The sequence below is a fragment of the Quercus robur genome, chromosome 9, assembly GCF_932294415.1.
Source record: "Quercus robur chromosome 9, dhQueRobu3.1, whole genome shotgun sequence".
NCBI lineage: Eukaryota > Viridiplantae > Streptophyta > Magnoliopsida > Fagales > Fagaceae > Quercus > Quercus robur.
This window is the reverse complement of record NC_065542.1, coordinates 30715912-30860090: the sequence shown is the minus strand read 5'-3', so window position 1 is coordinate 30860090 and position 144179 is coordinate 30715912. Positions and strand designations below refer to the sequence as shown.

At 37.0% G+C, this 144179-nt stretch overlaps 2 protein-coding genes, 3 long non-coding RNA genes and 1 pseudogene across 8 annotated transcripts; 4 read left to right on the top strand and 2 right to left on the bottom strand.

The window, feature by feature from the left end:
- The first annotated feature begins 46170 nt into the window (after positions 1 to 46170).
- On the top strand, positions 46171 to 51603 carry LOC126700543 (wall-associated receptor kinase 1-like). Its single transcript, XM_050398740.1, has 2 exons — positions 46171 to 46330; positions 50229 to 51603. Exons 1-2 carry the CDS (start codon positions 46243 to 46245, stop codon positions 51437 to 51439), a joined length of 1299 nt encoding a protein of 432 aa, XP_050254697.1. The 5' UTR covers positions 46171 to 46242; the 3' UTR covers positions 51440 to 51603.
- Positions 51604 to 55725: 4122 nt separating this feature from the next.
- Positions 55726 to 57339, top strand: LOC126700546 (uncharacterized). The gene is made up of 2 exons (XR_007647224.1): positions 55726 to 56070; positions 56990 to 57339. It is a non-coding gene; the product is annotated as an uncharacterized LOC126700546 (long non-coding RNA).
- An 8341-nt stretch (positions 57340 to 65680) lies between these two features.
- Positions 65681 to 68388, bottom strand: LOC126700544 (uncharacterized). The gene is made up of 2 exons (XR_007647220.1): positions 67922 to 68388; positions 65681 to 67020 (listed from the first exon to the last, which is right to left on the bottom strand). It is a non-coding gene; the product is annotated as an uncharacterized LOC126700544 (long non-coding RNA).
- A 19584-nt stretch (positions 68389 to 87972) lies between these two features.
- Positions 87973 to 88902, bottom strand: LOC126700963 (uncharacterized). Its single transcript, XM_050399122.1, has one exon. The coding sequence runs from the start codon at positions 88900 to 88902 to the stop codon at positions 87973 to 87975; it is 930 nt and encodes a 309-aa protein (XP_050255079.1).
- A 4533-nt stretch (positions 88903 to 93435) lies between these two features.
- On the top strand, positions 93436 to 108327 carry LOC126700962 (putative wall-associated receptor kinase-like 16; annotated as a pseudogene).
- Positions 108328 to 116999: 8672 nt separating this feature from the next.
- Positions 117000 to 139371, top strand: LOC126700540 (uncharacterized). 4 transcript variants are annotated; one of them, XR_007647218.1, is made up of 7 exons: positions 117000 to 117430; positions 118439 to 118559; positions 119081 to 119173; positions 135218 to 135289; positions 135371 to 135438; positions 138770 to 138842; positions 139135 to 139371. It is a non-coding gene; the product is annotated as an uncharacterized LOC126700540 (long non-coding RNA). The 4 variants fall into 4 exon arrangements; XR_007647217.1 differs by having other exon boundaries at positions 117001 to 117424; XR_007647216.1 differs by having other exon boundaries at positions 117001 to 117693.
- Positions 139372 to 144179: the final 4808 nt, after the last annotated feature.

The following is a 144179-nucleotide window of genomic DNA, read 5'->3' as shown; positions in this document are numbered from 1 at the left end:
CATCCTGAGGAAAAACGGCGATATGATCGTTGGCAGAAATCTAATGAGATGTCTAAGTGCTATATCCTAGCATCTATTTCAAATGTTCTACAACATCAAATGAAAGATGTAGAACTAACTCCGGACATAATGCTAAGTTTGAAGCAGATGTTTGGTGAGCAAGACCGTTCTACACGGTAAGAAACTATGTGGAAAATTTATAATACCAAAATGGTTGAAGGCACTTCAGTGAGGGAGCATTGTCTTAGGATGATCTCTCATCTGAATACACTGGAGGTTTTAGGTGCCGATATTGATGGAGAATCTCAAATGGATATGATACTCCAGTCACTACCAGAATCATTCAAGGAATTTAGACTTAATTATAAGATGAACAAAAAGATTTATACATCGTCTGAATTAATGAATGAATTGATGGTGGCAGAAGGCATACTTGGTACAACCAGTGTTGATGCTAATATGGCTGAAGCTTCTACTTCTCAACCTAAGTTGAAAGGCAAGGGTAAAAGGAAGAAAAAGAAGGACTTCACCAAGCAAGATGATAAACAAATTGCCTTAGGAGTTGCCAACAAGGGAAAGAAGAAGGACTACACCAAAGGAAAGTGTTTTCATTGTGGTAAGAAAGATCATTGGAAAAGGAATTGTCCAAAATTTAGAGCTGTCAATAATAAAGGTATGAAAAGTTTATTCCTTCTTGAAATATGTTTAGTACAAAATCCCACAGATTCCTGGTGTGTGGAATCAGGTTGTACTAATCATATCTGCAATTCTTTGCAGGGGTTCCAGGAGACAAGAAAGCTGAATGAAGGGGAATTGTTTCTTACTTTGGCTGAGGGGAGCAGAATTCCAGTTGTAGCTGTTGGAGTATTTAATTTATGTTTTAATTCTAGGGTTTTAATATCGAAAGACTGTCTATATGTATCTAATGTTCGTAGGAATTTAATTTCTGCAACTTATTTAAGTAAACATGGATATTATGTTATCTTGAAAGATGATGTTGTAATAAAGAAGGATAAAGTGTTTATTTGTTCTGGAAATATTGTTGATGGTCTTTATATTATTACTCCTGATAAGTATGAATTATATAATTCTAAATTAGATAATAATTCATGTTAGGTTCTAAGATTTTAGAGACTAATGTATTAGAACTTCAATTTCCATTATGTTGGCAAATCATGATCAAAACTTAGAGTCTAGAATTAGGCTGCTCAAAGTGTATCTATTTGTAAAGTTAGAATCGAGTGTACTGCAAGATTTATTATGTAAATCTGTAAGGCTCGATCGATTAAAAATTAGATTCGATCGATCAAAATTCGTGCAGATTGTTTTTCTGCAGAATTTTCCAACTTAGCCCAAGCCCGTATGATGTGTAGGGTTTTCTATTTTGCTTTAAGTATAAAAGGAAAAATCCTAGTCATGTTTTATAGTTGTTGTTTATGCTATGTGTATGAATCTCTTATGAGATCTAGAGGTGTTTGCCTTCATACATACTTAGGGTTTCCAATCTCAAAATTGATGTCGAGCACTTGATGATCGCTTTAGTTGCTGCATAAAGAGTTTAAAGAAAACACAAGTGGGAGTACTTGTGGTTGCTGTAAATTCAAGAAAGAAGTAGTTCGTGAACTCGAAGCTGTCACGTGGTCATGGTAGTAAGTTTTCTACTCGAGGTAGCAATAGGATGTTAGTGGTCTAAGTCGCTATTGTAAAACTTCAATTCTTTCATAGTGGATTTGTTTACCTTAAAGATAGCTAAGTTAAATCCTCCCCAGGTTTTTTACCAGTTTGGTTTTCCTAAGTTATCATATTATTATGTTATTTATTTTCTACACTGTTTCAATGATATGATTTACTTGTGTTAATCTAAATCTGAATAATTTACCTAGGTTAATCTGGTTGTGTTTAAGAGGTCTAAAAAAGTACAAGTGACATCAGAGCGGGTTAGCTCTTGTGTTTTAGATCCTTTGATCTAAGAGTTGATCCTTGATTCCTACTGTCATGGAACACGGTCACTTTCTTGTGATTCCACCTCACTTTAATGGGAACAACTATGCCTATTGGAAAGTAAGAATGAAAACATTCCTAAAATCTATTGATGAGAGAGTCTAGAATTCTGCTGAATACGAATGGGAGAAGCCCACTACTCCAGTTAGTGAGTGGCGAACTTCTCAGAAAGAAGCAGCCGCTTTTAATAGCAAAGCCATGAATGCTATTTTTAATGTTGTTTTTATAGAAGAATTCAAGAGAATCTCTAATGTTGAGGTTGCTCATACTGCTTGGAATATTCTCCAAACTGTGCATGAAAGCACAAAGGTAGTTAAGATTAACAAACTGCAGCAGTTAACTACTAGATTTGAAATTATTAGAATGTCTGATGATAAATATTTTGATGAATTCTACGCTAAATTGAATGATATTGTTACCTCTGCTTATAATTTGGGTAAAATCTATGACCAACCTAAAATTGTTAGCAAAATACTTAGATCCTTGACTGAGAACTTTAGACCCAAAGTGACTGCCATAACTAAAAGTAAGGATGTGGATTCCATCCCTGTTGATGAACTTGTAAGATCCCTTCAATCCTATGAGTTAGACCTACCCAAGACAAATAAATCCAAATTAATGGCTCTTAAGTCAGTTGATGATATTGATGGGAATGGATTTGATGTTGAACTCTCTGCTACAGAGATTGCTTACCTTGCCAAGAACTTTAGAAATTTTCTTAGAAACAACAACAAAAGGGCAAGAGGTAAAAACAATGCTGAACCTAGAAATTTTAGGAGTAATGAACCCATTAAGGTGAACAATACTGAAAATCCTAAAGAGAAAGTAGGTCAAACCTCTAATAATTCTATAGGTCAACAATGTTTTGGTTGTTAAGGGTATGGTCATGTGAAATCAGAATGTCCTACATTCTTGAGATCAAAGGGTAAGGCTATGACTATAACCCTTAATGATGATGAAATTTCTGATAATGAGTTTGGTAGTGATGAGAATGGAAACTTCATTGCTTTCACAGTTATTGCTGTAGTTGATGAAAGTATTATTGTTGATGAGAACCCTTCTGATGGGAACTTTCTGAGAATGCTGATTTGCAAGAAGTCTATAATAAGTTTTGCAAGGTTGCTGCAAAGGATGCTATGAATGTTGATTTATGCTTACAAAAGATTGCTTCTCTTGAACTTGATAAGAAAATTTTGATCTTGAAATTGTTTGATGCTAATGAATTGCTTGATAAGGTGAAGACTGAGAACATGTTATTGCTTGATAAAGTTAAAAATTTGTAACTTGAATTATCTGTTGCTAGAAAACAAACAAATAGGTCTGCTAGTTCCAAACTTGAACACATGTTGTGTATTTAGAAGTCTCCCTTAGACAAAATTGGTTTAGGTTTTGAAGATAGCATCTCTATGACTAAGAATCATTCCACTAACTTTGTTTCTTCTTTTGAGCCTCTCGTGATTGAGATTGTCAAATCAGTTGAAGTTACTCCTTCTAGGAAGATTAGGGTTAATCTTCAAAAGTCTAAACCTAAGACTCCCAACCCTCCTAAGGACAAGTTGCATGATAGACCTGCATGGGTTTGTCATTTTTGTGGAAAGTCTGGGCACATTTATCCAAACTGTTTCAAGTTGCAAGCTGCTAAGCGTGCAAATAAGCCAAAAGTACATGTGCCTCAAGCACAAGATCCCATGATACTTATTGGTGAGTTGATAAAGACTTTACACATTTATTCCAATCTTGGAGTTGCTCAACATTCTAATATGAATAATAACTCCAACATAAGAGTTGCATCTAAAAAGTTTTGGATGCTAAAGGCTCGATCTAATTGAATCTTTCTGACAAGGTTCTTGTGCTTCATCTCTCTATTATTTGTGACCATTCCTCTTTGTTGTTTTGGTTTCTTTGTGTTTTTTTTCTAAGATTTGCATTGCATAACATTCAAGCATTTTATACTAAGATATTTTTGTTATTCTTTTCAAAAATAAAAAAATAAAAAAAAAGGAGGAAAAGGGAAGAAAAATGTGTTTTGCATTAATTTTTCTTGGATTTGAAATCAAGGTTGGCCATATTATCTTTACATAACATGTTTATGTACCTTGTTTAGCTTGGATGAGCTTATTTTATTGCACTTTACTAGTTTGAACTTTGTAGTGCATGTTGTGTGGGAGTTATTTATAGTTTTTGATCACATGATCTTGATCTTGAAGTCACATACCTTTGATTGTTGGACTTGAACTTAATGAGAAAGGCATAAATAACCATTTTACCAATGTTTACTAACCAATTATGAACACCTTAGTGCATATCATAAGATTTTTGTGCTCGAGAAAGTGTAGCACATGCACACAAAAAACATAAGGTATAGCCTCCAATTAAATGCTAAAATTGGTGTGTACATTATTGGGCTATAATTAATTCACAATCAAATAAAATTGGTGTGTACATTATCTTGGCTATTTTAATAAGTTTCAAATCAAATAAAATTGGTGTGTACATTATAAGGCAAATCAAGAAACTTACATGATTGCAAGCTTTTATTCTAGGAGATGTGAGAGTTATATAATGTAACTCTTTTGGTGATAGTCTCTTTCAAACTTATGTGATGAATTTTGTAAAAATTGTGATTGATCACTATTTACTTATCACCTCACATAGCTCATGTTCTTGCTAGTTAAACACACTACACAAGTTACTCTTTGCTAAACTTAGTACATTATATTGTGTGTGATCTTGTTGTGGACATCCAAGATTAAAAGTTCCTTAATTTTAATGCAAAATGTGTTTAAAGTTTGAGATTTGAGGACAAATTGATTGAAAATCTTGTTTTTGGAAGATTTGGGTTAAATTTAGGGGTTTTTGGAAAACTTTTCATCTCACACTCATGCATTTTCCTCATAAAACATTGTGTTTTGAGGAGTTTTTGAATTAAAATGCTGTGTTTTTCAAATATTTGATTTTTCCAGATTTTCGATTGATCGAACTTGTTGCTCGACCGAACGAAATTGCGATTAAAATTTTGGTTTGAATCTGCCTGGCTCAATCGCTGCTCGATTGATGCTGGATTGATCGAATGTGATTTTTGATCGATTGAACCTATTTTTCAACCAATCGAAAATCGTTCAGAGAGTTTTTTAAAACTTAGGCTTTTCATGTGTTCTTCACTATTTCAAAATAATTTCAAAAGCTTTTTGGCTCTTTCTCTTTAACCGATCCAACTCAAGCAAATTTTTGTCATTTTTCTCTCAATTTCTTCTCAAGGTTTTTGTCATCTAGCACCGGTAAGACCATTTTGCCCTTTCTTTTTTGTTTTAATCTCATTTTTCATGCATTTAAAAGAAAATTTCGAACCAATAGAAATTTGGGGTTTTTGGTGTTTTTGATAATTTCTTTCAAAATTGATCAATGGGTTTTTGTTGTTGGATGATATTAACATGTTCCTCATGGTTTAATTTGATCAATTTGCTAAATTGGAAAAAATTGAAATTTCTAGGGCTTGAAACTACTCGAATTGGGGATTTTGTTCAATTAAGCAAAATTTGATGAAATTGGCTTGTGTTATTGATTCATTTTGTCATTATATATTGTTATCTAACTTGTGTAATGATAAATTGATCAATTTGTTGGGATTTTTGAATGTAGGTTTTCAAAATTTGGGGTTTTTGATATAAACTCTATGTTTAAGCCAATTCTGTGTTTTTTAAAGTAAAATTGAACCATTCTTACTGCATTAGAGCATGCATCATGTGTTAATATAGTTCATGCATCATATATGTAAGGTTGAATTTAATCAACCATGTGTTGGCTTTATTCCATGACAAATTTGCTTGTAATATAGCACTTAGAAACCTTGTATTTAGGTGGGAATCATGTAAGGGTAGTGTGTGAGAGAGTGTGAAGAAATGCTCAAGACAGTGCAGTGAAGAAGAGACTCGCGGCTAGGACTCGCGGGTGACTCGCGGCTTGCAAGCCGCCAAAAGTTGCTCACGTGCAGAGCATGCAGGGGAGCTGAATAGTCACGCCACCTGGAGCACTACACGACAAAAATCCAGACTGGCCATTAAGTTAGCTCGCGACTTGAACTCGCGACTTAGTCAAGTCGCGAGGTCAAGTCGCCAGCCAGCCCTGTTTTTGGAAAAACTGACTCTTCGTATTCCATTCTCACACCAGTATAAATACCCCTCATTCCCACAAGATATGTGTGGCTATTCAGAAAGAAAAACCCTAAGAGAGGTTTCTTCAAAACACCCACCCAATTAGAGAGAGCTACTCATTCTTAGAGAGAAATCTTTGTAGTCTCTTCTCATTCCCTCTCTCATTGTCATACCTATTGAGAGGAGATTTCTATCCAAACACTACCCACACCCATTCAGAGTGTTGAGTGTCTTTGGAGCTTTGGGAAGCATTGGAAGATGCCAAGGATGGCGGATGCTACGGTCTAGTAGCGGAATCCGGTAAGCTAGAAAAGAAAAAGGTTCGGCGCAACCTCGTTGGAGCAAGAAGCTTGGAGGGCTTAGGTACATCGGGTAGATTAGGCTTGGAGGGTCTATTGTTGTTCATGTATCCCAACTACATTTTCTAGTGGATTATTAACCGCTTGGAGGGCGGCGGAGAGGTTTTACGCCGAGGGCTTCGGTTTCCTCTTCGATAACACATCGTGTGTTGTCCTTGTGTTTAAATCTCTCTTCCCTTTATCTTTGCCTTTTATTTTCTGCTGTGGATGTGATTTATAATTGGCTTAGATAGTTTTTACCAATTCCATATTATAGCTTATGTTCATTTTCCGCACACTAGTTGTTTGACATAAAACTTGAATTGGTTAAGTTGTAATTTGGGGGTCTAAACGTTCAAAGGTGTTTATGCATGTTTTTGAACTTTCAATTGGTATCAGAGCGGGTACACTTGTTGTGGTTTAAATACCTAAGTGTGATCCTTGACCCCTTGTGTTTATTTGCCATGGATTGTGCTTTGTATGCCTCTTTGGATGATTTGGTTGGTGATGAATGTAACATGCCACATGTTTGTGAAAATGCCTCTATGAGTGTTAATCCTCAAAAGTGTGATGACATGTTATTTGAATCCATGGGTGTTGTTGACAAACTCTTGAAGAAAAATGCTAAGAAGTTTCAAAAGAATTTGAGCAAGTTATTTTGTGAAAAGGATGATTTGATTGCTAATCTCAATGAATCCAACAAATTGGTTGAGAAATATAAAAAACTTGCTGAAATTTCTCTTGAAAAGCTGAAAGAGTTTGAATGTTTGAATATGGACTTGGATGCTAAACTTGTTTTGTCTAACAAACTTGTTGATGATCTTAAATGTGAAAATGAATCTCTTAAGATGCATGCCAAGTGTTTGATTGCTGAACCCATTGATAAAATGGATGATAATATGTGTTGCAATCATGTTGTGGTACCCGATTTTGTGTCTAGTGTGTGTTCTACCTTAAAGGACAAATCGGCGTACATTCCTCCACATAAAAGAAATCAAAAGGTGGAGAGAAAGGCTGTTAAGTCAAAACCTTCGTTTAGGTCTCAACCTAAGGCTTTGGATGGATCTAAGTTTGTTCCAACTTGCCACCATTGTGGTGTGATTGGTCATATAAGACCTCAATGTCATAAGTTGAAGAGGGAACAAAACCATGTTGCTAGATCCATTCCCAAAAAGCCTAATGGACCTAAACACATTGTTTGTCACCATTGTGGTGCCTTTGGTCATCTAAGACCTCATTGCTCTAAGTTTCAAGCTCTTAAGAGAATCAAAAGAAAAGAGAAACTTGAGTTTTTTGGAAGTTGTGCTAAAAAGAGTAAACTGGATTTGAGTGAAAATAGCATGTTGTTAAAGAAAATGTTTAATGCTCTTAACTCCTTGACTATGTGCATCTCCGGTTCTCATTCTTCCAACCCTCGTCTCGCTTCTCTTGAGACACTCATTCCAAACAATCGTTCTGTTTGGATAAGGAAGGGTTCCTATGGTTGAGCTTTTGCTCTTTTGGTCCTTGATCTAATTCTTTCGATCTTTGTAGGACCCTTCATGCATTAAATGTCATATCTTCATGCATTTTGTGCATCTTGCATTTATTTGTATGCATTGTTTCGTTTTTTATCTTACTTTTATGTTTCTATTTTGTGTGAGTAAAAATCCAAAACCACATAAAAAGTGAAAAATTCAAAAAGTTTGATCGTATTTGTTTGAGCACATATCACATGTGAGTTTGGCCTTGTACCTTTGTACAAATGGCTTTATGCATTTTCGAGCTTAGCTTGTTATTTTTGCACTTATATCTTTGTGGGAAAAATCTTGACATCTTTGTGTGATTGTTGTAAATCGATCTTCAAGCTTGTCATGAATGATTAGTCAATAGTCATGTTGGTTTTGATACTTGCGTAGACTTGTACTTATATCTCTTCCCACTCTTTTATTTTTATTGCTTAAAGAGCTCAATAAATGTAAATCTCAAAATGAAAAGAGATAATGAGCTGCAAAGTCGTCGCAAATACTAGTATTCGACTAGGAAAAAGGGAAAGCGACTTAAATGAAATTGTATGATGCCCAAAAAACCAAAGGCTTGTTCGTCAAATTGAAATATCACAAATTTCAGGCATCGATCTCAAAATGAGATGTTTTGATTCAAAATGATCAAATGTTATGAATTGTAAAGAACCTAATTGAAAAGCTTCATCATATGTAATCATTTTCTTGTGGGAGGTCATATATGTTCATTTCTATAATTGAGATAGACCACTTGACTTAGCACTAGTTGTGTATGACTTGATTGAATTGATCATTGAAACTCCAATCTAGACTAAGGACTATTCCACATTTGATACACACACACAACACACATGCCTAATGTTCAATGAATGTCTTATTCATTTGTTAGATTGTACTTGTCTAAATGTGATGTGTGTGTGCTCAATCATATATGGTTCAATCCAAAAAGATTTTTGATCATTTTATATGTTTTTGGAAGTGATTTTTATCACTCTTTGAGTTCATGTTTAGTGCTTACTTTGTTTTTCAATGTTTAAACATATTCTGAATTGAAAAACAGGTGTCAGAGTTTTTCGCGGCTCAGCTGGCGACTCGCCAGTCGCGAAACCCTAGTCGCGAGTTCATCCAGAAGCTTTTGGCGGCTCACTCGCGGCTTGCTCGCGGCTCACTCGTGACTCGCGAAAATTTTCGCGACTGAACCACGCAACTCGCCCAGTCGCGAAACGCCCAGAAACAGCTTTTTAAAGGGCTTTTTGTGGGAAACTTGTTTTAAACCTCTCCCATCCTCTCTAAAACCCCTCTTTCAATATTTTTACATCAAAACCCAACTAATTTGAATGATTTTTCATTCCATTAACATGTCTAAGGTATTTATAAACTCTTTTCATTTATTTTGATCCTTAGATTATGTTTTGGAGAGTTTTGTGCTCTTGGTTGGGATTTTTATCTTAGGGGTTGGGAAAACTTATTTTTTGTCAATTTTCTTCATGGGATTGGTTTCTTTTGCTGATTTGCATTGGATGTTGGCCCCTTGTGGCAGATAGAACATGTATTAAGGGTAGATTTCATGATGTTCATGCATTGTTTACATTATTGTTCATAGTGTGCATGCTAGGTGTTTGATAAAATGCCTCTTAGACATTTTCTCGCTTGTATGGACTCTGATGAGTACCAAACTTTGGGGTTTCTCATGTTTCCTCATTAGGAACATGTTTGGTTCATTGGTTGTGTATTTAACACACCTTACCCCACATGTGCATTTTTCATGCATTGGTCATGCATTACACTTAACCACCTCTTGCACACACCTTTGCTACCCTTGTCATGCATTGGTCTTGACCTTGCTTCTTCATCCTAGCTTGTCATGTCTACCTTATGCTCTGTAGCATGTTACTTTGTCTTAGGTTTGAGCTTCATTTTCTCATTCATCTCGCACCCCTCATGCATCATTAGCATTGTTCGTACCTTCATCTCTTGCCCTCATTTCTTCTTGACCCTTTGTCTATTCCTGACAAAAAGGGGGAGAGTATACTCTAGAGAATATATCGGAGTATTTTGTCATTTTTATATGACTCTTGTGCACATCCTTAAAGGGAGAAATTCTATTTCTCATGCACATTTGTAGGGGGAGAGATATTCCATAGAGGAGATGCATATACCAAGGGGGAGAAGACATTGTGTTAACAATAAAACTTTATTGTGTTTGTTTTCTTGTATTGCATCGTGTTTGTGTTTTGGACATGCATATATCCCTATGCTATTGTGCTTCATTGAATGCATGTTCGAATGATCATTTGCTTTGCTATGTGATCATTGTAGTCATTTCTATATGACTGTTTTGGTGTATGATCAAGTTGCTCACATGTTTCACATCATGTTTACTTGATCGTAATTTGCTTGTTACATTATACTTGTCCTTTTATTACTTGTTTTACCTTGAGGGTCTAATGTGTTTTGTGCAAGTGTTTCAGGTTACAAGTATATATGTTCCAAGTGCATCACAGCTTCTCATCACTTTGAAGGGGAGAAACTTTATGCACTTTTAGTTTATATTGTTTAAGTTTTTATTCAATATAATGTGTTTGTACCCATGTGCTTTTGTAAGCTTTTAGGGTTATGTTTTTATGCATATTTGTAGGTTTTATGGTTTGTACCATGCTTTATGCAGCCTTTTATGCTTTGTTTAAATCAGTACTTCTATATAAATGTATTGCATTTTCTTTTAAGTACTGTCACTCTTGTGCCCTTGTAGGATTGTTCCTAGATGCATATACCTTGTGTATTATGCATTGGTTGAGTGTTAAGCATACAAGTATCTTGCCTTGGGCTTGTTAACTTGTATGTCCTTGTGTTCATTCCAAGTGTGAATGAGCACTGTGATCACTACCTTGTGGTGTTCACTTGGTTGATCAAGCCATGGTTTGTTTCTTAACTCCATCTTTGCTTGATCACATATTGCCTGTTTCATATGCATTTTATGATTTTCTACTTACAATGATCATGGTGTATTGTTGTGTTTCAGGAGATTCATGTTCATATGATTCAAGAGCTGCACAACTTCTAGATTTAGGTGTGAGTGAGTTTTGCCATTGTTCCCAAACTCATGTTTAAGTCTAGAGTCTGTTTTAGGGTGTTTTGTCATGGAATAGCCAAAGGGGGAGATTGTAAGGTTGAATTTAATCAACCATGTGTTGGCTTTATTCCATGACAAATTTGCTTGTAATATAGCACTTAGAAACCTTGTATTTAGGTGGGAATCATGTAAGGGTAGTGTGTGAGAGAGTGTGAAGAAATGCTCAAGACAGTGCAGTGAAGAAGAGACTCGCGGCTAGGACTCGCGGGTGACTCGCGGCTTGCAAGCCGCCAAAAGTTGCTCACGTGCAGAGCATGCAGAGGAGCTGAACAGTCACACCACCTGGAGCACTACACGACAAAAATCCAGACTGGCCATTAAGTTAGCTCGCGACTTGAACTCGCGACTCAGTCAAGTCGCGAGGTCAAGTCGCCAGCCAGCCCTGTTTTTGGAAAAACTGACTCTTCGTATTCCATTCTCACACCAGTATAAATACCCCTCATTCCCACAAGATATGTGTGGCTATTCAGAAAGAAAAATCCTAAGAGAGGTTTCTTCAAAACACCCACCCAATTAGAGAGAGCTACTCATTCTTAGAGAGAAATCTTTGTAGTCTCTTCTCATTCCCTCTCTCATTGTCATACCTATTGAGAGGAGATTTCTATCCAAACACTACCCACACCCATTTAGAGTGTTGAGTGTCTTTGGATCTTTGGGTAGCATTGGAAGATGCCAAGGATGGCGGATGCTACGGTCTAGTAGCGGAATCCGGTAAGCTAGAAAAGAAAAAGGTTCGGCGCAACCTCGTTGGAGCAAGAAGCTTGGAGGGCTTAGGTATATTGGGTAGATAAGGCTTGGAGGGTCTATTGCTGTTCATGTATCCCAACTACATTTTCTAGTGGATTATTGACCGCTTGGAGGGCGGCGGAGAGGTTTTACGCCGAGGGCTTCGGTTTCCTCTTCGATAACACATCGTGTGTTGTCCTTGTGTTTGAATCTCTCTTCCCTTTATCTTTGCCTTTTATTTTCTGCTGTGGATGTGATTTATAATTGGCTTAGATAGTTTTTACCAATTCCATATTATAGCTTATGTTCATTTTCCGCACACTAGTTGTTTGACATAAAGCTTGAATTGGTTAAGTTGTAATTTGGGGGTCTAAACGTTCAAAGGTGTTTATGCATGTTTTTGAACTTTCAATATAGATTGTTATTTTCTATATTATTTTTACTCTAACTATGTCTGATGCAATTTGCCCTTGGGTTTTTCTTTTGTTTTGTCTTTTGTCTCTTTTCTGTCTATCCTTTCTGCTCTTTAGCATCATGGTTAGGAAGACTAGAGCCCATAGGACATCCACTTCTTCTTCTACTCATTCTTTTGATAGTGAGAAGTTTTTGAGTGAGAAAAATCAAGAGACGTATGAGAAGCTGAACCTTCTTAAATCTATGTAGGCTGAGAGAAAGGTAGTTTCATATGAGCTTGACTCAGAGATTAGGAGAAATTTTAAGCGTAGGGGCTGGTTACCTTTGATAGACATTGACCATCCACCTTTGACTACCTTGATCAGAGAGTTCTATTTGAACCTCTCTGTCTACTCCAATGATTCCAACACTCAATTTGTGAAGAGTTGGATAAGGGGTGAAGAGTATGTCATTACTCCTACGATAGTGGCCTCTGCTCTTGGAGTGCCTAAGGTCCAGCATCCCATTTATCCTTATGATGAGTCTCCTCCACTGGATGACATTATGTCATATCTTACTGGGTCTTCTATCTAGTGGAGTTTTGATCCTCGGATCTCCTCTCACAAGTTGATCGAGATTCATTATCTCGTTTTCCGAATTTCTTGCCATTCTATCTGGCCCATCTCTCATTTCATACTATTCCTATCGAGAGATGTGCATTTTTGTATGCTCTTGTCACAGATGCTCCTATGAGTTTACCTCATCTTTTCATTTGTTCCTTGTTTGAGGTTTATAGGAGTAGTTCTTCTGCTCGTGCTCTTTTCTTTCTGGTTTTTATTCATCGGATTTTGTTACATTTAAGTTTAGATGAGTTTCTTGCTTCTGAACCCGTACATGTTATAGCTCCCATAGGTACCACCTTCCTTAGGCAGAGAGCTGCTCAGATGCGAGCTAGCTCTAAATGCCCTAAAGTTGAGTCTTCTTCGGGTGTTGCACCTCCTCCTTCTCCTTCTTTAGGTGATCCAGCTGCTGATGAGTTTATTGATCCAATTGCTGCTGCTGCTCCTTCACCTTCTACTTTGAATTATTCTAGCATTCGTTATATGTTAAACACTGTCATAACCGTTCAGACGGCTCATGGTCAACTTTTGGTGGACGTTCTCACGGAGCTTCAAGCTTTGCATGCAGATTTGGCGAGCTTTAGACGATCACCTCCGTCATCTCCTTTTGATGATGAGTCTTGATTGCCCTTTGGCAATTCGTCACAAAAAGGAGGAGTACATATGGATGGAGATAGGGGGAGATTTTTTGTTGTTTTGGAGTTTTGGAGCTTTAGATTGTATCTAGGTGCTTCACTTTGTACTTATTTTTTTGGGCTCATGATGTATTTATTTTGATGTATTTATTTTTGATGAGTTGTATATGATAGGGGGAGACATCTCGTTTTTTATTTCTGTTTCTTGTTTCACATTGTGCTACATTGATTATTGATTTATATTTATGAGGTTATTTATGATATATGTCTTTTAGTTTATGTTATGTGAAATCAAGATTTTATTTTGTTTTACTTGTATTTTCCACACATGTGTTTATGTGTTTGTTAAGTGTTAAAGGAATATACAGGTTGGTTCAGTTGTGCTGCTGTCTACACTTGCAACTGATAGATAGTAGTTAGGTTGAATTGTTTTGTTGGGCAATTATATTGTTATAGGCTATTTTTGTAACTTTGAACATTTTGTTTTATTAAGTGTTTTGTCACAGATTGCCAAAGGGGGAGTTTGTTAGGTTCTAAGACTTTAGGGACTAATGTATTAGAACTTCAATTTGTATTATGTTGGCAAACCATGATCAAAACTTAGAGTCTAGAATTAGGCTGCTTAAAGTGTATCTATTTGTAAAGTTGGAATCGAGTGTACTGTAGGATTTATTACGTAAATCTATAAGGCTTGATCGATCAAAAATTAGACTCGATCGATCGAAGCTCATGCAGATTGTTTTTCTGCAGAATTTTCCAACTCAGCCCAGGCCCATATGACGTGTAGGGTTTTATGTTTTGCCTTAAGTATAAAAGAGAAAACCCTAACCACGTTTTATAGTTATTGTTTATGCTGTGTTTATGAATCTCTTGTGAGATCTAGAGGTGTTTGCCTTTATACATACTTAGGGTTTTCAATCTCAAGATTGATGTCAAGAGCTTGGTGATTGCTTCAGTTGCTGCATAAAGAGCTAAAAGAAAACACAAGTGGGAGTACTTGTGGTTACTGTGAATCCAAGAAAGAAGTAGTCCGTGGACTCGGAGTTGTCACGCGGTTGTGGTAGTAAGTTTTCTACTCAATGTAGCAATAGGATGTTAGTAGTCTAAGTCGCTATTGTAAAACTTCAATTCTTTCATAGTGGATCTGTTTTACCTTGAGGATAGCTAGATTAAATCCTCCTCAAGTTTTTTACCAGTATGGTTTTCTTAAGTTATCATATCATTGTGTTATTTATTTTCCGCACTATTTCAATGATATGATTTATTTGTGTTAATCTAGATTTGAATAATTTACCTAAGTTAATCACTTGGCTAAATAACTAGGCTAATCTGGTTGTATTTAAGGGGTCTAAAAATGTACAATTCACATGTGAAATCATTAAAGAGAAAGTTTCCTTCTACTAGTAATGCATATCTTTGGCATTTACGTTTGTGTCATATTAATTTAAAAAGGAATCAAAGACTGATCAAAGATGGACTCTTAGAGCCATTGAGCTTTAATGGATTTCTAATTTGTGAATCTTGTTTGGAAGGAAAAATGACCAAAAGGCCTTTTAATGTAAAAGGTAGAAGAGCCCAAGATTTGCTAGAACTGGTACATTCAGATGTATGTGGTCTTATGTCAACCCAAGCAAGAGGCTATAAGTATTTCATTACTTTCACTGATGATTACTCTAGATTTGGTTATGTGTACCTAATGAAATGAAAGTTTGAAGCCTTCGAAAAGTTCAAAGAGTTTAAGGCTGAAGTTGAGAATCAATTAGGTAAACGCATAAAGGCCATTTTATCTTATCGTGGTGGTGAATACCTTCTTTGGGATTTCAAGGATTACTTAACTGAAAATGGGATTATATCCCAATTGACTGCACTTGGAACTCTACAACAAAATGGTGTATCAGAAACAAGGAATATGACTCTTTTAGATATGATTAGATCAATGTTGAGTTATTCGACTCTACCAATTTCTTTTTGGGGATATGCCTTAAGTACTACAATGTATCTTCTGAATTTTGTACCTTCGAAGTTTGTTCCTAAAACACCTGTAGAGTTGTGGATTGGGCGCAAGCCTAGTATGAGACATCTCCATATTTGGGGTTGCCGAGCACATGTGTTGAAAGGAAAGTCTAACAAGTTACAATCTAAAATAGAAGTGGTTTTCTTTGTAGGGTATCCAAAAGGAACTGTTGGAGGTTTATTCTATAGTCATAAAAATAATAAAGTGTTTCTTAGTACAAATGCCAATTTTTTGGAAAATGACCATATGAATGATTATACTCCTAAAAGTAGAGTTGTTTTAGCTGAAATGAATGAACCTGTAATTGAATAATCAATGAATGAAACTAGGATATTACTCATGAAATGACTAGTACACAGGAGCCTCGTCGCAGTGGGAGGATTGTTAGGCCACCAGTAAGATTTATAGGTCTAGAAGAAACTTATGAAGCTATCTCAAAAGAGGATAAAACTGATCCTTACACTTATGTAGAGGCAATGAATGATATAGATGCACATCATTGGGTCAAAGCTATAAAATCTGAATTAGATTCTATGTATTCCAATCAAGTTTGGGATCTTGTAAAGGCGCCTAATGGCATTAAACATATTGGTTGCAAATGGGTTTACAAGAGGAAAAGAAGGATAGATGGAAAGGTTGAAACCTTTAAAGTAAGGCTAATGGCGAAAGGGTATACACAAAAAGAATGTATTGATTATAAAGAAATATTTTCACCAATAGCAATGCTTAAATCTATCAGAATTCTCTTATCCATTGCTGCTCATTATGATTATGAGATTTGACAAATGGATGTCAAGACTACATTTCTAAATGAAAATCTTGAAGAAGAAATCTATATGATGCAGCCGAAAGGTTTCATAGCAAAGAACCAAGAGCATATGGTATGCAAGTTGAAAAGATCCATTTATGGACTTAAGCAAGCATCTAGATCATGGAACATCAGATTTGATCAAGTAATCAAGTCATTTGGTTTTGAACAAAATCTTGATGAACCATGTGTGTACAAAAGACATCAAGATAAAGTAGTCATGTTCCTAGTACTTTATGTTGATGATATTCTACTCATTGGAAATGATGTAGGGGTAATGTCATCAGTAAAGATTTGGTTGTCAAGCCAATTTGATATGAAGGACTTGGGTGAAGCTAACTTCATTCTAGGAATCAAGCTTTGGCGAGATCGAAAGAATATAATGTTAGGTTTGTCACAAGCTGGATATATAGATAAGGTTCTAGAATGGTTTAGCATGCAAAACTTCAATAAAGGACTGCTACCTTTCAGACATGGAGCTCCTCTGTCTGATGACCAAAGGCTTAAGACTCTTGAGGAAGAAAATACGATGAGACAAATTCCCTATGCTTTTGTAGTGGGAAGTCTCATGTATGTCATGCTTTATACTAGACCAGATATCTGTTATTTAGTTGGCATGGTTAGCTGATATCAATTAAATCCAAGACCAAAACATTGGCAAGCTGTAAAGCATATTCTTAAGTATCTATGGAGAACGAGAGAGTATATGCTTGTTCACCGGTGTTAGGATTTGATTCCCATTGGTTATAAGGATTCAAATTTTCAGTCAGATCTTGATTTCAGAAAGTTCATTTCAAGTTGTGTGTTATCCTTGGGAGGTGGAGCCATAAGTTGGAGGAGTGTTAAGCAATCTTGTAATGCTGACTCCACCATGGAGGCTGGATATGTTGCTGCTTGTGAAGCAGCAAAGGAAGCTATTTGGCTCAAGAAATTCCTTTATGATCTTGGTGTTGTGAGAATGGAGAAAGTTCCTATCACATCGTTTTGCAACAATAATGGAGCAGTTACACAATCCAAAGATCCAAGGAATCACAAGAAAGGAAAGCACATAGGAAGAAAGTATCACATCATTCGAGACATTGTTGCTTGAGGAGATGTAGTAGCAGCAAAAATTGATAATGCAAATAATCTAACAGATCCTTTTACCAAAGCCTTGGCCCAAAGGACTTTTGAGTCACATTTGGAAGGTATGGGAGTTAGATTAGTGCACAATAGTCTTTAGGGTCGGTGGGAGATTGTTAGGATATGTGCCCTTTAAATCCTGTTGTATGATACTATGTATGACATTATGTTGTGATTAATAAAGTTGTTTTTAATTATTATATAAAATAATGCTAACATGAATATTTGGGCATTATCATATAATCCATGAAATGCATAATATGTGATTTATGTGATTTAGTCACAGAAGATATAAATCACAAATTCTTTGTAAACTCAAAAATTTTAGTTCATAGTCGGTGATGAAATTGGGCATTTCATCTACGAAGACTATAACATATTAACTAAGATGATTTGTCTTGATCATGGAAGTGGAGACTTCTAGTTGATATATTTAATTATTAAGACATATTAAACTGGATCGCTGTGAGATTTATTATTCTACTAACGACTGTCAAATGAATAATAAATCTCACAACTTCTATTTACATCAACTTTTAATCCTGAGAGAATAATGAACCTGATCATGAAGTGTAGGTTGCTTTGATATATCAGGAGTGAGATCTAAAGTCACAATCAGAACCTTAGTATGTTGGGCAGCCACATTTAGTATTGAAAGAACATATATTCTCAAGATGGAATTTATAATCTTTTAAAGGAGATATAAAATATTTCCTTGAGATAAGTTTAATGGGTTTAGTTATTTAGAATGTTAGGCCTAACTATTTTCGTAAAAAGTTACTAAAATATATATTTATGAAATTGGATTTCATAAATATATGATGAATAACTTAAAGGATTAAATTGGGTACTCAAGGATTAAGATGTAGTAATCTTCAAAGTGGCAGTCAACATTCATGACTTTATATTACTATAAATATTTTATTAAGGAGTTATATGTATAATAAAGTTTTGGGATATAATTTAGTAATAAGACCTAGAGTGCAATTATATTTATATAGTGGTATTAAATATAATTACTGGTAATTTTGGGCTTGTTAAGAGTTGACAAAAAAGCCCAAAACCTATTGGAGCTAGTGTCTTATTTGTTCTCTTTTGGTTCCACTCCAAGCCACATACTAAAATCCAATTGAAATGGCCCAAAAGGCTAGTCCAATTAGATAATTAGTAATAAGGAGAGAAACATATAGAATTTAGTAAGAGAATGAAATAGTGTGTATGTGACTGTGAGCCACTCTCTTATTCTCCCTTGAACACATACATATAAACTGACTAAGAGATCATACTTCTTAGGCATAAGTGGAATTGGAGTGAAGATCACACTTCTCTTCCATGTCCCTAGCTTAACATCCAAAATATCCTCATCCGGAAAATCCTTTTTACCGTCCTCCCCCTCTATGGGATTCTCGGCACAAAAATATGACGCAACACTTCCCTTAATAGTTTTCCTAGCCACGTACTTCAAATCGAATTCTGCCAATAAGATTAACCATCTTGACAATTTTCCACTCAAAGCAGGCTTCTCAAAGAGGTACTTCAATGGGTCCATTCTTGCTACCACCCATATTTGAAAGGGTAAAACAATGTGCCTTAACTTCTGTACGGCCCAAACAAATGCAAAGCATGACTATTCTATAGGAGTGTGCCTAGTTTCGTAATCATGGAATCTCTTGCTTAAGTAATATATTGCCCTCTCATTTTTGGGTTGGATTTTACTTAAATGGTTTTAAATCATTATGCATTGCATCACATTTGCATTATAACAATACTCCATGCATTTTAGATGTGTGTTTACTTTGTTGCAATGATGTGTGCTGTTAGGCTTGGATTGGGTTGAGCCCATGTTGCTGTGTATGTTACATGTCACATGCTCATGCATTTTCATGCATATGTACCTTCAATTCTTTATATTCTTATATTGATGTTGTTGGTGCTTTTCTGCTTGTCTCTCTCTCTCTCTTTCTTGTGTTAGTCTACTCTATGGCACCTAAATGCAAATCCACTCCATCCCAGAACTCTCTTTGTTTTGAGGCATCTTCTTCTTCTGATCCTACTCCTTCTCATGTACGGTTCCATGATGATAAAGCCCGAAAGGACTTTTCGGAGAACTTTTCTAGACATGGCATTCATTCGGAACGCCAAGTCATCCTATCGGATTTTTTCTGATACTAACCTTCCCACTGCATCTACAGTAGGGATTGGGAGTCACTGTGTGACGTCCTAGTCACTTGTCCCTCCATGATCATACAGGAGTTCTACTCCAACATGCACAGATTTTACTATTCTATACCCCAGTTTGTCACTCGCGTTTGGGGTATGCGCATTGTAGTCACTCTGGATCTTATATCCGAGATGCTACACGTTCCTAGGGCAGCGCATCCTGACTAGCTTGGTTGCGATTGTCTGAGGACTATGTCTAAAGATGAACTCATGTCTCTATTCCGTGAGACACCTTCTTCTTAGGGTGATAGTCAAAACACCTGATGCTCGACCTTTGCTAAAGGTCCGAGATTCCTTAACATGGTGATGACATTCATTCTCCATCCATTGTCTCACTATAACTCTATCACAGAGCCTCATGCTCGATTTTTGTTATCCCTCATTGAGGATCTTTCTATTGAGTTCCCTTTTCACTTCATTCTATCCCTTATGGATGTCTATAGGGAAACGACGACCCGTGATAAGCTCATTTTTCCTTTGGCTATCACGAGGATCCTTCGCCATTTTTCTATCTCATTTCCTGTGTCATGGGTGCCATTAATGCTACTACCATTAAACGGAGTGATGCTCAGCTTCGCCCGAGGCGGACGCAGACCGAGACGGTAGCTCATTCGGCTTCTTTAGCTCCATCCATCTCCGCTCCTTCTTCTTCTGTGGGTGGAGTGACTCTCGAGGCTATCATATCACAGCTTGTGCGCATGGATGCTCGCCTTGACACTCTTAGTGATGTGTTGTGTCAGGTGAACACCCGTGTTAGTCGTATTACACGACGACAGGCTGTCATGGGTGGTTTCACTACTTCTTCTCCATCTCCACCAACTTCAGCAGATAAGAGTGATAATGGCTCCAGCAGTGATGATCCTGATGAGGACAATAGTGGTAGCTCGCCCAGTGATGATGAGATGTCTACTTGACTTACTTACCTTTTGTCATTCATGACAAAAAGGGGGAGTAGTTTTAGATATGAGAGTAGTCATATACTTAGGGAGAGAGTTAGCATAGGAGATTTTTGTTAGAGGGAGTGTCTATATTTTGAGGGATGTAGTGATGTTTTTATGTATTTTCTTTTCTTTATATTTTTACATTTACCTCATGTATATTGGTCTTGTGACCATTTGACATACATTGTACTTATCCTTGGATATATATATATATATATATATGTTGATGTATGTTATTCACCTATCTTTACATGTGTTATTTCTTTTCTTTCTTTATGCATATGCTTCTTATATCTTGTATGCAATCTTTTATTTTTATTTAACACTAAGATGCCTTGATGAGTTTTGTTTAAAGTGTTTCAAAAATACAGGTTGTGAAAGTCTTCTTGCCATGAACTCTCTTCTTGCAAAGTTTTTCAAGAGTTTGTATTAGGATAGATTTTGTTGTATTCAACAAGTGAGTATGAGTTGAGTGATTTATGACTTCTCTCATATGTTTATTTGTTTGTTGTGGTTTTGTCACGGATTGCCAAATGGAGAGATTGTTAAGACATATGTGAATCATGTTAGGAACATATGTCAATATAGAATTGGCTAATCCTTTGACAAAACGCACTTTACTTGTAATTGGGTAGATCTAGGATGTGTTTAATACTTCAAGGAACACGGTTTCAAGTTCAAGTGTTAAAGCCATGCAAGTTTGTCCAAGAATCAAGTGAAGAAGTACTAGATTTTAAAGCTCGACAGCTAGTATCTATTGAAGCTTAAAAAGCCGTTTTAGCTCGAGGCTCGACAGCTGCTCGATAGATAGGGTATCTGTCGAGGTTTATGAAAATCAGTTTTTCAGATCTGATTTCATTCCAATCTGTGAATAGATGTTTGAGCTTTCTTTTCTCATAACCCTAAACATATATAAGGATTGTTTTAAGGGCCGTCGCAACTGATGAAACTAAATGCAAAGGTTTTTCACAAGCATATTGTGAACTAGAGACATATGCCCTAATTCATATTTCTATTCAAGAAGCTGCTATGTTTGTACACCGTGTGATGAACTGAAGAACTTTGCAGCCAACATCCTTCTCAAGTTGGTGATTAAGTCACGTACTAGGATCCGCAAATCTATTGATTAGTCACGTACTGGGAGCCGTGCATTAAAAGGAGAGATTGTCACTACAGAACAAGTCCAATTGGGTATTGGGGTAAGGGTTCAACTGTAGGTTGGTATAAGGTATTGGGATTCATTTACTTGTAACCGCTTGTTGTGATAATAGTGGATTCTCGGGAATACTGATTTTAAAATCACCCGGTGGAGTTTTTGCTGTGTAGGTTTTCCCCATTCGTAAACAAATCACCATGTCAATTTATTTTCTGCTGCATATTTACTTAGTTGGTGATTTGTTTGTGCTACCACGCGTATTGTATGTTAATCTGATTATTTAATCAACTTGGCTAATTAATTGGTTAATTCATCACAAGAGGTCAATACATTCATGGCCTATCACTCAATAATCTCCTCCATCTATGGAGAATATTTTTGTACGCCTAAAATCACTCTCTTCTTTCGCACAGATTGTGGTCTCAGTGACAATCACATGTATGATGTTGCTTCAACCTACCTCCGTACCAAGATTGTTGATTCATCAAAATATCTCAATGTTGGCAAAACCGTTAGGCAAGAGAGGCCAACCTTTGATTTGGTACCGGGTGCAGAGGTTATTGATTCCTTTCAAGGCTTTAAAGGGCTCAAATGGAAGATACATATAGAAAAAGAAATTGATGGCTATGGACTTAGTAGATATTTTACGCTTTCCTTTGATAAGACACTCAATTAAGAGGTTGTGCTAGAGTCTTATGTGTCCCCTTCATGCTTAAATATCTATTTTGTTTCAGACATGCACTTTAGACCAAGGTAGGGACAATGGAGTCATGGACACAATTTGAACTGCATATTTGAGCTTGATCAAATTTCTTGGATACATAGAGGTTAGAGTAAGTAAAATAATAGCAAAAATAGTATTATAATTAATATAAGGTAACGACAATGGACCATGAGGAAGGTCGCTTGACTGAAGAGTTTGTTGAAGATCCAATGGTGATTCTTAGGAGAATATCAGCAGATTGGAAGCCTTAACTTATTGATGAACTCCCAGGCACATTTTGTGGTATGAGAATTATGTTGCATAATATATACCTTGCTTCATGATGAAATTTGATATACATTTTAAGATAATATGCCAAACTTTTGTGCTAATTTAGTTTTAAAGTTGGTTTCTTGGATATGCTATGCTCAAGCTGAAACAAAAGTGCACAGAGAAATTATTATTTTTTGTTTATTGCTGATTCAGCAGATAACTTATTCAAACAATTTCCTTAATAACCCTTTTAATTGAAATATTGCATTAATGAATGCTAGAGATATATAAACGTGTAAGTTTTGTGCATATTTCAATAAAGTTTCTCACAAGGCATGCTTATTTTCCTACAAGTTAGCTAAGCCATGGTAGGTCTCATTCATAATAGGAATCGGATATTAGGATTGTTTTTGATCATGTGAAGGTAATCTTGTTTTGTTGCATTAACAGTGTGTGACCTTTTACAGGTGATCATAATTCTTGGCTCTGATCTTTTTGTGTGTGTATCACTTGTCAAATACCACTTAATTTTTCTTTGTAATTATTCTTCGGTTTCCATTTCAGCTTGCCCCAGTTCCTTTCAGCTGTTCCAGTCACATCTCTTACTGTGGCGGCTACTGTAAATGCTTTGGTTCTGCCCCAGTTAAATCAAGTAAGCTAGTCTCAAGTTTTCAATTATTACCTCCCTCTCACATACTTGTCTTCATTGAGATAATCAAGTTTCTACTAACACCTTTATTTGGCTGTGTCAGTTTCTTGAAGACATTAAATAGAATCTAGTTATGCGTATATCTCCTTTCCTTTCCCCTTTTATTTTGTATTTGGTATTTAAAAGAAGTAGATTGAGAAGTGGATACACATTAATCCATATTACCAGGGCTGGCCAAAGATAATTTGAGACCTAAGGCGAAAATTTTAAAGGGACCTTTTACATCTAAATATCTCTTAAATAATATTTAGTTTATTTTTTTATTTCAAATCTATTATTAATTCATACTTATTAATATGACTAATTCACCCAAAGTGAGCTAATGATACTTACTATATAGGTTTTACAAACTAACATATCACTAATAAATAAAAAAAGTTATTGAAACATTCATTTATTTTATTGTTTAAGTAATACTAATCATATTACTGTCACATCAGTTTGTAAGTTTTTTTTCGTAAAATTTGTATTAGCTTTAGCATTTTTCATTCATTTAATGGAGATTAGGTTGCATTTCTATTATTTCTTTTTTCTTTTTTTTTTTGGAGAAAATGCTAAACTTACTATAAATTTTATTACAAAAAGTTTACAAATTGATGTAACAATGAGGTGACATTTCAACAAAAGAATAAATGAGTATTGAATTATTTCGTATGATTGGTGACATGTCAATTTATAGGACTTGTGTAATAAAATTTGTAATATACTAGCATAACTCTAATATTTTAGACTTTGAGAAAAAAAAATGAATTAATAATAGGATTTAAGGGCACTAATCCTAACAATTTCAATCCTTTAAGTTTTAGTTTTGTCATTTCAGTCATTCAAGTTTCAAATTTTATCAATTCAGTCTTCTGTTAGCTTTCTGTTAAATGCTACCGTTTACTAACCAAAACAACGTCATTTTGGATGATTTTTTTTTTTTTAATTTATTTAAAAAAACTGAAAATCCTTAATTACCAAAAAAAAAAAAAAAAAAAAAAGGAAGAAGAAGAAGAAAAAGAAAAGAAAGAAAGAAACTAAGGGCTCAGGGAATAACGTCATTCCCCTAGCCCCTAGTTCCTTCTTCAACAATGGAAAGAGGAACTTTCTTACACCTGTTTTGTTCAAGTAAAGACGAACTTTCTTACACCCATTTTGTTCAAGTAAAGACAATATTGTTTGAATTCATTTTCTTGCAACTGCTTTTCAAAAGTTGTAGATTAAAATACTTGAATAATTAAATCAATAACAAAAACCATTAAAGAAAAATCCTATTACTAACAATAACTTTAGATTTTTTATCATGGGCATTTCGTCGAGCAGGTTAAGTGCAAACCTTTCATTCCAGTTTTAGCCGTAGTTCATTGGAGGAAGCCAACTCTGCTTGCAATTCCTATAACTTTCTGCCATATTTTTCCTCAACTTTCCTTTGCGTCTATATCCAAACAAACACCAAAATCCAACTTTTCCAAGAAAGTAAAAAAACCTTGAGTATTTAGACAAATTCTTAACTAAGCTGCCAATATGGCTCCGAACTGGAGACATCATTGGGAGCTCATAGGCATAAATGCAGTACTCAGGCATGCTTTGAAGGCCTTTTGGTCTTGCATTTTTCCTTCGGTTTTGGATTAATGACTGCTCTACCATTATCAACATCTTGTTCTGTGCCTCCAACGGCGTAGTTCCTAGAGTGGCAAAGCCCTTAGTTGTCTTTTGACTTTTTTTTTTTTTTTTTTTTTTTTTTGTATTTAACTTTTTTCAGTTTTTTAAAATTAAGAAATAAAATTTTAAAAAATCATCCAAAACGACGTCGTTTTGGTTAGTAAACGGCAACACTTAACAGAAGGCTAACGGATGACTAAAATGACAAAATTGAAACTTAAATGACTGAAATGACAAAATGTGAAACTTAGAGGGTCAGTTTTACATGTTAGTCTTATATATTTTAGATAGTTTCGTGTGATTCTTAGATAGGTTTGATCTGCTAAATGTGTTGTGTATGCTGAGGACTGACATTAGATGTTTATTACATTCAAATGGATTATAAGTGAAGCAAATACCCTCGCTTACAATTATAACTTATTTTTAATAGGAAAGAATGTTATAATTAAAATTTCTCCAAATCATTAATTTGACTAGTTCTTTTAGATTATAGTGCAAATATATAGTACTTTCCTTTTGACAATATCTCTATCAAGCTATATAACTGGATGCGGTTCATTTAATTTTGTCAATATAGCTATCAGTTTTAGGACCTATGATTCATATTTTTCAATGACTCAAGGGTGTGTGCTAGTTTTTGTTTGATGTGGATATAACTTTTATTTATGAGATAGTTAGCTCAATGGTGTCGGTTTGGAAAAATTTTATTTAGCTTTTTGCTGAAAACTTTTTTATTAAAGTTTGCTAAAGTATACTTATGCCTTGAAAAATTTTGAAAAGTGAGAAAAAATTAAAAAAAATGTACATAAAAGTTAAAAGTTAGAGCTTAAAAATGATGTCAAACTCACCATCTAATTAGTTTCTACATAGCAGCAGATTTTTCCTGCCAGTACTATTGGGTTGGAGTTCAAGAATTAACATTTTCCAAAAAAAAAAAAAAAAAAAAAAAAAAAAAAGAAAGAAAGAAAGAAGGGGGAATAGGGTTGCATACCAAAATCATATCTCCTAGAACCCATGGGAATCGGAGTTTTGTTTGTTGAGTACAACTTCCACTGAATACATATGTCATGATGCTATATGTCAACGACCATTACCAGTACTATCACACTAGCTAATGCAAATGACATTATCTTATGATTTCATTTAACAATATTTACTATCATGTTTTTTTTTTAGTTCACATTTTCAAGTTTATTGAACTTCATTGATGGATAATGATCTAGCTGTGGAGGAGCGAATTATTGTGTTCACCACCAATCATAAGGAGAAGCTTGATTCTGCGTTCAAGCAGTTGGTTTCTAATTATCTTGGTATCAATGGTGACCACCAACTCTTTGAAGTGATTGAGGCATTGCTGAAGAATAAAAAAGTTACTCCAGCTGAAATCGCTGAGGAACTTTTGAAGAGTGAAGATCCCAATGTTGCTGTTCGAGGAGTCGTCGAATTTCTCGAGCAAAAGTAACTAGAGAATGGAATCATCGATCATTTGATGGGTTTATGGATATCAATAATGTGTGGGTATGACTATGTATGCATTATTATGTATCTCTTTATCATGCATGCAGTAATTTTTCTATTTTGTGTGACTTTCTATCATGTAGTATAATCTCTGTTTGTGGTGAATAAATGTATGCATGTTCGAAATTGGATGAATATGCTCAAGAATGTATTCAAACTTCAAAATTCAAACTATTAATAAAATGAAACAAAATAAAATTTCTCACATGAAAAATCTATAAAATTAATTAAAAAAAAGAAGATAGGGTAGTCATATGTAATTAAAAAATGCCACTTATTTTCCATACAAATATTTGATTGATGCATGCATATTTCAAAATAGTTTCAACTTAAACCTATTCCAAAAATTCAAATATCAAAATTTTAAGTTACCTTACAAATATTTATACGTTTCCCAGAAACCTATGGGGCCCTTTTCATTTAAAGAATACTTTTCAAAAGCTCATGAGAATTTTTTTTTTTTTTTTTTGGAAAAATGTTCAAAAAATCAGTGGTCTTTTCTTTGAATTTTTGTTCTATGAAAATAAAAATTAATTTTTCAAAATTCCTTTGAACTTTTCACCTCTTTTTGTTTTTCTTTCTTGAAGGGAACATTAATTTCACCTCTTTGAAAATAAATTTCCTTATTCAATATAAACTTCTCTTTTTCAAAATAATCATGGAATTTCCTCTTTTCAAAAATGGAACAATTTTTGTGTGACCTTGGCAACATATTATAATTTAGTTTTTTGCTTAAATTATTTATCGTTTACATGTCTTACACTACCTATTGTATTAGCTTCATTTCAATTAAGTTTCATCTTTTTTTTTTTTTTAAGCTAGATTTTATTTATTTATTTTTTTTTTTTTTTTTGTCTCACATTATACAAACTAGCATTTAACTCGCACAACGTGTAGGAACATTCTACTTTTTTTTTTTAAGAAATAATTACAGCATATTGCTAACTCTACAGCTCGAACCCTTTCCCTCTTAAACCCCCAAGCACTTTGTACATGGGGAAGTGTCAATTCAACTACAAGGCCTTTGGCAACATTCTACATATTTAAAATACCACAAACTTGACATAGCAATACAATAATTTACACTAAAATTAATCCGGGTAATGTAGTACATCCATTCATTTTATAGAACAATTAAATTTTGTATCTCATAGATTGAAATATAAATTTTAAAACCCTAAAAGATATATATATATATATATATATATATATTGTAAGGACTCAATTTGTAACGATCCCAAACTCGTATTGGATTTGATCGTTAAAGGCCCAAACAATAAATTTGTAAAGCGTAGATATAAGAGAACTAGATTAACTTCAAAAGAAAGACGATTAAACTTAACGTTTCTAGATGGATTAACACAAATATTACGATCAATTTCTCCTTGAAACAAGCTAAGTTCTTTATTTCACAAGAATTTCCTCTAGGCATTACTTGTTTTGAAGTTCCGATCCCTCTCTCTCAATGCATTCTTCCATGTTATATACTGCCCTCTTTGTGTCATCTTCACCACACACGTGTAGGTTGGATTCGGGGGATCCCTTCCTGTCCCATCCAACACTTCCTGGAACCTTCAACCAGCAGCTGTAAGGCTGCTTCATCACTATTCAGGCATCACTTCCACATTAATGTGACCAGAGAGTTGGTTGAGAGGCAAGTAATGCGGAGGCACCAGTTGTTCAAGATATTTGTTTATCTTTTCTTTCTTACCCTTGGTCTCATGTCCCACCTTTAGTGGTAATGTAGCTCTGAACTGTGTTTGTAACAATATGGCGTTTAGGTCGTCCTTGGACACATATTGCCGAGAAGGATTTTGTCCTCGGACAAATACTGGACCCATCTCATGTGATATCTACTCCTCTTTTCATTTGGTTCCCCTTATAACCTTATATGGGCCTTCTCGGACGATTTTACGTCCTCGGATGGGCCACAGGCCCAGTTAGCTCGGTTTTAATAATTATTAATTAACTGGCCCCCACATATATATATATATATATATTTTTTTTTTTTTTTAAAAAAAAAAAATTAAACCAAAGCAAACTACACTCTTTTTTTTTTTTTTTTTTTTTTTTTGAGAACTGACATTTTTTAGCAAAGCAAAACCAACAAAAATACACACACACATTGATCGACAAAACATAATTAAAAATATAAGTAAATAGAGGAATAGTAAGGTCGTCCTAGCCTGCTAGTTTTATACACCAACATTTCTTGCAAAAATGACATGTGAACATTATAAATCTATCTAAACAAAAGGACATTCAAATGTTTTTTTTTTAAATGTAGGGGAAAAAGTGATAGAGAGACCACAAAAAAGAGTCTGGAGTAATCGTTGTAAAGAAGTTGATAACAGTGTCTAACAATTTGTTGGAAAGTGTATAACAATAAATTAGTTATCAATCTGTTAATTTATTTATTTTAAATGTAGCAATTAACCCAGAAAATCTCATAATCCCACTTACAAAAAAAATTATAATTACCGTATACTCTAAACTTTCAGATTTCAAACCATCCATGTTGAAATCTGGCTATTAAAATCAAGGTTGAAAATCCCTAATGTTACCAAAACTTGAGACCGGAAAAATAAAAATTCCGGTCCAAAGTAAAAGATGTTTCCCATTTAAAAGGTAATTCAGTAGTTTAATGATTACTCTTTTTTTTTTTTTTTTGGGGAACAATTCAATAACATTTAGATCTATGGAAATTAAACAATTGTATATCAATTATTGCAAAATATCTAGATTTACAAAAAATCTAGACAAGCAGATGATACTCATATTCTACATGAGTACAAAAAGTTAAAATATAAGAGTCAAAAGGAGGAAAAATATCAAGAGAATACAATTTTCCCAAAAAAATATAAAGGAAGAAACTCATAACAAACTTTAGGGATAATAATTTAATGATTTAACTATTTTTATAAATAATTTTATTACTAAATTCATACAACATAAGTTATAAACACTCCCTCTCTCGCAAACTTTAAAAACTTCTATTCAAGCAAAAGTAAATAAAGATACAACAACTACCAAAATAGCTTTCACAGAAATATTTAGAAATTCCCAAGATCTTTATACACAAAGGCAAAACAAATCTCCAATGTACAACTTCTAATCTCCACTTGAAAATGTTATCTACAAAATAAGAGAATTCATACCTATAAAAATTATTCAATAAGAAGGAAATAAAAAGAATCAATATATACTTTCTCCTGTTAATGGAGACTTGGAATTAGTATGCACTTCCCTCCCTTTACCACTAGTCTGAAACAATGGGAAGAAAGATTTGACTTATATATATATATATATATATATAGTAAGAATATTTGGCTCAAATCCATGAATTTCTTATACTCAGGAGATAAAGCAATAATGAAAGGTACCAATTATTTCAACACAATATATATATATATATATATATATATATTAAAAAGAATAATCATAATGAATTGAAAAGCAAGCAATATGGATGGCTTGAGGATGATGATCCAATATGTTTTTGAAAATATTGAACATCGATCAATGCAAGAACCTATAAGTGACTTTCATGAAACATTATATTTATCATGAATTATATCCAACACATGCTATAATCTTTTAATTCAAACACTCTTCATAACTAAAGAAAATCAAATATGACTACAAACGATGTGAAAAAAATTTAAAACTTTATTAGCAAAATATATTTAAAAACAAGCATAGACCAAGTACAATATAAACTGATAAGGAACTTCATTAGCACAACTTTCCAATCAAAGCACAGAAGCGTACAAAAATAAAGAAAATGTTAAATGCACAACTAATTTTACAACAAAAGGCTTAGGAAACTTACTTCAATGAAAAAATTGAAAGGGCGACATTTCATAAATTTTCCACAAATGTGTCATTCTATCCACTACAATGACAACTTCAAATTCTAAAGCATCATCCAAGATGTCGGATTTGTGAATGTAGTATTATACAAATATGAACGATTCCAAATTATGGGCAACTAAACAGGCCTAGTAGATGCACCTAATGAGGGAGATATGGAAAGAAAAAACCATTGTTAGCTCAAATTTTATTTGCCCTAGTCAAATGATTTCGATATCGATAAATCATAATTTCTCTACAACTAAAAGTAATGGCTTTATCATGACCAACTCTAGAATGTGACAAAGAGACTTTCAAAGGATGTTGCAAACCCCAAGAAATTGCATGTTGGAGATGGTGAATTTTTTAAAAAAAATGTATGATATAGGCAGAACATTTTGATCGGTGAGTTTCATGATGCTATCTTCTCATATACTTGGATTAGCCACAAAACTATTGTCTTACAAGCGTAGAAGGGGATGCGATGTTTACCTCTATTGATAAAGGAACAATGTCAGCACCTAATCACCCAGATCTTGAAAGACAATTAAGTACCTATTTGGATTGCACTGAATTTGGAGTTTACATTTTGCGTTTATGTTTTCAGTCCTTTTTTTTTCTTGCGCGTGAATAGTAAAATCATGTGATTTTACTATGCGAGGGATAAAAAACACTGTTCATGCACTGTTTACGCACTGTTTATGGGTCCCACAACATTATTCACAGATTTAAAAATTATTTTGCTACAGTGTTTTCAATTTTCAATTTTCAGTTTTAGCAAAAATAAATTCAATCCAAACATACCCTAAGACTCTAGTAGAAAAAGAATTTATTGGCACATCACAATCCTTAAAAAGCATCAATATAGAAAGCATTTCTCTATTCCTGTTCCAAAAAAGCGATCTTTAAGGTGCAGAGTCTCACTCTATGGTCAGAAAGTCCATGCATAAGCCCGCTATCGGATGCAACTATCAAACTAAAGGTCAAATAAAGACAAATAGAAATGCTTATCATTCATTAATATAAAGACATTAGAGATAAGACAAGTAGCAAGAACATTAGAAAATCTTATCAGATTAATATGAAATTGAAGTATTCTAAACATAATATACAAAGTTTGAGAAAAAAAGATTTGGCAATTTATTCGCTATTTGAATCTTTAAAATTTTCTCGTGTTAAAGCCAAAAATAGTTCCAATTATAAGATATCACATTAAGGAATCGTGAATGAAAAGAAAATGAAAGCTCGAAAATGTGTTTAAAACACAAGAGCTATTTAGACCCCCAAATTAAAGTTACAGCTCGATATATTTTACACTATCTTAGTTCTAAGTGCGAAATATTGTAAATGCGAGCGGATAAACAAACAAGCTACTCTAATCCATAATCAAAACAACACGGCAATAAAATGGAATGTAAAAGAGTAGGGAAGAGAGATGTAAACACAAGATAACACGCTGATGTGTTATCGAAGAGGAAATCGAAGAACTCAGTGAAAAACCTCTCCGCCGCCCTCTAAGCGGTAATCGATCCATTAGACAATTAGTTGGGATACATGGGTTAGCAAGAGACCCTCCAAGCCTAATCTACCCGATGCACCTAAGCCCTCCAAGCTTCTACTCCAACAAAGCTTCTTGGAACTGTGTCTTGTCTAGCTCTCTGGATCCCATAACAAGCTCCATGTTGCATCTGCCATCCTTGGCTTCTTCCAATACTTCCCAGCAGCACCAAAACCTCACTTGACACTCTAAAAGGGTGTGATAAGTGTTTGGGCTATCAACCTCTCAATGGTATGGAAATGGAAAGGTAGGAGTTGAGGAAAATCCACAAGCAATTGTGTAGAGAATTGTGGATATAACAATCTCTAACTCTCAAGGTGTTTGGCTAGGGTTTTCTCTCAGAAGCACTCCTCAACATTTGTGGGTAATGTAGGTATAAATAGTGTAAGCACAGAAAGTGTGTATTAGAATTGACAATCTGGCAAAACAGAATGTCTCGCGGGTGTCTCGCGGGAAGGCCTTACTCATGAGATACTCGCGAGACACAGCTGTCTCCATCCTATCCTGACTCTTCGCATTCCAGCATGTGCAAGTCACATGGGTCACTTTGCAGGATGCTTAGTAGCGAGATACCCGTGAAAACTCTTCAGTCTTTAATTGCTTGAGTCTTCACACACACTCTCTCTCTATTACATAACCCTTACAATCAAATCCCACAATAAATATAGGGTGTAGAAGATTGAATAAAATTACAATCAAATTTGGCACGGAATTAAAGCCAACAAAACACATAGTTGTAAATTACAACTTTACAATCTCCCCATTTGGCTATTCCGTGACAAAACCCCTAAAACAGACTCTAGACTTAAATGTGAGTTTGGGAACAGTGGCAAAACTCACTCACACCTAATCTAGAAGCTGTGAAGCACTTGCGCGTATATACTTGTAACCTGAAACGCTTGCACACAAATAAAACATTCATTAAGTTTATGACAAGTTGAATACATGATACGTATATGAGCAAGTAAAATGCGATCAAGTTAGTAAACACAATAGAACATGTAAGCATATCTTCATCAAACAGGATCAGTCATTAAAGAATGACTACAATGAACATTTAGCAAGTAAATGCTCATTCGGACATGTAATGCAATTAAGAGCAATCCCACGGATCAATTGCATGTCCAACACTCAACCAATGCAAAATACATGAATTATTTGCATCTAGGATACAAAATCCTACTAAGGGCACAAGAGTGAGGTACTCAAGACATATTAGCAATATCTTAAAAGTACAAAAAATGCTACAAAGCAATAAGGTAAACAAAACATACTGAATATAAACTGAAATTAAAAATAGAGTACTAAAGCTTTAAATGAAAGCAGTAAAAACAGTAAACCAAACAGTAGTTACTATCTTCTCCTTCCCCTATCACTGCACTCCCCCATCACTACACTCCCCCTAACACCGACACCATCTCCTCCTTTTTGTCATGGAATAGCTAGTCTTCATGTTCCTCTAGCTTCCTCTGAATTTGGTCCAGTTGAGTCTGAAGAGATGTAAACTTGGTGTCGAAACGAATGTGTTGGTAGTGCATGATAGCAGCTAGTCTGGATATTGTGGTAGTAATCTTTTGGAGAGTAGCTATGATGTTTTCTAGCTATTTACCATAAACATGGGATGTAGAGCTTGAGCTTCCCTGAGTAGCATGACTTTCTTGCTTGGTATTCTTCTTAGTGTGACTCATGCTTGCATGCAAAGTACGGATATTAATTGGACTTGGCCTTGGATATGGGCGTTCATCTTCCAAAGGATGCACACCTTTAAGCTTCAAAATCCTTGAGATAAGGTGACAAAAAGGAATACAATTCCTTGAAGCAGTCCGGTCAATCGTTTTTGCCATAATGTGGAAAATATGAGAGCACACATCAATCTCCACTTCAGTGATCAGATCATGCTAGAATAATGCTCGACCAAGATTCATGTAACTGGTACTGGACAGAGGGTAGAGGTTCCTAAACATGATCATTGTGAGCAGCCTTAATTCAAGAGAAAGAGATGCCACACTTATTGACTTCCCATTGGAGGAGAATTCCAAATTAGCTCCTAAAGCTTCCCAAAGAATCTCCTCATCCGGATTCAGTTCATCATATACCAGTGGGATAGGTAATATTGGCTTGTTAATGTGTAGAATTTCAGCCAAGACGGGTGTAACTGCGAACCGCTTTCCTCTCACCCAACACTTGATTTCCTCTCCTTCAAAAATGGCATTTGCATAGAATTCTTTCACTAAGTTTTCATATGCATCCTCAAGATTTGAGAGAAGAAAATTCCAATCTTTGGTGGCAAACCATATTGGAATATTCGTGTCTAGAAGAGAGGGTTGATCAACAGCCCTTTCAACCAGTAATGGAGCATCTTGAAAGTGGCTCATGTAGGTCTAGAATGCAGCATAGGATCTGAACAGGTCAGGGTCATACACTCCTATTGAAAAACGAGTCCTCTTTGACTTCGGTGAAGGGTCATCAACATCAATCTCCGGCTCTTTCCCTTTGTTGTAGCCTCCTTTCACAGCTGAGCTTTTAAATGAAGACATCTGCATATGAGAGCATAGAATAGAAAAGAAACAAGTGCATAAACACACACACAGAAAACAAAACTTGATTAGATTCAAGTTAGTTCAAAACAAAAGTAAACAACTTAAAAACAGAGCAAAAACAACTTAAAACAGAGCAAACAAACACAAAACAACATGCTATAAGTGTTTAACCACATAAACAAAAGCAAAATGCATAAAGTGAATCATTGTGCATGTGTGTGTTTGTGCTGAGCATATGCTGATGCATGTGTGTGCAGCATGTGATGCATGGGGATGCAGCATGAGATGCATGAGGTGTGCCTAGAGTGTGCATGACATGGCATTGAGGCATAAAATGGACATAGTGTGTCAAACACACAAACACTGACCAAAACATGATAAACATGATCAATAATGATAAAAACCAAGCATTGGAACTTAGTTGAGTCCAATTCAACACAAGAATGTCACAAGGACATTCTGTCAAACACCTAGCATGCAATAGTGAATTTTAACTATGAACAATGCATGAACATGGAGAAATCTGCCTCAATACAAGCTTAGAATGCCTCAAGGGGCCAACAGAGATACACAAACATCAAATGGGACTCAGCCCAATCAAAGATTTCAAAAAAAGTTCACAAAAACTAAGAACCCCAACCCAATTTTCGAAAATCCCCAATTTTTGAACCTTAACTTAAATTTATGCATAAACTTAGAAAAACATGAAGAAAATGTTTAGGAAAACATACCTTGAAGTGATTTTGCAAAGATTTTTTCTTGAAAATGAGGAGGTTTGAGTGAAAATGGTTTTGAGTTGAAGGGGGTTCGAGAGACTTTGAGAGGGAAGTGAAGTGATTTTGAAAATATGTCACATCTGCTACATAAAAACTGAAAACACGCGTTTTTCGTGAGTTAGAAAGTCGTGAGATTAGTCGCGAGACACATTGAAGCTTTCGCGAGAAGCTCTTAGTCGTGAAACAGTCGCGAGACAGTCATGATAGCCTCTGTATGAACTTGAAAATTTTCCAGTTTTTGCCTAAAAACATTTCATGAGAAGAGTTTAGTCGCGAAATACTCACGAGGCAGTAGCGAGACTTTTTGTATCAAAATGTGACTTTGTAATTTCCCTTAAGCACATTTCGCGGGAAGCTCTAAGTCGCGAGCTTCTTGCGAAACAACCTTTGAACCAGTTTTTGAAGAAAAACACAAAAATACATTTTGAACAAAAAACTAAAAACATAAAAGTATAAAATCACTTTCAAAAACAAATAAAACATTCAAAAATCTTTTTGGGTTTGATCAGTAAATATTTGAGCATACACATCACATTTGAACATGTACAATCACACAAATGAGATAAGCATTAATTGAATCGAAGTCTTGTGTGTTGTGGGTGAGTATCAAAAGTGGAATAGTCCTTAGACTAGAGTGAAGCTTCAATGATCAATTCAATCAAGTCATACACAACTAGTACGAAATCAAGTGGACTATCTCAATTATATAAATGAGCATATATGACCACCCACAAGAGAATGATTACAAATCAAAGAAGCTTTATTTAGCTTCTGCATAAATCATAACATTTGGTTCTTTTTGGATAATACATCTCTTTTTGAGATCGTTGCTTGAAATTTTTGATATTTCAACTTTTAGATTTAGCCTTTGGCTTTTTGAGCACCATACATTTTAATATAAGAGTTGCTTTCCCTTTTTCCTAGTCAAATACTAATATGTGTGACAGGTTTTTGTAGCTCATTATCTCTTTTCATTTAGAGATTTACATTTGGTGAGCTCTATAGCAAAAACATAAAAATAAAGTGGGAAGAGATATAAGCTCAAGTCTATGCAAGTATCAAGACCATCAAGACTATTGACCAATCATTCATGACAAGCTTGAAGATCTATTTACAACAATCACACATAGTTTTCAAGATTTCTCTCACTAAGATCTATGTGTATACATAATAAGCTAAGCTCGTAAATAAACTACGCCATTAATACGAAAGTACTAGGCCAAACTTACATGTGCTATACACAACACAAGCGATCAAATTTTTTGAAGATTTTTCAATTTTTATGGGTTTTTGAATTTTTTGAACACACTCAAAAATAGAACAGGAAAAGTAAGATCAACAAAAACTGGTATAAACCAAAACCAAAAAAAAAAAAAAAATGTTAATAACCAGAAGCAGTAGACAAATAGAATTATGCATGTCAAGATGCATGAACAAATGTCCCTAAACATTGGAAGTATTAATGCATGGACATAGGTGGTGATCATGCATGAGTACCATTCTTCACCCATATGTCACGTGCATTTGGGGTGATATCCTTATAGGATTGGGTACGAGTGTTATGGCCTTCAAACCTTTTGGAGAAGCTTGTCAAATAGTTGGTGAATGCATCGATTATTTTCATCACATCCATCACTCTGGAATCACCATCTCGACCTCTTGATTGCTCAACAGCCTAATTCCTTTTGTCATTTCTTGGTCCTCTTGACCTCTAATCACTTTCATTCTTCAATGCCTTCAGCTTATGACAATTTGGTCTGGTGTGTCCTTGAAATCCACAGTAATGGCAGAAATGTTTAATTCTCGGACCTCTTTGTGACTTTGGAGGTAATTTCCCTTGAACCTTAGGCTTGACCATTGGTTGGTTAGGGGGCTTATTCAACACCCGTCGGTCAACCACTTTCTTATTCTTCTTAACCTTTGCCTTCTCCATAATAGGGGCAACTACAACTGGCTCTTTGGCCTTCACAAACTTCACTTCTTTGGAGATATTCACAATTGAACTATTTTCTCCGATGTATCCTAATCTGGTTTTGTTGGAGAAGGGTTTTTTATGAGAAAGGACATCATCAAGCTTCTTTGTGGATACTCGCTCTACCTTGGCATTTGCTTGAACCACCTTAAGCTCAAGGAATTTCACCTTGGTGTAAGCTTCGGTTAGCTCACCATTTAGTGTCTCAATCTCACACTTGGCCTCCTTATATCTTACTAGGAGACTTCTATAGTCCTCCTCTGCTTTTTTCATCTTCTTCACAGCCGCCTTGGCCACCCTTGCATACTCTCCCAACTTTTCAAGGAGAGAGTTGTAATTCTCTTGAAGACCAGTTATATCTTCATCTACTTTAGCATCCGATTCTTTTACAATTCCCATGGATTCCTCATCACTATGCTCCCCAAGTTCTTGCACAAGCAAATTCAAGTCCTCTAAAGATTCAACATGAGCAATAGTCATAAATGCTAAGAAGTTCCCTTCTTCATCATAGTTATCCTCTGAATTTGAATTGGAAAAGTCCGAATCACTGAGAGTTGTGGCATATGCCTTGCCCTTCATTCTCAAATAATTAGGACATTCTCTCTTGACATGTCCATGTCCATTGCATTCGAAGCAAGTGATTCATTAAGTAGATTGAGACTCCTTTCCATCTTTCTTCCTAAATTCCTCCCTATCACCCTTGGGAGTTGAAAACTTTCCTTTGTTGAAAGGCTTCTCACTGTTGTTCATCTTCAAAAAATTTATGAAGTTTTTTGCAAGGAATGCAACTTCCTTCTCCACACCATCCTCTTCGAAGGAGTTGTCCATTCTCTTGGTGATGGTTTTAAGAGCAAGTGATCTGCTCGATTTATGAGAAGGCAGTCCCAGCTCATATGTTTGGAGAGATCCAATTAGCTCTTGGATTTTGATCTCATCCAAGTCTTTACTCTCTTCCATAGCTGTGACTTTTGCTCGGAAACTCTCTGGTAAAGACCTCAAAATCTTTCTCACCACCTTAGAATCTTCAATCTTCTCTCCAAGATTAAGCTTGGCAATTACAATTTCATTGAGCTTTCCATAGAAAGAATCAAAAGCCTCATCATCTCCCATCTTAAGTTCTTCAAATCTGGTGGTAAGCATTTGAAGCTTCGTGTCCTTGACCTTTTTGGTACTCTCATAAGTCATTTCAAGGATCGTCCAAGCTTCCTTAGCTGTTTCCACGTGTGATATCTTGTGAAACTCATCAAGGGACACACCACAGAATATAGCATTAATGGCCTTACTATTCGCATTAGCTAATGTAAGAGTTGCCTTATCCCATTCGGACTTGGCAGTTGTGGGTTTAACATACCCATTCTCAACGGAATCCCATACAGACTCATCTATAGCACACAAGAAAGCCCTCATTCAGACCTTCCAAAAAGCATAGTTGCCTCCATCAAATAATGGTGGGGCATTAAGAGATTGTGACCGGTCCATCACAAAGGGTTAAGGAACACACTCAGGTATTTAAACCATAGCGAGTGTACCCATTTTGATACCAATTGAAAACTCGAAGATGTGTTAAAAACACAAGAGCTGTTTAGACCCCTAAATTAAAGTTATGGCTCGATAGATTTTACACTAACTTAGTTCTAAGTGCGGAATAGTGTAAATGCGAGCGGATAAACAAACAAGATACTCTAATCCATAATCAAAACAACACAGTAGTAAAATGGAATGTAAAAGAGTAGGGACGAGAGATCCAAACACAAGATAACACGCTGATGTGTTATTGAAGAGGAAACCAAAGAACTCGGTGAAAAACCTCTCCGCTACCCTCCAAGTGGTAATCGATCCATTAGACAATTAGTTGGAATACATGGGTTAGCAAGAGACCCTCCAAGCCTAATCTACCCGATGTACCTAAGCCCTCCAAGCTCCTACTCCAACAAGGCTTCTTGGAACCATGTCTTGTTTAGCTCTCTGAATCCCACAACAAGCTCCATGTTGCATCTGCCATCCTTGGCTTTTTCCAATACTTTCCAGCAGCACCAAAACCTCACTTGACACTCTGAAAGGGTGTGGTAAGTGTTTGGGCTATCAACCTTTAAATGGTATGGAAATGGAGAGGTAGGAGTTAAGGAAAATCCACAAACAATTGTGTAGAGAATTGTGGGTATAACAATCTCTAACTCTCAAGGTGTTTGGCTAGGGTTTTCTCTCAAAAGCACTCCTCAAAATTTGTGGGTAATGTGGATATAAATAGTGTAGGCACAGAAAGTGTGTATTAGAATTGACAGTCTAGTAAAACAGAATGTCTCGCGGGTGTCTCGCAGGAAGGCCTTACCCGCAAGATACTCGCGAGACACAGTTGTCTCCATCTTGTCCTGACTCTTCGCATTCCAGCATGTGCAAGTCACATGGGTCACTTCGCAGGATGCTTAGTCACGAGATACCTGCGAAAACTCTTCAGTTTTCAATTGCTTAAGTCTTCACACACTCTCTCTCTATCACACTACCCTTACAATCAAATCCCACAATAAATACAGGGTACAGAAGATTGAATAAAATTACAATCAAATTTGGCATGGAATTAAAGCCAACAAAACACATATTTGTAAATTACAACTTTACAGAAAAGATACCATGTGTTAGATTTGAAGATAATTATTATAAAAGGTAAAACACAAAAGTGTTAGCAGTGAAGTTGAATAGAGAAAATTAAATATCTTAAACTTCTAAAGTGATCGAGCAAATGAGGCATCCAATTCATATTCATTTGTAGGCCCTAAATGTCCTAACTATAAACAAAGTAGGGTGCAACTGACTGTTGCTACCATTTTGAAAAAAAAAAAAAAAAAAGGTCATAATTTTAGTTGCTCAAGTCTTCAAACAATTAAATGTTATTTTCATGAGAGAGGTTAGATCATATTTGTTTTATGCAAGATTTTAAAATGGGAAGATGAAAGAAAAAAAAAATTATAAAAATTCAAAGAAAAGACAAAAGAAAATCACCATTTTATCTTAATTAGATACAAATCCAACCACAATTCTTCCAGCATACAATCCAAATTGCATAAGTATAGAAAATAAGGACATTTGGAAGTAGTTTAACACCGAAACAACTTTGAAATACAAAATAATTTCAACTTAAAAGACCTAATGCTATGATGTTACCTATTTCATTTGGTTATAACTGGCTAGGTTAACAGCATTTACTATAGCATTTTCTGCTACATTAGGGCCAAAGCTAGTCCAATAATTTTCTTAACAGATTGGTGAAGGAAAAAATAGCTTATGCTCATGATTCTTGTATTTGAATTTAGTTAGCTGTTCAACTCAAAGTTTTGTTGAACTGGGTAAAAGTGACTTAGAGTAATTAATAATATGTACAATCCCCCACTACATAGCTAATTTGTCTTCAACTTGGGCATGCTTAAATATTTAAAGCATTTAAAGAATGTAGATATTGGTGGTACTGAACTCTTAACTTCCAAGGATTTGTTCACAAATGATGGAGTGAAGAGAATTGTTTTTTGCTGGTCTATATTTAGTTTAGTCGATCTCTGTTCTCTTTCTCCGTATAGCAAGCAAGTCTATACTTTTAGACCCATTATGTGATTTGGTTGGTGCAATTTTGGTTTTTTTATTATTTAATTATTAATGTTTTTCCTTTTGCTTTTATACATTTTAATCATATTTATCTAATATAAAATATATACTAGTATTATGCCCATGCGATACATGACTTAAACAAGAATTTTATGTACTAATTAGAGGCAAATTTAATACATTGAGTTCGTGATTATATGCAAATAACAATTAAATGTTAAAAAATACAAAAGGTAGAATAGAATAAGTAATCATATATGGGTAACTAATAACCAATATATATATATAGTAAGCAATACATAGAGTGACTTCATTAACAATTTTCATGTTTTATTGGTTCCTAAGAGCATCCGCAGCTGGAGGGCCAAATGCCAAATGTAAGGTACATTTGGCATTTAAACCCAGAATGTGCTCAGCAATTGGAAAGCCATATGGGAAATGTTAAAATGTTTTTTGGCATACAGCTACAGTACCATCTTAAATGTAAGATGGTACTGTAGCTGAATGGTATAAAAAAAAATTAATTTTTTAATCCTCTCTCCTTATTTTTAACCGGGAATTTCTCTCTCCTCTCTCATTATTTCTATTCTTTTCTCTCTCTTCCTTCTCTCTTTCTCATCTACTCTCTGCTCTCTTCAGACCCAAGACCCCGTGGCTTCCTCAACGGTGAAATCGGATGGGTCGGCGTGGCTCCGATGGATTTGAATTGGAGCTCCTATGACTCCGATAGTGATTCCGACGAGGCTAGGCTGGTGGGTTTCTTTAGAGGTGTAGGTTTTGACAACGGTGGAGATCGTGGGTTTTGATGACGGTGGTTCGGTGGGCATGGGTGTTAATGGTTTTTTTTTTTTTTTTTTTTTCTTCAGGGTTTACTGGGATATGTGATCGGCGTTGTGGTGGTTGTGGCATGGCGGAGATTGGTGGGTGGCGAGATCGGTGGAGCTGTGGTGGCTATGGCGTTGTGGTAGCTGTGGCGTGATCGGCGTGGTGTTAATGGTTTTTTGCTTTTTGTTTTGTTTTGTTTTGTTTTGTTTTTTTTTGTTTTTTTTTGTGGGTTTGCTGGTATATGTGATCGGCATTGTGGTGGCTGTGGCGTGGCAGAGATTGGTGGGTGGCGAGATCGGTGGAGCTGTGGTGGCTATGGCATTGTGGTGGCTGTGGCGTTGTGATCGGCGTGGGTGTTAATGGTTTTTTGTTTTGTTTTGTTTTGTTTTTTTGTTTTGTTTTGTTTTTTTTTTTTTTTTTTTTTTTTTTTTTTCCTGGGTTTGCTGGTATATGTGATCAGCGTTGTGGTAGCTGTGGCGTTGTTATAGGCGTGATGGTTTTTTTTTTTTTTTTCTTTTCTGTTTCGTCGATCTGGGTTGATGTGGATGATGGAAGAGTTGTGTGAAGGAGTTGGGTTGATATGGATGATGGATTGGAGGAGGAGGCTGGAAGAAGGTGAAAAGTAAAGTAATGGAGGATTCTGGAAGGGACGCGGGGGAGAAAATTGAGAAAAAACAAAAAAGGAAAAAATCTATTTTATTACGAAGATATATTATTTTAATGAGTAGAAGAGGAAAATAGATTTTTGGGATGTTGGGAGTATTGTAAAATGGTATAGTATAATTAATAAAGTAACTTTTTGGAATGGTAAAATAAGATGGGATGGCAAAGCCAGCTGTGGATGCTCTAAGCTATGCATGCATGAAAATAACTGAATTTGAAGAAAATATCGTTAGAGCTAAAATAGTAAATGGATAAAATAGAATTCTATCCAATAAACATTGCAATAATTAATTAAAAGAAAATTTGTAATCATATATGTACTAACACTTTAAAACTAAAAATCGTTAAAGATTCCATAAAATTTTACAAACTGCCATGGTATCACAAACTAATGTGACAAGAAATAAACTTAATTAACATTATTTAAAAATTATAGATAATAGAAAAATATTACAAATTTGATTACTTATAACATATTAACGTTTCACCAAATCACAAAAAAATAATTTATTATGATGATTAAATAACACAAATCATATTTTAGATGTCTAAATTTATAAATATTTAATAGTAATTTTAGAATACTCAGAGTTTCTAGGGAGGCTCAAAGAACTGGGGGGTGTTTGGCAAGCTAGTTTTAACACATTTTCACACATTTTAAATAACATTACACACATTTTTACACACTTTTTCATCTACATATATATTAAAAATACCCAAATATCGTAACTCAAACTAAAAAAATCACTATCTACTAGTAATTTCCTTGTTCTTTCAATAAAAATTGTCATACTTCACGACTGGGAATGACGTAAATGTAGACGGTAAAGCGCAAAACCAAACAATTTGGTAAAGAGTAAAAGATTTCTTATAAAAAAAACAAAACTTTGAATTCCAGCACACGGTTTTGTCATTTACTGTCACAAGTGTTTTGCTTTCTGAAAAACCGGGTAGTTTGAAAGAAAGAACAGAGAAACTTCAAATATGTAGGCGAGAGCAAAAGAGTCAAAAAAATCAGATCTGATTACTCGTGCATCACGCTCAATCTCATTGATGACTGATTAAAACAGGTCAGCCAAACAAGATTGCTATCTTCGTGGATTGGATTCTATAGCATTTTGTCAGAGAATCTTTGAAATAACCATGAAGTCGACTCCACGCCATGCACCTTCACTTTCTAGCTTCATTCAATTCATCAATTGTGAGGTTAATGAAATCCTTTCTTTTTGTCTTCTCATGCGGATGTACCTGCATATATAATAATGTATTTACTAGATTTTATTATTTTCTTTAAAAATGAATAAATATGAATTTATTGTTGAGAACATTTCTATTAGCTTGTCCAAAAATTTATTTTTATTTTAGATAAGAACTTACCTTTAAAAAAAAAAAAAAATTGCATAACCATTATTTATTATATTGTCTGTTTTATTAAAATATTAAAATTTCTTGATATTTTAGTTGTTTATCTATCTTGACGCTTCATTAACACCATTCACTTTATTTAGTGGTGGCTCTAGGAATTCTTTTTAAGATGATCATTAAGAAATTTTAATTAAACAAAATTTAATAAAAAGATAATTTGAATATATAAAGTTGTCAACACAAAAAAAAAAAAAATGCAAATACATTAAGTTTTATAACGTAATTCTACAAGTTTTCATATTTCAAAATTATTACAAGACAATCTATTATCATTTGTCATTATATGTTATCAATGTAAATAGATGTGACTATTTTATTTTGTTATGTTTATATAACAAAATTTAATTTTTATGCCATTGTTATTGTCTATTTGTAATCAAATTTGTAATATTTCTATTATCTCTAATAAATTTTAACTTGATAAATAAATTAAAGGTAATAAAAATATTACAAAATTGATTACTTATTACATATTAATGGGCAAGGATTTCTGCGAAAACTAAGAAAGTTTAAGGAAAATAACAGAAAAACTTCATGCAATTAAATCACATGATTCACATTCAAATCAAATGTGTGGCGAGAGCAAAAGAGTAAAAAGGAAAAGTTTAGTGACACAAAAAATTACGCAACTTCTTTGTCTCTTGATATCTGAAATTGAAAATTAAAAGTCCCATTGGATTTTTAGAAAGAAATAAGAGGTTTCATATATATATATATATATTTAAAAAAAAATCATTCTTTGAAAGTATTTTAAAAAAAAATTGAAAGTTTGGATAATTTGAAACTTTTTTTAATTTTTTTTTTTATGTAATGTGAAATTAAAATTATGAATAAAACATTTCACCTCTTCAAATTTCCATGAATTTTACTATGATAAGACTATTTATATCATCAAGAAACCATAAATAACAATTTATTATCATATGAACCGGCAAATTTTCAGTGAGAAGATAACCGAGAGTGTGAAAACTGGGAAATTTGGCGGAAATAACAGAAAAACTTAAAATGTGTGGGGGAGAGTAAAAGAATAAAAAAGATCAGAACTTATGACTTGTGCAACACGCTCAATCTCATAGTTATTGATGTGAACGTACAGCTCAGCCAAACAGAAAATGCCCACCTCACCGTCCCAACGTCATGTACCCAACGTCATACAAAAAAAATTATTGCTATCTTCTTGTCCTACAGCATAGTGTCAGAATCTTTGAAACATCACGGCTGAAGGCTACGGCATAATATACAAGTCTTTCGAAATGAAAAAAACAAATGCTTTATGGGTTTTTTTTTTTTTTTTTGAGAAACCTTTATGGGTTATTTATTTCAAAGATTCTGACACTGAAAACGCTATATGAGTGAGGTTGGCTGGTAGAATCCGTGAAGATAGCAATAGCTTTTATTTTAATATGACGTTGGGATGGTGAAGTGGGCATTTGAATGTGATGAAGTTTCTCTGTTGTTTCCCTTTAAACTTCCCAGTCTTCACCCTCTCAGTCGGGGAAAAAAAAAACACGCTTAATACCAATTGTCAGACAAAAATAGTTAAATATCACTATTTTTCAAAATTATTAGTATTTTATAATTATTATTATTTATTAAAATTATTAGTATTATACCTCTATGAAAAATATTTAATAAATTTTTTAAAGTTGAGTTTGATATTAAACTCGAATTTAAGAAAATTGAGTTCCATATATATGGAACTTGAGTTTGTTGCAACTTGTTACTCAAGTTATGCATACTCGAGTACCACGTAAGAAACACAATACTCATATAGCCACAATTGTTGACTTAAACGTGAGAAAATAATTCAAATGAAACCAAACCATGAACCACAATAATTAAAGAATTTTACTAATATGTGCTCATTTTTGAAAAAAAATTTCTTAAAAATTAAAAAAATAATGACAATTTTTTTAATTTAAAAAAAAATTATTTTCAAAAATAAAAAAGTTAATATGTATTTTAAGGACACACATTAACTGAACTCATAATAAGATGAAACCACCCGTTTGAAAACAAAATAAATGAAGGCATGGGACTCTGTAAGAGGGAAAAGACAAGTGAACAAAAAATAAGTGGTCGAGAAGGGCTAGGTCATTAAGGCCACTCATTCTCACCGTGAAAGCTAGATATTATTTTCAAGTCTCCTACGTAAAATGGAATACAGGAGATATTATTACTCTTGTCAATGTCAAGTGTGAACTGGTGACATCTTTTTCAACATAATATGACTATTGAAGACTCTCTCTCAAATAGTGAAGCACATGAGCTGTCATCTTTTTCCTAATAAATTTAAAAATGTGAAGCGATAATCTTTTTTTTTTTAAAGCTATGTGACAGTAATAATTCGTATGGGAAGCTAAAGAGCTTAATAACTGCACAAGTTATCAATATTGTGTCAATGAACTCGGAAGTTATAATTGTTCGTGCATGGAAGGGTACCATTCGTATGGGAAGGCATGTGTCCCTGATCAATTTGCTTCTAATGAATCATCACTATCAATTAAACTCACAGTTGGTAAGTATATTTATTTGAAAGTAATGATTATAACACACTCGTCATTGCATACTCATTATATACACAATGCCATGTGAAATAAAATCATTTTTTTCAAAATATGATTTTAGTTAAAATTGTGAAATCTTGTTTTTATGAAATCTTATTTTCAAAAGAGTGTGTACGGAGTATGCAATAATAAGCGTGTAATAAGATTTTCCCTAAAAATCTTTCTATAGTCTCCGCTATCTTCTCTAATCATGTCATATATGCATTCCCCAAATTCTTATTCATCAAAAAAACAGTATAACTAGAATGGACTAAAATACTGATTATTACTAATTTTCCTCTTGCTTTATTAAGAGCGTGTTTGGATTTTGGATAGAGTTCATTTTTTATTAGTTTATTATTCTAACAATAAAACAAAACTGCATAATAATTAGTCTAATTTGTTAAACAAAACAATAAAGTAATTCTAAAAATTATAGTAATTCATAGGGTGGTAAAATTGGACATGACCTGTGAACCTGACACGACACAAAATTAGCAGGTTATGGGTTGAAGTTTAATGGGTTAGTGTCATATTTGAATGGACATGACTGGCCCGTTTAATAAATGGGTTAGGTTAGTGTCCAATACATGAAACTCGTTTGACTTGTCTAACCTGTTTAATTAAACGAAAATTTATCAATATATCCTTCAAGTCCTAGGTATATAAATTTTTTAGTTGTTGTGATTTATTTTCTTTAACCTATTGTGATTGATTATTTGTGATATTTAGATATGTTTTAGTTTTGAATGATTATTTTTGATACAGTTACTCATTAGTTTTGAATTTTATACTAAAAATATTTATTTTTTTGGTTTTTCATAACACAATCTGGTTAATACTATTTATTTTATTTTTTTTTTCATTTTGATAAAATCTAAACGGGTCATGTTAGGGTTAAGAAATCTTAATTCATTTAATAAACATGTCGGGTTAGTATTGACCCATATAGTTAAATAATCATGAGTCGATACGACACAAACCCGACACGCAAACACGAATTGCCATCCCTAGTAATTCATTAACAAAAAGCTAAGGAGCTTTGAAACTTACAAGCTCACCATAGAAAAAAGATTTATTAATGAACATTGTTAAATTTATTATTGTCATGGCAGTGAATTTAATCTCTACTAAATATTTAATAAGTCGATGATATAATAATTTTTTATTAAAATAGAAGTTGATATCTTTAAAAAATTACAAAAAATTAGCCAAACCTACCTTCGCTCCTTTCAACTAAACGTCAAACTCAATACTCATAGGGTCATAGTCTTATGTAACTGTGGAATCAATCAAAGCAGAGAATTTTCAAACTTTTTGGAATGCATTCCCCTACTCATAATATTGTAATCTCACGATACTGCGTAATTCCACGAAGTTGTACAAGGCTCACAAACCTTTTAAATACTTTTGGAATACCATTCGCCTCATTTGTCAACGCTATCTGCTGGAAAACATGACTAGACACCATAAAGAAGAATAAAATTAGTGCTTTGTTGGTAATTGGGAGAAGGCATTTAGGATTTACTTAAAAAAAAAAAAAAATTACTTTATTTACTTTAACACATTGTATTACAACTCACGTGACATGAAATTTCTTATTTTTCATATCTACTCATTTTTTTTATACTTCTCTCTCTCTCAACAACCACACCCCAACAACACTCCACCACCATACTACCATCATAAAACCCAAAATCACAACCAAGCACTACCAAAAATCCACCACTACCGCTAAATTTGCAACCCACCCACCACCCCCACAAGCCTTCACAAAACCCAAATCAATAAAAATTCATCACAGAACATAAATTAAAAATCCATCTCAAAACATAACTAATTAAGTAGTGAAATTTTGTATTGTAAACAAAAATAAATAAATAAAACTAATCTCATTTTCAAAACTTTTAACCATATATAGAACCAGGTTGGGGTCGTTCGGACCGCAATATGCAAGGAAGTATCTTATGTTTTAACAATTATGGGCCCATATTTTAAAGAAGCCCAAACTGTCCAATACAGCGAAATCCCAAATTTGTATACAAAGGTCACAAACTCAACCTACTCTAACAATAGAAAACGCCCATGTTGAGTTAGGACTTAGGACCCAAACTAAAGCCCACCTATATACCATTCCTTCTTGAACAATGTATCTGTCAATCGCTTCACGTAACCCTGGCCTTGTGTACCTTGAAAATTTTGGTACGGTGTGCTTGAATGAACTTATTTTCATTAATAAACAAGTTATATAGGTTATACTTGTATCTAAAGAAAAAAAAAATTAAAAAAACTTTATCCAATTATATAAATAATATAAATAAACAAACCCTAAAGCTCCAAACCATACTTGAAAGTCTCAATAGCATATTAACCCATATATTATAATTTGGTCACCTAAATTATACTTTAAAATATATTTGAACTTTCAAATTTATTTAGAAAATTTAATAAAAAAAAGCTTATTTATACTAGAGTGAATTTAATTTTTCTTAGAAAGATAATATTGTGTTTTGAATTTAATTGGAGAATAATGTACTTTATTTAAGAAATTGTTTCTCGATTTTTGCCTTTTTTAATTAAAAAATGCTACAAAAACACCAAAATTTAAAAACTCATTTTTAGAGGTACTATGCTATAAATGAACCATTATTATTATTATTTATTTGTAAATCTACACCTATTGTTTATAATTGGCCCAACAAAATGACGAAGCATTCGTCATCTATCCCTGGTTTGTTGTTTAGGCTTTAGAGTTTAGACTCTCAATTGGTTAAAAAAAAAGATATTAAATTTTATAAGGACATGGTGTAAAATCCATATTTTCCCTTTCCAATCTCAACATGTCATATCATCTTATTACATATTTAAGAATAAACACAACCACACCCAATCAATTTTAATACTCATATATAAATCCAACAAAATTAGGAGTTTATTGAGATGTTATTAGGTGTGGTAGAATGTATTAAATTTTAAGTAAAATGTTGATGTGGTAATCTTTTATTGGATGGTGTAAAACATGAGTTTTACATCACATTCTTAGCAAATTCGGACTCTAAAAAAATTTAACAAAAAACAACAAACAAACCAAACCCCATCGAATTTTTACTCTTTTAAAGGACTTGTCAATAAAATTACCTTAATTTATATAATTTATATGCAACGCTGATTATCTGAGAGCAAGTTCTTATTAGTTTTTATCTAGGCTCACAATTAACATCAATTTTTTATTTATCAATAATACTCACCACATTAGCAATTTATAAAAAATTTTGTAAAAATGTTTGTATCTTTATCATTATTTTAGTATATATGTAGTTGCTCAAATCTTTCCACGGTGGAGGAATGCCATTAAATAGGTCGAATCAATTTCTCTCTTTTCTCTCTACAGTCACAATCTCAAAAATAAATTCGGAAAAAAGTTCAACTCCTATTCATAAGCAAAATTTATAAAAGTTAGTCATGCTATACTACCTTTCTGAAAGAAAGATTAATAGCAAGGATAACATCAAAATTCATTTTTAATTGGTTTCTTCTTAACTACGAAAGAATGTTAAGGTTTTAACATTTGATTGGCTTCTTCTTAACTACGAAAGAATGTTAAGGTTTTAACAAAGGACCCCAATTAAAAAACCAGTTCTATTTTAACTATTATTATTTTAATACTCATGAAAGTTGGCATGAATTACATTCAGAATCGATGACAAATATATTCTGATGCAGTAGTCATTAACTACATTGTAATTCAAATATTGAATGGCTCATTTTTATATGATATATATGTTAAATATTTAGTTCTTAAAGGTATTGAGAAATATAAAAGGGTTAAAAAGTTCTACAAGGTGAAAATGCATGTCTGAATGTCTGTAGGTATCGGTGTTGGCCTTTTAGTCTTGCTTGTGGGAGGTTCTTGGATATATTGGGGATTGAAAAAAAGAAAGCTTATCCAGCTAAAAGAAAAATTCTTCCAACAAAATGGTGGCATACTATTGCAACAGAAACTATCTAATTATCAAGGTTCTGTGGAGACGGCCAAAATTTATAGTGCAGAAGAGCTTGAAAAGGCCACCAACAACTATAATGAGAGCAGAGTCCTAGGACAAGGAGGTTATGGTACAGTTTATAGAGGAATATTACCAGATAACAAAGAGATTGCTATTAAGAAGTCCAAAATTGGTAGTCAGCATCAGGTTGAACAATTCATAAATGAGATCACTGTGCTTACTCAAATTATCCATCGGAATGTTGTTAAGCTATTAGGTTGTTGTTTGGAAACAGAAGTACCCTTACTAGTTTATGAATTCATCACAAACGGGACTCTTTCTGACCACATTCACGATAAAGGTCGGTCATTCTTCCTTTCATGGGAAAAGCGTTTGAAAATTGCAGCAGAAACTGCAAGAGCACTTGCATACTTGCATTCTGCAACTTCTGTGCCGATCATACATAGAGATGTTAAAACTGCAAATATATTATTAGATGATAACTTCACATCAAAAGTGTCTGACTTTGGAGCTTCCAGGTTAATTCCTCATGATCAAACAGAATTAAACACATTGGTGCAAGGAACTTTCGGGTACATGGACCCAGAATACTTCCATACTAGTCAACTAACAGAAAAAAGTGATGTTTATAGCTTTGGTGTTGTTTTGGCAGAGCTTTTGACTGGTAGGATGGCACTTTCTTTCAATGTGCCTGAAAGTGAGAGAAATCTAGCGAAGTACTTTGTTTCTGCAGTAAATGATGATCGCCTATTTCAAATTCTTGAGGATCACATTGTCAATGAAGGTAATATTAAGCTACTGAAGGAAGTTGCTAATATTGCAAAAAGTTGCTTAAGTCTGAGAGGCGAGGATAGACCTTCTATGAAGGAAGTGGCAATGGAACTGGAGGGCTTGGTTATCATGGAAAAACATCCTTGGGGAAATGCTAATGTCAATATAGAAGAGATTGAGAACTTGCTCAATGCACCTACACAATCATTCAACATTGATGTTGGCACAAGTTGTTCCAGCAATACAACTACAGGGTATGATAGCATGATAAACCAAGTATTGAAACCATTGGATGGCGGGAGATAATTGGTTAGTCCACCATAGTATACTTGAATCAATTGAGACTAAATTATTGATATATCTATTATTTAGCTACAATCATTTTAGACTAAATGATAGAATTGGAGGTGCAATTGAACTTATGTATGACATTATATTTGAATATGTAGATTGGCTCGTTTTGTGTATGACATTATACACATGTTGTAGAACAGATAAAATTTTGGCACATGGCCAAAGGAATATGCATTCTATCCGAAATGTCTTGGTGGGTATTCTCTCTCTCTCTAATTTTTTTTTTTTTTTTTCTTTTTTACAATTTGATAATTGGGAGAGGGAAATTTGAATCTTGAATGTTTTTACTAAAAACATTAAGTATTAATTGAATTAAAAAACTCTTACCGTTTAGGTAGTCTTCAATATATCATCTAAGCCATAATACTTGATATTCTACTTTCAATGGTTGAGGTAGATTCCACTGAAGGTCCGGTATAGGTGAGCAATCATTTTGCCTATAGTTGTCATAGTGTAGAGAGATTTAAATATATGGCTTTCAATCTCTTACTAGTCTAGCTGTCTAGACTTAATTACCACAAAAAAATAATCAAGATCTCAACAGAGACTGTGGAGACACATTCTGTGATCCAATGATTGAACTTTTCGCTGAATCCAAGGTTGCACAAAACTAGCCTTAATTAAAAATCTCCATTTGACTCTATCAGAGGCCTTTTGGTGGTCTAACTTAGTAGCTAGCATACCGTCCTTTAGGTTTCTCCTCCTGAAGCTATGAAGAATCTCTTGGAGCACTACTTCATTCTTTGCAAATTCACTCCCAGGGATACATGCTGATTGATTAGGGGCAATTTGACTCCTTAGTCATATTACAATAAGCTTGATAATCATTTTATATAGCACATTACACATGCTAATGGGCCAAAAACTGGCTAAAGGAGGTAGGGGTTTGGATCTTTAGGACAAGAAGGATTAGTGAATTATTTACCTCTTTTGGTATTCTTCAATGTTGAGGAAACTAGCAATTACACTCACCCCCCCCCCCCCCCCCCCCCCCAAAAAAAAAACTTCTTGTAAAACAAACAACACTAAGAAACTATCAAGACTTGGGGATTTTAGTTCTACCATGCAAAACTTCTTGTACCGCTCATCGATTGACGAGCGGTGCGCGTCCGATGAGCGCGCTCGTCGATCGACGAGCGGTGTGATCGCGATTGTCGATCGGTCCGCTCGTCGGACGCTCGTCGGACGAGCGTTTTGTCGGATTTGATGCATTTTTTGGTAAAATGTTTAAATGAACCAAACACTAAAATTAATTTTCCGTAAAATGAATTTTATGACAGCCAAACACATGAAAACGTTTTCCTTTCCAAAAAATAGGATTTCCGGAAAATATTATGGTTTTACGCGAACCAAACACAGCCTTAATTTCAAGTTTTCAGCGTCACTCACACAAGGTTTATCAACCCCTCTAAGTCTGGAGGGCAGTCAATATCTAGTTCTCTAAATAAATCCATGTGTTTAGCTAAGAAGTGATTACCAATAGATTTCTTATTTGTGATCCCTTCTATTATAATTTCTTCCTATATGTAGATAAGATGGACTTAGCTTAGGTCTAATGCACTGAACCGTTGGACCTAATCTTTGCCCACATCAAATATGAAAAGCAAACTAGTGTTTAATCACCCATCACATGGTCACTTTGGATTAGTCTCCAAATCGTGTTACAAAACCTATTTGAGTTAGAATTTTAAGATGATATTTTTGCCCTTAGGTATTGTGAATTATACAAAAGTACACATCTTTGATTGTGTTAATTACGAGAGTAAGATTATAATTTTGGGAAACCCCCCCCCCCCTCCTCCTTCCCAAAAATAAATAAACCTTGGTTCTCATTCAAAAACCCTAGAGCAGGTTGTTACTTAGGCTTTCGTGGAAAATTTTAGAATTCATTCGAGAATTTTGAGTTACTTGTTGATGTAATTAAATTTAGACAATCGAGAATAAGTATTAGGCTAAATTTTATCAGCTAAATGCACAGAGGTTACAAAGTCAATTAAAGAAGAAGAAGCGTGCAAGCCAGTTACTAGACAGTTAGAGCATTTGAGCGGTTAAATAGAGTTTATTTCATAGCTTACTTAGGGTGAGTTTGGTTCAGCTTTTTGAAAAAGTGCATAATAAAAAAATGGAGTTTTGTAAAAGTGCATAATGAAAAAGTGGAGTTTCAAAAAACTGAGTGTTTGGTAAAAGCTGTTAAAAAGTGCATAATGAAAAAGCTGAGTGTTTGGCTAGTACTTCTAAAAGTGGCTTTTTGAGGGATAAATGACAAAAAATGACAATGTATATATAAGAGAATTTATTTCATACTTTTTTTTATGTGAGTTTGTTTCATACTTAAATCAATTACTTCATCATACTTAAATCAATTTTTCTCTTTCTAAAAAAATTATTTTTTTCTTACCAATATTAGCTAATAATAACCTACCACTTAAGATTTATTGTGAAAGTATTGTAAAAATATTGTAATAAAAATTGACAGTAATTTTAATTTTAACAAACTATTAAAATTATTTTTTTCTCTTTCTAAAAAAATTATTTTTTTCTCACCAATATTAGCTAATAATAGCCTACCTTAAAATTTATTGTAAAAATATTGTGAAAATATTATGATACAATTTTTTTCTCCCTTTTTTTTCTCTCCACACACGTGGCTCTACTTCCTTTTTTTTTTCTTTTTTTTTTCTCCTCTTTTTTTCTCATCCACCCACGTAACCACACTCTTTTCTTTTCCTTTTTCCTTCTTTCCTCTACCATCTTCAGTCCAGAACATTCCCAGCTCTCTTTCTTTTCTTTTTCTTTTTTTTTGCCTCTTAGCACTTCGGTCCAGAACACAGCTCTGCTTCTTCTTCTTTTTTTTTTCTTTTTTTTTTCCTCTTAGCACTTCAAATCGGAACACATTAGAACCATCGGAACCAACGCCAGAACTCATCCTTTATTCTTTTTTTTTTTTCACACTCCAGAGAAGAAGATGATGATGATGATGAAGATGAAGATGAAGATGATTGAAACATAAGGATTTTGGGATTTTGGGTTTTTTTTTTTCTATGGATTTTGGGTTGATTTTGAGTTGGGTTTGGGATGGGTTTTCCGGATTTGAGTTGATTTTAAGTTGTTTTTGTGTTGATTTTGAGTTATTTTTGGTTTGGTTTTGTTGATTCTGTGTTCGGAATATCAAAGGTTGAAATGGGTTTTGTTGATTGTGGGGGTAGACCGGTGAAGAAGCAGAGGAAGACGAAGAGGAAGAAGACGAAGAAAAAAGACACAGATGAGAGATGAGGGCGTGAGAGAACTGATGGGTATTTCGGTATTTTTCGGGTTTGCAACGGTAATATACAAAACGCGCATAGCGCGTTTTCATTTATGGACCCCTGAGGGTCCATAATCCCTTCTGCGTTTGTTCTCAGTTTTTTCTCAATGCTCAAAACGCAACTTTTATAAAAAAAAGTTGCGTTTTGAGTTTACCAAACGCAAAAGTTGGTTGAGCTTTTTTCAAAACGCGCTTTTTGGGCTCAAAAAGCCGAAACAAACGGGCACTTATGTAATATATTTATAGCACAAATATATAAGTACTCAATCCCTTCACTTCTGTTTATTAAATAGAGTAAGTATCAATCAGTTTTTTTTTTTTTTTTTTTTTTTTTGAAGCCTTAAAGAAGTTTAAAGCCTGTGATATATATTTAAGAGTTAGGCCCTTTTGGATATACACCACTGTAAATTTTTTAAAAAACCTTCTCCCTTCTCCCTGTCCGTGTGTGTATTAATAATATTTAGTATTCTCAAAAAAAAAAAAAAAAATCACTAATCCATGAAAATTTTCAAAGTTATAAATCCTCATGTTTTATAGATTTATTTGAAAGACTTAGATATATTATTATTAATAACTTTGATTACCTTCAAAAATAAAATAAAACTTTGATTTTTTTGCATAGAAAAAATGTTGTGTTCCTATCAACTTTGATGGGCACTGTTTATTAGGGAAATCATCGTGTAGTCCCACCCAATGAGAAGAAGACAGATTGTTAAAAATTGATGACATCATATTACTTGCCACCTCACCCACCATGTCTGGCTTAATCTAACGTCCCCTTAATTCCGTCAGTTCTGTGAGTGTTTTCAAATTTTCATTTTAAGGTCAAATTCAAAATTTTTAACCAAAAAAAAAGAAAAAATTCAAAATTGAGAAGTAATAAATGGGTGGGTATTGAAATTTTGGCATCTGAAAACTTCTTTTCAAAATTTGTTTTATGCAATATCACAGATTCACAATACTTCTCTCATGGGATAATCAATAATGAGTCATTTTTCCCAACACCAAACAAAATGTATTTCAGCCAAAATTGTCTCCAACTTCCCACTTGCCAGCAACAGCAACCTCAGCACTGCCCCTCTCATCTTCTCCATGTTTCCTCCATCGTAAATCCCTCGCTTCCTCATCCTGGATATAAAATAATACAAATGCTTTGATGGGTAATCCAAATTTTTAGACCCGAGAGTGAGAGGTATGTTGTCCTTCTATCAAAGGATGATAATGCTTGCTTCAAGTTTCAAGCAATGAAAAATCCTGAGTCTTCTTTCCCTTCCTTTTTGTAAGTTGAAATTCCCGTATTTCTTAGCCCTTGAAATTTTCTGCCATAGATGTTCTTGATTATTAATTTTTTTTTTTGGGGTTTCCTTTGATACCCCTGTTGATCTCTTTCATAATTATGGTTAATCTTTGAAGGAATAGTGTATCTTGAATGATTTTTGTTTTGGGTATACAGTGGTTTAAGGCCAATTGATATCACAACCTATGTTCATTCATCCCATCATTGTCCTCTACGCGTTTGAGAAAATGCCCCAATGAAAAGACTTTTATCTTTAAAGAATTTGGGTATAGACTTCATGAAACTTGTTTATTTCCATGAGAAAAGCTTAGTTCAATCATCAAGTCTCATTCTTGGTCATGTTATCATGTGAACTCTTGAGTGCTATTATTTAGCCATAAACATTTAATTTTGGTTTGCAAGTACTTTTAGTTGCTAGATCTGAGGTGCAATGCTTCATTCTAGATCAAGATTAGTGCTCTGACCATGCGATAAGTTTTATTCTTTGTTTATGAGTGCTGTGATAATTTTGGCCACTATGTTGTGCGAAGTGAATCTAACTAGAAATTTTGCATACATTTGGTTCTTCTCTTGTATCTTGGGATATCTCATTTAGTTATTTGATCAAACGCATGCTATTATTGGATTTCTGATTGAAATCTTCCAAGTGCTTTTTGTTTCTCCATTTCTAAAATTTCTGAACTATTATAGATTTCTCACATTTGGATATTGATATTTGGTAATTGATTCATAAATCTCTCTTTGGGTTTGAAGTTCAATTTATCCTTACCATGAACAAAATCTTATTCTCACAACCAAAGGTAATATTTGATAGTATAAAGGCTTGTCAATCTGATTGACAGTAATAATAATTGATATTGTATTAGCAAACTTGTGCGTGATCTAATGTACTTTTTCCAAGGATGAAGATAAGGATGAGCAACAGGCCAAGGATGAGGAATAGTGAGTTGAACATGAAAGAGCTGTAATTATCAGCTTTGGATGAGATGGACAAGTGATGAAGTTTGAGATTGAAGGCTGGTTGGTCTCCTTAGCCAGAAGGATTAGTTAGTTAGAGAGAAATTATTAATAGTTTGTTTCCTAAACTTTCTGAAGTGTAGAGGATAAGATTGGGTTGTTTGCTAGTTGTTATCAAGTTTATGTTATGAGTTAGGTGCTTATCATAAGTTGGATTGCCCATATGTCGTGTCCTATATGCTATTTAAAGGGAAACAAATTAATAAAGATGGTACCAGAAAATTAACACTCAAATTCATTTTCGCTCACAATTTCAAGATGCTAGTTCATAACACTCAAATTGTAGCAACTGTCTTTGGAATTGCAACTTCTTATTCCCAAGTTGATTTAGAGTGTGTTTCAAATTTTTTTTTTTTTTTCCAGCCATAACTTTTTGACTTTTTTTATGTGAACAGTGCTTTAGTATACTGTTCATAGGTCCCACAAATTACATTTTTCAACAACCTTTTCATTAAAAATGGATCCCACGGTACTATTCACATATTTAAAAATTATTTTGTTACAGTATTTTTCAATTTTCAGTTTTCAACTGTGTATCCAAATGGATCCTTTGTATTCTCAGCACTAGTCATTTCTAGCACTAGTCATTTCTAGCACTATTAGCCACCCATCCAAAGCTTACTATATGTCTTGAGCAAAAAGATTTAAAAGTTGTTCCATAGTAACCATAGAATTAGGCCTATTAAACATACCTTCTACTTGAAATTAAACTGTGTAAGAAGCAAAACAAAATTCCTAACACTTCTGTTTTAAAGGAACATGAGTTCAAAGAGGCATGAAACTTAACTCCTTCATTTCCAAACCAAAAAAAAGTTCAAAATTGCATCTAGAAAAAAAAGAAAAGGGGAACAATAAAAAGAGAAAACAATGGAGAAGTGTTCACCCATTCAGTAGATAACTAAAACTCTATGAAGCATTTTAACAAACACGTTCAGTGCCTAAGATGTTTAAACCCACAGATCGGTAAAAGAACTAAACAGTCAAAGATATTTACAGTTCCATCCAGGCCAAAAAAAAAAAAGACAATTTCTTAAACAGAAAGGAGAAAGCAAAACGAAACAAATCGGGGCAAAGAAGGTTTGGTTTGACCATTAAAGCATCAGTACTCAGAAACAAGTGAAAGACTAAATAAATAAATAACTAGTCCCTAAAATTCCTGGCGATGGCTGCCGAGATGAAGAGGGAGCTTGAGAGGCAGCTGTAGTAGGAAGAGAGGGATAGGGCGATTTGCGGCTAAACATTTTGGGCGAGGATGAGCGGAAACTGAAGGAGAGGTCATCGTCGGAGTTGGTGGGGTTGGGTGTTCTGGTGGACGAGCAAAGTACTTATCCAGGAAATATACTTGCCAATTGCCAAATTTAAAGGTAAAACTGGAAAAAAACATAAAATGAAAGAGTTTTTATATTCCCAAAAGTTTTAATGACCCGTCTACTCTATTCAAATCTAAAATTTAGAAAAAAAAATTGAATTGGCTTTTACTGGTTAACGGACATTAGAAGAGTTAGATTTATTGGGTTGACATGGCAGGTAAGATGATGTCATAACTTTTTTAATTATCTATCTTTTTCTCATTGATTGGGATTACACAATAATTTCTCTGTATATTATAATTTCTTTCATAGGTGTTTGGTCACTTTGGAATAGTACCAAAGCGTGTTGCAGACTGTCAAATTTTAAATTAAATTTATTTTTGATAAAATGCTAGAAATTCAAATTAGACTGCATATGAACAACATATTTTGGTTGTAGTGGATCGTGAATTATACAAAGTTTTACACATCTGTAATAAATTGAGTTAATTATGTGATTATGAATATAATTTTGGGAAGGTTCAACTCATAATACAATTGCTGAAGTTAAAACCTAAAAAAAATTAAAAGAAGAAGCTAACTTTGGTCCTTCGAGGTACGTATCGCATAGTTCACATACACTAGAGCAAGTTTGGTTATGAAAAGTAATTGTTGCAAGTTTGGTTATCCTAGAAGAAATGATCATTCTTAACCCACCCTCGACCTCACCCTAAAAATAATTGTTGAGATTTTAATGTATGAAAAAATTACAGTAAATCCACCTGTAATTAGGCATATTTTTTCTGGGCTAGAGAAATTTGGTATAGGCGCTATCATCAGGAATGATAAAGGTGAGGTCATGGTTGGCATGTCTGCTATTGGGCTGAAGGTGGATACAAGTGAAGAGGCAGAGCTTCTTGCGTGTAGGCGATCAATAGAGTTTGCTGTGGAAGCTGGTTTTACTTGCCTAGTGATAGAGGGAGATAATTCCAATGTTATGCAAGCAATTTCTTCTGATGCGGCTAACTACTCCTTCCTTGGCAATGTGGTGGATGATATTCGCCATTTGATGGGGATTACAGTGGGCTTCAACTAGTAAGATTAGGAGGGGAGGCAATAACGTAGCACATGTTTTAGCTCAACATGCTAGGCACTTACATTTTGATTTATTTTGGTTGGTGGATTCTCCCCTACTAGCTTTGGAAGCCTTGTATCAGGATTTGATTTTATTATGATTGAATGAATTATGTTCCTTTCTAAAAAAAAAAAAAAAAAAAAAAAAAAAAAAAAACTTTATTACTTTCTCTACTTGAGGTAGGCCTCCGTAATTCACATATTCCATATACTAGTAATTTCTAATTTACTGGTGTTAATTATAACTTATAAGATTACACGTGGTTTATGCAAATTATAATTATTAATGCTCCTATTGATCAGAAATCACCCTGTCATTAGTCTCGATATTTTAATCTCAATATTAGAGTGGTTTCCATTTTGTTTTCAAGAACACAGTTTAGTCTTGATCATAAGACTAATTTTGGCATTCACGTCAAGACCAATTTGATATAATTTTTTATAGTGCAAACAGGAGAATTTTTATCAAATGTGACAGCTAATATGAGAAATTGAGAGTTCGTCATTGTATATGTAATGTATATTACACTATAAAATGAGCAAAGGTAAAGAGCCTTTCAAAGTGTAATCCAAGGGTTGGATCATGGATGGGTCACACTCGTTGACGAGGTCGGCCTTTAGTTTGAAGGTGATGGAAGAGCCGAAGAGATTTATGAGATATTGAGAGCAACTTCGGCTTATAGCTAGTGATTCGGCTGGCTATTGCTGATTGAATGCGGGTGATGGGACTGACAAACTCAACTCCCTTGGATGATCCCATCAAATGTACTCGTCCACCTTGACACGACATGAACGAACACAGGAGAGCCATTAATAAGAGACTTCAATGCCTTGGACAGTTACAAAACAGTTGGCAGATTGTTGGAGCCTCATCAAAACCCATATTCATGAGCCCTGAGGTGTTACAAAAAGGGCACTAAAGCCACAATTAAGGCCCCCAACGGCTAGGAACCATGAAGTTGTATATATACACACTGATCAAAGACAAACCAGGTACATAGACTCACCCAAAAGTATTCATAGATACTCTGATATTCAGTACTCTCTTATTATTCTCTAAAAACTTCTATATACTGACTTTCGCATCAGAGGCGTGGTGGCAGGCACCACACCGATGACCATCTTAAGGGAGCCATTGTCCCACATTTGTAGACATAGTGACGAAGATTTGGCTTCATTTGGACGAACCTACGAGACTGATGATTTAGACATCATCAGTTTGGCGCCATTTGTGGGGACGAAATTTTCGCACTTAGGTTCGAAAGCGTAGTTCTAGTCACTTCCTAGATTCAAATGGAGTCCAACCAAGATTCTATAGCACTAGCCCTACAAATCCAGGCACTTACAGCTAGCATAGAAGAACTTACCAGACAGAACTAGGAGATGAGGCTACGGCTCCAATAGGAGGAGAACTGGTCCAGGATCAATCAAGAAGACGAGGGAGATAACCAAAGAAGGAGTGACCGTTAAGGACCAGTCACTCTAGATGGACCGAGCTTAGATCTTCTTTAGGAGATGAAAAAGGAGATGGACGAGCTAAGGAGCGCCATTAAAGGGAAAACAGATTGAAACTTGGATAGAATGGTTAGAATGACGGATTCACCTTTCACGGCGGTAGTTCTGGAATGCCCAGTGCTGTGAAAGTTTCGCCTGCCTCAGCTTGAACCATTTGACGGACTCAAGGACCCCTTGGACCACCTCAACACCTTTAACACAACATTAGGCCTCCAACAGCCCATGGACGAAATACTATGCCGCTCTTTACCCACCACTCTTGAGGGAGTTGGGAGGGAATGGTTTATGAAATTACCAACATCACCCATCGACAGCTTTGAGTAGTTGAGCAGTTCTTTTCTACGACACTTTGTCGGAGGACAGTGTCCAAGGAGGCCCGCGGACCACTTACTCACCATCAGACAAGGAGAAGGAAACTTTGAGGTCGTACGTGAAGTGTTTCACAAGGGAAACTTTAGAGGTTGACGAAGTTGATGACAAGGTGTAACTAACAACCTTTAAAGTCGGGTTGAAATCTAGAGAGTTCATGGTCTCACTAGTAAAGAATTCTCCAAAGACGATGGTAGAGATGCTCTTAAAGGCACAGAAGTACATGAACGCTGAGAACGCTTTAGCTGCAATAAAGGATGTAGAAAAGACCAATGAGAAAGGAAGGAAAGAGGACGACTGGAGAGGATGAAAAATGGAGTGCCCAGATCATTATACCAATGACCAGGGTAAAAGGAAAGACAAAAAAAAACTCCTCGGACATTAAAATTTACTCTTTTAATTATGCCTGTTGACAAAATTTTGGTGTAGATTAAAGATGAGCACTACCTCAAATGGCCAAGGCCATTACATTCGACACCTAATGTGCGTGACAAGAAGAAGTATTGCCGTTTCTACAAGGATCACAGCCACTACACAGAGGATTGCAAGGATCTAAAGGAGTAGATAGAAGAGCTCATACGAAGAGGGAAATTGCAAAGGTTTGTGAAGAAGGGGGAACCTGGTAGGTCCAGAGACGATAGCAAAGACAAGTGTGAAGCCTCACCAAGGGACGAGGACCACACCTCCCAACGTCCACCAAGCGCGATCAGGGAGATAAAGTCGATCACAGGTGGGCCATCCATTGGAGGGTTGTTTAGATCCCTCAAGAAATCATACCAGATGTAGGTGAACAGCGTCCATAGAATACCCCCTTGAAGTAGAGACGAACGGACAGGGACATGCTTTTCTCTGAATCAGATGCTAGAGGAGTTTACTTCATGATGACCCTTTGGTCATAATGCTCACGATAGAAGGATTTAACATCAAGAGAATCCTCATGGATAATGGTAGCTCCGTGGACATCATCTACCACTTCGCTTTTCAACAATTGAAGCTAGACCCAAGAAGGCTACACCCCTTTGAGTCTCCTCTCCTTAGTGGGGACAGGTGTATCCTAAAGGCATAGTGACGTTAACAGTCACAGTAAGGTCTTACCCACGACAACTGACCCGTCAGTTAGATTTCCTAATTGTAGATTGTCCCTCCTCATACAATGTGATCATTGGGAGGCCTACACTCAATCGCTGGAAGGCAGCCACGTCTACCTACTACTTAAAGGTGAAATTCCTAATAGAAAACGGGGTAGGTGAAGTAAAAGGAGACCAAGTACTAGCTAGGGAATGTTACCAAGCAGTATTAGCAGCCAAGGAAAGCCATATGTGGATGATTAAGGAGAAAGAAGAGGAGAAGGTGGAAGCCTTAGAAACTATGGAGCTTGTAGACAGAGAGTCAATAAAGACCATCAGGGTAGGGACGACTATGAGTACAGACATGAAGAATAAGCTCGTCTTGTTCCTTAAAGAAAACTTAGATGTCTTTACATGGAGTCATGAGGACATGCCAGGCATATCCCTAAAAGTCATTCAACATAAACTAAACATGGACTCCGAGAAGAAGCCTGTCTAGCAGAGTCGACGAGTTTTCACTCCAGAACAGAATCAAGCAATTACAACGAGGCCAACAAGCTATTATCAATAGGTTTCATTTGAGAAGTCTATTACCCAGATTGACTTGCCAATGTCGTCCTAATGAAAAAGTCGAACGGAAAGTGGAGGATGTGCATGGACTTCACGGACCTAAACAAAGCCTGCCTAAAGGACAGCTTTCCCCTACCAAGGATAGATTAGTTGGTGGATTCCACAGCAGGGCATAAACTACTGATGTTCATGGATGCATTCTAGGGGTACAATCAGATCAAGATGGCTGAGGAAGACTAAGAGAAAACTGCTTTCCTCATGAGCCAAAGGCTCTATTGCTATAAGGTAATGCCTTTTGGGCTGAAAAATACAGGAGCAACCTACTAGGGGTTAGAGAATAAAATGTTCAGCAAGTAGATTGGAAGGAGCATGGAAGTATACGTGGATGACATGCTTGTCAAGAGCAAGGAAGAGCTCGTTCATTTGGATGATCTCAGAGAGACGTTCGACACACTCAGGCAGTACCAGATGAAGTTGGACTCCAGTAAGTGTGCTTTGTGAGTAGCCTCGGGAAAGTTTTTGGGATTCATGGTGTCCCAAAGAGGGATAGAAGCAAACTCAGAGAAGGTGAGAGCCATACTTGACATGAAGTCACCTAAGACCGTCAAGGAAGTCCAGAAGCTAACAGGAAGGATAGTGGCACTTAACAGGTTCGTCTCTAAAGCGACGGACAAATGCTTACCCTTCTTCAAGACATTGAAGTAAGCTTTCACTTGGACTGATGAATGTGAGGTAGCTTTTCAAGAACTTAAGCACTACTTGAGCCATCCACCTCTCTTGAGTCCATCCAAGGAAGGGGAAAATTTGTATTTATATCTGGCAGTATCAGCCATGGCTGTAAGCGCAGCCTTGATTAGAGAAGAGGACAAGAAACAACTCCCAGTTTACTACGTCAGTCAAGCTTTACAAGGGGCAGAAGCCAAGTACCCAAGAATCGAGAAGATCGCATTCGCATTAATAGTAGCGTTGCGCAAATTGCGACCTTATTTTCAAGTTAACCCCATCTTGGTGATGATGGACCAACCCATCAAGAAGTCTATGAACAAGCCTGAGGTAGCAAGGAGAATGGTCCAGTGGGCGATCGAGCTTAGCTAGTTCAACATTGAGTACCACCCTAGGATAGCTATTAAAGCGTAGGCGTTAGCAGACTTCATCGCCAAGCTCACCATCCCGGACGAGGACAACGCACTCAACGAAACGGAAAGATGGACGGTACAAACTGATGATTCGTCAGCCCAAAAAAGGGGAGTAGGGGTCGTCATCATCACCCCAGAAGGAGAAATGCTTAAATACGAAGTTCAGCTAAAGTTCCCGGCCACCAATAATTAAGCTGAGTATGAAGGAATACTGATGGGGCTAAGGGTTGCAAAAGCATTAGGAGCCAAAAACTTACTCCTCTAGAGTGACTCTAAACTGGTAGTAGGGAAAATAAAAGAGGAATATGAAGCAAAGGAGAAAAGAATGCAAAAATATCTCAGGCTGACGAAGTACTTAATACAGGAGTTTGATAGGGTGGAGTTCGTGCAGATTCCTAGAAGCCAGAACATGATAGCAGATGAGATCACGAAGCAAGCATCATTAGAAGAAAGGTCAACAAGCATGGGCATAGAGATGGAAGTTCAGAAACATCCCAGCATTGAAGAAGTCTCTACATTCGCCATCCAGAGCACAAGTAGCTGGATGACCTCGATCCTATCCTTCCTCCAAGACGGACACTATCATGCCCCAAACCCGATACCTGGATTTGTGACCATGACCGGCATGCTAATATCAACTGATGATTCGTTAGCCCAAAAAAGGGGAGGAGTAGGGGTCGTCATCATCACCCCAGAAGGAGAAATGCTTAAATACGAAGTTCAACTAAAGTTCCCGGCCACCAATAATTAAGCTGAGTATGAAGGAATACTGATGGGGCTAAAGGTTGCAAAAGCATTAGGAGCCAAAAACTTACTCCTCTAGAGTGACTCTAAACTGGTAGTAGGGAAAATAAAAGAGGAATATGAAGCAAAGGAGGAAAGAATGCAAAAATATCTCAGGCTGACGAAGTACTTAATACAGGAGTTTGATAGGGTGGAGTTCGTGCAGATTCCTAGAAGCCAGAACATGATAGCAGATGAGATCACGAAGCAAGCATCATTAGAAGAAAGGTCAACAAGCATGGGCATAGAGATGGAAGTTTAGAAACATCCCAGCATTGAAGAAGTCTCTACATTCGCCATCCAGAGCACAAGTAGCTGGATGACCTCGATCCTATCCTTCCTCCAAGACGGACACTATCACGCCCCAAACCCGATACCTGGATTTGTGACCATGACCGGCATGCTAATATCAAGCCTAAACCTGATATTAACAAGAACCAACTTAACTTTTACAAAGCTTTTACCAAAAGCTTTCTTCTTTCTTTTCAATCCTTGTTTCTTTACTTAAATTATATAACCTTTCACTTGACATTCAGAGCATCTACATTGTACTCCAAAGAATAACATAATCCACCAATCATTTAAGTTCCACACTTTCACATAATACATCTCTTAATACTTATAGGTATACATTTTCATTAGATCCTAAAATAAACAATGCTACAGATCTAAACATCATATTGCTAATTTAGGATCTATACATATAAAACTAAACCAGCTCCTTCCAAACTCGACTAAGGCTCCCTCTACTCCAAAATAAAACCTGCTAACTGAAAGAGTAGAAGGGGTGAGCTACACAGCTCAGTAAAGGTAAGATATATGAGAATTCAATAAGGATACATGTAAATCAAATCATTTCATTCTATGAATATTTGAATAGGAGAACATCTTTTCATGCATAGTATTTAATACTATTCATAATGATAACTTATACGCTCTTCATAGAAAACAATTGTTCTCCTTTTTCTTATTAGGTTAACATTACCAAACCTTTCAGATTAAACTTCTTTCATTTCCTACAAAGTCGCCATATATATATATATATATATTCTCATTACAAAATAATTATTTTAACTTAAATCAGATAATCGGCAACTTTGTATTAAACTAGAAATATCTTGACTAATAAGAGAACTTTTCTTTATAAATTTCTTCTCATAGAATACTATAACTTTCATGGTCATAAAACTTAATGTTTCATAAAAACAAATATCTGATAACTTCCAAACATAAACTTGTACTTTTATCAGAAACTTTATCTTTATAGCACAACAGAACTTCAGAAACTTTTATCTTTAATGAACAGCTTTCTTTTCATCAGAAACTTCTTATTTTCATGAGAGTTTTTAACTTTTCACAATGCATTTAACAAAATCATTCTCTCATGATTAATAACATAATATAGCTGTTCATAAATAACTTATTGGTTAGCCCATATTTGATAAGTCTGTACTTATTTGAAAGGCTTTTAGCACCACGGTGCTAGGCATCCAGCATTCCCCACAATGCCAGGTATTCCTGGGATTACATCATAATACATATCTTCCAACCATGGGGGTAGGTTGGCTTCCCCCACAAGTTGGCTGTAACCAACAAGGGGCGGGTACAGCAGAGCCAGTCCCACTTAATGGCCAATCATATAACGTTTTCCATGGAAAGCTAGTAATTAACCCCTACGAGCAGAGTTCAGATCACCAGAGGACATAACCCGAAAACATTTTATACTTTACATCATACTGAAATTTCTTGTTTTGCATGACATTTCATGATAATAACATTTCCATTCTTTTCTTTAAACATCATGTTCGTGAAATCAGTAATAGCATTAATATGCTTAAATCATATACTTAAGTTTTTCGAAAGCTCACGAACATATCTTTGTCAGAATAATGATTACATGCCATATCTCTAATCAAAAACATTTTAATGCATAATATACTTTAAAATAACCTCATGACTTACCAAATGCCCATATAACTTATCCCTTACCTGAAAGCAGAGGAACCGAGAGCCTAAAGTCGAAGGAACTTAAACCTGGGAAACTGGTAACACCTAAACCAAATATCAAAGCTTATTACTATCCATAATTCCTTATCATAAACTTCACATTCATCTCAAAGCCTATCTCTTAGAATCAAGGAAGTCCTAATCCCACCTCAAAGAGGTTCCCATAAACACAAAATGCATTCATCAGACAACATGATGTACTAAATCATAGAGAAACCAATTCATAAAATTTATATATGATTCTAACATACCAAAGGATGAGCATATTTAATTATAGCTCAAAAAATTCACCCTAACTTTAGAATTAAATCCTCAAAGTTAGGCATGTCCCATACTGTTCACTGTTCTATTCCAGCAGCATATGCCCCATTTGTAAAATACAAACGAGCTGTCCAAACACATCCACTTGTCATGAAATTTTATATAGCTAATCCCCTGTATGTTCATTATAAACCATAAAAATTACAGAGTCAAAGCATAAACCCATAATTTACTAAAAATCACACAAGACAGCATACTCAAATCTGTCCTGACAGAATTTCATGTAATTTATAAATTAAACCATTATTTTTATATTAATCCAAATTCTGTGAGACCAATTCAATAACAACCAAAAGTGTCTTAGGTTTCATAGGAATTATCCCTAGCATCCAAATTCACTATATACAATTTAATACATAATTTAACATGTATGAACACAGAATCTGTCACAGTGACAGCTTCAGTACATATTCTTATAAAATCATCAACAAATAGCAATAGGCCTTAATTTCATTTGGGTATTTTTATACCTATAATTAACATACTAAAATATGTTATTAAACATTAAATAAACCATAATATCATCAAACCTTCAAATCACTAAAACAGAATCATAATTCAGCCTATAAAATCAGGATAGAGGTTAAAGAGGTAGAAATAAACAAATGAAGTTTTGATTACTTACCCCCAACAATTTGAAGCTGAAATTTTAGTATTAACTCTTTAATTTCTTCTTTAGAGAGAGATATTTTGCTTTGGTGAGAGAGGGAGGGCTGCCATGTAAGAAGGCGGGAAGAAAGAAACAAAGAACAAGGAAAAGAGTAGGGAAAGAGGGGCTGGAATTTCTGTCTGGTGCAGCCAAGAAAATAAGGCAAGAGAGAAGACTTTTGGGGCAGCAAAATCAGATAAAGAGAGTGAACTTGGGTGGAATACGTGTGATGCTAAGGAAAAATCTCACCACCCACTTTTTCAACCTTTCTTTTTCTTTGCATTCACACTTACACTTTCCTACAAAGAATAATATCACTTTGCATGTACATATATATATATATATATATATATATATATATCCTTACCTTTATAAAGTTATATCCATTACATTAAAAGAGGATATATGTTCTAATTACTTTGAGAGAGCATAAAAGAAGAATTAGGATGGAGTCTTGTCTTTCTTTCAAAGTGTGGACTCAAAGAAGAGATAATATGAAGACTTATCTTCCTTTTGATATATGATCCGTGGATTTGAGGGAGGGAGAGTGAGAGCTTTTTTGAGTCTTCTCTTTTCTTTGAGAAGGTCAAGAAGAGATGAGGTGGAGTTTGTTCATTACATGGTACTTGGGCATGATGTGTTGGATTTCCATTGGTTGCATGTGTAAGTGAAATTACAACCATAATATCTCATGCATCATACATAGTTAAAACACCACAACTATATATATATATATATATATATATCTATATATCTCATAACTTAACCACTTAATATAGTTTTGTACATGTTAAGTATATATTTATAATACAAATAATCATTTCAATTATTTATAATCTTTAAGATTCTTATTCAATGACATTATAAAATAATATGTTTATTAAATACTCTTATATTAAATTTTTGTAAGTGGCTTAAAATATTAGTAATACTTAACCACTTAAACACATAGTTTAATTATAAAAATTGGGTCGGGGTGTTACAGACACCTTCCGCAGGACATCAATGAGGCTAGGAGGGACAGAAAGAGAGTAGCTAGGTTCACGATCCTGAACAGCTCCCTGTACAAAAGAGGCTTCTCCATGCCCTACTTGAAGTGCATCGATGAAGAGGATGCAAGTATATTCTGGAAGAGATCCGTGAAGGGGTTTGTAGAGATCATGCAGACCCTAGATCCCTGGTAAGCAAAGTTATCAGAACAGGTTACTTTTGACCTACTTTGTAGGTGGATGCAAGGGAGCTAGTGAAGAAATGCAACAAATGCCAGAGGTTCAGGAACGTCCAGCGCCTTCCAGCTGAGAGACTGATGACAATAGCTTCCCCATGGCCATTTGCACAATGGGGAATTGATATCATCAGCCCATTGCCCCGAGGTAAAAGGCAAGTAAAGTTTCTACTAGTCGCTATTGACTACTTCACAAAATAGGTCGAAGTAGAGGCACTATCAACCATTACCGAAGCAAAAGTTTAGAGCTTCATATGGAAGAACATAATATGCAGATTCGAGATTCCACGAACAATCATATCAGATAATGGGCGGCAGTTCAATAGTCAAGGCTTCAAAGATTTTTGTTCAAATCTAGGGATCAAGAACCAGTACTCGTCCTTAGGACACCCACAAACGAACGGACAGACGAAGGTGACAAATTGAACACTACTCAAGATCATTAAAGCCAAGTTGGACGATGCTAAGGGAGCATGGCCGGAGGAATTATCCAATGTCTTGTGGGCTTACAGGACTATAGTAAGAACCCCGACAAGAGAAACCCCCTTTAGACTCACTTATGGCACCGAGGCAGTAATCCCGATCAAAGTAGGAGTCACCAGCTTCAGAAGGGAGATGTTCCACGAGGAAAGCAATGACAAAAGACTGAGGGTCAACCTGGATTGTTTGGACGAGGTCAGAGACGGAGCTTCTCATAAAATGATGAAGTATCAGACGGAGCTTCTCATAGAATGATGACTTGACATAGGTGACCTTGTCCCTTGCAAAATCACCCTAGTAACCAAAGACCTTGCCCAAGGAAAACTTTTCCCAACCTAGGAAGGACCCTACCGGGTCGTCCACTACTTTAAACAAGACAGTTATCACCTCGAGACCTTAGACGGGTAGAGGCTGCCATGACCATGGAACATTGAGCATTTGAAGAAGTACCACTAATAAATGTAACAGACAATTGTATTCATGTCTAAAAGCAATAAAAGAACTATTCAGCTAATGCAAGCCAACCTAATGACCTAAAAGCCAAAAATTGGCTAAGTAACAAAATTCCGCTTAGATGGATGTAAGTTATTGATGAAGCCAATGAGACAAGATCCTTTCAATGGGTGTAAGTCACAAAAATTGGCCCAGTAACAAGATTCCGCTTTGACGGATGTAAGTTACTGACAAAACCAATATGACAAGATCCCTTCAATGGGCGTAAGTCATAAAAATTGGCAAAGTAACAAGATTCCGCTTAGACGAATGTAAGTTACTGACGAGGCCAACATGACAAGATCCCTTCAATGGGTGTAAGTCACAAAAATTGGCCAAGTAACAAGATTCCACTTTGATGGATGTATGTTACTGACAAAACTAAAATGACGAGATCTTATAAATGGGTGAAAGTCAATCAAAAGTTTGTCTAAGTAACAAGATTCCGCTTTGACAGATGTAAGTTATTGATGATTCTAAAATGGCAAAACCCCTCAAATGGGTGTAGAGCAGCCAAAGATTGGATTGGCTAAATTGGCCAGGTGATAGTACACTCGGACGGACTTAAGATACTAACAAAAGGTACAAGTCATTTACAGTTCAAGCTATGGGCAAACAAGCAACCAAGTAAATAGACATGGATAAAAAGCACATCAAGCACAATAAAGCAGGTAAAACATAAAATAGTCAATATAATTAAAAGCCCAAGAAATCCTGGGCAACCAACATTGTTCCAGCATATGAAAGTAAAGACCTAAGAGTACTGGGCAAGAAATATTGGGCATCCACAAGAAAAATAAAAGTGTAAAAATATATGTATATAAATAAACAAGTGTATGTAGGTCTAGCTTGTAGCCTTTCGTCCATCAGCATCAGCATTTGGGGTATCATCTTGAAGAGTAGCAACTGTTTCTGGGACAGCTTAAGATGATTGGGCAACCTCGTTTGCAACCATTTCTTTATCTACAACCTCGAGGTCTAGTTCCTCTAGGTCTACACTAGTAAGGTGCTTGACAAGAAAATGGCACAAGAGCTCGAAACCTTTATAGTACCAGCTGAAGATCACGGTGTTGTACTTTTTAGTCTGTTGGAAGGCCTCGACGGACTTAGCTGCCACCGTCTTCACCCACTCCTTCACAGCCTAGAGCTACTTGTCCTTCTCAAGGGTTAGTTGCTTCTCCACTCTTAAGTCATCTAACAGAACCTTGGCCTTTTCCTTTGCAATATTAGCTTCGTCCATAGCAACAATTAGGTCCTTCTTCAGCTTTGAAATCTCCGCCTCCAGACCTTTGGCCTTGGCCTTTGTAGAAGAAATCCTAGCCTTTTGGCTCAGATATTCCGAGGTGATATGGATAGTTTCCCCCAGAACCTGAAGGAGAAGGTCAGGCGTAAAAAAAAAAAAAAAAAAAAAAAAAAAAAAAGGACAAGCTGGGCGAACTTATTACCTGGACGAGCTTGTGGACGTGTCGACCCACCATCTCGTCAAGTGGCACCTCGGAAAAAGATTTAATATCATCAGCAAAAAAGACATCATGTGCCCTCGTCCATGCAAGGTTGGCATCATCCCAAATGTTGGACAATCGCGAGAAGGCCTTCTATTTCCCCTTGTCTGCCTGGGGCTTTTTCTTCAACGGTGTGATCTCCTCCACCAAAGTAGCCGGAGAAGCCGTCCTTGTTGGTGTAAGAATGTTGGCTATAGGGATAGCAGGGAGCCCCTGATCCATAACATGAACCCCCCTCTTCCCGAGAGTAGAGAGAGGCTCGTTCTTCTTCCCCCTCATCCTTGTGTACATTTCCTGATTAAATTTTGTTGCCATCTTTGCAAAAGAAAAGAAGGAAAACACTTAGAAAAAAAAAAGGAGAGATAACGAGATGAAATGACACTTACTCTTCTCTTCAATAGCTATTGCTCGAAGAACGAAGGCGGAGGGTTCTGGACCTAGATAATGACGGGTAAGAGTCCTCGGTTCCACAACATCGTCAAAATTGTCTATAGTCTTTGTGTGCTTTACTGCAGCCTCCACACGGCCCTTGTATCTACTTTTAAGCCTTGGGTGCTTTGTAACTACACACAATGGATAGGAAAATTAGTGACGATAAAAGATAATAGTGACGAACATATAGGTACAAAAGGATGTGTAAAGAAATGACACTCCTAAACTCGAGACTCTCCACCGACGGAGCAATCTAGGGACGTTGCCCCAAACCTCGTCTGGAAGGGTCTCCCAATCATCCTCAAACATGAAGAAGAACCGAGACTTCCAGTATCTGAAGGATGAAGGCAGGTTAGTGACGATCCTAGCCTTCCTGTCTTAGGGCACAAACTCATAGTACCCATATTCTTTGGACTCCTTCAGATGGTACAGATAAGCAAACTTGTCCACCCTAATCATATCTCCCTCCATGGACTCTAACCAGATCTCCATACAACTAATTACGATCCTCCACGAATAAGGCATAAGTTGCCCAGGAGCAATATTGAAGTGATTTAGAAGCTCTATCACGAAGGGATGGACGGGGAACCTTAGCTCGCTTAGAAAGGTGGCTTCATAAAAGCAGACCTCTCCTGGAGAAAAGTGGCAAGCTCGTTCCTCTTGGCGAGGAAGATGGATCCAAACCCTCTCTGGAAATTGAAATCGATCCCTAAAACAAGAAAGGGTCTTAGCATCCAAACCACACTCCTTGTCTAAAGTGGAGAAAGCCCTAGCTACCCTTGGTGTAAAGACAACGATATCCTCCCTCACAAGGTTGTCACTAGATGACAACCCCGTCTCCAATTCACTAGACCTAACCTCCGACATGGCCCTTTTGTCACCCACTAGATTCTCAAACCAACTAATGGATTGACAAAACAAAGGGAACAAATCAGCTATTACTAAGCCTAAGCTTTTGTCCCCACCTATAAAGTCCTCAACTACAGGGCATAAATTACAAGAAATTCCCAAAGTAGTACCTAAACGTGCAAAAAGGAAAGAAACAGGGGGATAAAGCGCCCTGACCTTAGAGCTACTAAGCATGGAACTCAAAAAAGAGAAGAAGGGCAAAATCCTAGAAATACCAGAAGCATAGAAAAGGAAAAGGAAAAAAGAGAAAAATTAGAAATCTCTACAAAGTTATCTACTTTATGAAAAACCAGTCAAGGGAGGAAGAGGTCGTACCTCAAAAGCGCAACCCGAAAAGAGCGAAGCATAGAAAGCAAAACGCAGAAACTCGCAACAAAAATAGTAGCTCAGAAGTGCAGAATAGCAATAGGAGCAAAAAGAAAATGAGAAGTGAGAAAGAAAGAGGAGAAAGGAAGTTTAAAAATCTAAGCACAGAAAACTGGGGAAAAAAAAAAAAAAACCTTTCGCCCTTTGGTGATTGTCAATACACGTAATGACGACCATAGAGCCTAGGGGGCAGCTGATGGGACTGACGAACTCAACTCCCATGGACGATCCCATCAAATGTACTAGTCCACCTTGACATGACATGGACGAACACAGGAGAGCCATTAATAAGAGCCTTCAATGCCTTGGACAGTTACCAAATGATTGATAGACCATTGGAGCCTTATCAAAACCCATATTCATAAGCCCTGAGGCATTAAAAAAGGGCACTAAAGACACAATTAAGGCCCCCAATGGCTAGGAACCATGAAGCTGTATATATACACACTGATCAGAGACAAACCAGGTACATAGACTCACCCAAAAGTATTCATAGATACTTTGATATTCAATACTCTCTTATTATTCTCTAAAAACTTCTATATATTGACTTTGGCATCGGAGGCGTGGTGGCAAGCACCACATCGGTGACCATCTTAAGGGAGCCATTATCCCACATTTGCAGAGATAGTGACGAAGATTTGGCTTCATTTGGACTAACCTACGAGACTGACGATTTAGACATCATCAGCGGGCATGAATCGAAATTGGGAAAATTTATGGGGGCATTTTTGGCAACACGTGACATTCAATCAAAATGAGATTTATTTATTGATGATGTGTAAGATCATCAGTCCTGTTGGTTCATCTAGATAGAAATGAATCCTAGTCGTTGTTCCTACAAACTTAGGACACAGTCTCTCCTAAGGTGGTCACCGGTGTGGTGCCTGCCACAACTTCTCCAATACCAAAGTCAGTATATGGAAGCTTTTTGAGAATAATAACAGAGTTCTGAATATCAAAGTATTTTTAGGTGGATCATATGTACTTGGTTTGTCTCTAATTAGGGTGTATATATATAGCTTCTTGGTTTCTAGCTGTTGGAGCCTTAATTGTAGTTTTAGTGCCCTTTTTGTAATGCCTCAGGACACATGAATATGGGTTTCGATGAGGCTCCAACGGTTTACACACTGGTTGGTAACTGTCTGTGGAATTGAATGTTCTTATTAATGGTTCTCCTACATTTGTCCGTGTCATGCCAAGGTGGACGAGTATATTTAATGAGGTCGTCCAAGGAAGGTGAGTTTGTCAGTCCCATCAGCTGCCCCCCAGGTTTTATGGTCGTCGTGATGTGTCATGATGACTATCAGAAGATGAAAGGTTTTCTAATTAGACATGGCTCTTGGGATTTCGCTCCACATTTAATGCGTGGTGGCGGCACCACACACATTGTGGTCACGTGGTGTGTTCTGACCAGTGGAGTTAATGCTCCAATTGTGTGACTCTTAGGTTTTCAACTGAATTTCAGTTTTTGTCCCTTGGTTTTTAAACTTCCCTTCTTTTCACTTTCCCCTTCACATTCTCCAACTTCCAATCATTGCTCTAAGCTTCTTCTTCTCCAACCTATTTTTGCGATTTTCTTCGAGCCAATGCATTTTGTGCTTGAGCTCTCTGTGCTTCCTTTTGAGGTATGCCTTTCTTCTCCCCCCCCCCCCCTCACCCCCCTTTTTATGGCATAGATATAGATTATGCTCGAATTTTTTTTTTTCTTTTTGGTTTTTGGGGTTTTTAGGATTCATCTCTTTTCCTCCATTTTCTGGTCTTCATGGCCAATAGCTCCGAGGTTAGGGTAGCTTGCCCTTCAGTTTCCTTCTTTTTGTGCATTTGGGGGCTTCTTTAGGTGCTTCTCGTGCCTTTTTCCTTTCAGTTGAAAACTTTGTTTTTGAGGGTAGTAGTTTAGGCGTTGTATTGGGTGATTTGTTCCCTTTGCTTTGTCAATCAATTTATTGGTTAGAGGGTTTGGTGAGTGAGTGAGGGATAATGTTTGAGGTTAGATCCAGTGAGCTCGAGACTGGGTTGTCTTCTAGCAACAACCCAATGGAGATGAGGGATGATACTGTCGTTTCCGTCCCTCGGGATGTTAGGACTTTTTCTGCTCTTGGAGAGGAGTATGGTCTAGATGCTGAGATCCTCTCCAGATTTAGCCAAAGGTTTCAATTTCTTGAAAGGGGTTAGGGTTCATCTTCCTCGACCAAAGGAACGAGCTTGTCATTTTTCGCCTGGGGAGGTGTGCTTCTACAGGGCTACCTTCCTGAGTTGGCTCAGATTCCTCGTCCACCCCTTTATCATGGAGTTTCTAAACCACTTTAGAATCACTCCTGGGAAACTTAAGCCGAACTCCTAGAGGATAGTGGTCAGCTGTATAGAGATATGGCTGGCTACTGCTGATGGGGATATGATAAAGGTGGGCGAGCTCGTTTATTTGTACCGTTTGAAAGAATCTAAGGAGTTCGGGTACTATGAGCTAGTGCCTTGGGTCAGGGAAGCTAGGATCGTCAGGGACTTGCCCTCGTCATTCCGGTACTGGAAGTCCCGATTCGTCTTTGTCTTCGGGGATGAGTTTGAGACCCTTTTTGGCAAAGTTTGGGGAGACGTCCCTAGGTTGCTTTGTCGGTGAGGAACCATGAGTCTAGATGCGCCGTCTTTCTGCCAGTCCTTCATCAATATCATTAATCTATTTTTTCTGGCTCACATTTTGTCACTTACTAACTTCCTTGCTTGTTATCTTGTGCACAGTTAAGAGACAGCTAAAGCTTAAAAGCAGATATAGGCAGCGTGTTAAAGCGACCATTGAGTACGTGAGGACAATAGAAGACTTTGACAATCTGGTTGACTCTAGGACTCTAGCTTTTCACTACCATGGTCTAGAGCCCTCTGCTTTTATCTTGCGAAATATAGAGATTGAGCAGAAAAAGAGTAAATGTTGGTTGAGTTCATCTATGCTACTCCTTCCTTCTTCTTTCTCTTTCTCCTTTTTTTTTAAAGTGTTTTTCCTCTTGCAGGGATGATGATGAAGTTCAATCAGGGGATGTATACATGAATGAGGGCTAAGAAGAACGAGCCCTTTTCCAATCTTGGGGTCAGAACTGTGCGCGTGGTGGAGAAAGGGGCCTCCGCCACTTTGGCTACCCCAGCCACCCCCGGGACTGAAAGGATGAGGACAGCCTCCCCAGCTAGCTCGGTTAAAGAGATCATCCCTCTTCGAAAGAGGTAGCATACAGGTGACAAGGGGAAGGATAAAGTTGACTCTTGTTTGTCCAGTGTCTAGGACGACGCTGGCGTCGTGTTGGCAAGTGCACAAGAGGCCTTTATTGCTGAGGAGATGAAGGTATTCTTGGGCACGTCTCCTAATGAAGTTGTGGGTCATCATTTCCACAAGCTCGTCCAGGTAGTGTACTTGTGCAAATTCATCCTTTGTTTTATTTTATTTTATTTTTTGCATTTTTTTGAGTTCTGGTTTCTTCTTTCAGGTGCTAGGGGAGAGCCTTCATATCACTTTAGAGTTCCTTACCCAGGAGATGAAGGTGGCGTTCGCAGTGTCCCAGGTGGAGGTTTTGGAGGCAGAGAACTCCAAATTGAAGAAGGATCTGATCGCTGCTATGGATGAGGCTAACTCCATCAAGGAAAAGGTTAAGGGCCTCTCCGATGAGCTGAGGGTGGAAAAGAAACTAACTTTGGAGAAGGACGAGCAGCTTTTGGCCATGAAGGAAAAAATCAAGACGATTGCTGTGAAGTCCGTGGAAGCCTTCCGGACGACAGAGGAGTACAACACCGTCCTCTTTAGCTAGTACTTCAAAGGTTTTGAGCTCCTGAGGCAGTATCTTGCCAAGCATCCTATCGAAGTTGATTTATTGAATCTAGATCTTGAAGATGTGGACAAGGAGATGGCAGCTGACGAAGCTTCTCAGTCCCTAGCTCTTGAGGGTGATGCTTCAGCCGGTGACAACGTAGCTACAGACTCCTGAACCTGTTTACTTGCCTTTCTTTTTTTTTTTTCTTTTTTCTTTTTTTTGGGTGCTCGGTGTGTTTTGGGCTTTTTAATTCTAATTTTAGAACAGTGTTTCTATCCTATTTTAAGAACAATTTTTTTCCCAGTGTTTATGGGATTTTACTTACCGTATTGAAACAATGTTGGTTACCCACTGTTTTTGGGCCTTCAGTTATTCAATAATTTTTATACTTACCTGTTTTCATTCCTTCCTTGCATGATACTTAGTGACTGCTCCTTTCCTTTAGTTGCCTCTTTTGCATTAGTAATTTGCATTGTTGTGACTTAGTTAAAGTTTCTGTTGTGACTTGTACTCATTGATGGAGTCTTGTCCCGTCATTAATTTGCATCCGTCTAGGCGGGATTTTGCTACTTAGCTTTTGTGCCTTACGCCCAATTAAGGGATCTCGTTACTTTTAGCTTCGTCAATAACTTACATCCGTCTAGGTGGAATCTTGTTACTTAGGCAATTTTTGTGACTTACACCCATTTAAGGGATCTTGTCATTTTTGGTTTCGTCAGTAACTTACTTCCGTGTACGCAAAATCTTGACTTAGCCAATTTTTGTGACTTACACCCATTTAATGGATCTCGTCATTTTTGGCTTTGTCATTAACTTACATCCATCTAGGTGAAATCTTGTAACTTAGCTAATTTTTGTGACTTACACCCATTTAAGGGATCTTGTCATTTTTGGCTTCGTCTGTAACTAGCATTCGTCTAGGTGGAATCTTGTTACTTAGCCAATTTTTGTGACTTACACCCATTTAAGGGATCTTGTCATTTTTGGCTTCATCTATAACTTATATCCGTCTAGGCAGAATCTTGTTACTTAGCCAAATTTTGGCTTTTAAGCTACTAGGTTTGCTTGCATTAGGTCATTGGCTGAATAGTTCTTTTATTGCTTTAAAAAATGAATACAATTATCTGTTATGTCTATTGGTGGTACTTCTTCAAGTGCTCAATGTTCCATGGTCGGGGTAATCTCTACCCATCTAAGGTCTCCAAGTGATAATTGCCTTGTCTAGAGTAATGAATGACCCAGTAGGGTCCTTCCCAAGTTAGGCCGAGTTTCCCTTGGGCCGGGTCTTTGGTTGCCGGGGTGACTTTATGCAGGATAAGGTCCCCTATGTCAAGTTGTCTAAGCTTCACTCTCTTATTGTAGTATTCAGCCATCTTCTACTAGTACTTCGTCATTCTATTGGAAGCTCCATCTCTAACCTCGTCCAAGCAATCCAGGTTGACCTTTAATTGATCGTCGTTGCTTTCTTTGTGGAATGTCTCTCGTCTGATGCTGGTTATTCCCACCTCGACCGGGGTTACTGCTTCGGTGCCAGAAGTGAGTTTGAAGGGGGTTTCTCCTGTCGAGGTTCTTCTTGTAGTCCTGTAAGCCCACAAGACATTGGGCAATTACTCCGGCCAGGCTCCCTTGGCGTCATCCAACTTGGCTTTGATGATCTTGAGTAGTGTTCGATTAGTCACCTCTGTCTGTCCATTCGCTTGTGGGTGTCCCTAGGCTTGAGCAAAAATCTCTAAAGCCTTGACTGTCGAATTGTCACCCAATATCTGATATGATCGTCCGTGGAATCCTGAATCTGCAAATTATGTTCTTCCATACAAAGCTCTGGATTTTTGCTTTGGTGATGGTTGATAATGCCTCTGCTTTAACCCATTTTGTAAAGTAGTCAATAGCGACTAGTAGAAACTTTACTTGTCTCTTACCTCGGGGCAATGGGCCGACAATGTCAATTCCCCATTGTGCAAATAGCCACGGGGAGGCTATTGTCGTCAGTCTTTTTGCTAGAAGGCGCTGGAAATTTCCAAACCTTTGGCATTTGTCGCATTTCTTGATGAGCTCCCTTGCTCTCTTTGCTAGTAGGCCAGAAGTAACCTGTTTTGATAACTTTACTTACCAAGGATCTAGGGCCTGCATGGTCTCCGCACACCCCTTCATGGATCTCTTCCACTAATACCTGCGCTTTAATAGCTGTCTTAAGGCGGTACTCACTGTCGAATTGGCTAAGCTCAATCGCCCACTAGACCATTCTACCTACCACGGACTTGTTCATGGACTTTTTAATGGGTTGGTCTGTCATTACCAAGATAGGGTTCACCTGAAAATAAGGTCGCAATTTGCACGAGGCTACTATTAATGTGAATGTGATCTTCTCAATTCTCGGGTACTTGGCTTCTGCCCCTTGGAAAGCTTGACTGATGTAGTAAACTGGGAGTTTTTTTTCTGTCCTCTTCCTGAATTAAGGCTGCACTTATGACCGTGGTTGATACTACTAGATACAAGTATAGATTTTCCCCCTCCTTGGATGGGCTCAAGAAGGGTGGATTGTTTAGGTAGCGCTAAGTTCTTGAAAAGCTACCTCACATTCGTCAATCTAAGGGAAAGCTTGCTTTAACATCTTGAAGAAGGGTAAGCACTTGTCCGTTACTTTAGAGACGAACTTGTTGAGCAGCGCTATCCTTCTTGTGAGCTTCTAGACTTCCTTGACGGTCTTGGGCGACGCCATATCAAGTATTGCTCTCACCCTTTCTGGGTTTGCTTCTATTCCCCTTTGGGAGACCATGAACTCTAAGAAGTTCCTTGAGGCCACTCTAAAGGCACACTTACTTAGGTTCAACTTCATTTGGTACTGCCTGAAGGTTGCGAATGTCTTGTCTAGATGTGCAAGCTCTTCCTTACTCTTGATGAGCATGTCATCCACACACACTTCTATATTCCTTCTAATCTGCTTGCTGAACATTTTATTCACTAACCTCTGGTAGGTTGCTCCTGCATTTTTCAACCCAAAAGACATTACCTTATAGCAATAGAGCCCTTGGCTCGTGATGAAAGCAGTTTTCTCCTGATCTTCCTCAACCATCTTGATCTGATTGTACCCCGAGAATGCATCCATAAATGTCAGTAGTTTATGTCCTGCTATGGAATCCACTAACTGATCTATCCTTGGTAGAGGGAAACTGTCCTTTGGACAAGCTTTGTTTAGGTCCGTGAAATCCACACACATTCTCCATTTTCCATTTGCTTTCTTTGCTAAGACGACATTGGCGAGCCATTTTGGGTAGTAGACTTCTCAAATAAAGCCTGCTGATAACAACTTGTTGACCTTATCTGTAGTTGCTTGATTCCGTTCTGGAGCGAAGAATCGTCGCCTCTGCTGGACGGGCTTCTTCTTGTGGTTCACGTTTAGCCCATGTTGAATGACTTCTAGGGATATGTCTGGCATGTCCTCGTGACTCCATGCGAAGTCGACCAAGTTTTCTATAAGGAACTGGATGAGTCTCGTCCTTATCTCAAGACTCAAAGCTGTCCCTATTTTGGTTGTTCTTGCTGTTTCTCCTTAAACCAACTCTACGGTCTCTAGGGCTTCCACTTTATCTTCTTCCTTCTCCTCAATCATCCACGTATGGTTTTCTCTTGCAACTAACACGGCCTAGTAGCATTCCCTGGCTAGTACTTGATCTTCTTTTACCTCGCCTACACCGTTTTCTTTTTGGAATTTTACCTTTAAGCAATAGGTGGACGTGGCTGCTTTCCAACGGTTGAGTGTGGGCATCCTGATGATCATGTTGTAAGATGAGGGACAGTCTACTACCAAGAAGTCCAATTGACGAGTCAGTTGCCTTGGGTAAGCCCCCACTGTAATCGTTAGTGTCACTATGCCTTTAGGATACACTTTGTCTTCACTAAAGCTAACGAGGGGGTAGTCAAATGGGCGCAGCCTTCTTGGATCTAACTTCAACTGCTGAAAAGCAGAGAGATAGATGATGTCTGCAGAGCTGCCGTTATCTATGAGGATTCTCTTGGTATTGAATCCTTCTATTGTGAGCATTATGACCAAGGGGTCGTCATGAGGTTGCTTCACTCCCCTAGCATTTTCTTCTGAGAAAAACATGTCCCTGTCCGTTCATCTCTGCTTTAAGGAGGGTATTTTGTGGACGTTGTTTACCTGCCTCTAACATGCTTTCTTGAGGGATCTGAACGACCCACCTATGGATGGCCCACTTGTGACTGTTTTTATCTCCCCGACCACGCTTGGCGAATGTTGGAACGTGTGGTCCTCGTCTCTAGGTGAGGCTTCGCGTTGGTTCTTGTTGTCGTCTTTAGACCTACTAGGTTCCCCCTTCTTCACAAACCTCTGCAGTTTCCCTTTTTGTATGAGTTCCTTTATTTGCTCCTTTAGGTCCCTACAATCCTCTGTGTAGTGGCCGTGATCCTTGTGGAAACGACAATACTTCTTCTTGTCACACATATTGGGTGACGAATGTAATGGCCTTAGCCACTTGAGGTAGTGCTTATCTTTAATCGGCGCCAAAATTTTATCAGCAGGCATAACTAAAAGAGTGAATTTTACTGTCTGAGGAGCTTTTTCGTCTTTCCTTTTAACCCTGTCATTAGTCTGACGATCTTGGCATTCCCTTTTTCGTCCTTTACGATCATCCTCCTTCCTTGCTTTTTCACTAGTCTTTTCTGCATCCTTTATCACGACTAAAGCGTCTTCTGCATTCATGTACTTCTGTACCTTCAAGAGCATTTCTACCATCGTCTTAGGAGGATTCTTCACGAGTGAGACCATGAACTCCGTGGACTTCAATCCAGCTTTAAAGGTAGTTAACTGCAATCATCAGCTTCGTCTACCTCTAAAGTTTCCCAAGTGAAGCGTTTCACATATGAACTTAGGGTCTCTTTATCCCCTTTTCTAACGGTGAGTAAGTGGTCTACTGGCCTCCATGGGCGTTGCCCTCCAATGAAGTGGCGCAAGAAGGCATTGCCCAACTGCTCAAAGTTGTCGAGGGACGATGTTGGTAACTTCATGATCCACTCGCTTGTAGCTTCTTTGAGAGTGGTGGGGAAAGAGCGACATAGTATTTCGTCAGAAGGCTGTTGAAGGCCTAGTGTTGTCTTGAAGATGTTGAGGTGGTCCAAGGGGTCCTTAAGTCCATCAAACTGTTCAAGTTGAGGTAGGCGAAATTTCGACGGCACTGGCATTTTAAAACTGCCACTGTAAAAGGCAAATCTGTCATCTTGACCATCCTATCCAGGCTTCGATTTGTCTTCCCTTTAATGGCATTCCACAGCTCGTCCATCTCTTTTTTCATCTCCTGGAGAAGATCTGAGTTTGGTTCATCTGGAGTAGCTGGTCTTCGACAATCGCTCCTTCTATGGCTATCTCCCTCATCTTCTTGATTGGCCCTAGATCGGTTCTCCTTTTGCTGGAGCCGTAGCCTCATCTCCTGGTTCTGCCTGGTGAGTTCTTCCACGCTAGCTGCAAGTGTCTAGATTTGCAGGGCTAATGCTGTAGGATTTTGGTTGGACTCCATCTGAATTTGGGAATTGACTGGAACCATGCTTTCTAACCTAAGTGTGAAAATGCCGTTCCCACAGACGGCACCAAACTGATGATGCGTAAGATCTTCAGTCCTGTTGGTTCATCCAGATGGAAATGAATCCTCGTCGTTGTTCCTGCAAACCTAGGACAGAGTCTCTCCTATGGTGGTCTTCGGTGTGGTGCCTGTCATAATGTCTCCGATGCCAAAGTCAGTATATGGAAGCTTTTTAAGAATAATAAGAGAGTTCTGAATATCAGAGTATTTTTGGGTGGATCATATGTACCTGGTTTGTCTCTGATCAGGGTGTATATATACAGCTTCATGGTTTCTAGCCGTTGGGGCCTTAATTTTAGTTTTAGTGCCCTTAGGGCTCCAATGATATGCACACTAGTTGGTAACTATCCGCGGCATTAAATACTCTTATTAATGGTTCTCCTGTGTTCGTCCGTGTCGTGCCTAGGTGGACGAGTATATTTGATGAGGTCGTCTAAGGAAGGTGAGTTCATCAGTCCCATCATTTATTTCACAAAATAACTCCTAGTACTAAACAAAACATAAAAAATAGATTGACACCTATGACAAAGCATTGCTGAAGTTGTTGCTTGTAGATTTGTGTTAGAATTATATATATGGTTAAATAATAATGGTTTGTCTCTTTTACCCTACATCCCATTTAAAATCTTACCTGTTTAGCTTCATTTATTAAATGGTAGTTTGAGCCCGCACATAAAGGAGATTGTTAGAATTATATGGTTAAATGATTAAATTTACTATTTCCCATTAAATGCTAAGTTTTTTTTTTTTTTTTTTTTTTTTTGATAAGGAAATCTATGCTTGCATTTTATTCAATGTACTGGAACATCAATTAAAACATAATCAGCAACATCTGATGGAACAGACTCTATCCAAACAAACAAAGGAAAAGACAGTCTTGCTCTCTAAGCTAAGGCATGTGCAACAACATTCTCTTGCCAAACAATGTAAGAGAAAGAAAAACTCTATAAGGAGCTAACATGAGTTATAATATCTCTAGCTAAATGACCAAAAGATGAGGAAGATATAGTGCCCATCTGTAAAGCTTTAATCACAAATTCTGAGTCACCTTCAAAATGCGCTTGTTGTAGTCCAAGTTCAGCAACAAAAATAACGGCACGACTCGCTGCCAATGTTTCCAAGTGTTCCGCTGTACATGGCTTCCTAATTTTTTCTGCCAATGATGCCAGGACCTGACCTGCAGAATTGCGAACTACAATGCCAATTCCTGCCTCTTCGCTTTCATTAAACATTGCGCCATCGAAGTTTAATTTATATTCACCCGGTTTTGGAGGCTGCCACCTGCGATTTCTTGCTGGATTTCTAAGCTTGCATCTGCATAGTGAGTCTCGGCTAGCATAGAACAGTTCCAGGTAAGTTTTTGCCGTGTCTCTAATCTTGTCGAGCGGTACAGCTTGCTCCTTGAGGAGTCTGGTTTTGTTTCGGTGGACCCAGATATGCCAAGCGGAGATAGTAAACAACTCTACCTTACCAGATTTCGGTCAAACAGATCCAAGAAGTTTCCTTGCTCAGCTTCAAACCGATTGACCCAGCCAAAATCGACACACCAAACCTGTTTTATCGCTTCACGATCCCATAAAGCATGCTTCGTATCCTTATTGCTTTTTCCACATCGGTGGCACAGTGATTCCGAAATGATTTTTCTCCTTAACAGATTTGTTTTGGTTGGCAAGCTATTTGTACAAGCCCTCCAAAGAAAGTGTTTGATCTTCCCTGGCACATTGAGCTTCCAAATCGCTGAACATATACCTGATGTTGCTGTCGACTTTGAGATTGAAGCTTCCTCTCGTCTTGCATCCTCACAAATAGCTTTGTACCCTGACTTCACCGAGTACACTCCATCTTTTTCCATTGACAAGTACAGAAAATCCGATTGGGGGAATACATCTAATGGAATTGCTTTTATTTGTTGTGCTTCAAATGGGATGAAACAAGAGTTAATCACCTGCTCATTCCATTGACCCAAGTTCTGCTCAATCAAATTGTCCACTCTAGCCTCACTGCCTAGTGCCGTGAGGGATGAGGTGATTTTTCCTCCATTTGTTTCAGGCAGCCAGCTATCTTTGAAGATTCTAATTGACTTTCCATCACCCACATTCCATTTTGCACCCATGGAAATAACTTTTATTGCCATCAAAATGCTTTTCCACGCAAATGAACCCGCAGATTGTTTGGCCTAAAAAATGGTACCATTTGGAAAGTATTTTTACTTAAAGACACGACAAAGCAAAGAATTTTTATCATGAATAAGTCTCCATACCTGCTTGGCTAGCATTACATCATTAAACTTTGCTAACTCTTTAAAACCTAACCCTCCTTTCTTTGGTTTGCAAAGTGTCTCCCAATTTTTCCAATGGATCTTCCTGCACTCACCATGTTGTCTCCACCAAAATTTCCGAATCAACTTCTCAATGTCCTTGCAAAGACCCAATGGGAGTTTGAAACAACCCATTGCAAAAGTGGGTATGGCTTGCACTACTGCCTTTAAGAGCACTTCTTTCCCTGCCTGAGATAGGACTTTTTCCTTCCACTATAGGTAGCCTCAAATACTTCTCATATTGCTTTATCTTTTATATAGTTTAAACTTGCTCTCCTATTCTTCCCCACTACTGCAGGTAGGCCCAAATACTTCTTGTATTACTTTATCTCCGAGACATAAATAAGATCTTTTATTGAGTTTTTTGTTTACTCGGTCCCTGATTTGCTAAAAAATAGAGCTGTCTTCTCTATATTTATTTGTTGGCCCAAAGCTTTTTCATAAACCTTCAAAATGCTTTGGATGGTGTTTACCTCTTCCAATTTTGCTCAACAAAATAGGAGGTGTCATCTGCAAAAAACATGTGAGAAATTTTTGGTCCTCCCTTACAAAGAGAGTAACCCCAAATATTCCCTTCATTTATAGCATTATTTATCAAACCATTCAGACCTTTAGAACATAAAAGAAAAAGGTAAGGAGATAGAGGATCCCCTTGTCTCAACCCCCTTGTTGGTACAATGTTATCCCTTAGTTCCCCATTTACCATAATAGAGAAATAGGCCAAGCTAATACATTCATACACCCACCCAATCCATTTTTCATGAAACCCTATCCTCTCCATAAGTTTTACAAAATAAAAATTCACTCCACCCTATCATAAGCCTTACTCATGTCTAACTTCATAGCTATAAAACCCGTTTTTCCTGTCTTCTTTGTTTTCATATGGTGTAAAGTTTCAAAAGCTACTAAAATATTATTTGAGATAGCTTTGTCAGCCTGGAAGGCACTTTGAAACTCAGAAATAATTAGAGGCAATAATTTTTTCAATCTATTTGCTAGCACCTTTGAAATAATTTTATACAAGATATTACAAAGAGCTATAGGTCTAAAATCAGAAACTTTCTCAGGACATTTAACTTTAGGAATAAGAGTAATATAGGTATGGTTCAAACCTGTAAAGATTTTCCCCGTGTTCAAACAATGCAAGATTGCATCAGTCACATCATCTCCAATATTTTGCCAATAATGTTGCTTAAAAATTGGTGACATTCCTTCCAGTCCTAGTGCTTTCAGTGGTGCCATTTGATTTAGAGCCAATTCAACTTCAGCTCTTGTAAAATCCTTGGTAAGCTCCTTGTTCATTTCTTCCGTTACTACCCGCCCAATATATTGTGTCACACCATCTATCTCACTCAGGTTTGAGGAGGTAAATAGTTGCTAGTAGTAGTTTTCTAATAGACCCACCACCCTATCACCTCCCATACACATCACACCCATTGAGTCCTTTAAACCCAAGATCCTATTTCTCCTAAATCGTTGGGAGGCTTTATTGTGGAAATAGCTTGAATTTTTATCTCCTGACTTCATCCAATGTGCTTTGGACCTTTGGTACCACATTTTTTCTTCTTTCACTAATAATCTTGCCAAATCACTTTTCAATTTTACCAACAAATCCACATTGTTACTAGCCAAAGCCAACACTTCTGCTTCCCTCAACTTCTTTTTTTTTTTTTGGGGGGGGGGGGGGGGGGTAATTTCTCATGTAATATTGCTAAAACATCTCGTGCTCCACCATTTTAATTTTTCCTGGCATCTACCCACTTTCTCCACCACCCTACCCATTGGTGAATCCCCTTCCCCATCTCGCCAAGCTGATGTCACTGTGTCGTGGCATCCCTCATCTTCCAACCACATTTGTCAAATCACCATGGTTTGTTATTCCTCATTGGAATACCACAACGATGAATAGTCAAAGACTTTTGATCCGACAAACCACATTCCAAAATCTTCACCTTAGTAGCCAAGTATTTTTCGAATCAATCTGTAGTTCCCACCGCCCTATCCTGCCTCTCCCACATTGATATTCCATTTGCAAAATTTTTGAACCACGTGAATTTACTTCCCACAAAACCCAAATCCAAGAGACCACATTCATCCAACACATCCTGAAAATTTTTCATTTGATTATAAGGTGTTAATCTCCCACCTTTTTTCTCATTTAACCTTGTAATCTCATTAAAGTCTCTTGCACACAGCCATGACACCTTGAACCTCCCATTTAAATCCCTCATAAGGTTCCAAGATTCCATCCTCCTTTGCGTCTCTGGCACCCCATAAAAACTTGTAAACCTCCACCCATCATCCTTCCCCTTATTAATTGATACATCAATATGATTTAAAGAAGAAGACTCAACCTCTAACTCCACTCCATTTTCCCAAATAGTGCTAATCCACTGCCCAATGTTACCTTTGTAGCTCCAAAATAATTACCCATTTGTAATCTGTCCCTAATTTCACCTAGCCTAGCTTCAACCAACCATGTCTCAGCTTAAAACACAACTGTGGGATCTTGTGCCCAAACCAAATCACCGAGCTCTTAAACTGTCTGCTGGTTCCCAAGCTCCCGATAGTTCTAACATAAAATACTCATTGTATCTGGTGGGGCTAGGAACCAGCCTCCACCACTTCAGATTTTTCTTCCCTACTTTTTGAAACCATCTGCTTCTTGATAGGTAACTCAGAAGGATTTTCTTCCGCCACACTAGTTCGTTTCTACCCCACCAAAACATTCATCACAGAGGGCACGATTAGTCTTTCCTGTTTCTTCCTAGACCATGTAGCCGGTTTGTATACATTTGGTAGAGATTGGGACTCTATTTGATTGATGCCTTCTTTTAGAGTCCCTGTATGATTCAAATTCTTCATCATACCTTCTTGGGAAGCCTTGGATAAGCCTGCCGCCTCCTCAATACTTTGCTCTTACTCAAACTCTATCAACTCCTTCGGGTGTGGAATCGTAGAATTTTTTGAGACAACCCGTGCACCTCCAACCACATGCTTATCAAACTTTTTTAATTCAGAATCAAGTTCTTCAACACACCGTTTGCAGAGTTCATTAGGACAAGCACGTGGTATTTCCTTAAATTTCTCCAACCCTCTTTCACGTGAAATTGAGTCTGTTAGTGCACTGTTGGCTGATGTTAATTCCCTTGAATCATGCTTCAAATCATTTATTTTTGGAATGGGGAGAGAGTCTTGATTACTCTGAATAACTTCCTCCACAATACCTGCTGCCAAATTGATTTCCTCACCCGTTTTTGAATTTGTAACCTCCCCCACATTGATACCATCATTAAACCCGTCCCCAAACTCCTCGGATTCCATTATTGAGTCGTCTTCCACGGTTGCTACCCTACCAATATCTCCGACCACCGTATCACTATGCCACCTCCCTGTTCTTGGCATGTCCTTATCTTTTGGCCCGGACTTATCATAGAAACCTGGAACAAAAATCACCTCTTGATTTGATGGTCTATATGGTGGTGCTTTTAACAATACGTTGAATTCCCTTTGTTCTACCTTTATAAGTGTGCCTTTGCTCTTAATCCACAATGGGCAGTCCCTATCACCATGAACCAGCTTACCACACCAAATGCAGAAATTTGGCAGACGCTCATACTTAAACGACACCCAAGATTTCTCCCCGCTCTCAAGAGTAATCACATTTCCCCTACACAAAGGTAGAGAGATATTAATCTTAACTCTTACCCTTATGAAGCTACTCCCTTCCTCAGTTTTAGCTCCAATTGATTGAACAACCTCCCTAATATTCTCACAAATCATTTCAACCACTTCAGTACACATAAAATGAATAAGGATGTCGTGAACTTGAACCCAAAACATTGCCATCTCAAAACTTAAAGAATTCAAGTGAATCCCTTTGTCATATCGTTTCACCACCACCAAATGTTTATCGAAACTCCATGGTTGATTTGACAGAATTCAATTCACATCTCGTTCATCAGCAACACAGACTAAACCTTATGATCCTTAAGATTTCGAATATTGAAGCCATCACTGCACCTCCAAACTTGTTTAAAGGTTCTTCCCATAGCGTCCATATTCAATGCACGTGTGGTTAAGAATTTTGCCGCGATTATAAAGTCATTTCTCTTGGGAATATTTGGTAGTACAAAACCCGTATTTTCCTTCTCTAAGAGTGATAATTTTCGCCAAGATCTGTAAAATCCTCCATGACAACAAAAGAAACTGTTTCCCGATACCCCAAAAGAAAAATCCACAAGCTCTACAAGCACACTTAGTGCTTAAGATGAAAAACACACCTGCAAAGAAGGACAAGGTTCTATTGCCTAAGAGAAGATGGGGAAGCCGTCTTTCTTAGCTACAGAGAAAAAGGAAGAGCTCTTAATGCTAAGGTTAGTCTAAACAAGTAACATGGTTTTATTATTTATAAAAACTAAGTTTTGATAGAAGTTGTAAAATAGGAGGAGGAAAAATAAAATATGTAGAGAGAGAAAGGGAAAGTGGAATTAAAGAGAATTAATTATGCGGTTCTCAACTTAAGAAAACCTACCCAAAAAGTTCTAAATATTTTCACAACAAATCATAGGTGGTTAGTTGTTATTAATTCAAATTTGAACCTACCACTGAAATTACTTTTTTGTCCAACCGATAACAACCGTAATAACTTGCCACTTAGGATTTATTGTGAAAGCATTGTAAAAATGTTGTGGACATAACATTTCTCTAAAAAATAAGTGCAACGTCTACAACATTTTCACTACAAATCTTAGGTGGTTAATTGAATTATACTGCAATCTAAAAAACATAAAGATAAATTCTTTGTGACCTAGAAATCGAAATCTCTCACCGTCTCTCTTTTTCTCTTAGCAAAATATAAAAATCCAAAAAAATAAAAATAAAATAAAATGCAAACCTCTTTTTTTTTTTTTTTTTTTTTGTTATTATCTTATCGCTAGAAAATTTTGTTTCTTTTGTTTCTTTTTTTTAATTTTTTTTATCTTCATCTTAGGCCCCAAAATGCACAGAGTTGCTCCTGCTCTCTCACAATATATAGACCCCACATCTGTATGAGATATGCATGTTATGATAGAGATTATACACATAACAGTGCAGGTTATAAGTGCTACTGTACATATAAGTCACCAATTGAAAATATTTATTCTTGGATAATCCTTTATTTGTGGGGCCCACATGTTATGAGAGAGATTATGTATGTATTTTGATATCAATGATATTGTGTAGTCCTTTCCATACGTACAAGATACTATAGGAAAGAATCCCATAGAATTATCTAATAGAATTTAAATTAGAATTCATAAAACATATTGTAGGCAGGGGCAGCTCCACATTGAATCCAGAGTAGTCACAAGACTACCCTAGCCTAGAAAAAAAAAATTAAATTTTAAAACTTTTATGATTTTTTTTCACTTTTAAAAAAAAATTGTGAACACCCTAAATTTTTTTACGCTCATCAAAATTAAATTTTGGACAAAGTTCGGTAATAAATTTGGTTGTAGACTAAGACTACAATTTCATTTAATATATTTTTTTTTATTGAATGTGAATTTTGGCAAATGCACCATTTGATTACATTTTTTTCTTATATCCTCCATGCTTTCAAAATTTGAATAAGACAAAAGGTCATTAACTATGTCATCAGTCAAATGTTTAAATTTCAAGTCTTTGTAGTCTAAAATTATATGTAAAAAATAAGTTAATGGATCGAATAGTAAATAACATCTAATTGACATAAAATTTGTCATCTGATTGGAAAAAAATTTAACATGTTTTTTGAAAATATAAAAAACATTCAATTTAACAGTTATATTTTCAAAATATGTAGTTATGTTAATTTGTCCTTAAACTTCGGTTCCCTTATCAATATATTAGGTCCTTACAAACAAAAAGGAAAAGCTCAAAAAAAAAAAAATATATATATATATATATATTGAACTAAAATTTTTAAAAAGATGTAACTTTTAGTATGGATAATGATTAATGAAACTATCATGTAATGATTTCAAAATAAAACTTGTAGAAAGAAATTGTAAAACTTTATGTATTTGTGTGTGTGTGTGTGTGTGTGTGTGTGTTTTTTTTTGGTCAATATATAAACTTATCTTTTTATTAGATTTTATATAATTTAAGTTTCATAATGACCATTTTGGAAAAAATTTATGTAACTACCACTAATTGTAGGAAGGAATCTTTTTGAGGTGGCTTCAATATTATGAGTTATTCGTTGAGAAGGGTTAACTCATAATATTGAAGCTAAAACCTAAAAAGTGAAAAAAAAAAAAAATACCTTAACCATATATGGCACTTAGTAGTGTCACAAACATTTGGAGTAGGCTGTTCCGTTGTTAGGCATTAATTGAGTTGAATTTGTCATTTACATCGAATAAAGGGGGATTCTAGCATTTTGCCCTTATTTTTAAAAATATTTAGTAATATGTCCCTATTTTGAAACTATTTAGGTCCATGCCCTTGTTTTGAAACTTGATTATCTCAAAATCGAGTTTCAATAAAAAACTCGATTTGTAGAAAATCGAGTTATGCCCAATCAAACTTAAAAAAAAAAAAAAAAAAAAAAAAAAAAAAAAAATGCATGGAACTCAAGTTCATGGAGCTCGAGTTCCATTCAAAACACCACTATAAGATAATCAAAACGTAGCTATACGTTTGGAGCGATAAAAAAAAAAATGCATGGAACTCGAGTTCATGGAGCTCGAGTTCCATTTAAAATGCCACTATAGGACAATCAAAACGTAGCTATAGATTTGGGGCAATCAAACTAAAAAAAAAAAAAAAAAAAAAAAAAAAAAAAAAAAAAAAAAAAAAAAAAAAAAAAAAAAGAAGAAGCATGTAACTCGAACTCTTGGAGCTCGAGTTCCATTTAAAACACCACTATAGGACAATCAAAACGTAGCTATAGGTATGAAACTCGAGCTCCATGAACTCGAGTTCCATGCAAGTTTTTTTTTTTAATTTTTTATTTATTTTTAAGTTTGATCGGGCATAACTTGATTTTAAACCCATCAAAACTCGATTTTATTAAAATCGAATTTCAAAACAGGGGCATATACCTAAATAATTTCAAAACATGAACATATTGCTAAATATTTAAAAAAATAAGGGCAAAATGCTAGAATCTCCCTAATAAAGTATGACGTGGGTGACCATTAGTTTGAATAGTCAAATTTTGGTGCAATTTTTCTCAAAAAAAAGAAATTTAGGTGCAATTTGTAATCTTTGATAAGATTGGAGTTATGATTATAAGTTTTAATAATTTCGAAATGTGAAAACAAATCCAGTCCAAAAAAATTGCACATCAAGACTCACGTATTTAACGGGTCTTCTCTCTGGTTTTATTATTATTTTTAATTTAAATCTAGCACGAGTCTTCTCCTCTGGGATATTATTAGGTCCGGGACTACCTGATAATTTTCAGCTCTTCTTAACTTCTGCCTTTAAAAAGTCCCAGCATCTTTGTGAAGCTGATACATACCAAGACATATTAATCTTAGATACTCTTCTGGGAAAATAGTGGAGTTATTAGTTAAAAAAATTTAAAAAAAGAAAAAAAAAAAATATATATATATATATATATATATATAAAACCATGGTATTTAGTAGTGTCACAAACATTTGGAGTAGGCTTTTCCGTTGTTGGGCATTAACTGGGTAGAATTTGCTATTATAGCGAATAAAGTATAAAGTGGGTGACCGTTAGTTTGAATAGTTAAATTGGGGTGTGATTATAGATTCACTCGTGCATCTAATTTGGGGTTTAATAGATGTGTAGTGTGAAAAGCGAAAACAAATCCAGTCCAATAAAATTGCACATCAAGAGAGACTCGCGTATTTAACGGGTCTTCTCTCTGTTTTTTTGTTTTTTATATTTTATCTAGAACGAGTCTTTTCTCTTTCGGGAAATTATTAGGTCCGGTACGACCTAAAAAATTTCCTCTTTCTTTATTTCTGCCTTTAAAAAAGTCCCAGCATGTTTATGAAGCTGATACACACCAAGACATAATAATCCTAGATACTCTTCTGGGAAAATAGTGGAGCAATGGATTTCCATATTAAGCTTGTTCAAATCATCAGGGTTGGTGTGATATTATCAGCAATAATGGCAGCCGCAATAACAGCATTTCCAATAGCCCTACCTAACTGCCCCGACAGTTGTGGAAATTTAAAAAATTCCATATCCCTTTGGCACAACTGAAGATTGTTACCTGAACGATACTGCTGTTGATGGGGATTATTTTATCAATTGTGCTAGCAACGCGTACGGCCAACCTCAACCAATGATTTGGAACATCAACGTTATAAGCATTTCCATGGAAGGTGAGATTGACATCCAGATGTATAACTCCATTGACTGTTACGACGAGTATGGCACGCCACTGTCTAATAACAACCCATGGTTTCACAATTTCTGTCACCAAAAACAAGTTCGTGGCAGTTGGGTGTGACACTTACGCATACCTTAACGGTATTCTGAACGGTCAACCCTTCTCCGTCGGCTGCCTGTCCGTATGTAATAACACACGGAGTATAGTCAATGGGACTTGCTCTGGGATTGGGTGTTGCCAAATCGATTTTCCTCGAGATTTGACAGATGTTAATTTTAAAGCCTATAGCTTTAAAAATCACACACAAGTCTGGAAGTTCAATCCATGCAGCTTTGCCTTTATTATCCAAGAAGACAAGTTCAATTTCTCCTCAGATTATCTTATCAGTCTACGAAACAATGAAACTCTTCCCATGGCACTGGATTGGGCGATTGGTAATGAGACGTGTCAAAGTTGCTCGGAACAAAGCGAATTACGTATGTCGAGGGAATAGCACGTGTATTGATCTCAATCCCACCAACGGATCTGGGTACCGTTGCAATTGCACTGTCGGTTACGGTGGGAACCCATACCTCAAAGACGGTTGCCAAGGTATATTCAATTTACCTACATATCTACAACAATTTTTCAATTAAAGAAAGTAAATTAATGAAACACATTTTCAACGAATTTCTAATATATATTATGAGGTAGTATGTTTCAGGTTTCATTTTCGTTTCAATAGTTTGTGATTGCTTTTGATTCTGGCACTTCAAAGTTAAAAATGGTTTTTTTTTTTTTTTTTTTTTTCACAGACATTAGCGAATGTGATGTTAAAGAGCTCAATAACTGCACAAGCACTCAATTTTGTGTTAATGACGTCGGATCATATATCATTGTTTGTGGATCGAGGGGTACACTCTAGACCGGGAGGCATGTGTCCCCAATCAACCCGCTCCTAAATTATCACTAGTCATTAGCCTCACTATTGGTAAGTACATTTAGTTGTTCTTTGGTAAACCTTCTTCTTCTTTTTTTATCCTTTTTTTTTTTCCTTAATTTAACAGAATTAACTTTTTTGAAAATTAATTAGCTTTTAATATTTTGGCACACATTTAGCAAAAAAGCAAATATATATATAACCTAGATATGAATAAGTTACTAGAAATTCGGATAGATTGAGTGTTAACTTTTAATTGTAAGATCATATATAGAATGACTTGCAATCATTGTTCCAAAAAACAAAAAGAGCCATGGCTGGTTTAGAGAAAATAATGAAATTTTAAAGCATATACTGTAATGTTGATTATAATACAATAAGAATAAGTATTACAATTCTTATTAAAAAAATAAAAAGAATAAGTATTACAATGAATAAAAAGAAGACGAAATGGAATAATAATTCATATTCAACCATTTGGTGATAACACATGAATAAGGTAGTGGAATGATATCATATTTAGTCAAATTTTCCAAAACACCCTTTTTACAAAATTATATATTTACACATTGAATTATGTTTTGAATTAATTTTCAATTTGTTATGACATCAAAATATATATAATCAATAAAACAAACTGAAGTTTCTCAATTTAATAATATCAAACAAAAAAAAAAAAAAAGGAAAAAAAGCACCTAGCTTTAATCTCATGTTTGCATTAGAGAAAGAAAGCAATGCTGGGAATAATTGAGTATTTTATCCTTCTTGTATTAGTTAAAAATGATATAATTAATAGAAATAAAAAATGAAAACTATCGATAAAGAATTGGGTGTCACTCTTGACAGCCAAAAACTAAAGTTAGGTCTCTTCCTTGTGGTACTGGAAGGAACAACATGAAATTAAGACAGGAAATCTCATGAATTAAGAACAAAGCCAAGAAAGACTATGTATAACATAGAGAATAAATGAGTTACCCAAAAAAAAAGTTCAAAAAAAAAAAAAAATCGTATTTGCATAGAGAGAGAGAGAGTACTTGGTAGGGAAAAGTATGGGCTTTTTTGGAAATTATATTTATATAAGTTAAGGAATAACAATTATGTACTCCTTTTTATAAGGAATAGTTATCCTTCATTTTAAATTATAGTTATTCCTAAAGATTAACAACTCATTGCAGGGATGAACCCATGATTTTGATTTAGGGGGGCTGGAGTATAAGTACAAATAAAAATCATGAAATTTCAAATAAGTATCTATTTAGTAGTTACATTAACAAAGATATATACACAAAATTATTGTTTTGTAATACATTATAATACAATTATCTACTAAGAAAGACAAAAACAAAAAGCACCATTGTTTCTTATTACATTAGAGCATTAACATCAGCCCATGCAAACATTTCAGTCTATTTTAGCATAATAATATTATATATATATATATGTGTGTGTGTGTGTTCAAATTACATCTGGTGGAATTACACATTTTTTAAGCCATAGATTTCTAAAAGATCAAACGGTTGAAAGAAAACACCATTATTCATCATTATATCATTAAATACTTGCCAAATTAAAATCAAACGGTTGAAAGAAAACACCATTAAGTCCTTTCACTGTAATCTTTTTTTTTTTTTTCTTCTCTTGCAATTCATCAAATGTTTCTACCCTCTTCATCTTTCTAACATTTCCTTACTTTAGTAAGTTTTTTACTCCCCTAAATAAAACCTCTATCACTTTCCTCATCCTTTTTAACAAAATGTTTAAGACCTCGAATTCTTGAAAATAACTTCTAATTATTTTTAGTTTAGGTTCCTTGAATCTTATGTTCCAATTTTATTTACTTGATTTTTTAAAATCTTTTTTAAATGTTTGTTGATTTGCAAACAACCTCATCACCTAAGATACAATTTGATTATCTTATCACTAAGGATAGACTTCTATAGACTTAGGACTTGTATTTGGTGTGGTTGCCGGATGTATCCTTATCTCCATCTCTTGTATTGGAATTGAAACTAGTATGATGATTAGGATCAGTAGAGTCCATAACAGGGCTCAAGTAATTGAAGCACAAACTATTATAATTTTTTATAACTATTTGCAACTTTTGCTGTGAATAACAAAAAAATCCTTTCAATTTGTTTTGAAGGAAAAAAAAAAAAAAATCCTTTCAATTGCTACCAAAATCAAGAGTTAGATAATTTTCAACTGTTCCTTAAAAAAAAAAAAAAAAAATATCAAAACTAATCTGAGCCTATCATACACTAAACAAAATATCAAAATTTTTTTGAATTGCATTCTACAATATCAGCGTTTTAACAAAAACACATAAACAAATTGTATATACATATTTACAATATCAAACAAAACTACACAATTACATTGTCATATATATATATATATATAAACAATTTTTCTTTTTTGGTTAGACCGCATTGAAGTGGCTAGTGAAGGTAGAAGGTCTACCTTTCAATTGCTTGTTGATGAAATGGGAGGTTTGATTGTTTAGTGTATGCTAGGCTCAAATTTTTGAATTTTTTGAATTTCCTTTATTTATTTATTTTAAGGAGTAAATTGAAAATTATTTGACTCTTGTTTTGGGTAGTTTTGTGAAATCAATGAAAATGGGATTATTTTTACAATTTTTTTTTTGTTAGATTGTGTTGAAGAAAATATTATCTAGTGGAAAACAATAAATAAAGGGAGAGAGAGAGAGAGAGAGAGAATGCTAGTTTTTTTTTTTTTTTTTGAGATAAATTGATAGTTTTAATTAGGTGATAAGGTGGAAAATAATAGCATTTAATAATTTTTTTTAACTGTTAGATTTCTTAGAAATCTACGGTGTAAAAAATTTGTAAGTTTATAAGAATTACATCAGCTGTAACTTGAACCTATCTCAATTACATACACACACACACAAACTTTTCAACATACCCTATATCAAATTATTTATTTACACTACATTTTATAAGAATACTGTTTCCTTATAAATTTTTAATTATTATCTCAAATCATCTCTCTCTTCCTTAACCAAAAATCACTGCCCTCAATTTAAATAATTTCTAAAACATTCATTTGCATAGCTATAGTAATTGTGTAAGTTTTCCCAATCAACTCAAAAATACACCCACATCAGTCTATGTATAATTATACAAAAGTACATTTGTGCTATAGTAATTGTGTAAATTTACACAATTATTATAGCACAAATGTATTTTTGCACAATGATACATAGACTGATGTAAGTGTATTTTGAAGTTGATTGGACAAATTTAGGGCCTTATGTTATTTTACAACTAATGCAAATGTTATTACAATAAAATCTTTTTTTTTTTTTTTTTTTTTGACACTGAAGATAGAATTTCATTAATAAAAGAATAGGGGAAACCCCATATTGTCTTACATTTCCATGGTCCACTATTAACATATAAAGAAGTTACATTACATAAACCACTGAGGTCTCATCACGTTGGGTGGTTCTGTCCGGCTAGGTGCTGATTTAGACGTTGGTAATCTTGTAATAGGGACATGGCACTGTGGAGTATGTCGCCAGGTTGGGACTGTTTCTACTCAAAACAGAAATGATTTCTAGCATTCCAAATAGACCAAGCAACCATTGCCCATACCTCCATATCCTTACCCGTGAGCTTGTCTTCCATTTGTCTGGCGAGGGAGTGGAAATCTTGTACTACCGCCGAGCTTTTCTGCAATTTTCCTTTAACCAGCGCCCAAACATTGGTGGCTAACGGACACTCCCATAATGCATGACAAACTGATTCTTCTGCCTGACCATAGATTGCACATCTAGGATCAATAGGGAATCTTCGTCTCGCAATATTAGCTCAAGTATGAAGGATGTCTGAGCAAGCTTGCCAAAGGAAGTTTCGCACCTTCGATGGTACGCGCAATCTCCATATTTTATTCCACAGCCTCTTATCCCCGTGTGCTCTAGAATGTTCAACCACGCCTCCTTGGTTCAAGCGAACGGCAACAAAGTAGGCTGACCGGATTGTGAAGCGGTTGGCTTTGTTTTCCTTCCAATAAATTTTGTCTTTTGTCTGGAGGTCACCGAGCCTGATATTAAGAACATCCTGTTGTGTGGGTTGCATGAAGATTTCTTGTACCCGTGGCCTATCCCACTGCATGGTGTGTTTGTCAATAAGGTCACCTACTTTCAATGATGTGTCAGCCCTCGGATTGAAAAGGGGTGGACGAGGCAGCCACTTTTGGTTGTTTATGGTGATGCTTTGCCCATTCCCAATCTGCCAATGTGACCCCTCTATGATGAGCTCTCTAGCAACACACAAGCTACGCCACACAAAAGATGGGTTTGGACCCAACTCAGCCTCCAAGAATGAACACCGGGGAAAATATCTAGCTTTATACACTCTATAGAATAGAGATTGTTCACCTGTGACCAAACGCCATGCCTGCTTGGCTAACATAGCTAGATTGAAGGCGTGGATGTTTCAGAAACCCATTCCTCCCTTATTCTTTGGATTACACAATTTATTCCAGTTTATCCAATGTATCTTTTTCTCATTACGAGTTTGGCCCCACCAATACTTAGCCAACACCGAGTTAATATCGTCACACACCTTCTTAGGGAGCTTAAAAATACTCATAGAATAAGTGGGTATTGTTTGGGCCACCGTCTTTATCAACACCTCCCTTCCTGCGTTAGAGATTGTTTTTTCCTTCCACCCCATCACCCTTTTTGATATCCGCTCCTGTAGATCCTTAAAGGTGTTCACCTTAGATTTTCCCCCAACCATAGGGAGGCCAAGGTATTTTTTACAATTTGTCATAACCTGTGCACCAAACAAATTCTAAACTTCCTCCTTAACACTTGGGGCAGTGTTTTTGCTAAAGAAAATTGTGGTTTTTTGTTTGTTGATTGCTTGTCCGGATGCCTCCTCATATTGTGTAAGGATTTCAAGGAGCTGCTGACATTCGCCTCTCTTAGCCTCACATAACAACAGGCTATCATCTGCAAAGAAGAGGTGGGAGATACGAACACCATCTCGGCAACTTTGAATGCCTTTTAATTTATTGGTAGTCACTGCCTTCCTGATCATAGAAGATAGCCCCTCAGCACAAAATAAGAAGAGGTAAGGGGATAAAGGATCACCTTGCTTTATTCCACGGGTTGGTTTTATGAGGCCTTTTGGTTCTCCATTGATGAGTATGGAGTAGGAGGCTGTTCTCTTAGTTTCCATAGCCAGATTCACCCACTGATCTAGTAGTCCCATCTTGAGCATAATCCGTCGGAGAAAACTCCATTCGACTCTATCGTACACCTTGCTAATATCAAGCTTTATCGCCATGTGACTTGTCTTTCCTCTTCTCCGATTGCACATTCTATGAAGCATTTCATACGCAACTGTAGTATTATCTGTGATAAGTCTATCAGGAATAAAAGTACTTTGGGCGTCAGATATAATATTGGGTAAAATAGATTTTACCCGATTTGCAAGTACTTTTGATACAATACGGGATACAACATTACCCAAACTTATGGGGCAGAACTCCGTGATATTTTGTGGGTCATTCTTTTTGGGTATGAGTACAATATGTGTGAAATTCATTTTTCTCAAATATTTACCCGAATGTAAGACAGATAACATAGCCATGGTAACATCCGGCCCTACAATGTGCCAAAATTTTTGGAAAAAGAAAGGAGACATACCATCTAGTCCGGGTGATTTTGATGGGTGCATGCTAAAAAGGGCCCTCCTTACGTCCTCCTCTGGGTATGGCTGGTTTAAAGAGCCCACCGTTTCATCCGTGACTACCTTGTCAACATCCTCCAGCACCCTATCCATATTTGTATGACTTTGGGCTTTGAACAAGTCAGCATAGTATCTTTCGGCTATAGTAGAGACTCTTCCCTCATCTGTTTGCCACACCCCATTTTCATCATACAGCCCCTCAATGGTATTTTTCTTCTTTCTTTGGCTAGCCCTTTGGTGAAAGAAACTAGTATTTTTGTCACCTGCCGGAAGCCATAAGGACCTAGACCGCTGCCTCCAAAACACTTCCTCATGGTGTATCAATTCATTGACCTCCCTTCTCAATATTTTTATACGTTCAAGATTTGGTGCATATCCCTGTTTCACTAGTTCCTCAAGTTCCCTTTGTTTTTCTGTAAGGCGAGCTTTTGTGTTCCCGAAGGCTGACTTACTCCATGCTATAAGGCGTGCTTTGTAGTTTTTAATCTTCTCAAAAAGGCAGTACATAGGGCTACCCGATGGTTGGGTATGGATCCATAAATCTCGGATTACCTCTTCGCACTCCAGATGAGCAACCCATTTTTCTTCAAACCGGTGAAGCTTTTGTTTCCTGCGTACTTGCTGATGGTTCATGGGTTTTGTGTCAATTATAATTGGGTCATGATTAGAGTATGATGCTATCAGGTGTCTCACCTTGGCCGCCGGGTACAAGTCAGACCATTCCAGGGAGGCACATGCTCTATCCAGTCTCTCCTCAACGAAAGCTTCTCCTTCTCGTCCATTCCGCCATGTGTACATATACCCACTATAGCCCAAGTCAATTAGTCCGCAATCTAACAAGGCGTTCTGGAATGCAACCATCGGTGGCAATGGTCTAGGATGTCTTCCATTTTTTTCCTCATAATGTAGTATCTTGTTGTAGTTGCCTATGCATAAGCACGGTAGATTGGACTCATTTTTTAAGTGCCTCATTAATCTCCAAGTTTCAGTCTTCATCTACTCCTTCGAGTAACCGTAAATACCTGTTAGTCTCCATGGTTGAGTGGACAGGACAAGCACCTGAACATCTATATGGTGTGGGGAGTATGTCTGTGTGTCAATCACCACGTCGGGCTTCCATAACATTGCTAGGCCACCCCTTCTTCCTTCACTTGAGACAGCCAACATAGAAGAGAAACCCAACTTTGACTTAATCGGTTCCATCTCACGCACTGTCAATTTTGTTTCCATGAGAAACAAAATTGTGGGAACTTGTGTTCTCACCAATGCGGCAAGAACCTCCACTGCCGAGCGATTCCCGAGCCCTCGGCAGTTCCAACTTAGGACGATCATTGCTATCGACGGGGCTGTGACGCAGCCACCACCATTGGAGATGTAGGTTGTCTTGAACCGGCCACACCCTTAAGCCGTTTGTTGCTGGTTTTGATGTCTTGGCCATCATCAAGCTCACTGGTTTCAGATTGTCTCTTCTTCCCCACTGGTACACAATCTTCCTTCACTGTTTTGTTTTTGGGCAGCCTCGATCTTGGTATTTTCTTCCAAATGGCTGTGAGTGTTGTTTTTGCTTCATTAACAGTTGCACGTGACTCCTTGGTAGACGGTGTGTGACTTGCATTTGACTCCCCATAACTGATTGGCACGTAATAAAGGGCATGATAAATGTTTTCGGTTTCCATATTAGTCGGGCTTGATTGTGAATTAACCATGTTTCCTGAAATATTCTCATCCACCTGTACCGTATCAAGGAGTAATTGCTGGGGTGTTGATTGCGTTAACATGCGTAACGTATGGGTGGGGCTTACCATATCGGTTTCCTTGTTTTTCAGCTTACCCGTTTCAGCATTAATGGGCTTGGTAGGGCTAGCTGTTTTGGGACTATGGTCAGTTTGGGTGGTTGGTTCAGTCCGACAACGACGTGGGCTGTATTGGTTGTTCCTCTGATCATTGGCACAGATGCAAGTACCGGCTTTCATCCATTCCCCATACCTTCGGATATCTATGTCTTCCCTTCTAGCCATGCTACATTCCTTCTCATCATGCCCAATTCTGCCACATGCGAAGCACCACCCAACCAAGAGCTCATAGCGAAACGCCACACGTACTTCATCTCCCTCCGAGCTAAACACTGGACCACCCTGTCATAGTGGTTTGTCTAATGGTATTTCAGCTCGTATTCTCACGAAACAGGCTTGGTCGGCCTTGAATGCCTTACTATCTACTTCAATAACTTTTCCAAGTCCCCTCCCAATATCATGACCTGCTTCTTCAGTCATTAGATCAAAGGGGAGGCCCCACACTTGGACCCAAAAGGGAAGGTGTGTGAATGTGACTGATCTACTTGTCATGCCTTTCTCCCATATCTTTACAGCCAACATATGTTTATCAAAACACCATGGACCATTGTTCCACACCCATAGTAGTTGGCTTTCCAGTGTAAATTTAAATTGTAATAATCTGTCGCCTACCTCGACAATCTTCAAGTCGTCCTCCATCTTCCACATAGATCATAGTAGGTTCTTTGCTGCTCTTAAGTTAATCGGTTTTTTGGTTAGAAACTTCTCGACTAAACTTAGAGAGTATTCATCCAGGATCTCTTTTCGCCTTACTAGACGTATGGTTATAGTTTTGTCTTCTTCTGTAGTAAGCTGCAGTTTTTGAATCCTTTCTAAGAAGTCTGCATCCATAGTGCTGCTCATGACAGCAAACGGACACTCTTGTGGCACCAGCTCTCTTATCTCGTAGGCTATCCTAGAAGACAAGAAAGTAAGAAACAATCACACTAGGTGAGAAGAAATGCTCCTCCAGTGGGGAGAAGAAAAATCTTACAATAAAATCTAAAAGCTCGAATGTGTGTGAAAACACAAGAGTTGTTTAGACCCCCAAATTAAAATTACGGCTTGGTTGATTTTACTCTAATTTAAACTAAGTGCAGAATAGAGTAAATGCGAGTGAACAAATAATATAACTACTCTAAGCCATATTCATCAAATCACAGCAGTAAAATGAAAGCTAAAAAAGTAGGGAAGAAGAATACAAACACAAGATAACACGCTGATATGTTATCGAAGAGGAAATCGAAGAATTTGGCAAAAACCTCTCCGCTGCCCTTCAAGCGGTAAATCGATCCACTAGAGAATAAGTTGGAGTACACGAATAACAAAAGACCCTCCAAGCCTAGTCTACCCCATGTACTCGAGCCCTCTAAGCTCCTGCTACCAACTGACATCATGAAGTCTTGTCTTCTCTAACTCTTCGAATCACACAATTCAACCCGATTGCATCCACCAAACAAATGACTTCTTCCAATGCTTCCTAGTAGCATCAAAACCTCACTTTACACTCAGGATGGGTAAGGTAAGTGTTTGGACTATCAGCCTCTCAAGGATTTGGAAATGGAGAGGTAGGAGTTGAAGAAAACCACAATGGATTTTGTAGAGAATTGGGGGTATGACAGTCTTTCACTCTTGAGGGTAATATGATATAGGACACAATTTACTATTTAATTATTGTAATTTATTATTTTGGTATTTTTATGTAAAAAACGTTATTTTAGGTTTAGGTGATTTATTTCCTTGTTTTTAGGTGCATTTAATGCTTTTTAGGTCAAACTTTATTCCTGATATGGTTAGGTATCAATTAGGAGTTATTTTATAATATATTTTCTTGTCTGTCAAGTTTTATGAAGCCCTTAAATAGTCATCTAAGCCTGTAAACGTTTTACATATATTATTGAATAAAAATCAGAAAAGGTGAGGCTTTGCTCTTCTTTTGGTTCTTCAAGAGCTGTGAACTTATCAGGGATTTTTCCTTGTGGCGTTCAAACTTTATACCTTTGGTTCATGATTCAATTATAATCATTGGGTCAAGGTGTTACTTATACTTTTGGTTCGCGCTTCACTTATAAACATTGGGTTAGGGTTTTCTATCAAAATTTGAATTTTAGCTTTCTTGGGCAAGTATTCCAATATTTTTGTTGGGTCTCAAAGCGTGTCGATTGAGGTTCGCAACGTATTCCAATATTTTTGTTGGGTCTCAAAGCATGTCTATTGAGGTTCGCAACGTATTCCAATATTTTTATTAGGTCTCAAAGCGTGTCTATTGAGGTTCGCATCATTTGGTATCAAAGCACAGGTTCTAAAATCACTTTTCTATCCCTTTTATCTTTTGTTTCCTACTATCATCCTATCTTGTTCCTTTTGTGTTCCTTATTCCTTGTTCTTATTTTGTGACGTGCACTAACTCAAAATCGTGCACCAAGCTCAAAAAAAGAAAAAAAAAGTGAAAAAAAAGAAAAAAAAAAAAAAGGAAGAGATGGTAATTATTGAGAACATTGTGGAAGATTCAATTGAGGTCAAATATGAGGATGAGTCCACAACTCACAATCCTCAAGTCTTAGTTGATTTGTTGAAGATCACTATACAATATGTTGATTTTCTTGGAGTATAAAATTTTAATTTTATTATCAACCCTTTGTTGATTGATGTTGCAAGTAAATTGAAAGTAGATGAGAAGAAATTTTATGCTACACTTTATGAAGGATTCAAGTTTCAGAACCGGATCAAGTTATTAAAGCATTCGAAGTATTTGTTTATTTGGAACAGAAGATTTCAGATTTCAAAGATGAACTCGAGGACGAGTTTGTTTCAAGAGGAGGGGTCTGATGTAGGACACAATTTACTATTTAATTATTGTAATTTATTATTTTGGTATTTTTATGTAAAAAACGTTATTTTAGGTTTAGGTGATTTCTTTCCTTGTTTTTAGGTGCATTTAATGCTTTTTAGGTCAAGTTTTATTCCTGATATGGTTAGGTATCAATTAGGAGTTATTTTAGAATATATTTTCTTGTCTGTCAAGTTTTATGGAGCCCTTAAATAGTCATCTAAGCCTGTAAACGTTTTACATATATTATTGAATAAAAATTAGAAAATGTGAGGCTTTGCTCTTCTTTTAATTCTTCAAGAACTGTGAACTTATCAGGGATTCTTCCTTGTGGCGTTCAAACTTTATACCTTTGGTTTGTGATTCAATTATAATCATTGGGTCAAGGTGTTACTTATACCTTTGGTTCGCGTTTCACTTATAAACGTTGGGTCAAGGTTTTCTATCAAAATCTGAATTTTAGCTTTCTTGGGCAAGTATTCCAATATTTTTGTTGGGTCTCAAAGCGTTTCTATTGAGGTTCGCATCATAATGGCTAGGGTTTTTTCTCTGAAAGCACTCCTCAACATATGTAGGTAATGTGGGTATATATAGTGTGGGTAGAGACCTGGTGTATCAGATATGACAAATTGGCAAAACAGAATGTTTCGCGGGTATCTTGCGGGAAGGTCTTACTAGCGAGACACTCGCGAAAAACAGTTGTCACCATCTGTCATGACTCTTTGCATTCTAGTCATGTGCTGAGCACATTCTTCACTTTGCGGGAAGGCTTCTCACAAGCTACCCACGAAAACTTCTTTGATCTTCAATTTGCCTTGGGTATTTAGACTCTCTCTCACACACAATCTTTACAATGAAGTCCCACATAAAATACAAGGTATAAAAATTGAACAAAATTACAATCAAATTTAGTACGGAATTAAAACCAATACAAATTAGTTGTAAATCACAACTTTACAAAATCAATGTAAAATTGTAGGGGGGAGGAGCCCAAAATTTTTGAATGAAGGGGCCCAAATATAAAATTCTAAAAAAATACACCTCTATATATATATATATATATATATATATACATATATATATATATATATATTTTTTTTTTGCTTCTTAAGACCAGGGTACGGGGTCCCTTCATCCCTTGGGCGTCCATCTATTTCCATTTCTGATTCATTATAATAAAAAACACAAACAAACAATTGAATAATTATCCCTAAAAAGTAGCCACTCCATTACAAGCTTTGTTACAATCTACCAAACGTACACTTAAACTTTTTCTAGTCTCCATTCTCTACATTGTTAATTGAGACTATCAATTCAACGTTACAGAAAGTCCACTGACTAAATTTAGTGCAATAAAAAAAAAAAAAAAAATCCACAACTTGATTGCCTTGTGGATTTTTATTTATTTATTTATTTATTTATAAATTTTGAGAAGGCCCTATGGAATATTAAATAATGTAGAAAATGTATCTAATGTAATTAACCTTCAACTTGATTGTCGTTGTGGGATAGTCCTGAGTCTTAAAGTAGTATGTCATATAGTCAATTATTAATAGGAAAAGGTTAATGAATACTTTAAAAGTATTTGTTAGTGAATTACTTTTAAAAAGTTTTTACGAGAAAAAAATAATTAATTTTTTGGCAATTTATCTATTTTTCATATAAGTAATATAATTTTTTTTTTAAAATGACTCATTAATGCATACCCTAGAGTGGGGATGGACCCAGAATTTCAAGTTAAAGAGGGCCGGAGTATAAGAAAAAAAAAAAAGAACTCCAAATAGGCATCCATATAGTGTTAACAAATTATAAATACAAAAAATAATTGTTTCTTAATACATTAAGATGCAATCATCCACCAACAAAGACAAAAACAAAAAATAACAAAATAATGTTTTTTTTTTTTTTAATATTAAGCTGGCTAGGTTTTTTTTTTTTTTTTTTTTTTTTTTTTTTTTTTTTTTTTTTTAGGTTAGTGTTTACAGTAGCAGTGCTAAAAAATTTAACTTTTAGCACCTCAAAAAGTTAATTTATCTATTTTACCATCTCACATTACAATACACCCAACATCAAATGTTCTATTTTTTACCACTTCATTTAAAATAATATAAACAACTCATTAAAATAATAAAGAAAGAGAGAGAAGTTGAGTTTTTTAATTGAAGGTAGAGAGATAATCTTAATAAAATACTGTGGTTTATTTTTAACAACTTGTTGCAGTCAACTGATATTTATACCAATTTACTATAGTTGCAAAAAATTTAGCTTTAGCTTCTCCAATAACACATGATATTTTGGTTTTTTGGTGCTAAAATAGTTTTTTTTTTTTTTCTAAAATGCTGTCACTATTGTGAATAGTTGCTAGTTGGGCTAGGCTAGATAGGTTGATTGAGGAAGAGGGAGACTTAAGGTTTTGGAAGGGGGCTAACTATAAAAATGAAATATAGTGATATAAAAGAGAAGTTCTTGGTTGTACCTGATAGTGAAGCAAAGAAAGCTAATCAAACTAAAAGAGAAGCTCTTTACGAAAAATGGTGGTATAATTTTGCAACAAGAACTTTTTGGACAAGAAAATTCAACAGAGACTGCCAAAATCTTCACCAGAGAAGAGCTCAAGAAAGCTACCAACAACTATGATGAAACTCTAATTATTGGTCAAGGAGGTTTTGGTACTGTTTATAAAGGATTTTTATCAGATAATAGGATTGTAGCAATCAAGAAGGCCAAAATAGTGGATCAAAGTCAAATTGAGCAATTCATTAATGAGGTAGTTGTACTTTCCCAAATTAATCATAGGAATGTGGTTAAACTACTAGGTTGTTGTTTGGAGACATCAATTCCTTTATTAGTTTATGAATTCATACCTAATGGTACCCTCTTTGAGTACATACGTAATGAAAAGAAAGTGTCCACCATATCATGGGAACCTTGTATTAGGATAGTTACTGAAATAGCAGAAGCACTATCATACCTACACTCTGCAGCTTCTACACCTATAATCCATAGAGATGTGAAGTCTTCAAACATATTGCTAGATAGTAGTTACATAGCAAAGGTATCAGATTTTGGAGCTTCGAGATTGGTTCCCCTAGACCAAACAGAAGTAGCAACAATGGTGCAAGGAACTATTGGATACTTAGACCCTGAATACTTGCACACAAGTCAATTGACTGAGAAAAGTGATGTTTATAGTTTTGGAGTGGTCCTTATAGAGCTATTGACTGGGAGAAAGGTGGTATTATTTGACAAGCCTGAGATGGAGAGAAGCCTTGTTACATATTTTCTCATTTCTTTGGAAAAGAATAGATTGTTTGATGTTCTTGAGAAACATATAGCAACTGAAGGCAATGTTGAACAATTGAAGGAAGTGGCAAATCTTGCAAAGAAGTGCTTAAGTTTGAAACAAGAGGATAGGCCTACTATGAAGGAAGTAGCAATGGAATTGGAGGGCTTAAGAAAGATGGAGAAGCATTCGTGGATCAATGTTAATTCCAACTCCGAAGAAACTGAACACTTACTCGCTACGACATCAGATTCTAGCAATTATGATGTGAGGAATAAAAGTATTGAAGTATATGATAGCATGAAGGACCATGTGATGTTGGACTTCGATGATGGGAGATAATCTTAGCTTGATAACATATTTTTAGTAGTGGTAATTAATGTGTTACACAATTTGTGTAGTTTCCCATCTTTACACTTGTCATGTTCATTTTTTCCTTTTATTTATTAGGAGATTTATCCTAAAGCGAAAGTGGTGGAAGATTCCATAAAATAAAAGAAAATAAAAAAAAAAGAATAATGACATTGTAAATAAATATCATACAGATTTTCATTCATATCTTCATATATATATATATATATATATATATGAGTAATTCTACCGTAACCCCCTTTTTTGGGGGTACGGTACCTACTAGTAGACAACTTACTATACCAAGTTACCAAATCCTCATATTTGACCGTTTCATCCTCACATTTTGTAGTTCCAACATCACATGTGACAGTTCTTTTGTCACATTTGTAAGGTTGAATTTAATCAACCATGTGTTGGCTTTATTCCATGACAAATTTGCTTGTAATACAGCACTTAGAAACCCTGTATTTAGGTGGGAATCATGTAAGGGTAGTGTGTGAGAGAGTGTGAAGAAATGCTCAAGACTGTGCAGTGAAGGAGGGACTCGTGGCTGGATCTCGCGGGAGGCTCGCAGCTTGCAAGCCGCCAAAAGTTGCACACACGCAGAGCATGTAGGGGAGCTGAATAGTCATGCCACCTGGAGCACTACAGGACAAAAATCCAGACTGGCCATTAAGTTAGCTCACGGCTTGAACTTGCGACTCAATCAAGTCGCCAGCCAACCCTGTTCTGGAAATACTGACTCTTCGCATTCTATTTTCAGACCAGTATAAATACCCCTCATTCCCAAAAAATATGTGTGGCTATTCAGAAAGAAAAACCCTAAGAGAGGTTTCTTCAAAACACCCACCCAATTAGAGAGAGCTACTCATTCTTAGAGAGAAATCTTTGTAATCTCTTCTCATTCCCTCTCTCATTGTCATAACTATTGAGAGGAGATTTCTATCCAAACACTACCCACACCCATTTAGAGTGTTGAGTGTTTTTGGAGCTTTAAGAAGCATTGGAAGATGCCAAGGATGATGGATGCTATGGATTATAGCGAAATCCGGTAAGCTAGAAAAGAAAAAGGTTCGGCGCAACCTCATTGAAGCAAGAAGCTTGGAGGGCTTAGGTACATCGGGTAGATTAGACTTGGAGGGTCTATTGCTGTTCATGTATCTTAACTACATTTTCTAGTGGATTATTGACCGCTTGGAGGGCGGCGGAGAGGTTTTACGCCGAGGGCTTCGATTTCCTCTTCGATAACACATCACGTGTTGTCTTTGTGTTTGCATCTTCCTTCCCTTTTATCTTTGCCTTTTATTATCTACTGTGGGTTATGATTTTAATTTGGCTTAGATAGTTTTTCCAATTCTATATTATAGCTTTTGTTCATTTTCCGCACACTAGTTGTTTAACATAAAGCTTGAATTGGTTAATTTGTAAATTGGGGGTCTAAACATTCAAGGGTATTTTTACACTATTTGAACTTTCAATTGGTATCAAAGCGGGTACACTTGTTGTGGTTTAAATACCTAAGTGTGATCCTTGACCCCTTGTGTTTATTTGCCATGGATTGTGCTTTGTATGCCTCTTTGTATGATTTGGTTGGTGATGAATGTAACATGCCAGGTGTTTTTGAAAATGCCTCTATGAGTGTTAATCCTCATAAATGTGATGACATGTCATTTGAATCTATGGGTGTTGTTGACAAACTCTTGAAGAAAAATGCTAAGAAATTTCAAAAGAATTTGAGCAAGTTATTTTGTGAAAATGATGATTTGATTGCTAAGCTCAATGAATCCAACAAATTGGTTGAGAAATATAAAAAACTTGCTGAAATTTCTCTTGAAAAGCTGAAAGAGTTTGAATGTTTGAATATGGACTTAGATGCGAAATTTGTTTTGTCTAACAAACTTGTTGATGATCTTAAATGTGAAAATGAATCTCTTAAGATGCATGCCAAGTGTTTGATTGCTGAACCTATTGTTAAAAAGGATGAAAATATTTGTTGCAATCATGTTGTGGTACCCGATTTTGTGCCTAGTGTGTGTTCTACCTTAAAGGACAAATAGGTGTAAATTCCTCCACATAAAAGAAATCAAAAGGTGGAGAGAAAGACTGTTAAGTCAAAGCCTCCGTTTAGGTCTCAACCTAAGGCTTTGGATAGATCTAAGTTTGTTCCAACTTGCCACCATTGTGGTGTGATTGGTCATATAAGACCTCAATGTCCTAAGTTGAAGAGGGAACAAAACCATATTGCTAGATCCCTTCCCAAAAGGCCTAGTGGACCTAAGCACATTGTGTGTCATCATTGTGGTGCATTTGGTCATTTAAGACCTCAATGCTTTAAGTTTCATGCTGTCAAAAGAATCAAAAGAAAAGAAAAACTTGAGCTTGATGGAAGTTATGCTAAAAAGAGTAAACCGGTTTTGAGTGAAAATAGCATGTTGTTAAAGAAAATGTTTAATGCTCTTAACTCCTTGACTATGTGCATCTCCGGTTCTCATTCTTCCAACCCTCATCTCGCTTATCTTGAGACACTCATTCCAAACAATCATTTCGTTTGGATGAGGAAGGGTTCATATGGTTGAGCTTGTGCTCTTTTTGGTTCTTGATCTAATTCTTTCGATCTTTGTAGGACCCTTCATGCATTAAATGTCATATCATCATGCATTTTGTGCATCTTGCATTTATTTGTATGCATTGTTTTGTTCTTGATCTTACTTTTATGTTTTTGCTTTGTGTGAGTAAAAAAAATCTAAAACCACATAAAAAGTGAAAAATTCAAAAAGTTTGATCGTATATGTTTGAGCACATATCACATGTGAGTTTGGCCTTGTACCTTTGTACAAATGGCTTTGTGCATTTACAAGCTTAGCTTGTTATTTTTTCACTTATATCTTTGCGGGAAAAATCTTGACATCTTTGTGTGATTGTTGTAAATCGATCTTCAAGCTTGTCATGAATGATTAGTCAATAGTCATGTTGGTTTTGATACATGCGTAGACTTGTGCTTATATCTCTTTCCACTCTTTTATTTTTATTGCTTAAAGAGCTCAATAAATGTAAATCTCAAAATGAAAAGAGACAATGAGGTGCAAAAATCGTCGCACATACTAGTATTCGACTAGGAAAAAGGGAAAGCGACTTATATGAAAATGTATGATGTCCAAAAAGCCAAAGGCTTATTCATCAAATTGAAATATCACAAATTTCACGCATCGATCTCAAAATGAGATGTTTTGATTCAAAATGATCAAATGTTATGAATTGTAAAAAAGCCAAATGAAAAGCTTCATCGTATGTAATCATTTTCTTGTGGGAGGTCATATATGTTCATTTCTATAATTGAGATAAACAACTTGACTTAGTACTAGTTGTGTATGACTTGATTGAATTGATCATTGAAACTTCACTCTAGACTAAGGACTATTCCACATTTGATATACACACACAACATACATGCCTAATGTTCAATGAATGTCTTATTCATTTGTTAGATTGTACTTGTCTAAATGTGATGTGTGTGTGCTCAATCTTATATGGTTTAATCCAAAAAGATTTTTGATCATTTTATATGTATTTGGAAGTGATTTTTATCACTCTTTGTATTTATGTTTAGTGTTTTCTTTGTTTTTCATTGTTTAAACATGTTTTGTGTTGAAAAACAGGTGTCAGAGTTTTTCGCGACTCAGTTGGCAACTCGCCAGTCACGAAACCCCTAGTCGCGAGTTCATCCAAAACCTTTGGCGACTCACTCGTGACTCGCTCGCGACTCACTCGCGACTTACTCGCGACTCGCGAAAATTTTCGCGACTGAACCTGGCGACTCGCTCAGTCACGAAACGCCCAAAATCAACTTTTTATAGAGCTTTTTCGTGGGAAACTTGTTTTAAATCTCTCCCATCCTCTCTAAAACCCCTCTTTCAATATTTTTACATCAAAACCCAACCAATTTGAATGGTTTTTCATTCCATTAACATTTCTAAGGTAATTATAAACTCTTTTCATTAATTTTGATTTTTAGATTATGTTTTGGAGAGTTTTGTGCTCTTAATTGGGATTTTTATCATAGGGGTTGGGAAAACTTAATTTTTTGTCAAATTTTTTCATGAGATTGGTTTCTTTTGCTGATTTCCATTGGATGTTGGCCCCTTGTGGCAGAAAGAACATGTATTAAGGGTGGATTTCATGTTGTTCATGCATTGTTTCACATTATTGTTCATAATGTGCATGCTAGGTGTTTGATTAAATGCCTCTTAGACATTTTCTCGCTTGTTTGGACTCCGATGAGTACCAAACTTTGGGGTTTCTCATGCTAGGTGTATAATATGTTTTGTGCAAGTGTTTCAGGTTACAAGTATATATATTCCAAGTGCATCACAGCTTCTCATCATTTTGAAGGGGAGAAATTTTAAGCACTTTTAGCTTATATTGTTTAAGTTTTTATTCAGTATTTTATGGTTTATACCCATGTTGCTTTTGTAACTTTTAGGGTTTGTTTTCATTGTTTGTAGGCTTTATGGTTTGTACCATGCTTTATGCAGCCTTTTATGCTTTGTTTAAATCAGTACTTCTATCTAAATGTCTTGCATTTTCTTTTAAGTACTGTCACTCTTGTGCCCTTGTAGGATTGTTCCTAGATGCATATACTTAGTGTATTATGCATTGATTGAGTGTTGGGCATGCAAGTAACTTGCTTTGTTCTTGTTAACTTGTATGTTCAAGTGTTCATTCCAAGTGTGAATGAGCATTGTGATCACTACCTTGTAGTGATTACTTGTTTGATCTAGCCATTGTTTGTTTCTTAACTTCATCTTTACTTGATCACTTTATGCCTGTTTCATATGCATTTAATGTTTTCGGCATACAATGATCATGGTGTATTGTTGTGTTTCAGGAGTTTCATGTTCATATGATTCAAGTGCCTCACAGCTTCTAGATTTAGGTGTGAGTGAGTTTTGCCATTGTTCCCAAACTCATGTTTAAATCTAGAGTCTGTTTTAGGGTGTTTTGTCACGGAATATCCAAATGGGGAGATTGTAAGGTTGAATTTAATCAACCATGTGTTGGCTTTATTCCGTGACAAATTTGCTTGTAATACAGAACTTAGAAACCCTGTATTTAGGTGGGAATCATGTAAGGGTAGTGTGTGAGAGAGTGTGAAGAAATGCTCAAGACTGTGCAGTAAAGCAAGGACTCGCGGCTGGATCTCACGGGAGGCTCGCGGCTTACAAGCCGCCAAAAGTTGCACATGCGCAGAGCATGTAGGGGAGCTGAACAGTCATGCCACCTGGAGCACTACAGGACAAAAATCCAGACTGGCCATTAAGTTAGCTCGGGGCTTGAACTCACGACTCAGTCAAGTCACGAGGTCAAGTCGCCAGCCAACCCTATTCTGGAAATACTGACTCTTCGCATTCTATTTTCAAACCAGTATAAATACCCCTCATTCCCACAAAATATGTGTGGCTATTCGGAAAGAAAAACCCTAAGAGAGGTTTCTTCAAAACGCTCACCCAATTAGAGAGAGCTACTCATTCTTAGATAGAAATCTTTGTAGTCTTTTCTCATTCCTTCTCTCATTGTCATAACTATTGAGAGGAGATTTCTATCCAAACACTACCCACACCCATTTAGAGTGTTGAGTGTTTTTGGAGTTTTGGGAAGCATTGGAAGATGCCAAGGATGGCGGATGCTATGAATTATAGCGAAATCTGGTAAGCTAGAAAAGAAAAAGGTTCGGCGCAACCTCGTTGGAGCAAGAAGCTTGGAGGGCTTAGGTACATTGGGTAGATTAGGCTTGGAGGGTCTATTGCTGTTCATGTATCCCAACTACATTTTCTGGTAGATTATTGACCACTTGGAGGGCGGCGGACGATAACACATCGCGTGTTGTCTTTGTGTTTGCATCTTCATTCCCTTTTATCTTTGCCTTTTATTATATGCTATGGGTTGTGATTTTAATTTGACTTAGATAGTTTTTCCAATTCTATATTATAGCTTTTGTTCATTTTCTGCACACTAGTTGTTTGACATAAAGCTTAAATTGGTTAATTTGTAAATTGGGGGTCTAAACGTTCAAGGGTGTTTTTACACTATTTGAACTTTCAACATTTAGTGGTTCCCTTATTTTTTCTCACATTTGATGGTTCTATCTTCACATTATGTAGTTCCAATATCATATTTGATAGTACCTTTGTCACATTTGGTGGTTCCCTTATTTTTTCTCACATTTGATTTTTTCACATTTAGTGATTCCCTTAATTTTTTTCTCACATTTGATGATTCTATCTTCACATTATGCAGTTCCAATATCATATTTGATAGTACCTTTGTCACATTTGGTGGTTCTCATATTTTTTCTCACATTTGACGGTTCCATCTTCACATTATGCAGTTCCAATATCACATTACATAGTACCTTTGTCACATTTGATGGTTCCCTCATTTTTTTTTTCTTATATTTAACGGTTTCATCGTCACATTATGTAGTTCCAACATCACATGTGATAGTTCTTTTGTCACATTTGGTGGTTCTTTTTTTTTTTTCTTTTTTTTCTCACATTTGACAGTTCCATCTTCATATTATGCAGTTCCAACATTACATTAGATTACCAAGTTACCAAATCCTCATATTTGACGGTTTCATCCTTACATTTTGTAGTTCCAACATCATACGTGACAGTTCTTTTGTCACATTTAGTGGTTCCCTTATTTTTTTCTCACATTTGACGGTTCTATCTTCACATTATGCAGTTCCAATATCATATTTGATAGTACCTTTGTCACATTTGGTGGTTCCCTTATTTTTTTCTCACATTTGACGGTTCCATCTTCACATTATGCAGTTCCAACATCACATTAGATAGTACATTTGTCACATTTGGTGGTTCCCTCATTTTTTTCCTTACATTTGACGGTTTCATCCTCACATTATGTAGTTTCAACATCACATATGATAGTTCTTTTGTCACATTTGGTGGTTCTCTTATTTTGTTTTCTCACATTTGACGGTTTCATCTTCATATTATGCAGTTCCAACATTAGATTAGATAGTACCTTTGTCACATTTGGTGGTTCCCTCATTTTTTTTTCTTACATTTGACGGTTTCATCATCACATTATGTAGTTCCAACATCACATGTGACAGTTTTTTTGTCACATTTGGTGGTTTTTTTTTTTTTCTCATTTGACAGTTTCATCCTTACAATGTGCAATTCCAACATCACATATGACAGTTCTTTTGTCACATTTGGTAGTTCCCTTATTTTTTCTCAAATTTGACGGTTTCATCTTCACATTATGCAGTTCCAATATCATTTTAACAGTACTTTTTCACATTTTGTGGTCCCCCTTTTTTTTTCCTCATATTTGATGGTTTCACTTTCACACGAAGTAGTACCAAACATCATTTTTGGGATACCCTTAAAACATAAAAAGAAAATTACTGAAATACCCTTAGAACTTATAAAATGACCAAAATAACCTTAAAACCTAAAAAAAATAATTGAAATGCCCTCTAAACCTAAGAAAATGACTGAAATAACCTTAGGACCTAGAAAAAGACATAAATGACCTCGAAACCTAAAAAATAATTTTAATAACCTTATAACTTACAAAGTGACTCAAATGCCCTTAATTGACCTTGTAATGTAAAAAGTAACTAAAATACTCTTAGAGGGCATTTGGTTCGCTATGATGTGCCATTGATGTGATTTACATTACGATGATGTAATATTAAGGTTTTTGATTTATTTTATTTTTTCTAATATTACCATAATTTAAAATTAAAAAATATATCACATCATCTAAATCTGATCACCTTCCTAATTAATGTAATGTTGTATTGAGATTACAATAATGTAATATTATGGCATAATGTAATATCACGACGAACCAAATGCCCCCTTAGGACCTAAAAAATTACCATAATGCACTTATAACCTAAAAAATGACTGAAATACCCTCGAAACCTTAAAAAAAAAAACCAAAATACCCTTAGAACCTAAAAAATGATCAAAATACCCTTAGAACATAAGAAAATGACTGAAATGACCCTGAAATCTAAAAAATGACCGAAAATACCTTGAAACATTAAAAAAAGGACCAAAATACCCTTATTCTTTTTCACATTCAGTGGCATCCTTTTTTTTTTTTCTTTCCTCTCGAATTTGACAATGCTATTGTCACATTAGATAGTATTAACATCATATATGACTGTACTTTTACCACATTTGATGGCTCCCTTATCTTTTTTCTCACATTTGATGGTTCCATTATTATATTAAGCAGTACCAACGTCACATCTAATTGAAGAGGAAAACTGAAGAATTCGGCTTAAAAACCTCTCTGTCGCCCACTACAAAAAAAACCGACCTATTACGGCGGGTGCGAAACCTGCCGCTATATGTCACCTATCGCGGCGTGTTTTGGACTTGCCGCTGCACATGAGATCTATTGCGGCGAGCCAATAGGCCCGCTGCAATAGTTCTAGTTATTGCAACGTACTACTACAGTGGGCCAATGACCCACCATAATAGGCATGTTTTAGTGGCCCAAGCTTAGATATAGCGGCTGTTAATGACCCGCCGTAATAGACGCTTTACATCACCCCCCCCCCCCAGACCTAAATTTTCCCATTGTTTTTTTCCCCTTTTCAGTTTTAGCGCATTTTCGTTTTTAGCTAGTCTCCCACACAAACACTCTCTCTCTCTCAGACACTTCGATAAGCTCCTCACTGTCTCATCTCTAACACTACCCACAGCCATAGCCACCACCACCCACAACCACAGCCATCACCACCACCACCCAACCCCCAACCACCAAATCACAAACAAAAACAAACCACCGTAAACCCACAGCCACCACTAGCCAACCCAACCCACAGCAAACCCAACCTAGCAAACCCACAGTCACCATCACCCAGCCACTTGCCGCCACCGTAAACCCCAACCCAAAATCAACCCACCACTAGCCAATAAACTAAAAAAGAATAAAAAAATCCCTTACCACCACTATAAAACAACCACCATCTAACCAAACCTCCGTCGATGAAATCGTGTACCGCTCTGGAAGTCGTGTAGCCGTAGCTTCGGAGGTCACGGTCTTCTTCTTCACACCCACTCTCACCATAAGTTTATTTTATTATTATTATTTTTTATTTTTAACCAGCTCATCGGTACCATCCGTTTACAAAGTCTTTTTAAGCAGTCAAACTCAGGTGCTTCTTATGTGATGTCGTTTATTGCCTCCGAAAAAACCCAAGGGGTTTTCAAATCGTAGAGCATCAGCCACCTCACGCTCAGAGCTCAGAATCCTCCACCTTTACCTTCGATAATGGTGACTCAGATGACCTAAAAGCGAACGGTCAGCCCCTCTTTTTTAACTCTTCCTTTGTGTTGAAAATATTATTTGGATTTGTTTTGAATGTCCAAAACGTTGATGGGTTTTGATTATTTTGGCGTAATTTGCGATTGTGTTTGTGTAATTCTTGTTCTAATGCTTGATTTGATCGGTTTTGCCATCTGGGTATTTCGTTTTTTTGGTCCTTGGTATATAAAGATTGAAACTTTCAATAATGGGGCTTTGAATTTTGTTATTGGTGTTGAGTGTGAGAGATGGGGTTTTGGATTTATTAGTTCTTTTTACAGATTATGGGATTCATTGGTAAAAGTCGTAGATTTTGTTTTGAATTCTAATATAGTTTTCATTGTTGGTTTTTGTATTTGGTCTCTATTTTTTATTATGAGCATCAATTTAAGTGGTATTGTTTAGTTTGTAGCAATTGTTATTGTACTCTTGTATTCAAACAAAACAGAAAAGGAACTGTTTTGGACTATGTGTGTGTTATTTTCCTTTTTTTTTTTTTTTTTTTTTTTTTTTCTTATTGTTGTTATGGTTGAAGCATCCAATATGGACTTAGTTCAAAATATTTGAAATGCAACCAGTGGTGTATGTTATGTAACTCCACCAAGCTGACAATTGTTATGCAACTGGAGATCTGTACATAAAAATTTACTGTGGTTGTTTTTTGATGTATTGGTACGGATTGATTTCTGTAGACCTTAAAAGAGAATTAGTCATTCATTACATCATTCTTTTGACAATATAGGCTATCATCATGCCCCTGTAGGGAACTCAAAGTTGCTGCCAATCTTGTGAAGTCCAAGGCCAAGCACATCAAAACCAAGGCTTCTGACTTCTCCCCATCTCCTCTGAAACCCACCACAAAGGTATTTTTATTTCTGTTTGTTTCTTGAGAAATTTTTATTTTTTATTTTTTGGGTTAGCAAAAAAACTTGAAATTAATAAACCCTTTTGAGAGAGAAAAAGAAAAAGAAAAAGGAAAATTAGTTTTAATAGAGAACAATTATTTTGGGTTTTTTTTTTCTAGGGTTTTATTTATTTATATTTTTCAATCTAAACAAGTTTGAGATTATTAAGCTGAAATTAATAAACCCATTTGAGAGACAAAATTTAGGAATTAATTTTTATTAGGGAATGATTATTTGATCAATGAATACATTGTTTATTTGTTGGCATCCAAACCCATCATTCTTGTGTGTTCTTGTCCTCTGTCTAAAAACAGGACAAACAAACATGCTTTATAGATTCTGTAAATTTTGTTCCCCTTCAATCTTGATTCAAGTTTTTATCTTTATTTGTTTTTTGCTTTGTGAAAATGTTGGCTGTTTATTTGTGTTTTCTGAAAGCATTTTGCTTTTTGGGTGTTTTTGTTTTGTGTTTTTTTCAGAAAGCAACCTGGTTTGAGTTGACGGAACTGGAACTGGGTGAGTTTGGCAGCCCCCATCAAGAGTGGCAGTTGGAACCGGTCACTTTCCACCAGGTTGTGATTGGTTTTAAGTTGAACTAGCAATGATTTTGCTCATTTTTGTTATGTGGGTCTTTGAGTTTTTCCTTTGTTTCTTTCTTTTGGTAGTGTATGTATTGGGATACTTTTGATTGGCTTGTCTTTTGAGTTTGATTGATGGGTAATTAGTGTAGTAAGTGTAAGGGTGTTGTTTGGGTCAAACCTTTTTTTTTTTGGTGTAGGAGTCCATTGCAGTTGGTAGATTGGTTGATTCAATTGAAGAATTACTTTTTTAAAGGAAAAAAAATTTTAATTGGTATGGATTTTGGATTATCACTGATTTTTCCATCTTGTTATGTATTGGGAGTTTGCATGTGTAATCTTGTTTTGAGCTAGGTTGATGGGTGATTAGTGTATTAAGTGTAAGGGGCTTGTTTTGGTGACACCCTTTTGGTGTGTGAGTCCGTTGCACTTTTTGGATGATACCCAAACAGGCTTCAGTTTGAGGCTTAAGTAAATTAGACTAGTTCCCTTGGAAGTAAATTAGACTAGGAATTCTCTATAAATAAATTTATTTGACCCTGGATCCTTGAAGATTTAATTCTAGGCAATGAAGGATAATTGTTCTTTTAACTGTGTAGGGGCCTTTTTTGTATATGGTATATTGGGCTGCCTCCTACGGTAATGGGCTAGGCTGCCTTCTGCGGTGATGGGCCCTAGTGTTTCTAAGTAAGGGAGCTGGGGCCGGTCCAATTATAACTCAACTTGAGGCGGTTTGTGCACAAACTTATGCCTTGTCTGCCAGGAGCAAATTTACGGCAAGCAGAACTGTGGCAGACGAGTTACGGCAGGTAGATATAATAATAACTAAAACAGAGTACTTTGACTTATTTAAATAAATGGCTATGTATTCCCTGCTAATAAAGCATGATTATAGTCATAATGATATCAATCACAGAGAAAAAAATGAAGAAAAATAATACTGGCTAATTTAAATGGGCATAAATCAGGTTTAAAGCTTAGTCTGCCACAGCAAAGCCAAAGAGGAGAGAATGCCTCTTCTCAATGCAAATAATCCCCCAGGAAAAAGATCCTGTCGTGGGGATTAATGGCTTTGAGGGAGTCGGACTTGAATGGTTATTGTACAAAAAGAAAGAGTCCTTGTTTGCGTTTTGGAAGAAAGTGAGATTTGAAGGGGGAGAGAGGGAAACCGATCTATTAGTGCATGCCCATTGAACTAACTCTCCTTTTTCTTAGTTTTCCTTTCTTTCTTCTATGTTTTCTTTCTTATCTTTTTTTTTCTTTTCCTCTTGCTCTGTTTTTTCTTTTCACTCCCGAAAATATACTCTGTTTTTCTATCCCCTCTACAGGGCATGGCAAGGGCTTTTTTATAGCGCCTGTCGTGGCTAGTGTTTTATCGTCTTGCCCCTTAACCGCCTTTTTCTGGTTTGGGCGTACTTGCCGACCACCAAGACTGTGCGGCATCCACCCTTGCCAGACAGAGGTAGGTTTGTTTTTTTCTCTGTATACCATAACATTTCTTCCTGCCACGGTATTAATGCTTTCTCTCTCTACTCTCAGAGCATGCACCCAACGATTCCCCCTCAAACTTGCCTCTTTTAGATGGTCTATCATCCCAACAGGACTTACCTCCTAAAAGAGGCTTGGGCAGGAACCGTAAATAGATCTTTTCCCCTCTCTCCACCACCAAACCATACCCCCTTTACCTCTTACCTCTGGCCCATGGCCCCACCATGTCCTATATTAGCTAGGTACAGGCTGGTGGTGCTTGGGCCTTGCGCGTGCTTCCCTTTCAAATTTGTCCAACAGTCTGCCTGCTGCTCATGCATCTGCCGCGACCTGGAGACTCTCCGTCTGCGTTTCCTGGCCTTTCACGTGGGCTTTCCTTTGGTTTTTCGCTCCATTCAGGAGCTGGGCTTCGTATGATGATGGGCCTTATATTTCTTTGGCCCACTTTTGATTTTCTTTATTGCCTACCACGTTGAATTGTTATTCTTGTCGTAATAACTTAATCCTGCTGGACCTCTTTTTGGGCCAGCTGTTTATCCCTTTTCTCAGTGGCCTGTCATAGGCACTGTTTTTCTTTTACTCATGGGCTCCTATGTCCCTTTGAGCTTTTCCTTTAGGCATCCATGGCTTGATTGCTTTCTTTGGGCTTCCTCGGCCCGTTTGCTAATTCCACACTCCCATGGGCTTTTTACTAATTTCATTGGGCTTCCTCGACCCAATAACCTTATCCTTATCTTTGGAGTTCATGGGCCTACCATAAACCCCTTACTCTTTTAGTTTGTATTGCCTTGGGCCTACGGCGGCCCTTTCTCACTTTTCTACCTTATACTCTATCCATGGGATGCTATTTCTTTCTTTCCTAGCTTCTTTGAGCCTGCTTGCCTCTTCAAGACCCATTTATTTATTTGTTGGGCCTGTGATCCATTATTCCTGCCGTTTGGGCCTAATGGATTTTTTTGCTATTTATTTTGTCAATTCTTTGTGGCCCTCATTATTGGGCTTTTCTGTCTGCCTGGGCTTCCATAAATGACCCTTAACATTTAGCCCCCTAAACATATGAAACGTTCCTGCGATTCATATGTGAATGAAAAGGCGTTTCTGCTCTTCTCTCATCTTTTTTCTTCTTCTCTTTTTTCGCGGGTCTTTTTTAAGCTGTGGACCCCTTCTTATTCGTACATATATTCTCCTTCCTGCCGCGAACAGGGTTGTCTCTTCGAATTTCCCAGTTTGGCAGTTATTTTCAAAACAGAGCCGCTGCTTCATTAATTCCATTCTCTTCTGATGGCAGACCCGTCACCTCCTTTCGTGCTGATATTAATGACCTGGGTATTTAAGGAGGAATCCTTCTGCACTTTAATCACAAACTCTTTCTTTTCCCAAAACATACAGTTTCCATCTCTTACTCTCCTTCCTTTCAAACACCCATACCCATTTTCTCCGACTAAGCCTCCTCACCATGTCGCCAGTGAAAAGTCAAGGCTCTTCCCACTGTAAAGGGAAGGCGGTTGCTTCTGATTCTCCTGTCGTTTCTGAGGAGATGGAACGTTCCGATTCGGAGCGGTCCACTGAGGAGGAGACGGAGCGCGACCCCGACAGCGAATGTGCTCCTTTAATCGACCCTTGGTATGAAATCAATCCTTACTTCCCAAAAATCCCTAGTGATTATGTACCGCCGCCGCCGGGTTGTGTATTGATTACCCTTGTCCGGCGAGACCCCGACGTTTCTTGGGCTCCTTTGGCATCTTCAATCCCCGATCTATCTATTCGCCAGTGTTTCACTTCCTGTACCCCTTCATTTTGAATTTGGGTCCGGCACATCCTCGGGTTGGAAGGAATGGGTTGACAGCGAGCTTTCCGACACTGGTTTTATGGGTTTGTTGCAGCGAACCGGCGTTTTGAAGGCTATAGTCTCGTCTCGCTGCTTGTCAAATTTCCGGGACCTCTATAACCTCCGTCACTTGGTTCGACGATGGTGCACCACCACCCACACCTTCTTTTTCTCGTGCAGCGAACTCACCGTGACTCTCGAAGATGTGGCTAACCAGCTGCTTTTGACCATTCTCAGCGATGCCGATCCTACTGCCTTAAAGCTTTCTCTTAAGGAAGAGGCCATTGAGGTTGAACTGAGGAAAAGGATGACCGAAAATGCCAAGTTGTCCTACTGGGTGAGTTTTTCCTCTAAGTTTTTTGCTGCTGCCCGCCGTGCGGCCTTTATTGTATTTTGGCTTTGCAAGTTTGTTTTTGGGTCCCACCCCCACTATGCCATAAAACCTTTGTACTTTCGTTTGGCTATAAAAATATCTGCTGGGGTGAGCCTGCCGCTGGCTCTTATGTTCCTGGGGCACTTGTATGTTCAATTAGATATCCTCCGTAATGATGAGAGTCAGGCTGGGTCCTGCCATATTGTCACTTCTTCTGTTCATTGCACTATATTTCAACAGTGGTTGTTTGAGCGTTGTGCTCAATACTTGACAAAATGTAGACCCGCTCGGTTTACCAGAGAGAAGTACCAGAGTTATCCGAAAGTGATTACCGATTTTTGTAGCAGGTTTGAATCCAATTTCCCGCTTGCTTTTCGTTGGTCTGCTTTGAAGCCGATTGGCTATTCTGTGGTTGAATCTTTTGATGAGGATGTGGGTTTCTCTTGGAGAGCCTACAGAAATTTGGGCGCTGATTATACTTGTGTGGATTCTGTTATAGGTTCATTTGTTGACATCGTTGGGACTACTACCCCATTGGTCAGCTTTGATGAAACTGGGATTACCTATCTTGCCGCTACCAATGCCGGATGGCTGCTTTACCTAGTCGATGAAGGCATTAGATTTGTTCATTACCCTGCCAACCAGGTGAGAAAGCAGTTTGGACTGGATCAAGACATCCCCGATGACATTTCTTCCCTCATGGGAGCTCCTACTTCAGTCCGTTCTTTCCTGCGGTACACTGCCTTTGACTTTTGGAAGAAGCGTTTCGGTGCCGTTACGGTTCCCGGTTCACTATGGGAAGGTGTCTGCACTTTTCCCATGCACGGTTACTGGCATGCAATGATGGATTCATTCGTGGCTAAGTTAGCGGGGAGTCATGGCTTCTCCCTTATTCCTCCTGAAGGGTTAGGCATGGTTGTCTTGGTTAACCCTCGCCTGCTGCTTCCCTCTAAATCCGTTTTGGTGTATGCTAGAAAATAGAGCCGGTCAGCCATTTTTGAATGGGACGCAGAGAAGAAAGGATGGTTCTGGCACGCTGGTGACTATTCCCCTGGTTCGAAGAAAAAAGTCAAGGTAATCAATCTCTTTGTACCGAGTAAGAAAGCGCCTACCAAACCCAAGTCTGTCGGCAAAACCAAGCCTGCCACACCACTGCCTCCTGCAGGTGCTCCGCTGGCTAGCAGGACTAGTGGTAGCAAAAGGAAAACTACTCCTCACCTCGTATCTGCCACTGAATAGAGGGTAAGTTATTTCTCCATTTTTTCCTTTTTCGACAAAATTTCTTAACTTTCTTACGGCTAACTCGCCAATTTCTTCTGCTTCTTTCCTTTTAGTCTAAGCATAAGGAAGACTCATCAGTTACCCGCCCCATTTTGCTTGATGAACCTAAGTATGAGGTGAGTCCTTTTTCTCCACTTCTCTCTTCTTTCTTTTTCGCACGCCTCTGCCACGGGTCTTTTGCTCCTTTTTTTTTTTACTTAACACAAAATTTTTCTTTTTAGGAAGAGCCTGAGCCTCTATCCATATATCGCCCCACTGCCGAGGAGATTTCCGCCTCCATGGGTTTACCTATGAAAGGCTTTTTTGATGGGGCCGAGGCGGTATTAGCAACGCCTGCTCCTCCTGTTACACACAAGACTCCTGTCAAAACTCCCACTTCTGTCGAGCTAGTACCTAGAGAGGGTACTCATGTCGAAGGCGTTGGTGAGACTACACCCTTGCCTGCTGAGAGACCCACTCCTTCAGAGGGAGCCATTCCTCCTGCCGCTGCTCAAGCCAAAACCACTTCTCCCGTTCTGCCGCTAGTGATTTCGACTAGTGACCCCTTTTGCAGCTATTTCCCAGGCTGCAAAGGGTAGTACATCACTTGTTGTTACTCCTTCCTCCATTCCCGGCTCCACTACCCGTGGTCCTGATCCGGACTTATCTTCAGAGGGATCTGATGACATTTTTGATGATGCACCCATGCTGAAAAAGAGAATTTCCGACTCTGATGAAGAGGGGAGTGCTTTGCCCGATCCTGACTTCATGGGTATGTATCTTCCTTTCCCCTTATATCCTTTCTGCATTTGCGTTTCATTTACATACTTATCTCCCCACTTGCAGAAACTTCTGAGGGGCCAGAAATTGCAGCAGGCGTGGGAATGACTGCTCCTGCCGCACCCGTAGCGCCTATTCCTGTCGCACCTTCAGTACTTGTTTCAGCCGTACCTACTACCCCTGTTTCTTCTATGCCTGCAGTACCTGTTTCTGCTACACCCGTAGCCCCCATTCCTGGTAATTTTGGCAATTTTTCTTTCTCTTCCTATTTCACCCCTTCTTTTTTGCAAGTCTTTTCTTCCCGTGCCATTTTTTTTTTTTTCATTTTGCCTTGTGTTCTCCTCCTTTTTTTTTGTTATAGGTCCACTCCCTACTATCCCTTCTCAGTTTGAGGCGGGTAGTAGTTTTGCCGGCATCCCGGATGATTTTGCATCTTTCTTTGTTCGCTTTGACCAGCCGGAGGTTAACGACCTTGGTCTGGCAGACTTCTAGGCTTCCAGTCCTCCTTATGTAGACTTTTATGGCTTCCGAGTCCCTGAGGACCGTGTCTCACACTTAGTGATGATCTACAGTCGTCACGGCAATTTTATGTGGGACTTTCGCCTTAGTCGTTCTTCTAGGGAGCATTTCTTGCAAATGTTGGGGTGTGTGCTAAATGACATTGAGCATAACTTCATCGACTCTGTTTCTGCCGGAGGATCCTGCAGTGGAGGGTCATGATACAGGAGCTCATCAGTGTGGGTTTTGCTGTGGAGTTTATTCTTGAGCATCTATGTGAGATTGCCCGGGCCCTTATCATAAGGAGAGTCCAGCCAGCCGTTGAGGCCATAGATGCTCGTATTGAGCTTTTGAAGAAAGAGGTGGCTGATCTAGAGGGTCGCCGTAAGCGTCTTCTTTCCGGCGTTGGTGGACCCAGTCACTTTGGAGATCAGAGTCTCATTTCTGGACTTCATTGATGATGGCACCGTTTCCTTTCCTTTTCTTTGTTTCTTTGTTTTTGTTATGTCATACAGAACACTTTTATGTTTTCTGCCGTAGTTATTTGGCTTGTGTTTGCCACAGTTTGGGTTTGTAATAATGCTACACTTTGCTACTTTTTCTTTACTACTGCTATGCTATGATGCTAATACTTCGTACTTTTTCATTGCATACTCATGAAAACACGTTACAATTTCTTTTGTGACATAGTCACTTGGAGGAATAAAAAGAAAAAGTTTAGTAAAGGAAACATAAACAAACAACTAAGGAAAGGGGGTCAACCACATAACTTTCTTCTCTAAGCAAAATAACGCTTCAGCCATTTTCCATTGATGGGGTCCATCAAGTCCCTGCCATCCATTTGAGTTAGGCGATAATACCCACTTTGATGCGCTTCTCTTATCACAAGGGGTCCCTCCCATTTTGGTGCAAACTTGGATGGTCTTGCCAAACCTCTCCTAACGTAGTCTGCCACTTTTAACACTAGTTGTCCTTCCACAAACACTCTTTCCTTGGTCATCCTGCCGTAGGCTTCAGTCATCCTACTGTAGGCTTCAGTCATCTTCTGCCTATATCTCCGGCTACGTTCCTGGGCTTCTTCCCTCTTTTCATCAAGTTCTTCCAGGTCTTCAAACCTTTTTGCCCGAAGACTTCTCCCTCCTTTTCTTTTTCTCACATCTGCATAACTCTTAGGGATGGTGTCATTATTTCTACCGACTCACTACTTCAGTTTCGTAGACTAAGGAAAAGGGTGAAAAGCTTGTGGTTGACTTTGGTGATTTTCTGTATGCCCAGAGAGCATCTGGCAGGTGCGTTGCCCATCCTCCCACATACTCTTGGCTCATCTTGCTGATGATCTTTATGAGAATTTTGTTTGTTGCCTTTGCCTGCCCGTTCCCTTGAAGGTAATAGGGTGATGACCTGTGGTGCTTGACTTGGTAGAACTCTAGCATTCTCCTTCCATCACTATTGACAAACGGTGTGCCATTGTCACTGATGATCTTGTGGGGCACCCCAAACCTCACAATTATATTTTCTTTGATGAAGTTTGTCATTGCTCCCCCTGTGGCCTTGGGTGTGGTACTACTTCCGCCCACTTAGTAAAATATTCTGTAGCTACCAATATCCATATGTACCCACGTGATGGCGGGTGTGCCATTGTCACTGATGATCTTGTGGGGCACCCCAAACCTCACAATTATATTTTCTTTGATGAAGTTTGTCATTGCTCCCCCTGTGGCCTTGGGTGTGGTACTACTTCCGCCCACTTAGTAAAATATTCTGTAGCTACCAATATCCATATGTACCCACGTGATGGCGGGTTGACTAGCTCTACCAAATCTAGCCCAAGTGTGGAAGGGCCATGGGGTGACCATGTTGTGCAAGCCTTGTGGATGGGTATGAATTAAGTTGGCTTGTACCTGACAACTGTGACACTTCTTTACAAATTCTGCCGCATCTTTCTTTATGGTTGGCCAGTAGTAGCCCATCTGCAGCAGGCACCTGTAAACTTTTTCTTCCCCAGATGTTCACCACATTCCCCTAAATGTGCTTTTTTTACCATTTCTTTAGCCTCTTTAGGACCCAAACACCTCAAAGAGTCTCCATCATATCCTTTTTTGAAAAGGACCGTGTTATGCAAGAAGTAACATGTTGCCAACCTCTTAAGCTTGTACCTTTCACTGTACCTTTGTGGCAGGACGCCTTCTGCTAGGTACTGCACGAAAGGGCTTCTCCAATCCTCGCTAATGAACACAACATAACTCTCCTCACTGTCTGCCGCAAGCTGGCAGGTCCCACACTGGGTTTGGACTTGATCTGTGTCTTTACTCATGCTTGGCCAATAGAAGCCTGTTCTCTGGAGTCTGCAGTAAAGACTGACTTCCCCACAGGACCCGCAAGTCTTGTCGTGTATTTCTTTCAATTTTCTCTAGGCTTCTTCCTGGCCCACGCATCTGGATAAAATCTCACTTGGCATCCTACGATACGACTCTTCTTTTACCAAGGCATAGTCTTTTAATATCTTCAATTCTGCTGTGTTGTCTCCCTTCACCAAGGTTTCCTTAATGGGGATTCGCCAATCCCCTTCGCCTCGTTCCTCCCGGAACTTTTCCTTCAACACCTCAATGATGGATTCTTCCCTCTTGCTGACTTCTATATTAGTGCTACTCCCTTTAAAGATTATTTGTGAACCCAATGTGGCTAACGCGTCCGCAAATTGATTTTCGTTTCTCGGAGCATGTTCTATCTCAAAGGTTGAGAATTTCTCTTCCATTCTTTGGGCCATTGCTCTGTACGGAGCTAGGCTGGGCTCTTTTAAGGAAAAACTTCCTTTGGTCTGGCAGATGACCAAGTTCGAATCTCCCAGTACTTTCAAATGTTTGACTCCCATTTCGAGCGCTGTGGCAAGCCCAGTTAGATAGGCCTCGTACTCTGCCGTGTTATTTGAACAGGGGAATTCCAACTTAAATGACAGTGCCACTGCCTTGTCTTCTTCATGATACAGAACAAGTCCCACCCCTTTAGAATGGGTAGTAGAGGACCCATCAAATTTCATTACCCACTGTTCCCTGACTTCTTCTGCCATAGCTACTTCCCCTGGAACTTCATCATCTAGTGGGAATTCTTCCTCTCTTGGAAACTACGCCAATAAATCTGCTATAGCTTGACTTTTCATTGCCCTAGGTATCCCCATTCTCAAGTCGTATTGTGATAACTGTAGCAACCACTGGGATATCCTACCGGAGAGAATCGGCTGTTGTAACAGAGCTTTAATGGCATGTGACTTAGTCATCAGGCACACTTCGTATGCCAAGAAATAGTGACGCAACCTCTGCGAAGCGTATACAATGGCTAGGCATGCTCTTTCTGCCCTTGGGTAACGAGTTTTTGTATCTTTTAAGGCGCGGCTAATATAGTATATTGGCTACTAGGTACCACCTCCGTCTTCCTGTGCGATTAGTGCGCTAATGGCGTACGAGTTGGTGGCCAGATAAAGTAGCAGTGGCCTTTTATAAATAGGGGCCTGCACTGTGGGGAGGTTCATCATTATCTGCTGCAGCCTCTTGAAGGCCGTCTGCTGCGCTTCCCCCCATTCAAAACTTTGCCCCTTCTTAAGCAACTTGGTGAAAGCAGAGGTGATTGATGCCAACCCAAGGATGAATTTCCAGATGTATAAGACTTTTCTTAAAAAGCTCTTCAATTCTTTTACTATAGCAGGAGGTCCCATAGTTGCTATGGCTGTGGGTTTGGCCGGATCCACGTCTATGCCTCTGCTGTGAACCAGGAAACCCAAAAATTTTCCAAAGGATACTCCAAATGCACACTTGAGGGGATTCATTCTTAACTTAAAAGCTCTGTATCTTTCAAATACTCTTTTTAACACCCGAAAGTGTTCTTCTCTTCTCCTTGACTTAACCACTATGCCATCCACATATTCTCCTAGCTCTCGGTGCATCATGTCGTGAAATATGGCCGTCATTGCTCGTTGATAAGTTGCACCCGCATTTTTTAACCCGAAGGGCATCACAGTATAGTAGAAATTGCCTATGGGTGTTCTGAAGGCAGTTTTCTCTGCATCCTTTAGCGCCATCTTGATCTGATTGTACCCACTGAAACCGTCCATGAATGAGAACATGGCGTTTCCTGCCGCAGAATCTATCAGTAAATCCATGTTTGGTAGTGGGAATTCGTCTTTTGGACAAGCTTTGTTGAGATTCCTGAAATCTACACAGCATCTTATCTGCCTGTTCTTTTTCTTTACTGGTACTATGTTGGATAGCCAGCGGGGATGCTGGATAGGCTTGATGAATCCTACGGCTAGCAACTTCTGTACTTCTTTGACTATTTGTCCTTCTATTTCTGTGTGAAATATCTTGGCAGGCTGGGCCACCGGCTTGACCTCTGGGTCCACATTCAACGTATGCGCAACAAGCCCGGGATTGAGCCCTGGCATTTCATTGTAATCCCAAGCAAAAACGTCTTTGAATTCTTTCAACAATAGTATGAGTTCTGACTTCTCCTTTTCTGTCAGGCTTGCACTAATTGAGATGGGCCTTGGTTCTTGCGAGTCAGACCCTAAGTCAACCTCTTCCAATTCTTCTTCTGCCATAACCTAGATGTCCCTTTCTGCTGTAACTGCCTCATCCTTTTCTTCTTCTTTTCCCAAACTTCCTTCAGCAACGCAACACGCCAAACTCTTGTGTTGCCCTTTTTGGGTGGGACCCACTTGCATCTCACCCGTAGGCCCCACGCACCTTCATAATTTATAGACAATCTTGCCATCAAGGCCTCGGACCCTGACGCACTGAGGTATTTCGTCTGGCTCTACAGCAGACGCTTCTTTCCTTTTCTTCTTTCGCGCCAGTAGCTCTCTTAAATCAGGTTCTGGGTCATCTTGAACATCTTCCTACCTAGGCACAAAGGTGCCTCGTGGCTTTGAAACCACATTTTCTCCAGATGGAGCCCATTGATCATAAAACATGGTTTCCACCAAGTGGGCTTCTGCCTGCTTGAACAGCGAGGGGTTCACAGCTATGCATATCATCCTGCCATTCAATCTTCCCTTCACACATTGGTGGTAGGTGGACGGGATTAATCGGTGTTTGTGTAACCAAGGTCTTCCCAAAAGCACATGGTAGGATACTTCCGTTCTGACTACATGGAAACGAGCTAAAAAGGCTATAGGACCTACTTTCAACCATGACTGAATGTGGCCTGCGGTGTACTCTCCTCTTCCACCGAATTCCGTTACTTCCATTGGGCATCCTTGGATCTTTTTCTTTGAAATTCCTGCGGCTTACAGGGTGCTCAATGGAATGAGGTTTACGGAAGCACCCGTATCTACCAGGGCCCTCTTGGTGGGGATTTGATTTATAGATGCTACTAAATAGAGAGGCCTTCTATGATCTGGGTGCCCCACTTCCATATCTTCACTGCTAAATATGATTTCTGTTGATTCCTGCAGGAGGGCCATGTCTTCTGGCATCTCTACTGACAGGCATTCCACCCCTGCTCCGGAGGCGATGCTTACCAAAGTCTCCGTGGCTATTTTTCTTTCTTTTGTTGTAAGTCCCAACTCCTCAAACAGATTTTTGAACTTGGCACTCTGCTGAAGAGTGGTAATCGCCGCGGTAGGCAGGGCCAAGTTTTCTTCCTCGTCTTCTCCTGGGTCTGCACATATCATTACTGCTGCTACACCCTTTCCCTTGTGGTTTGGGAGTGGGTTTCTTTGGACTTCCTGCTGGGTCAACTCTAATGTGCCTTCTTTGATCCTGCGGTGCACCAGTCTGCAGAGCGCCCAGCATTCTGTGGTGGGATGTTGTACATAGTTGTGCAAGCGGCAGAAGCGAGGATCCCTCCTTTCTTCCTCCGTAGGCTCTCTAGAAACCTGGTTGGGTTTAAAGATCCCGTCCGCTATCCATTTGTCAAGTAGCACATCCAGCTCTTTAGGAGTGCACGGTAGGGGTAGGGGTGTATCATACTCCCTCCCCTCTGTTTTCCTTCTCTGGTTTCCAATGGACACCGCCATAGCTGCAGTGCGTTCCTCTTGTCTGAACTGGGTTTCACAGACTGAGCCGTCTTTCTAGCTTTCTGCAATAGCTGTGCAAACTGGGAAATCTCCAAATTCTCCAGGACAGCTCTGAACTCCCGAATCATGTTGGTCATGCACATTTCCACCAACGTCCTTTCTTCACAGTGGTCATAGCAATCAAGTACTATGTCCCTGAACCGTTTGATGTACTCCATCAGATCCTCTCCATTCCTTTGCTTGGTTGCTTGCAGAGTTGCAAGCGTCACTGTTTCTTCCCCGTGAAAGTATTTAGTGCAAAATACGTCCACCATGTTATCCTAGGTTGGGATTGATCCTAGTTTTAAACCAATGTACCAGGTGTACGCCCGGTCGCACAGTGACTTTGAAAACTCCCGCAGACATAAGTCTTCGTCTACTGCGTAAGGGCCAAGGGTGTCAATGAATTTGCTCACGTGCTCTACCACACTTCCCATCCTGCCATCGTACTGGGCAAAGGCCTTTGGTTCATACCTCTCGGGGTACGGCTTGCTGAGTACTTTTAGAGGATAGGGAGGTCTCCTTGCGTAAAACCTCTCCTTTGGCGTTCTGGCTCTCTCTTGCTCCAAGAGAGCCGCTACTTCAGCCATGGTGATGAAACGCTGTCCTGCGTTCCGAGGGACACCTCTTGCCAGTGTCTCTTCTCTGTCTGCCACATGATCCAGGTCATGCTGGCTGCCTTTCTCTTTTGTTTTGTCTGTCTTCAGTTGACGGATCTCTTCCATCATTTGTTGCTGCGAGTGCTGCAATGATTGCAATACTTCGACAAAGGTGTTGACATTGTCCACGGGGACTCTTGTTTAAGGTTGAGGATCAGCCCCCGTTCTGTTGGCACCTTCCGTTTGGTTAAGTTGCTCTTGGTGAGGCGTCGTCGGCCTGGATTCTGCTTATGAGGGTACGACACTCATGTTCCGTGTCGTCCTGGACTTGGGTGGCATTGTTTGCGAGGGGCTCTGTTTTCTTTTCCTTTGCCCCTGTCTGCTTCCCAACTCCCTAGTGGAGTCGCCAATTTAATGTAGGGGCCTTTTTTGTATATGGTATATTGGGCTGCCTTCTGCGGTAATGGGCTGAGCTGCCTCCTACGGTGATGGGCCCTAGTGTTTCTGAGTAAGGGAGCTGGGGTCGGTCCAATTGTAACTCAACTTGAGCCGGTTTGTGCACAAACTTATGCCTTGTCTGCCAGGAGCAAATTTACGGCAAGCAGAACTGTGACAGACGAGTTACGGCAGACAGATATAATAATAACTAAAACAGAGTACTTTGACTTATTTAAATAAATGGCTATGTATTCCCTGCTAATAAAGCATGATTACAGTCATAATGATATCAATCACAGAGAAAAAATGAAGAAAAATAATACTGGCTAATTTAATAGGGATAAATCAGGTTTTAAGCTTAGTCTGCCATAACAAAGCCATAGAGGAAAGAACGCCTCTTCTCAATGCAAATAATCCCCCAAGAAAAAGATCCTGCCGTGGGGATTAATGGCTTTGAGGGAGTCGGACCTGAATGGTTATTGCCCAAAAAGAAAGAGTCCTTGTTTGCGTTTTGGAAGAAGGTGAGATTTGAAGGGGGAGAGAGGGAAACCAATCTATTGGTGCATGCCCATTGAACTAATTCTCCTTTTTCTTAGTTTTCCTTTCTTTTCTTCTCTGTTTTCTTTCTTATCTTTTTTTTTTCTTTTCCTCTTGCTCTGTTTTTTCTTTTCACTCCCGAAAATATACTCTGTTTTTCTATCCCCTCTATAGGGCACGGCAAGGGCCTTTTTATAGCGCCTGCCGTGGCTAGTGTTTTACTGTCTTGCCCCTTCACCGCCTTTGTCTGGTCTGGGCGTACTTGCCGACCATCAGGACTGTGCGGCATCCACCCTTACCAGACAGAGGTAGGTTTGTTTTGTTCCTCTGTATACCGTAACGTTTCTTCTTGCCACGGTATTAATGCTTTCTCTCTCTACTCTCAGAGCATGCACCCAACGGTTCCCCCTCAAACTTGCCTCTTTTTGATGGTCTATCATCCCAGCAGGACGTACCTCCCAAAAGAGGCTTGGGTAGGAACCGCAAATAGATATTTTCCCCTCTCCCCACCACCAAACCATACCCCCTTTACCTCTTACCTCTGGCCCATGGCCCCACCATGTCCTATATTGGCTGGGTACAGGTTGGTGGTGCCTGGGCCTTGCGCGTGCTTCCCTTTCAAATTTGTCCAAGAGTTTGCCTGCTGCTCATGCATCTGCTACGACCTGGAGACTCTTCGTCTGCGTTTCCTGGCCTTTCATGTGGGCTTTCCTTTGGTTTTTCACTCCATTCAAGAGCTGGGCTTCGTATGATGATGGGCCTTATATTTCTTTAGCCCACTTTTGATTTTCTTTATTGCCTGCCACATTGAATTGTTATTTATGCCGTAATAACTTAATCCTGTTGGACCTCTTTTTGGGCCAGCCGTTTATCCCTTTTCTCAATGGCCTGTCATGGGCATTGTTTTGCTTTTACTCATGGGCTCCTATGTCCCTTTGGGCATTCATGGCCCGATTGCTTTCTTTGGGCTTCCTCGGCCCAATAACCTTATCCTTATCTTTGGAGTTCATGGGCCTGCCATAAACCCCTTACTCTCTTAGTTTGCATGCCTTGGGCCTGCGGCGGCCTTTTCTCACTTTTCTACCTTATACTCTGCCCATGGGATGCTATTTCTTTTTTTCCTGGCTTCTTTGAGCCCGCTTGCCTCTTCAAGACCCATTTATTTATTTGTTGGGCCTGTGATCCATTATTCCTGCCACTTGGGCCTAATGGGTTTTTTGCTATTTATCTTGTCAATTCTTTGTGGCCCTCATTATTGGGCTTTTCTGTCTGCCTAGGCTTCCACAAATGGCCCTCAACAAACTGTTTGGTTAAAGTCTTATAAAATAAATTGAAACTTAAATTGATTATTGTACTCTCTACAACCACAAGATGTTATAATCTAAAGTTAACCTGCCTCTCGTTCCCTCTCTCTTTCTCCCATACTATTCTTATCTTATGACAGATATCACATGAATGAAATCCAAGCACTACCAGGTTAGCTGTTTGAGTGAAGCTTGGAATTTAGCATATAACAAGACCCAATTATGCAGGGGGATTCACTCATAACAGTTCCCTTCGTTATTTCTTTCTGTCGTTGACTGTAAATAAATTTGTTCTTTTGTATTCTCTAGACTCCTCTGCCTCTCCTCAATGCCCTTATCATTATTATTATTTTGGCTAACACCATATTTCCATTATATTTTCTCAAAAAGAAGAAATAAAATAATTTCCATTTACTTGAAGAAACTAACTACTTATATCTGGTCATTATCATATTACAATTTTATACAGAGTGTCTTCTACATGTGTGAAAAATTCTTCAAATGATCTGAATTTTTTAAATGACATTATCAATATATAATTGAGTAGAGGCATCTTTAATTAATTTTTGCGTGATGGAGCTTTCTATTGCTTTCAAGTGTATTTTGTAGGTATGCTTGTCTTGAAAATTGTTGTCAGAAATTGTTGAATTGAATAAAGTTTTGGAATTGTTAGCAGTCAAAATATCTGTTAGGATTGTTGTTGTCAAAATTAGATGGTGGTAGGGGCTCAATTTTAATTCATAATGATGCTTCATTTAAAATCAGTGCTTCCTATCTTACTCTTTGCTTTTATTTGTTTTTTTAAATTTATTTTACCTTACATTTTATTCTTTTTTTTTTTTTTTGGGGGGGGGGGGGGGGGGGGTGTTGGGGGCGGATTTCAGGTTGTTAGGCTTTGTGCAAAATCAAGGGAAGTTGTGAGTTCTCCGGTTGAGCATCTGACCCTTCACTATTAGGTGTGTGTGGGCATCATTATTGTATTCTGTCTTATACTACTAGTATGTCCTCTGTTCTTAGCCTGTTTTACGTTCTTGCAGGTTCGACATCTTTGACACATCCGAAAAAAGTGAGCTTCACAAGTTACAACAACTGAAAGATGAACAAGGTCAGGCTTATTCTCATTAATTTTTTTTTTCCCCTTTTTTAATTTTTATTATTAATGGATAGAGTATTCAATCTGTACTGTACTATTGTGAAAGTCTAGAATGAATCTAATATCCTAGATTCCTGGGGTAATTTGTGCGAGTAACACTTGATTGTCAGCATAGCATTTGATGTTGTGGGTGGCAGGGACGGAGCTATTTGATGACCTTGGAGGGCAATGGCCCCCCTGGAATTTATAAAACAAAAGAGAAGTATATAATATTTTATAAGTTCTTTGAATTTGGGCTTAAGAAAATTGTTCTTGCCCCCCCCTCTACCCACTCAAAATATAACCTTGACGGTTTGACCTCTTTAACCAAAAAAACATTAACCCAAACAACATACAAGAAAAAGTAGCCCAAACAACAAAAAAAGTGAAGCCCAAATAAACAAGAAAAAAGCCCTTAATAATTTTTTAGATCTGAATTGATTAGATCTTTGAATTAACAGTTCAATTTCAACCCTGTTAATTTTAACGAAAAAAATTTCCTAAGAAAGATTATGCAAATACCAGTCGAACAAAGAGATAGTGTGTGTGATTTTGCCCTCTTTGATCCACTCATGACACTGTCGCCATTTCTGCTTCGTCAGTGAGACTGTGTGTCCAATCTCCTATCTGCTAAGTTGCTCTAACTCTAGTTTTTATCTTTGTTTTTTGTTTTGTATGTTTGTTTTTGTTTTTTTTTTTTGTTTTTGGCCTGAGTTGCTCTCTCTTTCTTTTCGTGTCATTTAATTTCTTATTGTTTAATCTCTTTCTCTGAACGGCATTATTACCGCTTCACTTTATTTGACTTTGAAATGAGTTGGTTTTTTTAAATACTTATAAAGTGGTGTATAACGTGTTTTGGGAGTTGCTCTGTTGTAGCTGAACAATTAATTCAGTTGAGATGTTTTGTCTTTTTGTTTAGTGGAATGGTTATTGTTATGTTTAGCAATTAGTAGATAGTAAGATTAAAAATGCCACACTTTAGCGAGTCATGAGTCATGACACACTACATAGTTCAATGGTTGATGCACATAGACACAATTACTTAAGTTCCTAAAGATTTTTTTTTTTTTTTTTTTGGTATAAGGAAGTGGTGTATACTTTGCTCAAACTATTCCAAATTATAAATTTATGGTTAACAATTGTCATACTTGGTTTGAAATAATTATTTTAGTTATGATGATTTTTGAGATTAAAAATAATGCTACACTAGTCGTAAACCCGTGCGATGCACGGGAAAGCTATTGATAACTTCCCTAATATGAAAAAAAAAAATATCAATATCATGGTATAATTTATATACCAAACCAATAAAATCTATCACTTACAAAGTAATAAAATCTATCACATGTACTGAGATATTGTGATAGCCAAGAGCTTGAGATTTGATAATAGTTACAATTTAAGAGGAAAAAAAAAAATACTAATACCAATAATGATAAGTCCAAATCCAATATAATTTGATTTTTTTTTTTCTATCACTAATAATTTGTTATACCTAAAATTTATGCTAAAGATGACATTAATAATTATTCTCAATACCTAAAAATCATATGTAATATGAACAATATATATAAAAAATAAAGAAATGGTTAACAAACTTGGAGCAGTAGTAATTAAATTTGTAGTTGTTTATCTAAAAATAGGAGTAGGACTTGCAATGTAAGTATTTTTAAGTTATTAATATTTAAGGGAAATAATGTAGACAATCCAATATGAGTCAACCTATTTTATAATTTTAAAATAATCTAAACAATTGAAGAGACGTGAAGGTGGGAAAGTAGTTGGTAAAAAAAAGTTTAAAATTCCTTCTGCATTTCAATTTGGGAACCTAATTTCACTTTCCTCTCTTTTTTTCTTCTATTTTTTTTTTACTCCTATTTGGAATTGTTCTTATACACACTTAAAAAAAAAAAAAAAAAAAAAAAAAAATTCCAGTGCCTTATCTTATATTTTCCCAATCCTATATGGCTACATCAATACAACTTCTCCCTTCTCTCTCTTCCTCACTCTCTCTTCTTAGTTTTACTCACAAAAACAATAAAAATGTTATGTTTTTTTACCAAAAAAAAAAATCTTGCACTCCTTTTTTCTTTTTCTTTTTCTTTTGTCAAAAAATTTTGCAGAAGTATTCATCTTATTGTTATTTTCAGACCTGAACAGCTCAATAAACTGTAAAAAGGAAGGATTAAGATTTTTGAAATTAGACCGAGGTCAAATCAAAGTTGAACCATGCTGACATCATAATTAATTGAAAATATAATAAATATAGAGAGAGATATTTCTTTATATAATATTGGTCAAAATCCATATAATTTTTAAGATATTTGAATTAATATGTCAATATGAACTCCTAGCTCAGTCCCTGGTGGGTGAGCCCAAATGGTGTTCTTAATGATAGATTATTAATGAAAAAAAGTTTGTGTACTTAACTTATTAATTATTGTTAATTAAAGTGAAATTTTCCTTGGATTCCATTTTTTTAAATTAATGAATTGGAGAGTGTGTTTTTTTTTATTTTATTATTATTATTATTATTTTTTTAGATTGAGCAACAAGTTACTACAAGCTAGCTAGCTAGCGTGTCTGATATAAACACAATTGTGAGTTGTTGACATTTAGAAAAGGATTTGGTCAGGTTGCATTTTCATAATTGCCATCATGCCTTTACGTTTTTTAGGTAGTAAAAGCGTGTCGTGCGAGGGGGGGGGGGGGGGGGGGGGGGGGGGAGGGGGGGGCGAGGTGTTTTTGATTAAGGAACATGGTGTTGGACTTGGATAGCTTGTCTGTTGTAAACACACAATTGTTGACATTGAGAAAAGATATTTTGGTCTTGGTTGCAATCTACATTATTGCCATTATGCCTTTAAATACTATTGCTGTAGTTATGCTCTCTATTCTAATCTTGGGTTGTTTTGACCCTTTTGAACTTGGACTAAACTTAGCTAGGTGCAATGTAGTGAGAGGAATCATGTTAAATGGTAGAACAATCAGGGTGTGTTTAAGGGTGGTTTAAGTGTTTGGAGAATAATATTTTATATATCTGCATATCTTCCTCTCCATCAAGTCTAGGTCTGTAATGCAAGTCAATGTTTGTGTATCAAAAGTGAAAGAATGCGATACATATTTCTTTATAAGCATTCCTTGCTCCTGACAACTTTATCTTAACCAAGTTGGCAATTTGACAACCATATCACTAGCTTCCATAAAGTTCATATTGCAAAGTTATTGAGGTTGAGAATTTTCCAACTTGTGATAGTTTCTTCTTGCCTCATTATTTGTAATTCTTTTTCTTGCAATCTCACAGTGACATCACTGCTGAAGGGAGACGGATAACAAAGCTTGATCAGATTTTACTAAATGGAAACAACATTGCCATTGTAAGTGAGATACAATGGTTTTTTTATTCATTATGCTTGAGTAGTTTAGTTTAGTTTTCAAGTTTGCGGAATGTATTTCCTCTATCATTGATACAAAGAATGAATTTCAACATCCCAAACATTTCATCTTAAAGTGTAAACCGTATGCTTTTTAAACTACTTTCTGCAAGCCTTTACTTAGCTGCTTATTTGCCTATTTTGATTAAATTTAAATGGAGCCATAATGTGAAAAATGGGAAATATATGGTTTAAATATCTAAATTTCCTTTCTAATACTTTTGTTGGAATGCAGCTGGTCCCTGGTGGTTCACCTGATCCAGAATGAGTGCAGCTAGCCTCTACTCTGTTATTGATTTCCTCTTCCTCTACTGTGGTTGGGGTCAGATTACTCTTCTGTTTTAATGAGAATTCTGACCACTAAGATGCTCTTTTTACCACCACTTTGCTATTCGTTAGTTATCATGATTGTTGGATAATGGTGGTGGGTCTATCAATGATCATAGATTATGATGGATTGTGTTTGTCCTAATAGTTAGTTTGTATTGCTAATCATAGTTACTGTGCAATGAGCTCTACTATTGCCTCAGATGATATTGTGTGGTTTCAAACGTATAGCGGTGGGTCAAAAAGCGACACAATAGGTGCACATTTGTACGGTTTAAATAAAACCCTATAGCGGCGCTTATAGCCCACCACTAAAAGGGGCAATTAGTCCGTTTTACATTATTGCCTATAGCGGCACAGTGCGCCCGCCGTTAAAGGTGGACACTAATAGCGGGGGGCATAAGCCGCCACTAAAAGTCAGTTGACATGAATTTGAACGTCGTATGATGGCGATTTTATGCCCGCCACAATAAACCAAAACCGCCGCTAAAAGTTGTATCAATAGTAGCGCTTTTTTTAACTACCGCAATAGGTTTATAGTGGCACCGCAACGGTGGCAGGATCACTCGCCGCAATAGCACCCGCCGTTAAAGGTCAAATGTACCTTTAGCGGCGGTTTTTGGCCCGCCGCAATAGGTCTTTTTTTTTTTTTTTTTTTTGTAGTGGCCAGTGCTGAGAGTGGTCGGAATTGAAATACCTTGTTTTTTCTTTTGTGGGTGTCTTGCTTAGGGTTTTGTTTAGTAGTCATGGCTTTGGAAGAGAAGAAGTTTACAGAGAGAAGAAGCGTAGAATGAGTCAGAGACTAATTCATAGGGATTATTTATTTTTTTATAATGAGCTTGAAGGGAAAGTGGTTCAAAATATGTTTCATCATTCTATTTCAAATAAATAAATATATATATATATATATATATATCCTTAAGCAAACATGAGAAATTAAATAAATATGATATAGAAAATGAATCACGATCTCGCACAACTTTTAAGTGCAACGGGCTTTGATGAAATCACTCATAAACTTTCAATATGCGCTTAAATGCTTGCCAAAAACACTTTATATATAGTATGATTCTTTGGGAACTAAATATAAAGAAACTAAGAACCAAACATTCTAATATTTGGTTTTTTTAGTAATAATTAAAATTTTAACAATGAATCGTCCCAAAATAAGCACAAACCTTAAAATTTACAAAAATACCATAGAAATTAAAGATGTTCAAAAATAGTCCTAAAATCTATGAAATGAAAAAAAAAAAAAAAAAAATACCACAAAGCCTTAAATATGACCAAAATTCGCTCATTAACATATAAAATGATTGAAAAATTATCAAAATATCTCTTAAACCTCCAAATAACAAAAATACTCATAAAACCTTAAATTTTTTTTAAAAATGACTACAATACATTTTTTAACTTCAAAATTAATAATAAAAAACATAAAGATGTAACAACTTGCTAAGTGATTTGATTATACAATAGCAACAATAAAATGCAAAAACAATGTTATGGCTATACAATAGCAACAATGTTTTGGTTTAACACTGGAATTGAAAATAGTTATTAATTAGATATGGTGTAGGTGGGATTGTGATAGTTTGGGTTTGGCGGGGCACAATCCAATGGAAGAGCTCCTTGACTTGTCATTCCATGGGTCCAATAGAGGCATGATGCATTTTTCGATCTGACAAATCACCCTTACGACTGCACAACATGCATATAAATAGTTTAACATCACTTCAAAATTTATAACATATAATTTCACAAGTATTTTCTATGCATTTCCAAAAGTAGCATTAGAATAAAATATATTTAAGATTATAAACACTCCAAGGTTAAATCAAAATTAAGCAATTCAAAGCTTCACAGCAAGCGCACAAGATTCTATAAAACAATGTTACTTTGCATTTACATAATAGTGTTTGAAAACTCAACAATACAAATTTGAATGTGCAAAGCTAATAATCAACATGTCTGATAATGCCAAAAATCATCAGTAAGCCGCATGGTCCTCACGTACTCTAGACAGAACCTGCGAAACAGAAACAAAGAAGACCTTGCAAAGAGTACCATTGTGGTACCGACCAAATACCCTCCGAAGGTTAAGTTAGAGAACTTTCACACTCTAGAGTGCTAGAGTTGGGGTAAAATTATGTGTACCTTGATTCTTAGGGGTTTTGGGGTTTTTATAGTAGCGTGGAATTGACATCTGTTTCTTGGTAGAGAGGGTCTTTCCTTATAGGAAAGATCCTCATTAATACGTATATTTTGCAGGATCCTTTCCTTGTAGGAATCCTCTTGATTAAGGTTAATCATGGAGTGTAAGATGTTTCCTTATATACACATTCGTGGAGGCCAAGCAAGGCCATGCTGGACCCGTCAATAGCCTCTTTCTCCACGTCAGCTTCCTTGTTGTCTCACACAGACATCGCTGGGTGTTAAGATGGTGTCGTCGCTTATGATATCGTTGTTTTTGTTTCTCTGAATACACAACAAAAGCTGATGAGTTAATTGGGACCATCGGCTTCCTCATACATGGACGAGTTTATCATTAAATGCTGGGATACGAAGCACAAGCTGGTTGGCCTCGTTTTTGGACAAAAGCGTCGCTTCGTTGCCTTTATATTTTCATCCTATAAATATCTCCTCTCCTCCTCTCATTTTTCCTTATTTCATCTTTCCAAACCTTAAGAGAAAGAGTTGTAATCCCGTTATCTTTGCTGCCGTTAGCTTGAGAACCCCATCATCTCTTAAGTCGTCAATTAATCTTGTAAGTCTTCTTCCTTTCATTTCTTTTTACTTCTGCTTTTGTGGTTAGTCGTCACTTCTATAGAGAGACCCGTCAAATAGGTTCTTAGTTTACTTCATCACTTGTAGGCGAATAGATGTCAGGTGATAGAGAAGCGATGAGTGAATAGTCATCAATCCGTGAGGAAGCGAGCTACGACGAAGTCTTCCCATCAGGTCATGAGCCTGAAGAGGGCTTTTCCTAGTCATCAGAGAGGGAATCATCTGCCAATTCCCCTAATGACGAAAGGGAAAGTTATGATGGAGAGGAAGCAGAGGATGTAGAGGAAGGTGAGGATAAATGTGGTGAGGGAGAAGAGGACGAAGAGTACGGGGAAGAAGATGACGAAGATGGAGGTTAGGGTGACAAGACGGCTCCTGAGGGAGGAGATTTGGAAAGCCCAGAGGACAGTCACACTCGTCCCTTCATTCTTCCTAAGATGTGGACCATTAATGATTTCAAGACGATGATAATGACCAACATTTTTATGAACTTAAGAGACCGTTATCAAATCCTTAACAATATCCCAATCCGTCTACCCAGGAAGTTTGAAAGGTGCTACTTGGGGAAGATCGTGGACGTCGGCATGTATGATGCCACGTTCATGGTAGGACTGAGGTTTGCATTGACGGCACTACACCGCCAATTGGCCAAATTGCTCCTAATGCTTGGAGGATATTTGAGATGAACCCATCTACTTTGGTGGACTCATCCACCTATAGACTTAACAATGAACTCATCCTATTTGAGGACCTAATAATAAACTCATCCACTTGTGGATTTAATGAATTTAGAGCATCCCCATTGGGTGAACTCTTCAACTTGTGGATCAATAATGAACTCATCCACTTGTAGACTTAAATAATAGATTCGTCCATGTGTGGACTTTATAATGAACTTGTCCACTTGTGGACTTAATAATTTCAAGGCATCCCCATGGGATGAACTCATCCACTTGTGGACTCAATAATGAACTCGTCCATTTGTGGACTTAAATAGTAGATTCGTCCACGTGTGGACTTTATAATGAACTCATCCATTTGTGGACTTAATTGCATTCCCATGAGATGAACTCATCCACTTATGGACGCAATAATGGACTCGTCCACTTGTGGACTTTAAATAGTAGATTCGTCCACATGTGGACTTAATAATGGATACAATTTTGTAGAGGCACATATATACACAAGTCATATTTAGATAACTCCTCTTATTATGATAATTGCGCAGTAAGTAAAAAAAAAATGTCCTTGAAAGAATAAAAAGTTGCTATTATGGCTTAAAAAGTACTGTAGATAGCAAAAATTTAACCAAAAGGAAGTAAACTGGAAATGAGGAGTGTTGTTCTTCGTGCCATTGTCTATTGGTAGTATTTTTTTCAAGTGCTCTGTGTTCCATGGGTGGTGCAACTTTTGCTAGTCTAGTATCTCTAGGTGGTAGGTTCCCTTCCTTTACCATGAAGCGATCCTATAGGGTCCTTCCCAATTAGGTCCTAGCTTTCCTTGGAAGAGATCTCTTGTAGCGCCTGTCACCTTTCTCAAGACGAAATCTCCAACCTAAAAATCTTTGTGTCTGACTCTTGAGTTGTAGTGTGAATGTTCAAAATGTGTATAAAACACCTATGAACGTTTAGACCCATAATATACAAATTACCAACTCAAGCTTATCAACAAACAATGTACGTGCGGAAAATGTGAATAAGCTAAAATAGAATTGATAACATAATCTAAACACACTAAATAAAATCACATCCACAGCAGAAATTAAATGAAAAAAATTAATGAAGAGAGATGCAAACACAAGGACAATACAGCGATGTGTTATTGAAGAGGAAACCGAAGCCCTCAGCGTAAAACCTCTCCGCTGCCCTCTAAGCGATCAATAATCCACTAAAGAATCAAGTTGGGATACATGAATAGCAGAAGACTCTCTAAGTCTAATCTACCTAGTGTACCTAAGCCCTCCAAGCTCCTACTCCAACGAGGTTACGCCGAACCTATTTCTTCTTTAGCTTGCCGGATTCTGCTATAACCCATAGCATCAACCAATATGAATTAATCCCTTCCTAACTGCTTTCCAAGCACCAAAATAGCCTTCTCATGGATATGGATAAGATGAGAAAAGGTTTTGGCTAATGTACCTCTCAAGGATGTAACAATGGAGAAGGT

Excerpts from the sequence above, each read along its gene's own strand:
- LOC126700543 (XM_050398740.1), top strand. The coding sequence starts at position 46,243 with ATGGAAGGGTACCATTCGTATGGGAAGGCATGTGTCCCTGATCAATTT. Across the intron at positions 46,331-50,228 it reads ATCAATTAAACTCACAGTTG|GTATCGGTGTTGGCCTTTTA; the intron begins GTAAGTATATTT and ends GAATGTCTGTAG.
- LOC126700963 (XM_050399122.1), bottom strand. The coding sequence starts at position 88,902 with ATGGCAATGTTTTGGGTTCAAGTTCACGACATCCTTATTCATTTTATG.